Source organism: Amphiura filiformis, chromosome 18, assembly GCF_039555335.1.
Source record: "Amphiura filiformis chromosome 18, Afil_fr2py, whole genome shotgun sequence".
Lineage (NCBI taxonomy): Eukaryota > Metazoa > Echinodermata > Ophiuroidea > Amphilepidida > Amphiuridae > Amphiura > Amphiura filiformis.
Window position 1 is genome coordinate 61,832,122 of NC_092645.1, and position 144,179 is coordinate 61,976,300.

At 36.7% G+C, this 144,179-nt stretch overlaps 2 protein-coding genes and 1 non-coding gene across 3 annotated transcripts; 2 read left to right on the forward strand and 1 right to left on the reverse strand.

Annotated features, from left to right (window-relative positions):
- Nucleotides 1-13,166: 13,166 nt before the first annotated feature.
- LOC140138901 (uncharacterized) lies at nt 13,167-17,609 on the forward strand. Its single transcript, XM_072160686.1, has 3 exons — nt 13,167-13,478; nt 14,173-14,342; nt 17,032-17,609. The coding sequence occupies exons 1-3, from the start codon at nt 13,223-13,225 to the stop codon at nt 17,515-17,517; spliced, it is 912 nt and encodes a 303-aa protein (XP_072016787.1). The 5' UTR covers nt 13,167-13,222; the 3' UTR covers nt 17,518-17,609.
- Nucleotides 17,610-30,498: 12,889 nt separating this feature from the next.
- Nucleotides 30,499-87,166, reverse strand: LOC140138902 (uncharacterized). Its single transcript, XM_072160687.1, has 22 exons — nt 87,013-87,166; nt 81,404-81,529; nt 72,762-72,913; nt 71,487-71,540; nt 68,881-68,997; nt 68,389-68,490; nt 68,015-68,113; nt 66,810-66,908; nt 64,283-64,381; nt 62,447-62,560; nt 61,231-61,329; nt 60,317-60,430; nt 56,470-56,577; nt 55,869-55,967; nt 53,316-53,414; nt 52,010-52,120; nt 48,949-49,038; nt 45,910-46,011; nt 44,055-44,153; nt 42,164-42,262; nt 41,126-41,200; nt 30,499-36,343 (listed from the first exon to the last, which is right to left on the reverse strand). The coding sequence occupies exons 2-22, from the start codon at nt 81,498-81,500 to the stop codon at nt 36,305-36,307; spliced, it is 2,067 nt and encodes a 688-aa protein (XP_072016788.1). The 5' UTR covers nt 81,501-81,529; nt 87,013-87,166; the 3' UTR covers nt 30,499-36,304.
- Nucleotides 57,262-57,334, forward strand: Trnaa-ugc (transfer RNA alanine (anticodon UGC)). The gene has a single exon. It is a non-coding gene; the product is annotated as a tRNA-Ala (tRNA).
- Nucleotides 87,167-144,179: the final 57,013 nt, after the last annotated feature.

Genomic DNA, 144,179 nt, shown 5'->3' on the forward strand with positions numbered 1-144,179 from the left:
TTGAAACAATATCAAAAGTGATAACAACTAATTATGCAAACATTCAAAAGTTCAAAATTTTCAACTCGCAGGCACAGTGCCGCCGAGAGCCATTACTGGCCCAGGGGTAAAATGAACGCACAGGCCCCTTGATCAGCGATGACTTCATAATGTGTGTATTGGGTGCATGTTAACAGCAGTGGCGTAAATTTCTTTGTGATGGGTGGGTGGGGTGGATGAACACATGCTGAACTTGAAACTAAGCGAAGTACTAGCGTGTTTAGCTGTCATAGCCTAATTACGTTTCTTGAATGAATTCCGTAATATGGCACCTTCAAGTTAAAATAATCAAATATGAACATTGAAGTAAACAAATGTGCCCGAAGCGTGAATAAAAATTTGTAATTTGAAAAATTGCCAATTTCAAGCTAATATGATCAATAATTATTAACATTTGGGAGCGACTTTGTCAGCTAAAATATTGTATAGCCTAAATTTGGTCAGAAACACTCATTTGCATAACATGGGGGGATTTACCATGATGACTACATGGACTAGGCCTATACCCCAGAATTTATGCTAGACAGGTTCTTTATTCCTCGACTGACTGACATTTTACTGCTTCCATGGAGAAATGTGCCCTATAATCAAGGAAAAAAATTTCTTCAGAAGAGGGTTGGGGAGTACCGTGGGCATATTTGTGGGGAAACACTTTTCAAGTCTAATCTCAGCGTAACATTTCCCATTCCAAAGAGTATGTGAAGACAGCTGATTACTCTGTGAGGTCATTGCTATCTACTGAAGATAGCTGATGGCGATGTGATGTCCTTGCTAGGTTAGCTGATAGCTATGAGGGCACGGTGGCTCAGTGGTTACGGCCTTGGACTCATAATCTGAGAGCTTGTTTGACGTGCGTGGGTTCGAGTCCCTGTCCCGCCACCGTGTTGCGCCCTTGGGCAAGGCGCTTTGTCATGCTTGCCTCACCCCACCCAGGTGCAAGGGGAAGCTGTTAGGGGTAGTCACAGTCGTTGTACTGATGAACCCTGCGCCATTTGTAGGCAGCAAACGTGGTTCCGACATATTCTAATAACGGCGGAATAAATGTAAAGCGCTTTGAGGCTGTTTACGGCATAAAGCGCTATATAAATATCTACATTTATTTATGTGAAGTTATTGATATCTATTCAAGATAGCTGATGGCTCTATGAAGCAATTATTATCTACTGAAGTTAGGTAATGTACATGTGAGGTCATTATTATCTAAGCTTATCTACTGACGTCTAATTTGGAGTCCTTGCCAACTGCTAAAGAAGCTGATGGCTATATGAAGTCATTGCTATCTACTAAAGATAGCTGGTTGTGATGTGAAGTCATTGCTATCTACTGAGGTTAGCTGATGGCTGTGTGAAGTCATTTCTATCTACTGAAGATAGCTGATGGCTATGTAAAGTCATATCTATCTACTGAAAATAGCTGATGGCTATATGTGAAGTCATTGCTATCAACGGTAGATAGCTGATGACTTTGATAAGTTATTACTATCTACTGAACAGTCTATAATATCGAATTGATTAATTCGAATTAAACAATTCATTGATGTTAGCACTGGGTAGTAGCTATTACTGCCAGTAGACAGGAAGTCTAGAAAGTTGACCTCAATGGTCCGGGTGGTCTTCCTGTGCTTTTGAATGGGACAGCAGTAACCTTGTCCAATTTTTTGACCAACATTTGGGATTTTTCAGATTTTTTTCTTAGTTTGTGAGAGCATAAGAAGACTATCTGTTGATGGATTTTTATTTCCGGCGGTAAATAGTTTCTACATTAAGTTTTTCATAACATAATAAAAAGGCAGAGACCCCTGCTGTATAATAAATTAGCTAGGTGAGTTTTAGGTAACCTTGATGAAAATTATCAAAAAAGTGCCTATTCTTTTGTGTGTGTACAGTCCATCACCTGTCACCTGGTAGTCTTGTAACATGTCTAATGGCGCTGCCCATGGCCACTCGATGAATTGTTTAATTCAAATTAATCAATTCGATATTATAGACTGCTGAAGATAGCTGATGGCTATGTGAAGTCATTGCTATCTAAGCTTATCTACATGTACTGAGGTTAGCTGATGGCTATGTGAAGTAAAGCGGATAGCGGATCATGTGGGTAAATTTACCAAATTTAACTAAACTATGCCAAAGCACCCTAAATCATACGGCCCAGACCTATATCATTTTGGAATAAAGAACCTTTTCTAGATTTCGGAATGGAGAACCTATTTTTCATATTTGGAATAGAGAACCTTTGTTCATATTCGGAGTAGAGAACATGCATATGGTGACTTGTTTTGGAATAAAGACCCCCCTGTGAGGGAGCAGGGCCTCTGGTTCAGTTGAAGAATGACTTGTGTCAGTGTTACAAGCTAGAGAAACAGTAGCTTTTTAATCTTAACATCTAATTTGGTACAACTGACATGTGTTGCTTATGGTCATATGTCGTAAGTTGGCATGAAAAAAGTTACACTTTGGAAATTGAGAGAAAAGTTACCAATTCTGATTCAAATGAATATAACTTTTATTCTAGACATCCGATTGACATGAAGTAAACTTATTTCAAAAGCTGACACTTTCAATATGTTAACATCAAATGTTATTATACAGGGTGTAACATAAAAAAAAATCACATTATTTTCTAGTTTTAACATCCCCCTATTATTTGTTTCTCTGAAAGAATTTGATTAAAAACAAATATTGTAGTAAGAAGGCATGATATAGGGCTTTCAGTGAAAAAAAAAAGCAATTGAAAAACACCAGTCTTCCAATCATCCTCATAATAATATACAGGGTGGCCAAAATCAGGTATATCAAATAATGGAAGATAGGGGTTTAATTAATTGACACTTAATTAATAATTAGATCTTTGGTCACAAATAATGTTTCATTAGTTTAAGGGATCAGTATTTTTTGGGATATATCGAATTGTATTTGAATATGAAGAATGTCTTTCTGATATCAAATAATTTTCATTTTTGAAATTCACAGTATAATACAAATTTTATGACAAATTATAAAAAGTTGATATTTTTCACATTTTTGATATATAACAGTCCTCGAAGTAAATTTTATCAATTTAATGATATATTCTTAAAGTGCATGTAGCTGGGAGGAAAAACCGACGATCAATTGAAAATTTTGACCTTTCATATTGAAGATATAGATTTTTTCCAAAAGACCTAATTTTTTTGTGTGTTTTGGGGAAAAATCCATATCTTCAATACGAAAGGTCAAAATTGTCAATTGATCGTCGGCTTTTCATCCCACCTACATACACTTTAAGTATAAATCATCAGATTTATAAAGTTTTACTTCGAGTACTGTTAAATATCAAAAATATCAATTTTTAATGATTTGCCATAAAATGTGTACGTACGTATTACATTGCGAATTTCAAAAAATCAAAATTATTTGATATTAGAAAGACATTCTTCGTATTCAGAATGCAATTCGATATGTCTGATGTGCTCTAATGTCCCACAATAAATACTGTCCAAACGTTCACACCCCTTCCCTTAATGTGTTATCAATTGCAATACCTCTGAATTTTGAGACACCAGAGAGTTAGCCTTGTCCATTCCTGATATGCACTTTAAAAAAAGCACCGTTTTGACTGATTTGTGTGTATTCTATAGATGGCTATTTGTGTGTAAACTCGATGGGTGATTAGCACTTTAGAATTAGCATTTGAGTTAAACAATTATTTAATGAGATCTTTTGTTACAAATGACATTTTATTAGTTAAATGTGTTCTTGATTGCAATACATGTGAATGTTGAGACTCCCAAAAGTTAAACTTTTTCTGATATGACTCTTCTAAAAAGGCATCATCGGGGGGCCACGGTTGTTTGATGGGATCATTTATTAGTTTTTCAAAAACATCATGTACAACCAAATTTTAGGCTTAAACAGCTAAATGTGAGTAATTGCTTTTGAGTCATTCTCAACTTTAATTTCCCCTCTTTTATAAAATTATTCACTTTTATAGCATTTTTATAGCTTTTTCGGATATAAAATGTATCTATTAATGACAAAATTGGTGGCGCTATTTAGTTTCTGAAAATTACTCTCTCAAGCTTTAAATACAAATAATTCCTTTTATTGTTTGATAAAATATGTTTATAAAATTTCCTTGTTGCTTGTTTCACCTATTAATGGCAGTATTAATCACCTACCCCTTGAAAATAAAGAAATATGATTTAGGATAAATAGCGCCATCTATAGTTTGCATTTAGTTAATAATGAAGCCGATTCTATATACATCAAACAACCGTGGGGCATCATTTTGATCAATTTGTGTGTAAACTCTATGGCTGCACCTCCACCGAGTCCACCCTGGATTACTTTGATATTTAAAGGCCTAACCTTTTTATTTACAAGAAGACAGTATTAGCAATAAAATGATAACTTACTTCAGGCAAATTGGGGTGTGCAATTATTTTCTAAAATTACTAAACAAGTATCATAGTCTGTCCATTAAAGGTGGACCATCACCTATATCAAAATGCATTGATCTAACATAAATATGGCCTGAGCATGTTGGCAACTTTATGGTTAAAGTTGTTTGAGATCATTTGACTTTGACCATGTGTTGACAGGGCAAATGAGCAGGGTAATGAGAGATAAGGTTATAAACGGATGGGGTCATGTTTCACCTTATACTGGATACACTATAGGTTCACTAAATTCATTCATTCAATTGCAGATTATTGTTGTGTATAGTGTGTGAACTTGAACTTGGCCCACAACAGAAAATACTGCATACCTTCCCATGATGCATTGGTGACTATTTCAAGCTAAATCAAACATGGAACCTTTACTTTTAAGGAATATCAAAATTATTTATTGTAAATTAATACACCAGTCAAAGTAATTGTCTTGGGTTATAAAGGAGTATTTTGTGATCCTAGCATCCTCTTTTTATTACATTTTGCAGTATAAATATTCACGAAAATGCATGATTGTGTATTATACACTGTTCCATAGACAATGTGTTGTAATTTCGTTCTGGTATACCAGAACAAAGTTCAAATTTCACGATATCTTTGCTAAACGAATTAATCTGCAAGAATTTTTTTGTACATAAACATTCTATAGCCAGCGCCAATAAAAGGATTAGGGATTAATCTAATGTGATAATCACAACCAGGCACATGTAGCTTCCACGAGTGCAGAGACAGAGAGAGAGAGCCCATCCAGGCTCAGTGCACCTTAAGGGCACACAACTATGAATCAACTGGCGTAACTACCTCTTTCTCTCTCTTTTTTTTTTTAAAGAAAAAAAAAGATCACTTTCCTCACAAGGAAGTGAGGATAACACTACTAAACAACTACTACTAACAACTGACTTGCAGAAACCAATCTAACAGCTTATGTGAATGAAGACACTGTTGGTTTAGAACACTCAAATAGGCAATGTGCCAACAGTCAATAACATCAACAGTTCAAGAGTCTTTTTGTCTGCAATGACAACTGACATTCAACATGAATGTAAAATGGTTCAAAGTTCAAAGAAGTAAACGTCAGTTCCAGAGTTTTCTTTTAGAATTCCAAATGACATACGTAAATCAGTTCAAAGTTCAATGAAGTGACCATATACAATGTAGGAGGACACCGATGATGGATTAATGTCATAGTACACAGTGACCTGTCCATTTAGTTTAACACATAGTCTTTCAGGTGCTCAGGAAGTTTGTGAGAGCTGGCCATGAACGCCTTTGTGTGAGCAATGGTGGCATGATCTCAGGGCCAACCATACTAGCGGGGGGATACTTTCACTAACCTCACTGCAGTTACCGGTACATGGATTAGACTGTGCAACCAAACCGGAGGTATTGCTGGAGCTATGACCGCTATCGCGCAAGGGATCGCGAGGATCTGACTCAGAACTGGGGTGCGAGTGATTAGCATTCCTGGGCAGGGGGTCACAAGTAGCAGGTGTGGACAACTCGCCAGGTATGAAAGGAGGCTCTGGAGGAGTACATTCAGGGACCACTTCAACAAACTCGGAATCCTCGGTGGGTGGAGACGACTTGGGAAAGGGACGAGAATCCAGGTCAGGATAATACTGGACCTTAAAGCACTCAGATTTCTTGATACGATAAGAAGTATTCGAAGCTGAGAACCCACAAATTTATGGATGTTGCACCATGGGCCTTCGATAGTAGTGACTAAGTAGCGATCTCTAGCATGAGATTTCTTGCGATCTGAGTAGAGGTAGACAAGATCACCAACCTCCAACTCTGCTGCTGGGGAGGCAGAGGCTAATGGGGCCTTTGAATGAGCACTGTGTGGGTGGTTGGCTTTTCGCAAGGCATGCTGGGCCTGAATCATTTGACAATCAGTGAAAGGAACTTGCTCATTGGTAAACTGGTCTCGCTGAAACCACATCTCACGGGCTGAAAGACCTCGGGATCTGATGCGAGTATTAAGGGCTGCAGTAGCAATGGCAACTGATAATGCTGTAGCCGGACCACCTGTAGAATCTTGTCTGAGCAACTCATCTTCAAGCTCACGAATGGCTTTCTCAGCAACAGGATTCTTGTTATTATTTTTAATACGACCGATCTCAACCGATAGATGGTAACGTGTGAGAAGTTTGTCATTGGCGAGTCGAACAAACCCTGGTGCTGGGTCAGTACGAATGACTGCAGGGGGGGGGCCATCAAGTGGACGAAGTTCAATGCACAATTGAATCAGGGCATCACGCAACGTGCCATGTTGTTCATTCTCGACAATGCAAGAAGCTGTGTAGGACGTTGAGGTTTCGCAGCAGCACAAGGACTAGCTGGCGGCTACGCTTCAGGATATCAGCTGCAAAAGAAATGCCAACTGCATCGGGAGGGTCACTTGAGGACTGCTCGATCAATGTCTTAGGGGCATTGGACAGAGAAGCACACTGGTGACAAGTTGATGTCACTTGATCAATAGCCTTGTCCATATCAAGAGCATAAAAGTAACGCTGGGTCACCAAACTGAGCTGATGTTTGGAGGGATATGGTCAAGTTGGATGTGCAGGGCAGTGAGAAGACCATTTAAGACCTGTCTGGGAACAACAATACAATCGCGAGTTGGGGTCAATGGTTGATCACGACGAACAACAAGTAGGCCATCTCTAGCGATAGATGCAACCTGCAAATAGCGCTTCACATCTTTGACAGAAGTAGCTTTTTTGAAGGGCGAAAAGCCCTGAACTAGATGAGCATGTGCTCGTGGCAGATCCGGGCATCCCCGCTGAATAGCATGCCAGGCTGCTTTGCTGGCAAAGTGGAGCTTAGCTTTCCCGGACAGAATGTCATGTGCGGAAACACGAAGGACAGTTGCTTCCTCTGCACGTTTGATAAAGGAGCATATTTGACAAGTGGGCTCAGTGCAGTCAGGGGCATTACGACTAGCAAAGTCTGAGGGGGTGTTAGCTGATCCTGCAAGATGACGAACAGATGCTTGGAAACGACTGACAGTGGAGAGGAATGTGGACACGCGAGGACTGGCTGAAAACTCACCCCGCAGAGCTTTTCATATGCCTGAACACAAGGTTTGCTGTCAGTGAGGATACATGTCTTGTGTTTGGACTGAATAACATAGGGACTGAAGTGCTTGGTGGAGGCAGAAATAGACAGCGCCTCAATTTCGCAGGGTAACCATGTTGGCTGTCGATCACGCAATTTAGCACTGAAGAACCCGGCGAGGAAGAGTTTGTCATTGCGGAAATATACAATGTCGACCCAATGCTATGTTTCTTCACGGATCCATCAGTAATGATCCAAAGCTGATCATTGGGATGGGGAAGTGTGACTGCCCTAGCGGAAGACAGTGCTGCTTGAGCCTTGTGAAAAGCAGTATGCAGACTATCAGACCATGTAAGCTCTTCAGTTGATTGGTGCCCTGCAATAGCATCATCTAATGGGGCTACCAGACTGGCACAATTCTGAATGACACGGGCCAGAACCTTGTATGCACCGATGAAGGACCGCATGCCACCAACTTTGCTTGGAGGCGAGCAGCTGGAAAGTGTGGCGATGCTATGGGGGCTAGCACAAAGGGTTCCATTTGACCAAATCCAACCCAGAAACTGTCTTTTGGGGGCAAATGACTGTTTTGGAAGCAGAAAGACGTAACCCAGACTTAGACAAAGCTTGCAAAACTTGACGCCAATTCTCAACAAGTTCGTCCACAGTATTACCACCACAGTACAAGTCATCAGCGAGTTTTGCTACGACACCTTTCTCTAAGAGGTCACCAAGGACACGACACATCAGTTCCTCAAGGGCTGTTTCAGAACCTGGCATACCCATGGCACACATCGTATACACACGCACCCTACCTAAAGGGAGTTGCAACACCACAGTAGGCCTATTTCATGGACTCATGGGATAAAGGGATTTGGTAGAAAGCACTAGTCAAGTCAGTGGCAATCAAATACTTCCATTTGGCAATTGAACGCAATGTTGAGTCCACATTGGGCATTAGAGAGGGTTGTGGCTTGCTATATCTACCGACATCAGCAAATGCAGTAACCAGACGAAAGCCTCCATTAGGCTTCTTGACAAGAAAGGACGGGTTAAGGTATTGACACACACACACATCTTCAGGTCTAGCAAAGACGCCTGCTTTTTCAAGCTGATCAAACTTTGATTGCAACTCTTGGAGTTTATCCTGTGCATACAATGGGAGACGACCTTTGCCGTGGGGGGGGGGGGAGGGTTGGACCGGTCCCATATTAACCACAGATTTGAAAGGGCCGACAGCACCATTGTAACCTGGGAAACTAGGGTCAAAAACCTCATCGTACTCATCGAGAAGACTGCGGAAGTTGGATTGCTCACAAGTGCCAAGTATACCATCTGGGTCAAGGGCAACAGCAGCTGAGTAGTTAACCGGTGAACTGGGCTTTGGGACATTGACTGATGCTGCTGCTGCAGCATTGTGTGATGGCTTAGAAGTTAGTGATGGTGAAAAAACAGTGTGTATCTGGCCAAGATGTTCATGCTTTCTGATGACAAGTGGCACACCAGTATTGTTGGGAATGCGAACCCTGCCTGCAATACTTGTGATTACATCAGGCTTGGGCCAGGCTTGTTTGGGCGGTAGGAACCTACTGAGCGGGTATCAACACGGGCTCAATGGCAAAAGTAGCATCTGATTCAACGATGTCTGCAGGGAGATTTACCTCAACGTATGAGCCTGGCCATATGGTAGTGTTTTGAGAAGGTCCACGAAGTATATGGGCACGACGAACAGTGTGCTGGGATTTGGGGCTCTTGTTGGCGCCATAAGTGATAATTGTACCATCTGTCAAGATGATTTGGTTCTTAGCAGGGCTAATTACGACATCATTGCATTTCATGAAGGGAATACCTGCAAGGATTTCTTCGTCAAGGTCTCTAACAACTAGACCTTTAAAGACAAAGGAGTGTCTGTCACGAGTAAAGGTGAGGGTTGTTTCCCCACTACCTTAAGAGGGATGACCCATCAGCTTGACGGGCAGACTGCGAACTCTGATGAATGGGGCATCCTAATCGTTGGACAGTGTTTTCGCGAATGAGATTACCAGTGGATCCACTGTCAATGGTGATGCGGACCGCATGGTGCTTGTGGAATGCATCTACATAGGGAGACTGATCAACATGAATTCGCAGCGCTGTCTGAACATTGGGCTGCGCACTAAGGTCAGATTGGTCAACAAAGGCGCATGCTAAATCTGAGTCGCTGTCACAATCATCAAGGATGTTAAGCTGACGAGCCGGGCCAGGTATTTTCTGTCCTTTTCAGGGAGGTACGAGCACTCGCTTAAGAAATGCGCATGGTCATGCCGACCAGCTTGCTCACACAGAGGGCAGGATTTACCAAATGATTTCTGAGCTTTCAATTTAGGCATCGGTCTCACGCTGACTACTAGTATGCATGCTGCGAGCAGCATCGCTTGAGCTCAGCTCATCCAGGAGCGAATCCAGAGCTTGAGAAATTTCGGCTTTGATAGAAGCCAAGGTGCGGGATCTTAGCTCTGTACCGTGCATCGCTGCTTTACTAATCGGGCAGATCAGGGTGTATAAGACGCAACCACGTTAACACTACAAAGTTTTCGAGTGTAGGCGTAATCTCCTCATCTTCATCGATGACTTGGTCATGGTGACTGATGCCGCCTCCTTCACGCATGAGGTTGTCTTCGGTGAATGCTACTAGACGCTGGTACAAGTCCTCTGGCCGCTCATCAGGGCCAAGGGTAATATTGTTGAACTCTAGGAAGTGGCCACCTGTTGTTTGGAAGGCAATATGGCGACGGATGGCTTGCCGTATCGTTGTCAGGCTGGTGCAGTTTTTGAGTATTGTATTACGTGAGATAATTGGACAATAGTTGGCTATTTGTCCAAGCATAAGCTCCAATGCAGCATTTTTCTGGACTGCTGTTTTCCTTTGAGCTTCCTGTATGTCCTCATCGTCGTTAGTGAGACCTCGAAGAGGGGAAGTTTTTGACTTTTTGCCCCATACTGCTCCTTCAACCAAGTAAAGGGAGAAAAGCTTGGGTCTAATGACAGTGTATACTGGAGGTTATGTTTCCAGCTTTCAAATGAGTTTATTGTTTCGTTCTTTGTTAGAGGCCATTGCTTGGGCCACGATGTGTTGTGGCCATTGCTGATTGTTTTTACACTCGTGTATGTGAACCAGAATAAAAGCTAATATGCAGCCTTGCAGGCTTAAGCTTACTGTTTTAAGCTTACTGGTCGCTCACAGTCTTGTGAAAGATCACACATTTAGGGTTCAAGATGACCACCAATTTCGTCAGGAAGGTCAGCTGAGAGACTTCAGAGATGACTGGTTTCGAATCCAAGCTGTCACCACGCCAATAAAAGGATTAGGGATTAATCTAATGTGATAATCACAACCAGGCACATGTAGCTTCCACGAGTGCAGAGACAGAGAGAGAGAGCCCATCCAGGTTCAGTGCACCTTAAGGGCACACAACTATGAATCAACTGGCGCAGAGGTTTCCAGTGATATAAAAATCTCAACTTTTTTTGAGGTAAGTGGGGGGATGATGCTGTGGATCACAAAATGCCCTTTTGGTTTTCAAAATTGTTTGTTAAGGGACCGTTCACAAATACTTGTTAGGGGTGGCCTGATGCAAAAAGTGGGGGGGGGCTGAAAATTTTGGACCCTCCTAAGGGTGGGGGCCTGAAAAAAATGACCACAAATTTTCCTGGGAAACTTGAGTTTATATGCTTTTCATACACTCCTATATTAAAGCAGCCAATCAGAAAAGCTGTTACAAAAGTACGAAACATGCATTGATTGTGTATATTGTGCACTCCGCGTACTACGCGCAGTGTTTCAAGCGCATTCGCGTCGCGTAGGATTGATTCACTTTTCGGGCGGGTTGATGCATTTATAGTTGCTTCTTTTTTCAAACTTTTTAGTGATAATTTGTTATATAAAAAAAGTAAAAATCACATGTTTTTTCTTCTTGTGTATGAAATAGATTCAAATAGGTTTATGAACACGTATTTCTTGTTGCTCGAGTAATTAGACAAAATAATGCACTTTAGCTGATGCGTCTAATGCACTCCCCCTTCGGGGCTCGTGCATTAGACGCATCAACATCAGCGCGCGTGCATTATTTTGTCTATTTCTCTCCCAATAAGTAATACGTGTTCATTAACCTATAATTCATGTCAAAAAAGGGGGGGGGCCTGAAATTTTTGAGGTCTGTAAAGGGGCCCCAAATTTTTTGCATCAGGCCCCCTAACAAGTGTTTGTGAATGGTCCCTAAGGTTGGTCTTAACCCTAGAATATGGATACTTTTGGGCCTCATAACTGCTAAATTGGTCTAAAATTAAAGTAAATAAAAGTATACATATTTTGAATGGGAGAAAGGCTTTGGAGATTATGCCCAAACAAAGCCTTCTACCCGTGACCCAAATTTTGCGGGCAACATAACAAAAAAATTCTTCAATTTAAAAAAAATTAAACTAAAAATAAATAGCAAGAAAACATTTTTACATTTTGAATATTGATCAACTTCACCCAAAATAGTTGAAATGTTGGCGAAAATGAGGCTTTGATTGTTTGTTGTTGCAAAATTGAGTATTTTACAACCATTTTTGGTGGAAATTTCTCAAAGTTGGTCAAAAAAAAAAATCCTAGATATTTGTATCTAGTTTTTAAAGATTAATGATCTCACAGATGGATTCATTAAGGGGGTATTACACCCATTGCATTTTTTTGCATTTTGTGAAGAAATGAGAAAAAGAAATTGGACAAAGTGGTATGCAAACTGAAGGGGCAAATCTTCTCGTTCAATTGGTGGCATCAGTATTAATGACGCGTACATGCTTCTAATGGTATAAGCCAAAAAGTGGTACATCACTGATGTTTTAAATTCACTTCATTTTGGAAAGCTTACTATCAACGGATTATTCAGTGTTATAATCAGTGAGTACATTTCTATAGATAGTATAACAAAGGATTGAATGTATTCTATTCATGTATTCTACTTGGACATGTTCAATAGAATAAATTATGGTTTGTTATGAAACACACATCTCAGTTACCAGGATACAGTAAACAAAAAAATATATAGGGCTAAAATGATTTTCTAAAATGGTTTAAAACCACTTTGTATGTAGAGATATTTTATAAGTTCAGGACATGAGATGATGAACATATTTATATACTTCATAAATTTGCAACAAAAAAAAGAAGATGGGTACTGATGAAAATCAGGGTATTATATCGCCTTAAGTCTGCACCATCCTAAATATGTATATTTTAATATATTTTAGACAAACGCTTTTATAGCAGCTACGAGGTCCAAAAGTTTACATAATTCCAGGGTTAATATTGAATACAGCATGTTGGGAAGGCATTCTGCTGTGAACTTGACTAGCTCAACTTGGTCAGTTCTACCTGCATGGACAGCGAGGGACATTTGATTGTTGTAGGTGACCTGATCTTGAAAGCTGCATATGTGAGTGTACATATATTTTTTATATATTTAGCCATCCCCTTGAACCCACCCCATCCAACCATATTCTAACCCTAACCATAAAGGCCTATGCCCTACTAACCCTAAACACTCATCTTGGGGGGGGGGTAGGGTCCTGGGGTACAGTTATAATTCTAAAGTTCTACTACCATATTCCTTGACTAAACAATGATATTTAATAATATTATTGTGCTTCCCTTCCAGGATATAGGCCACAATGGAAGAGAAAACAGCAGAAGAAAGCTCATCTCCGACTCAAGTCCGTGTGATGCTATGGTTCATTCCACGCACACTGTCCACAGCCATTACCAAATGCCTCAGCTTTGTGGATGGCATACAGATCATATTTGAGCCATATTTGTATGCCTATTATTATGGTCCAGAAAGAAAGCAGACAGGAGTCAGTGAAATGTATGATAACTTCTTGGACAAGACCAATGATGCCGTTACGGACAAAGTGGATCTTGCTAAAGGTCAGATTTAAGAACAGTTGACCCAACAATTAATATTTTCATACATTAACATTTTTTTTGGTCATGCATGTTTGCACATCACATTCATATATATCGGGAAATTGATTCATTTAATTTTTTAATTTACAGAATATTAATTTCAAAAGATCAGGTTTTGCCAGTTTATACAGGTGATTTTGAGATGCAGAAAATAAACTTTTTTAGCTTCTTTTTGTCAGATAATTGTATCCAAAACCGTTTTTTGGTCAGAACATTTGGGACAGTCAGACTAGGTCAAGCAAGCAATCTCTTTTTGTTTAATATTACTCAGGGCATGGCCAGTGACCCTCATAGGGGTAGATCCCGGAAGGATGGGGGGATAAATCCCCAATATTTTGCCAAGGGGGATGGTCCATCCAATCATCCCCCAATGTTGATGCCTGTATGTGGGTTTTTGACCAAACTAACCTCATTTGGCCCCCAAAGTGCAAATTTTTTCATGCTTTGCGCGAATTTATTCCACATTTTGCACCATATATCATCAGTTTAGCTTCAATATGACAACATTTTTCACTTCGTGCGCATTTGTACCATAAACTTAATCTGTTGCCAAAAGGTGCAGGATTCACTATTTCAACAAATTTTTTCCAACTCCACCCCCCCCCCATCTACGCCACTGGTGACCCTTATAAATAAGCGTACAATTTCTTTTCAGGTTTCATACCAGACACCTGTACCTATGACTGGGTGAAACAAACCTTAGAGGCAGACTATCCAGGCAAGAAGATAGTATTCTGTAAAGATGCTTCTTATACATTGGATGGCCAATATGATAGGCTTCCACAGGGATACAGGCATACCTTCATTATCAGGCATCCATATAAGGTAGGCTTCCACAGGGATACTGGCATACCTTCATTATCAGGCATCCATATAAGGTAGGCTTCCACAGGGATACCGGCACACCCTCATTATCAGGCATCCATATAAGGTAGGCTTCCACAGGGATACAGGCATACCTTCATTATCAGGCATCCATATAAATAAGGTAGGCTTCCACAGGGATACAGGCATACCTTCATTATCAGGCATCCATATAAATAAGGTAGGCTTCCACAGGGATACCGGCACACCTTCATTATCAGGCATCCATATAAGGTAGGCTTCCACAGGGATACAGGCATACCTTCATTATCAGGCATCCATATAAGGTAGGCTTCCACAGGGATACCGGCACACCTTCATTATCAGGCATCCATATAAGGTAGGCTTCCACAGGGATACAGGCATACCTTCATTATCAGGCATCCATATAAGGTAGGCTTCCACAGGGATACAGGCACACCTTCATTATCAGGCATCCATATAAGGTAGGCTTCCACAGGGATACCGGCACACCTTCATTATCAGGCATCCATATAAGGTAGGCTTCCACAGGGATACCGGCATACCTTCATTATCAGGCATCCATATAAGGTAGGCTTCCACAGGGATACCGCACACCTTCATTATCAGGCATCCATATAAGGTAGGCTTCCACAGGGATACAGGCATACCTTCATTATCAGGCATCCATATAAGGTAGGCTTCCACAGGGATACCGGCACACCTTCATTATCAGGCATCCATATGAGGTATGGTCCCATAGCTTAAAGCCATATTATACTGATTTCGGTAAAATTTAGATTTTGTTATTCTTTGCCATTTTATTCACCTGTACTTGGGCCTGGTGGAAAGGAAAAAGAACATACAGACATGGTCCACCAGACCCCATCTTAATTACTGTAACCAAGATAGATACAAGGATCAGAATGTGTATGAGATTTAAATAATACTGCCCACCACGACAACAGGACCCAACCAATACCTCTGTTAAAAAGAAAGAGCAAATGCTGCACACTACCAATTCAAGAGTGATGAAAAAGGCAAGGCCAATAATTATATTAGTAACAACTGTCAGGAAGGTTTTCTGGTGATTTTAAGATGAAATAATGAGGTAAAATCAAAGAAACCTCATTTACTATCTTGGATGCTTAAAGCTATAATGTGTGATTTCACTGATTTGCATTCAAAATAGATTATAGATTATCAGGCATCCATATAAGGTAGGCTTCCACAGGGATACAGGCATACCTTCATTATCAGGCATCCATATAAATAAGGTAGGCTTCCACAGGGATACTGGCATACCTTCATTATCAGGCATCCATATAAGGTAGGCTTCCACAGGGATACCGGCACACCCTCATTATCAGGCATCCATATAAGGTAGGCTTCCACAGGGATACAGGCATACCTTCATTATCAGGCATCCATATAAATAAGGTAGGCTTCCACAGGGATACAGGCATACCTTCATTATCAGGCATCCATATAAATAAGGTAGGCTTCCACAGGGATACCGGCACACCTTCATTATCAGGCATCCATATAAGGTAGGCTTCCACAGGGATACAGGCATACCTTCATTATCAGGCATCCATATAAGGTAGGCTTCCACAGGGATACCGGCAAACCTTCATTATCAGGCATCCATATAAGGTAGGCTTCCACAGGGATACAGGCATACCTTCATTATCAGGCATCCATATAAGGTAGGCTTCCACAGGGATACAGGCACACCTTCATTATCAGGCATCCATATAAGGTAGGCTTCCACAGGGATACCGGCACACCTTCATTATCAGGCATCCATATAAGGTAGGCTTCCACAGGGATACCGGCATACCTTCATTATCAGGCATCCATATAAGGTAGGCTTCCACAGGGATACCGGCACACCTTCATTATCAGGCATCCATATAAGGTAGGCTTCCACAGGGATACAGGCATACCTTCATTATCAGGCATCCATATAAGGTAGGCTTCCACAGGGATACCGGCACACCTTCATTATCAGGCATCCATATGAGGTATGGTCCCATAGCTTAAAGCCATATTATACGATTTCGGTAAAATTTAGATTTTGTTATTCTTTGCCATTTTTATTCACCTGTACTTGGGCCTGGTGGAAAGGAAAAAAGAACATACAGACATGGTCCACCAGACCCCATCTTAATTACTGTAACCAAGATAGATACAAGGATCAGAATGTGTATGAGATTTAAATAATACTGCCCACCACGACAACAGGACCCAACCAATACCTCTGTTAAAAAGAAAGAGCAAATGCTGCACACTACCAATTCAAGAGTGATGAAAAAGGCAAGGCCAATAATTATATTAGTAACAACTGTCAGGAAGGTTTTCTGGTGATTTTAAGATGAAATAATGAGGTAAAATCAAAGAAACCTCATTTACTATCTTGGATGCTTAAAGCTATAATGTGTGATTTCACTGATTTGCATTCAAAATAGATTATTTGAACTTTTTCCCCAAATATCGTTTCTGTTATCTTCTTTTAATTTCGGGCCGAACAAATGAGGTAAAATAGAGAAAAATGCTATTTCATTTCAACACCTTGTATCGACCACTGTGTGTATCATGCATTGCATTGAGGTTGATCATGCCTGCCAGTGTTATTTCCTAATTCTCACTTCCTCTCTTAATTCTTTTCTTTGTTTCTTTATACAAGCTATACACATCATGGAGAAGATTAGTGCAGCGATTTCTCCAACTACAAGAACCATTTTACTGGCATGAGTTACCAGAACCTATACGTCCAGCTAAGTATGGCTTGGAAGAACATTATGAGTTGTATCAGTACCTCATAAACCATGGAATGAATCCGATCATCATCGATGCAGACGATCTACAGCGCCACCCGGAGTCCATAATGCGCAAGTATTGTGCTGCCGTTGGCATACCGTTTACAGAAGATTTACTCCAATGGCCTAGTGGCGATGATATTCTTCATACATGGATGGCACCAGATGGCTTGATTCAAGGAAATAAACTTGGCAATGAAGGAGGGTTCTATGATGTTGCATTACAGAGCACCTGCTTCGGTCCTCCTAGAGAGACGCCCTCTAGGGCATCGTTAAGGGAAGATGTTCGCTATATGTCTGACGCCAGTATGCCATTTTATGAGAAGATGTATAATCACAGAATAAAACCTTAGTACTGTACATAGCTATGGGCATCAATCCCAAGAGTAATATGTTAGCAATAATCTAACCCAAATTTGAACAGCTAGCTAGTACATAATTAGGGGCTGTGCAATACTTGTGAGCGGGGGGGGTAAAATTTCCAATGGCATGCCAAAATAGGCTTGTCCTCCTCTCAGCCTTCCAAAAATCACTAACCCCCCTCAGCCTGCAAAATCTTTGCCCCCCACCCCTTTGCACATGCCAACCTTAACCCTAACACTGACCCAGGTTTTTTGCTAGCGGAAGTCACAGAAGATCCAAAAAAGTCAAGAAGAAGAAGAATTTTGACTTGGCACTTTTGAGATTCGAACCTTTGACCCCTCAGATGCCAACCGCACGATCGCGGACCTGGAGCTACACGGCTAATTGCTGCCCGGCCAGCAATTCCGTGGGCATTTGGCATTTCGGGTGATTGCGTCATCGCAGACCCTGGGATGCATGCATGCGCAGAATTTTTCATTGTGGTATTCTGTGGTTTTTTGGGTGTAAGGGTTAAATGGTTTAGATATATATGTTTCAGTACTGTTTCCTAAGACTATATAGAATGTTTTATTAAAAAGGCGCCCCATGAATGAGTGCCAAAATTGCTTGCCCCCCCTTGGCTTGACAAAAGCTTCTGCCCCCCAATTTTGCCTCTCCCAGGCCTCATAATTATTGCACAGCCCCTTGTCCTACAAAGATATTGAAGACAAAAATTAAAGCAAGGAATCCAACTAGCATGGCGGATTCCTGCAAAAATGAGCAGTTTTTTGAGAAAAGCGCCAAATTTGATTTTTTTTTATTTGATTTGATTTGTTCGGGTTTTGACAACCCTGGATAACCCAAGAAAGCCTCTATTGAAGCTTATTTCCATTGGGGTCCATTTGAACACCGGGACAGGTTGGGAACAGTCAGGGGTTAACACCCTACTCTTTTCGAAACTGGCTGCGAGATGCATGTACAGGTATGACTCTCTGCACACGGGACCGACGGCTTAACGTCCCCTCCGAAGGACCGAGTACTTTCGTGATTCATTTACCCAATTCTAAATGAACCATGGGGAGAGCGGAAGTCTGAATTTAATCTACAGAAGTTGCCAATTAATTTCAGACTTTTTTTTTTTTTTTTTAATATCTCAGCATATCTCCACCGCCGTGAATCTTAACCCGGGATCTCATGCACTAAAGGCAAGTACCTTAACCATTGCGCCACGCTCTCACCATGCTAATTTTTTTCGGTCCACCCTGGGGTCCACCATAACAACTTACCCCAAATATCCAAAATGTGTACATCCATATCAAAACGATGAGCCTGCCATGCCGGCTGCTACATGTGTCTCATTGTACACTAGGAATAATTACCAGATTCATCTGGCGGTCACTTCAAATCATCCCCAAGTCACTAGTATGTTTAGGAATATGCTCTCTAGTCCTAAATCAAGTGATTTCGGTATGATTTGAGGTGACCTCCACTTGAGATAAGTCTGGTATTTATTCCTAGCTATTTAAAATGAGACACAAGTGCATCGCTTTTGATTTGATGTATTACAATGATGAAAATTGCATATTTAGTGCTGGACACAAAACTAATTCAGTTTTCTCAAATTTTTGAATTTTTTTCTTCATTTTAAAAATATGGGTCAAAAAAGGTCAAAATTTGACTTTTTTTAAATTTTGACCAAAATTTTGGATATTTTAAAGTATATTTTTAAAACGAAGAAAAAATTCAAAAATTTGAGAAAACCAAATCTAGTTTTGCGTCTTTAGAACACAAATATGCAATTTTCATCCATTTGAATATTTGGGGTAAGTTGTTATGGTGGACTGAACAAAAATTGGCATGTAAAATCAAATTTGGTACTTTTCTCAAAAACAGCTCATTTTTACAGGAATCCGCTGTGCTAGTTGGATTCCTTGTATCATTTCCTTTCTGAAAATGTATACTTTTATATACTTATCATCATTACTTTTAAAGATACAACACAAAACAATAATTTCCCACTTTGAGTAATCCTGCATGCTGTGTCAAAATGGTCCACATTTTGGCACACAATTATGTATTACACTGTAAAAAAGGACCATAAACGCCCGTATTTTCGATATTTCCTGTAATTTTATGGGAACCAGTCCGGGAAAACTCCTGGCAACAAATTTTCCGGTTATCCCGTAATTACAACAAATTACGGGATAACCGAAAAATTTGCTGCCACAAGTTTTCCCGTGATTTTACGGGGGACCAGTAAAACTACAGAATTTAAATTTTACTTTCAGTGTGTTTTAGCAGGATTAAGACGGGTTAAAGACAGTGGCGATGCTACGGGGTGGGGTGATGGGGCATTTCCCCCCCAAAAATATTTTTCTTGCCCCCAGTTTTGAGGCTAAACCCCCCCCAAATTACGTAAATTTCTGCTTTTTGCGGCAATTTTGAGGGACATTTTTTGATTTTGCTTCCCCCCCAGAAATTCTGTTTGCCCCCAATGCCCACCGAAAAAAATCCTGGTGCCGCCACTGGTTAGAGATAGGGGTGGGTGTGTAGTATTACATGTAGGTGTGTGAGGAAGTAGGTAGGTGGTTCTGATCACGGCTGGTTCCTGTAAAATTACGGGAAATTCCAAAATATGGGCATCTGATAATTTACGGACCTTTTTTACAGTGCACCCTGTGTGGAAGATTCAGGTCATGTCTTCCATAGAGGCCTTAGGGGTATATGGATTTCAAGTGGAATAGCTGTCTGTTTGATCATAGGCCTTCAAAAGGCCTATGGTTTGATAATATGTGACATGATCAAGGGGAATGAGTCACATGTCGACCCTGGTCCAAAATGAGTCCAAAAAGGCGTAGGAAAACGTTAGGAACACATTCAAATATGCTAAATTTCCTGCTCGCTGCGCTCGCATTATCTGATAAGACAATTTAAGGTTTTAAATTCGGGTTCCCCACAATCTTGCATGTGTAAGGGGGGGGGGGGCAAAGATTTTTTGGCACGCCAAAGGGGGCCAAAGGTTTTTGGCACATCGAAGGGGGGGGCAAAGATTTTTGGCATGGCCAAAGGGGGGGCAAGCATTTTTGGCAGACCATTTTGAGAATTCACTTCCAGGGGTACACATAATTATTGCACCACCTTTATATATGGGCATTGTGAAAAATCTAAACATTTGCTTTGGACCTCGAATATCCCTCGGGCTGCGCCTCGGGATATTCCTCGGTTCCAAAGGCAAAATGTTTAGATTTTTCACAATGCCCTCCAAATAACTAATGCGCAGTTATTAACCTATAATCAGTGCATGTTTTATCTCTGTTGTTATACACCCTTCATAAAAAAACAAAAGTTCAAAACTGTCTATTTTGAATGTCCCACATGTAAAATTGCCATCAGAAAAGGGTTTTTATTTGAAATAGGACGGAACAAACAGATGTTTCATACATAATACAAGAAAGGTTCTTTCTGACATATTATGCAGTCCAATTTGGTTCTTTGCAGAATCTATTCATATTCCTAGGATATATCACAAACCATTTTATAACATTTTTTTAAAGAGTGTGTTAAATATGACAACACATCACATGGTAAGTTGAAACAATCTGTAAATTCAAAATTTTGTTCAGCATAAAACAACTGTACTGCATCACAAAACAGTTATATTTAATTCAGGGTGGTCCAAGATGCCAGAAAATAATTAGTTGCCCCCCTTTTGACGTGCCCCCCTTACACACGCAAGATTTTTGGGAACTCAAATTTAAAGGAAATTTTGCATATTTGAATGTGTTAGTAACGTTTTCATACACCTTTTTAGGCTGTAATATAGAAACGTTCCCCAAAATATCTGTGCCAAAAATCACTTTCCCCCCTTTTTGACCTGCTAATAATCGCTTGCCCCCCCCCCTTTTGACCTGCCCAAATATGCTTGCCCCCCCCCCCCCTTTGGCCTGCCAAAAAATCTTTTCCCCCCTATAATTCACCACCCGGGGTCACATAATTATTGCAACACCCCTAAACTCCGTAAGCGAGGACTGGACTCAAGTCTAGTAAGTTGCACCCTATTGGATAATTGTACCAGGGCACAATTACACATGTAAATTAAATCACCAGGATGGGGACGAGGGGCACAGGGCACACCATATTTGGAGAATTATACCTCCCAGAGCTCTTAAATTTTGCACAGCCCCATTATACTATAAATCAACATACTTTTGACGCCATGTGGCAGAGTTACCCCTCTCACGATGGTTGGTCGACAGTCAACCAGGGGGTGTCAAAGAATATTGTATATTATGTATACTAAAATTTTATAAGTAAAATGCAATTAATCCTAATTTCAACCAATTTAAATGAATACTTAAGGGATCTGGAATGAGCGTTTTAAGCGTTTCGACAGTATTTTTTAGGGGACATGAGAGCACCTCAGACGTATCGAATTGCATTCTGAATACGAAGCATGTATATCTGATATCAAATAATTTTCATTTTTTGAAAATCACGTTATAATACAAATTTTATGACAAATTATAAAAAATCGATATTTTTCAAATTTTTGATATATAACAGTCCTCGAAGTAATTTTTATAAATCTAATGATATATTCTTAAAGTGTATGTAGCTGGGAGGAAAAGATCAATTGAAAATTTTGACCGTTCCTATTGACGATTAAGCTTTTTTCCCCAAAAGCCCTAATTTTTTTTGGTGTTTTGGGTAAAAAATCCATATCTTCAATACGTAAGGTCAAATTTTTCAATTGATCGTCGGCTTTTCATCCCACCTACATACACTTTAAGTATAAATCATCAGATTTATAAAGTTTACTTTTCGAGTACTGTTAAATATCAAAATATCAATTTTAATGATTTGCCATAAAATGTGTATTACATTGCTAATTTCAAAAATCAAAATTATTTGATATCAGAAGGACATTCTTTGTATTCAGAATGCAATTCGATATGTCTGATGTGCTCTAATGTGCCACAATAAATACTGTCCAAACGTTCATACCCCTTCCCTTAAATCAAGTATAAAGGCTATGTTCTTTGGTGTACGGTGTCAGTCTGCACCAAGGTCTGCACTAAGTGTGTAATGCTATTCTCATGGTCAGTAGAGGGCAGCATTACACAACATGTAAATTACCAGGGGTTGTGGTGTCTGTTTCTGAAAGTGCAATAGCGCCATTACAGTTTACTTGATAAATGCCAAGATAAAGTAATGCACATATTTCGTAGACGGTCTGTTATCGGGGCACAAAGAAGTCTCATATTCATATATAACTAGACAGCCTGGTTATGATTGAAACAACCTGGTCTCTCTAATATTCAGTTTTATGTTGCACTGAATCACATTCAACAGTGGTGGGGGGCACATGCCCTGGGTGCCACCTTAAGGGGGTGCCGAATTGACCAATTCAGCATCAATTCGAAAGTCAAAATTTTTGCACACATTTCAGCACAGAGTCATTTGAAAGATCAATTTCAGGCAGAGATTCAACTTGATAACCAAAATTAATTAGTGGTATTTGTGCAAATTTTCTAGCACTCTGTGTGCAATTGTTTCAAGAATTGGGTGGATGGGTGGGGGGGGGCATGCCATTATGCGTCCTTAGCCCCGGGTGCCACAACCCCTATAGATACGCCACCAACATTTGATATTCAGTTTATATCGCACTGAATCACATTCGATATTCAGCCTATATCGCACTGATTAGGGCTAGATATGATATGATACCATAATTGTAATAATAAGGTAATAATAATAGTTTATTATTTATATGTAACATGGTGATTACAAATATACAAGCACCAATCATAAATAATAAAAGCAATCCAAATTAAAGCAGAAATAAGATCAATATTTACTATGGGTGGCACACATGTTTCACTTCTATATTTTAAATTTATGAATACATAATATTTTAAAAACTTTGGGTGCATTTCACTTGCTATGATAAGCAATTTTCATACAGACCCCTAGTCCTCAGCTTGGGGTGTGACACACCCTCTCCAAATTCACTACAATGTCCCCATTTAATAGGGTGAATACAGTGAATTGCTGTGGAAATGTTGCATGGTGATATTTTTTGGTCATAAATTTATGGCTTTCTGGTTCTGAACATTTTTGACCCCCACCACCAATACACCTTACCCCTAAACAGGCTAGAATTGTATTGATATCAGTCTTTTTGAAAAATAAACACAGTATCTGTGGTCATCTTGTGACTCCCTACATTTTGGTCATCAAAAATTTTATGACCCCCCCGCCTATTTTTCTTTCCAAAATTTATGACCCCCTGTATATTTGGGACACCCCCCCTTCCGAAGAAAATGATAGCCCCCTTAACATCTAAACAAGACACTCACTTAAACACAAAACACTTGTTTTACAAACTACATTTTCTTGAATCATACCTACATTTTGTAGTTTGAATGTTCTTTTTAATTCACCTGGATGAAAATACCAACACATGGGAAAATATTCTGCTTAAAGTACTGTAAAGGTTAACATGTTCCAGCAAGTAATTGGTCACACTTTGCCTACTTTGAACCACGCTGTTTCACTTGCTTCTAAATTCACGATTATAAGCTTCCTCACATTGGTAGTCCGATTCCGACTCCACATCACAGCGCCATGCCGCGATGATTTTTTTTTTGTTTTGAATTTTGACCAACTTTGAGAAATTTGCACCAAAATGGTCAAAAAATGCAAATATTTTTGGTGAAGTTGGTCAAAATTCAAAAAATGAAAAACGGTCCCTAGATATTTTTATCTAGTTTTTAAAAATTAATAAAATTTTTTTTTGGCCAAACAATTTTTTGTTACGTTGCGCGAAAAAATTTTGTTCTATTTTCTGTTTTTTGTGATTTTCTCTAAAAATGAGCATTTTGGCCCAAATTAGACCTCACAGATGAATTCATCAAGTCATTTCCATTCTAAAAATGTATACTTTTATATTCTTTAGACTAATAATTTAGCAGTTATGAGGCCCTAAAGTTTCCATAATTCCAGGGTTCAGACCACCCTTAAAATGTACATTTTAATTTCATCGCACGATCTATTTTTTTTAAAGCATGTGGGGTCTGCATCTCCTTTTATGGTCATTCTGCCAGCTTGATTTGCCAGCAGCTAATCACAAGCGTGCACGGCCGCGATATCAAGAGCTTAATGCGAAGAAACTTTCATCACAGATGAAATTTCCACCGCACCATGAGAATTTTCACTGCCGAGCTCGTAAAAACCTGGCTCAGATTTCAAAGCATTGCATCGTGCCGAGATGTGGAGTCTGTCAGACTTTACACAACATGTAAATTAAATCACTAGGGTGGGGGGGGGGGGGGGAGCAATTTTGGGCACACCATTAGAAAAATTATAAAATAATATAAAATAATTGTAAAACTTCTGGTTTATGTGATTTGTGTCATAGTAATATAGAAGATATTAGGCATTTTATATTTTCTTGCCGAGTGTACAATGATATTCGCTCTAATGAGTTCAAAAGATTGAAGGAAAGTTTAGAAAGGAATGGTCTATTATATGTATGGGAATTATTTATTACAAGCAACATTGATGAGAAATTATTTATCTTGCTTGGTGACTGCACCCAATTTTTACCAACTTTTCCTAGTGACTTAGTTCACACTGCTAATGTTTGTTTTGATGTCACATGTAAATCTTTACTGAAAAGAACATGGAAGGCACGTAATGATTTCCTTAAGTAATTAATTCTTCACCACACTGATTACAATCTTGTCTATTGTATAATAATGTATATACCCAGTTTTCGAAGACGGTCTGTTATCAGGGCACAAAGAAGTATCATATTCATATTTAACTATATGTGTGTGACAGCCTGGTTATTTACTAGTATTCAGTCTATGTTGCACGGAATCACATTGGACAGTAGTGTGGCACATGCCCTAGGAAACAACTTCATTATAAACAAAATTAATAAGTGGTATTTGTGCAAATTTTCTAGCACTCCACGTGCAATTGTTTCAAGAATGGGGGAGGGCGCTATTATGTATCCTTAGCCCCGGGCGCCACAACCCCTATAGCTGCACCACTGACATTCGATATTCAGTCTATATCGGCATATCGCACTGAATCACATTTGATATTCAGTCTATATCGCACTAAAGGGCCTATATGATATATGATAGCATAATCGTAATGTTTGTGTAAGGTAATAATTATAGTTTATTATTTACATGTAACAATTTTGATTACAAATATACAAGCACCAATCATAAATAATAAAAGCAATCCAAATTAAGGGCTGGGGTATGAACGTTTGGACAGTATTTATTTTGGGACATCAGAGCACATCAGACATATCAATTGCATTCTGAATACGAAGAATGTCATTCTGATATCAAATAATTTTCATTTTTGAAATTCGCAATTTAATACACATTTTATGGCAAATCATTAAAATTTGATATTTTTGATATTTAACAGTACTTGAAGTAAACTTTATAAATCTGATGATTTATACTTAAAGTATATGTAGGTGGGATGAAAAGCCGACGATCAATTGAAAAATTTTGACCTTTCGTATTGAAGATATGGATTTTTTTTCCCAAAACACCAAAAAAAATAGGTCTTTTTGGGAAAAAAATCCATATCTTCAATATGAAAGGTCAAAATTTTCAATTGACCGCTGGCTTTTCCTCCCTGCTACATACACTTTAAGAATATATCATTAGATTTATATAATTTACTTCGAGGACTGTTATATATCAAAATTTGAAAAATATCAAATTTTTATAATTTGTCATAAGATTTGTATTATATTGTGATTTTCAAAAAATGAAAATTATTTGATATCAGAAAGACATGCTTCGTATTCAGAATGCAATTCGATAGGTCTGAGGTGCTCTCATGTCCTACAAAAAATACTGTCGAAACGTAATAAACGCTCATTTTAGATCCCTTAAGGCAGAAATAAAATCAATATTTGCTATGGCTGGCACACATGTTTCACTTCTATATTTTGTTAAATTTATGAATACATTATTTTCACAACTTTGGGTGCATTTCACTTATTTCATTTGCTATGATAAGCAATTTTCATACAGGTTCCTAGCCAGCTTGGGGTATGACACACCCTATCCAAATTCACCAAAATATCTGCATTTTAGGGTGAATAGAGTGAATTGCCATGGAAATGTTGCATGGTGATTTCTTTTGGTCATAAATTTATGGCTTTCTGGTTCTGAACACTCGAAATATCCCACATTCAATTTTGATCTTTTCTTGGGGAAAATACCCTTAGGCTACAAAAAACCTGTTCTACTGACAGAAGTAGGGTCGGTCGTTCGGCCCTTTTTTTTTTGCAACTGACCTTAAAAATCACCAAAATCTGTAAATATTTTGAAATACAAAAAAAACCCACCTATTTCCTGAAATTTTTGAAATTTGGGTCGGCATTCACCGGTACAGGAAAATTTCTCCCTAATTTCTAAAAAAATCTGAAGTAGAACAGGTTTTTTTCCGCCACCCTGGTGCAGACAGTTCCAGGGCCATAGCAAGCGGGGGATGCCATGGCCGCCTCACTTTTTGAGAAATTAGTTATGTTTTTCTTTATATCTTTATTTCAATTTAGGCATATATTTGTATTTTGGCCACCCCACATTTGTGATGGCCGCCCCACATTTTTTAACCTTGCTACGGCCCTGGTCACAGTTCACATCACTTATTTCACAAAATCAAGTCATAAACTGAAATATTTGTGTCATTCAAATAATATTATTATTATATTATAGATCTATATATGATTTGGTACAGTCATCACAAAGAGAAATTAAAGGCACTTAATAAAATAATATTAAAACTACAAAATTAGTAAAATAATTGTTCAGGTAGATAGAATAAATCAAGCAATGGATGAAACATGTTACTTGCTCAATTTAAATGAGTTGCTTCCCATGTGATATCAATGTTTTTGGTAATTTTCAATATTTTATCCTTAAGGTGGTACTACACCCCTTGATAAATTTTGTGACTAATTTTGCATTTTTCTCAAAAAATAACTACGCACTGGTAAAAAAAGTTATGGATATGGATATTATAGGGGCAAGGAATCCAATTACTTCACTGAAATGTCAGTGATTCAAGACTAGTGGTTCATTATGTATGTTAAGAAATGAGGTACACTCTAGCTTATCATAAGTAACGTACCGCTTGTCTTGAGTCACTGAAATTCCAGTGTAGTAACTGGATTCCTTGCCCCTATAATATACATAACTTTTGTTACCAGTGTGTTATTATTTTTGAGAAAATGCAAAAATAGTCACAAATTTATCAAAGGAGTGTAGTACCACCTTAAATATAGCAGACTACAATATGCTGTAATCTCTATTTTTTGTACCATAATTAGCAGACGACAGTCCCATCACATGCTGCAATTGAGACACCACTCACAATTGCAAGATATGAAACTATGCAAATAGCAGACAGCACTGAAATTAGGCTATTCCACATGAAATCCCTACACCCCTTATGGAGGACATGTCCTTATCTTCCACACAGGGAGTGTAAATTTCAAATGGGTTTAACAGAATGGGTTACTCCATTTGAAATCTATACCCCCTGGGTGTGAGATTAAGGTCATGTCTTCAATAGGGGTGTATTGATTTCAACTGGAATAGCTCATTATTCAGGAGTTCAACACTTCTTTCAACAATATCTCAAATTCACTTGCAACAACAAACAACTTGACTTTGGTCGAGCACAAGATACATTCATATTTAACTTGGTCTATACAGTATTGCACCATCTACAAAATGCACAGATCTTCTTTTCCAAATTACGTCATCGGATCAACATATTGTGATGGCTCTTTAACTGGGCTATTCTAGTTGATATCCAAACACCCCCTATGGAAGGCATGTCCTTAATCTTCCACACAGGGAGTGTGAATTTCAAATGGGTTACCTTAATGGGCGACTCCATTTGAAATTCACGACCCCAGGTGCAGTGAGCAGTATTTAATCAGTAAGTTAGGCAGACAAGAAATGTTATGAATCACAGTACTCTTCTGAGCAAAAATACAGCTTATTTAGCCAATGTCAATAATGGGGTCATCAGGTAGAATCACATCCGCTATTTGGCACTTTAATTTGTAGTATGACAATAATTGAAAGCAAAGTGCAAATGCTCCTCATATTTTAGTACTTTAGACTTGGACAAATTGACATTAATCTCTAACACAAGACATACCCCACACTTGATATGTCTTTCATGTTACACAGAACTGCATGTGTACTGAAGAGGTACCTATTTATATGCTACCATTCAGAAACTCATTTCATGCTTCAGGCTTTGTATGTCATCCAATCATAATTCACACCCAATAAAAAAAAAAAAAAAAAAGTGATTTATAGTGCGCTTTACGCTTTGGCACAACGCCTAGACGTTGATCCACAAGCCTCAGCACACTTTACAGGTTGTCGCTGACCACTATGGCCCCACATCATTCCATAAACCATTAAACAATAATTCAGGGAATTTGCTGCTTCAAGAGCGCACACCCTAGACATTCCACAAATAACCATCGCAACCAGGATCAGCTCCCCGAGTTTCTGCAGGGTTACTGACGAGACAAATTAGCAGTGAGTTCCTTGTCCAAGGGAATTTCAAGCTAACTCAATTTTTCCACTAGAGCATACTAGGCACCACCAGGGTTCGAACCCGCAACCTCTCGCACCATAGTCGAACGCCTTATCGATTGAGCTAACTTGACTGCCTTAATATTCAAGCAAGTACAAATTGAGACACAGGTGGGGCTACTAAAGTTAGTGTTGTAATTACTTCCTGAATCCTGGGTGAGGTGTCATACTGCATCTGCCAAATCAAGTTATTGTAAAACTACTCAAAATGTTGCGAGGTATTAATAAATTGTGCAATTTTACTAGGAGCCCATAACCATATCTTTTTAGTCCCTACATACTCCTATATGACACAGCATTTTGTGAAAGGTGCAAAGCACATAGATTAAAGCACAGATCGTGAGTGGCACACCCGATTGTACAATCCCTGTAAGTTGATCAATTCTAACATTTTGTCCAATTTAGAAGTTACAATGAATTTCACAAATTGTAAAATTAAATTCCCGCATAAACTGGGCATTAAATCAAAAAATAAAATACCTATGAAATTAGGTAGTTTTACTGTACTATATAGCAGGAAGATTTGCGGGGATTTTATTGTTGTGTTTTTCGCGATTCATTTTGGAAGGTTGTTCTTGTTCCGCAAATTCAACAACCTGCGAAAACATTGTTCTGCAAATTCAATAACCTGCGAAAACATTATGACTAGAGGCTTTAATGTGTGGCTGTTTAAGGGATCTAGAATGAGCGTTTACGACAGTATTTTTTGTGGGACATGAGAGCACCTCAGACCTATCGAATTGCATTCTGAATACTGAAGCATGTCTTTCTGATATCAAATAATTTTCATTTTCTGAAAATCACAATATAATACAAATTTTATGACAAATTATAAAAATTTGATATTTTTCAATTTTTGATATATAACAGTCCTCGAAGTAAATTATATAAATCTAATGATATATTCTTAAAGTGTATGTAGCTGGGAGGAAAAGCCGACGGTCAATTGAAAATTTTGACCTTTCATATTGAAGATATGGATTTTTTTCCCAAAAAGACCTAATTTTTTGGGTGTTTTGGGAAAAAAATCCATATCTCCAATACTGAAAGGTCAAAATTTTCAATTGATCGTCGGCTTTTCATCCCACCTACATACACTTTAAGTATAAATCATCAGATTTGTAAAGTTTACTTGAGTACTGTTAAATATCAAAAATATCAATTTTAATGATTTGCCATAAAATGTGTATTAAATTGTGAATTTCAAAAATCAAAATTATTTGATATCAGAAGGACATTCTTCGATTCAGAATGCAATTCGATATGTCTGATGTGCTCTAATGTCCCAAAATAAATACTGTCCAAACGCTCATACCCCAGCCCTTAAAACCATGTGAATAAAGAAACGGCAAAATCAGCAAATTGTTCAAAATATGTCAAATCGCGAAAAATTAACACCTCTAAAATCTCCTGCTATACAGTAAGTAATAAATTTTGGTACAATCATATTTCGTCGGCAGAGTGCTACACTATCGTAAGTGCAGTAGAATGTAATAGCTGCCTTTTGTAAAACACCTATTATTTGCAGCACATCCCCTCATTGTAAAGTGTTGATGTCCTGTATTACTTTCTTGTATTACTTGATGGCCACTAAGCTAACCCAAGAGATCACCTTTACATGTAGTTGGGTGTTTTTCTAGTGTTATTGGTTAAAAGTAAGTACATTTATTGAAATGTTGCAAATGGCAGCTATTACATTCTACTGCACTTACGATAGTGTAGCACTCTGCCGACGATTTGGTTCTGCTGGCACATTGTGTAAATATATTCAATATAATTCTCTCAACATATATTACAAACATACACGCAAACAAGTATAAAGTGATATAATTTCAGCAACCAAATTGAATGAAAATTGAAAAAAAAAAGAACAAGGTGAACCAATATATATTTTTTTTTCAAAATAAATTTGATCAAAGAAAAGGCAACAAATGGCCATAAATGAATCAACATGAGTAAACAATACATGTACACACTTTGTGAACAGTTTCAATGAGTTGTTTTATGCAAAGCTTTCACCATATGACAAGCTTCATCAAGGATAATATGTGACGTGTCATGCCAAAAGGAGACACTTTTGGGCAGGTTATCAATTTTGAGGTTTTTACATATCTTAAATATAGAGATATTTTGCTTCACAACGATGTTTTCCCCAATGAAATCGGACATTCCTAAGTGAAGATATTGAGCTCGTAAGTTATGGTATTATAAAATTGGAAATTGAGATATCGGCCTTTAAAAATATTATTTACAATGTTGAGAGTAGGAATTACCTTGAAAATTGTCTCAAAAACAACAAGATGCCAGTTATATTCTGGTCTGAAACTATCAAACATCATTTTTAACATTAATAACACCACAAATTCGCAACAAACCATTAATTGTGAAAAATCACCCCCGAGCAGATTTTTGGCTATTTCTCCATTTACGATCCTGCCCAAAAGTGTCTCCTTTTGACATGACACGTCACATATGTTGTTAACTTCAAAACCTATTATGTACCCCTGTAAGCTCTGTTCAATACAAAATCTCCATCCATTCCATGCAGAGTGATTGGGGAATAATTCGGGGTTTATCTATTTTCGTTTCAAAGACAATGAAAAATGGCAGTGATCTTCGATGGTTGTAAAGCTATGTGTCTTTATGAGTTGTAGAAAAATTTGTCGCCACAAAGTTTAGATAAGCTGGGTTATTTAACACTTTGCTATTTCAACTCCTTGTAAAAAGGAGGGAAGGAGAGAGACATTTTGAACAGGAGAATGTATAAGACTAAGAGTATAATATAGAGGGCTTAAAGCACAATGTACGATTTCCATCAAATTTTAATTTTGTTATTCTTTACCCATGCTGCAATATTGGCAATACAGTGGAACCTTGTTAACACATTATTATGTTTTGATGAGTCCAAGTGTGTGAAAATATTGGATCCTACACATAATAATGATAAAATTGGACGCTTTACGCCCAATATTTATTGGTCTCGCTTTGAGTTTTAAGATATTGGACTCGACTACGTCTCGTCCAATATTTTAAAACTCATAGCTTGACCAATAAATATGGGCTCAATCGATCAAATTTTATATCAAAATTGTTGGGGCCTTGGATTTTAGTTTGTGTTAATAGAATTTTGTATTATCAGGTCCTAATAATGTACAAAATATATGCTTGAGACTTTAAAAGCAATACTGTAAAGATTCACCTAATGACCTCCTGTGCCTTACAGTAAATTTCACATACAAATAGACAGCTACCTCCTCTGAAAATCCAAACAAGAATTAAGGGTCCGTGCCCTTACTTCTTGCTGGTGGGATTTTACAGGTCACTTTTAGTTCTTGTCTAAAATTAAAGTTATGTCAAGGGAGCCAATATGCACCATCAGGCAAATCTTTAAGGTATGTTGTCAGGAATTTTGGGTTAACAGATTTTGTGCTAACCAGTTTCCACTGTTAATGGTTTCTGTCCATTTTAAGACGAAATAACAAGGTAAAGTGAAAGAAACCCAGCCAGCTATTTTGGCTGTTTAACATGGAGTTCTATGGGGACTTAATGGCTTAGTACGACACTGTGTCAAAATTGATATGTTGTCCTACAAACACAGCAAATTTGGCTAATTCCATTTAGGTGCAAGTTGGGACATGTGTAAACATTACCAATATGCCAAAAAATCAGGTTAGACAAAATGAACCAAATTAATTTAAAAAGATCATACATTGTGGCTTGAACTGGTTATGTACAAAATTGATGTTTATAGAGTTTAAATGTTTAGATTTTTCCTTTTTATATTTTTGGAGTGTGTATTAAATAAAATGTGTTTTTTTTTATTTTCTCCAAAATTAGTATTTTTACACCAAATCAGTGATTATTTTTAGATTCCTTGACTTATTCAATTCCTAAAAAATGAATATGTTTAATATATTTTGCATGAATAATTAAAAAGTTACAGCACTTTTAATTAATGTATTTCTGAGAGTGCAGTCACCTTAAAGTGGACATAACCAGTTGTAGCTTTAAACCCTTGATGCTTTTTGTACTTCTAATCACAAGGACATGCAATACATGATTATACAAGTATTATACTAACTACACTTGAATTAGTAACGGTGCACATCATCACATGTTCTGCAGGAAAATACATGTACCTCATTTTTTGCCAAAATGGCATTTGGGTGCTTTTCCCACAAATCTTCATTATGTGAAATCAAAAATATAATGAAAAATTTTCCATTCTTCCAATACACATATTTTTGGCATTTAACCCCATGAGCACTACTGGCCAAATTAGCGGCCTCTAAGAACTATATTGATTGGTTTAAAAGAGGCCTATATCATAATATTGAGCCAATCAGAGATATAGTAAGAATGATCAGTAGGATTGAAGGGGATTAAGTTTAAAATTGCTGAGAGATCTAAAGCTCTATTTGATTGGTTACTCAGATGATTATATCATGTAATAAACCAATCAGTGGCTCTGTAATAAAGCCAGTAGTGCCCAGGGGGGTTAAGTTCTCATTTTGTTCATTAGTCATTGGTGAAAATATTTACAGTTACATTGTTTGGTAGAATAAGTTAATTTTACAGCATATTATATTCAAAATTTATAAATTATGATCCAGTGGTATAGTTTGTACGGCTTATTATTGGCAAAAATGATTCATAAACATCTTCTATTGATTTAGAATTGCGTGCACGCAAGTTGGGTGCAGTACTTACGCTAGCTTCACATTGCGTAATGTGCAACTGGCACACACTTATGTGAATTTACGCAAGCGCAAGATGAGACTTTATTAACTCGCGCAGTAAACAAAAACTGGATAATTTATGCCAACTATAAGCTGAACAAACTATTAATCAATACCAATCAATAAAAATTACAGAAACAGCAGCCTCACATACTTGTGTTCAGTCACAGAAATAAGCAAACCAATACATTGATATCAAATTTAAATTACTATTTTTTTTAACAAAGACAACACAGGATGGAATCAACATTTTCCAGTTTTATTTACAAAATAAAACTTGATAAGGCTAAAAAAAGTTTTGTTGTTTGGCAGGAAAAACCTCCTATGTGCTTGTGGCCCCTGAACATGTTTAAAACAAAACTGCCAACAGGCTACATAATAGGTTTTGCTTTAAACATGTTCAGGGGCCAATGACACATGCCCAATGATGGTTTATTTCCTGTAGCTGCCCTGAAAACCTAAATGCAAATTTTGTTTTTTAGTGTCAGGATGTATGGTGGTACATGCCTCAAATTACTTATATTTATTGTCAAATCAGTGCAGAGTAGGCAAGATATGAGGATGGACTAATTTGAGTAAACTTATAGATTGTATTTTTGTAGGATATTTAGTGAGATTATATTGCATCTAAACAAAACTTGACTTAAAGGTGTAGCTGCTCTGTTGGCTTTCCTGTGAGTAGGAGAGCGCCACCTTCATTTCTGCCAAACACAAATGTGGTTTAATTGATCCCAAAATTGCTAGTTATGTGCATGTGCTGTGAAGACTACACTACAAGATTCCCACTGGGGCCTCTTGCACAGGTACACCTTCGCCAAGGTTCTTGGTTGGTACTTTGCAGTACCAGGTGTACCATAGTACCAGTGTAGTACCAGTGCAGTACCACTGCTGGTTGGTCCTGTGCAGTAGCAGCATTGATACTGCGTAGGTACTCTGTGTGTACTAGTCAGGTACTTTGGCGACAGTGTACAGGGTGTCCCAAAAAAAAGAGGCCCCTCATTGCACCCTCTTTTTTCTCCTATTTCAGAAAAGTTCATCAAGTATATGTTGGTATGTAAAGAAGCCTTTACCCGTTAGCTTTAATAAACCGAAACAGTTATTTCAATCGGCTTAAAACTTTTGAAGATATGCCCTTTTAAAGAAATGTATCCGTTTTCACTCTGTCCACGGAGGAGGGTTGGTTACTTCAAAAATTGAAAAGAGCATTATACCATGCATGAATATAAAACATTGCTCGATGATAACTTTATAAAATAACAACTTTATTTTAGGGAATGGGCTTTACCGGTGGGCTTATGGGTAATGGATTTTGTTAATTGTCATTGAATTGGGCGAAATTGATGTGGGATGGGACTTCTTTTGCTATACTTGCAATTACTTATGTTTTTCTTGGTTATTTTATGCCTTTTTGTTTTACTATGTTTCTTACTTTCGTACTTTATTGTTTCTTGCTTTCTTTTTATTGACAACATAAGTCATTTCTCCTTTTGGAATAAAAGGTAGCACTGAAAAGGGCTGTTTAGTTTGTCTTTGGTTCTTTTGAAGTGAGTTTGCTGTGCAGCTCTGCCCTCTACCTGGTTGCCTCCTTGACGAATACAGGTTTCAGGCTCAGCCCTTGTGCGCCGGATACTTGCGAAATGTAACCCTGAAAACATATATTTTGTTAAATATACCAATTAAATTACGTTTATCACACCAGTGAATGTGTTCCGAGGCCTTATCTTTCCATGTCATTAACCTTTTTTTCATTTAATCTTTCATGTAGCCAAACCTCATCTGTGGACAGAGTGAAAAATGGGTACATTTCTTTAAAAGGGCACATCTTCATAAGTTATGAGCCGATTGAAATAATTGTTTTGGTTTATTAAAGCTAACGGGTACAGGCTTCTTCACATACCAACATATACTTGGTCAAATTTTCTGAAATAGGAGAAAAAGAGGGCACAATGAGGGGCCTCTGTTTTTTGGGACACCCTGTACCTTTGCAGATGGCCACAATAGGAATCTTGTAGTGTAGTCAATTTAAGACCAACAAAGTGCCAGGATCCCGGTCATTAAAACACTGTTTGAGCTAGTAGCTACAATCTTTTTATCCCACCTCGATATTACCCACAATGCACTCTGAATTATCCATTAACACTTATAATGATAAAGAGACCATACAAGTAGGACTCAAAATGACATAGCTCCATAAAATTTGAGTATTGGATATGTTTCAAGATCATTTTCTTTGCTAATAAAATGACAATTAAGTGTAATGATGTATATTCAATACAATTAAGTGGTTTTCATTCCCTCGGGTACATAGACAATTAGAGTAAGTGACCAAGATGCCCATGATTCAATGTGGTTTTCAATCCCTCTGGTACACGGTATGTTAGTGACCAAGACACTCATGATTCCATGTGATTTTCATTCCCACTGGTAGCTGCCTGTAAAATTGAAAACAAAAAGTACACAACCATTAATTACTAACACCCTTGACCTGTTTACAGCCTCATATATTGAAGGTTCGCTATAAAGAGGCCTTGCTTGTGACGTATCATCCCGTAAATATGGCTGACTACTCAAATGCATTCAACAAAAGCATGATTGCAATCTATCGTGACAGTTCGTCTCACACACATAACCCTACACTACGATCAAATAGGTTGATGACAACATTTGATTGAATGGACTGCACTCCGCCTTAACTATGGTGAAGGACACCGGCTCAAATTCTTTGTTTGGAGCCAATCGATAATTTCATGCAGGGCCTCTATTGAAGGTTACCCATGTCGAAAATAAGGTCTGCTATGTTGAATATGAAATAAGGTTTGCTATGGCGAATCTAGCCCTAACCGCTACCCTAGCACTCAACCTAACCCTAGCTAACTTTATTTCATATTCAACATAGCAAGCCTATGACACAGTAAAGCTTTGACACAGCAAACATTAGCAGTGGCATGCACAAAGGGGGGCATGACCCCCCCCCCCACTTTTGTTGGTCATTCGGGGGAAAAACATTAAAAAAGTCAACATTTGCTCCTAATCAGACTCCATTCAGGGGAACTGAACAACCTGGCCCCTCCCACTTTCAATGTGCTGCGCACGCCACTGAACATTAGACAAGTGGGCGGACACTATTTACTTCAATATCGCTCAATTCATGTTAGATCACCTAAACTCTCAATTCAAGTTCAAAGTCCTCCATTTTGGTTATTTTGTTTTTGTGGAAAACAATTGAGATTACTTGAAATTCTCTTGGACAAAGATTTTAATACTAATTGTTCTGGTTTATCTTTACGAAACTCATGCAGCTGATCCTGGCTGCTAAGGCACAAGAGGACAGTAATACTAGAATGCAGATCACTCTCAGACTCATGAAGCTGATCCTGGCTGCTAAGGCACAAGAGGACAGTAATACTAGAATGCAGATCACTCTCAGACTCATGAAGCTGATCCTGGCTGCTAAGGCACAAGAGGACAGTAATACTAGAATGCAGATCACTCTCAGACTCATGAAGCTGATCCTGGCTGCTAAGGCACAAGAGGACAGTAATACTAGAATGCAGATCACTCTCAGACTCATGCAGCTGATCCTGGCTGCTAAGGCACAAGAGGACAGTAATACTAGAATGCAGATCACTCTCAGACTCATGAAGCTGATCCTGGCTGCTAAGGCACAAGAGGACAGTAATACTAGAATGCAGATCACTCTCAGACTCATGAAGCTGATCCTGGCTGCTAAGGCACAAGAGGACAGTAATACTAGAATGCAGATCACTCTCAGACTCATGAAGCTGATCCTGGCTGCTAAGGCACAAGAGGACAGTAATACTAGAATGCAGATCACTCTCAGACTCATGAAGCTGATCCTGGCTGCTAAGGCACAAGAGGACAGTAATACTAGAATGCAGATCACTCTCAGACTCATGCAGCTGATCCTGGCTGCTAAGGCACAAGAGGACAGTAATACTAGAATGCAGATCACTCTCAGACTCATGAAGCTGATCCTGGCTGCTAAGGCACAAGAGGACAGTAATACTAGAATGCAGATCACTCTCAGACTCATGAAGCTGATCCTGGCTGCTAAGGCACAAGAGGACAGTAATACTAGAATGCAGATCACTCTCAGACTCATGCAGCTGATCCTGGCTGCTAAGGCACAAGAGGACAGTAATACTAGAATGCAGATCACTCTCAGACTCATGAAGCTGATCCTGGCTGCTAAGGCACAAGAGGACAGTAATACTAGAATGCAGATCACTCTCAGACTCATGAAGCTGATCCTGGCTGCTAAGGCACAAGAGGACAGTAATACTAGAATGCAGATCACTCTCAGACTCATGAAGCTGATCCTGGCTGCTAAGGCACAAGAGGACAGTAATACTAGAATGCAGATCACTCTCAGACTCATGCAGCTGATCCTGGCTGCTAAGGCACAAGAGGACAGTAATACTAGAATGCAGAACACTCTCAGACTCATGAAGCTGATCCTGGCTGCTAAGGCACAAGAGGACAGTAATACTAGAATGCAGATCACTCTCAGACTCATGCAGCTGATCCTGGCTGCTAAGGCACAAGAGGACAGTAATACTAGAATGCAGAACACTCTCAGACTCATGAAGCTGATCCTGGCTGCTAAGGCACAAGAGGACAGTAATACTAGAATGCAGATCACTCTCAGACTCATGCAGCTGATCCTGGCTGTCAGGGCACAAGAGGACAGTAATACTAGAATGCAGATCACTCTCAGACTCATGCAGCTGATCCTGGCTGCTAAGGCACAAGAGGACAGTAATACTAGAATGCAGATCACTCTCAGACTCATGAAGCTGATCCTGGCTGTCAGGGCACAAGAGGACAGTAATACTAGAATGCAGATCACTCTCAGACTCATGAAGCTGATCCTGGCTGCTAAGGCACAAGAGGACAGTAATACTAGAATGCAGATCACTCTCAGACTCATGAAGCTGATCCTGGCTGCTAAGGCACAAGAGGACAGTAATACTAGAATGCAGATCACTCTCAGACTCATGAAGCTGATCCTGGCTGCTAAGGCACAAGAGGACAGTAATACTAGAATGCAGATCACTCTCAGACTCATGAAGCTGATCCTGGCTGCTAAGACACAAGAGGACAGTAATACTAGAATGCAGATCACTCTCAGACTCATGAAGCTGATCCTGGCTGCTAAGACACAAGAGGACAGTAATACTAGAATGCAGATCACTCTCAGACTCATGAAGCTGATCCTGGCTGCTAAGACACAAGAGGACAGTAATACTAGAATGCAGATCACTCTCAGACTCATGAAGCTGATCCTGGCTGCTAAGACACAAGAGGACAGTAATACTAGAATGCAGATCACTCTCAGACTCATGAAGCTGATCCTGGCTGCTAAGACACAAGAGGACAGTAATACTAGAATGCAGATCACTCTCAGACTCATGAAGCTGATCCTGGCTGCTAAGGCACAAGAGGACAGTAATACTAGAATGCAGATCACTCTCAGACTCATGAAGCTGATCCTGGCTGCTAAGACACAAGAGGACAGTAATACTAGAATGCAGATCACTCTCAGACTCATGAAGCTGATCCTGGCTGCTAAGGCACAAGAGGACAGTAATACTAGAATGCAGATCACTCTCAGACTCATGAAGCTGATCCTGGCTGCTAAGGCACAAGAGGACAGTAATACTAGAATGCAGATCACTCTCAGACTCATGAAGCTGATCCTGGCTGTCAGGGCACAGGAGAGGACAGGAAGGTTGGAATGCAGCTCTCAGAAAATCTTGAAATGAGGGTTTATCCTTAGTGTAAGAGAGCATGAAATACTAGGTTAGGTTTAGGATTAGAGTTAGGATTTGTTTGGTGCACACAAAGGATACACCGAAATGAGGCAGAAAAACAATGGGCACGGTTGTTTGATGGGATCATTTATTAGTGTTTCAAACAAAACATCATGTACAAACAAATTTTAGGCTTAAACAGCTAAATGTGATATCATGCTAATGTGTACAGATGCTTTTGAGTTATTCTCAATTTTAATTTCCCCTCTTTTACAAAATTATTCACATTTATAGCATTTTTTAAAGCTTTTTCGGATATAAAATGTATCTATTAATGACAAAATTGGTGGCGCTATTTAGTATCTGGAAATTACTCTTTCAAGCTTTAAATACAAATAATTCCGTTTATTGTTTGATAAAATATGTTTATAAAATTTCCTTGTTGCTAGTTTCACCTATTCCAGCTGTTTTATTGGCAGTATTAACCACCTACCCCTTGCAAATAAAGAAATACGATTTAGGATAAATAGCGCCATCTATAGTTTGCATTTAGTTAATAATGAAGCCAATTCTATATACATCAAACAACCGTGTGGGATGACATGGCTGTATTTGTGTTTTAAGCAGCCAGTAGAATAAGGGGGGTTTCTTTCATTTTACCTCATCATCCTCCTAAAATGAAAACACTCCTGACACTTGTTGCTAATATATTTAAGAAATAAAGGGTAATGCATTATCCTTTACACCGAGGCAGTAAAAAACGTAAATAATGGGTGAGGCGCAGCCAACCCATTATTTAAACGCTTTTACTGCCGTGGCCGAGGACACATTATTTGCGTGTAAAGGATAATGCTGCACCCTTTATTTCTATTCTATTACCAGAAAATAGTGCAATTTAAAGAGAAAATGTCATTTTTTGGCACAAATATTGTTGTTTACTTCAAGATGGAGCGGGTACGCGTAAGTGACAGCGAGTATCGCGGAAATATTGCACGCGTAACCAAGCGTAATGCTGTGCGTAGAATGTGTTACGGCGCTTGACCCAATATTGCAGAATAATGGGCTCTCACGTGACGCGTTTCAACAAATCACAGTGCGCGATTTTGAATAATGGGTCGTGGAGGTAATAGAATATTCTATAATTTTTGGCAAAGAATAACAAAAAGAAAACTGGGCCGAGATAGTAAATTATGGCTTTAAATCGATAATCTGTTAGGTGTGATATTTAGACTATAGTGATTTCATTAACCCTCTGGACACTACTGGCCATCTAACAGCATTTCTGATTGGTTGATAACTTGAAATGCTCATTTCAATTGCCAACTAAGCTTTAAACTATTTATGGCCAAACTTGCATTTGCAGATAATCTTATTAATGCCCTCCATGGTTGGTTTTCATTTTGGCCAATCGGTAGGTAGTTCTCATGGAGGTAAGCTTACCTTGATAGCTTCTGCAAACACTGCTGGTTCATTACCTGGATTGGTAGGCCATACTGTTAAAGGTTGTTGATTGTCCTATACAGTGAAAAATATGCAAACAAGATTGAGTAAGTTGAAGAATTTACTATAATGAAAGACAAAGATAAAGATAATTTATCGCGTCTGACGTCACCTGTCAATCAAACTCGAGCACGGTTTGTTTACAGGTGTTGTGATGATGACTTGCTGAACGCGGATTTATAACCGGGCGCCTTATTGTTGATTTTGCACCTTTCGACATGCAAACCATCTCAAAAGTTAGGTCTTTATAGTTGGAAACTTTCTTTGGTGAAGGCACCATGTCCACAATGCCTAGAAAAGCTGCTTTTTGCCTTGTAAAAGTACGAACTTTTTCGCCATTTGCTGCTATTCCTTTTCTCCGATCAGCACCAGATAGATCGGTCTTCCTTTTACGCCCTGATTAACCTGTGTAAACCAATCAAGGATCGTAATTGACAGTGACATCAGACGCGATAAATTGTTTTTATCTCTGTCTTTCATGATATCAGTGTACAACATCTTATATCATCACCAATACGTGTACGGACACATTCGGCCATGTTTGAATTCCCATCAATTCACATTTGAAAAGGGGCATTACCATTTCATTCTTACAACTTTGGGATGGAAAGGATACATTTAATACTAAAATCAGCCTTTTGTAATGTCCCCCCCCCACCCAAACAGGTACAAACAAGGTTTCTGGAGGAGTAATACACAATAGGAGAAGTCATTTGTTTGCACAATCAAATGCTGATGGTGCATACCACTAACTGGTTTGGAATACAAGTGGGGTCCTGATTTGCTGAGTGAATCAAGTCTTGAAGTATAGGAGCATCTCTTTGGCAAATCAGGGTACACACTGGTTTGGGATAGTGGGTTCTGATTGGTGGAGTGAATCGGTTGATCTCAATGGTCAATCAGGGTGCACACCACCATCAGTTCTGTGATAGGATTGAAACGACTCATAATATTATAAGAGTTGACTTGATATCTTACATTGTTCTTTACAAACACATCTGCTCCTGATTTAAGTAATCTTTCACACACTTTTTCGTCTCCACGCTGGGCTGCCATATGCAAAGGAGTGTTGCCATCCTGTAACAATAAAATTATCATAACATGCTTAATATTGAGGGCAACTAGTACATTCTGGTAATATACTGCGCCAATAAAGTATCCTTACACTTGGAAAAATAATCACAATTTCAAAACTGGACAATATTGGGTTAAATTTGTTTTTTTAATAGATGCACTATCTAATCCTGCACATTATGACACCACATTGAATCCAATGTGACCTCAGGAAGTAAAGTTACAAGCAATTGAATAGACGAAGGTCCAGTTTTAAAAGTGACAAACTGGCCTATACAAGGCGCAAAAGATTCCAACAAGCAAAACAAAGAGACAACACAGTTTCTTCAATGAAGCGGTATTTAAAGCAGTTTTTATTTCAGTTTTTACTTCTCTGTACTTTTCATAACTTTCATGTTATTTGTCAGTTCTTTTGTTTCAGTTTTCTTTTGTTCCTTTTGTTTTATTAAATTAACCATTCACCACTCTCAAACCACATGTCTAGTCTGTGGAGTTTTGAATAGGGCACTTTGTCACTTTCAAAACTGGACCTTCGTCTAATCAAATGCTTGTAACTTTGCTTCTTGAAGTCACATTGGATTCAATGTGGTGTCATAATGTGCAGGATTAGCTAGTGCATCTATTAAAAAAACAAATTTACCCCAATATTGTTCAGTTTGGGAATTGTGATTATTTTTCCAACTGTAAGGATACTTTATTGGCGCAGTATATTTAAACACAATAGCTAAGATGGTTTACAGAAGAAAACAACAGATGATTATAAAGACGTTCATCAGGTCCCTTCCAGTCGCCAAAAAGCCCTTCGGGAGTTAGGGTTAGTTAACTACTATCAAAACTCCATATAGGCTAAATTAACCTAACCGGGCTGAGTACTACAAAATACTATATGATACATGCACTGCGCCTGTATGCATATCACGTGATGTGATGACGCAATCGCCCTAAGTGATATATAGGCACGCTTTCTTTGGCCCAGCCAGTGAAAGACCTGTGGCTAAATGTCACCGACCTGGTTAAGTGTCGCCGACCTAGTGCTTGGCATGCGAGGGGTCTCTCTTTATTCCTTCCTTCTTTCCCTTCTAGCTGCCAAAAAGTCCTTCGGGCGTTAGGGTTAATCTCCCCACAGAGGGTATACATTTTACATGGAGTCACCCATTCAGGTTACCCCAATGTAAAATTCACACACCTTGTGTGGGAGATTAAGGTCATGTCTTCTATAAGAGATGTATGGATTTCAACTGGAGTATCCCATTCTTTTGTTAAAGTTTCCAGGATTAATAAAGAATGATTCTTCAAGAACTGTATTAAGGTATGGGAGCACAAGTAGGCTGTGCTCTAGCGGGGCAGCTCCGCTTTGGCCTTGCTACCCTTTTTCATTTTGGCTGCGCTGTCTGGCTGCGTCAGTTCCTAGATTGGCTGGGTGGTTCAGTATTTGTTGTTTGGTCGCATGAGGATTATATCTGCTTGGGTAAATAATGTAGTTTGCATATTTGCTGTACAATAATATACTAACCATTATTCCATTGTCCAATTTGTAGTAAATATTGTGGTTTCTCTGGGCTATCTACTATTTTCACAATAAGCCTTTTATGCCGTAGATCCAATTCACTGGGTCTTGGATATGCGTCGCAAGGTAGGTGGTAACAACACACTATAAGTTAGCGCAGCCGAATGCAGGTAGCAGGGCCAACCTTGAGTTGGCTTCACCTGGCTCCTATCAGATTAGAGCGCAGCCAGACCTGGGCCGGCTCTGCTAGAGCGCAGCCAATTTGTACTCTGTAGCCTAAGTACTAACCTGGTCCACAGCCTTGATATAAGCACCACATTTGAGAAGCAACCAGCATGTGTATTCATCACTTTGTTTTGCAGCTATGTGGAGTGGTCCCCTTTCCACCTTAAAATAGACGATGAAAACAAAAATGTTCTATGCATTAATTTCAATCTCATCCATATTGGACATTTTTAAACACTTGAGAACATTCCTCTAATCTTATTGGTTCTTATTGATATGCGTACTCGCTATTTAAACCAATCGGAGGCGCATAGCAACAACGGGACTATCGTCTATTATTTTTGGGAGTAAAACAACTTTACTTAAAATAATGATGTCGCCTGTGTTATTATGAGACGATAGAAGCACTCCAGCGGCTAAAAACAATACCTTTATTCCCTAAATATTGTTGGATGTGGCATTGCCATTTTTGCTATTACAAGCGGTATCAAAATAATTGGTACCCATCAATTTTGGTAGTATTTGAAAGCCTGCTTCTTCCAAATGCAACATTGGATAATCTTGAAATGTCCACAATTTATTGTTATATGACTGTTTATGACATTAATCAACAAAGCATGCAGATCCTATGTTGCATTTTGATATGGCAGTCTTGTCCATAATCACTGGAAACCAATGGGTACCAATCATTTTGATCCAGCCTGTATTTCAATGTAGCCAACATGTTTTTAATCCATGTTCTTGTCATTAACTTGACTCAGGTATGTATGTTCCAAGTGTTTTCCATTTGCAATTTCAACCTCAAGTTCAATGGTAAAAGATTACAATATATTGAGTATGTGGGAGTTTACACCATTATGAAACTGTAGTCGTTCTTGGTGAAATTTGTTTATTCAGCCAAAACACATGAAACACTAAGTTGACAATTCAATAACGACAAAGTCACATATAATTTGACTTATTGCACATCTACACAACATTTAATAGAGATAGGCCCCGGCAAAAAACGCAATTTTTTGAAGTAAAAAACAAGATCCAAAATTTTGAAAAGCGAGAAAAGCAAGATTTTCCCCGAAAAATGGCACAAGAAGCTTTCAAAACGCCCAAAAATGCGAGAAAAAAAAATCAAAAAATTTGCTGCCCTCTATAGTTCATAGTTCAGAACAATGTCAGATGGAAATAAACAAACCTGCCGACGGCCGGCCGGTGTCGAAGAAAAAGTGACAAAAATTTGACCTTGAATTATGTTTTATAGTCAAAATATTCCAGTAATTCAATAAATATAATGATATTTGGCCTAAACTTGAACTCATTTTAAATGAAATGTCAGTTTTTATTGAGTAAAGCATGTCTTTTTCACTCGACCTTGTGCTTGCAATGCTGTTGAATTCTGCACTTTGGCGAAGTTGGAACTGCATTTTAATGGAATTCGGCGAACTTTTATGGCATAAAGCAACATTTTTAGAGTAAGTGCACTGCTTGGAAACTTTTTTAAAAAGCGAGATAGTTGGTTAATAGCGAGAATCACGGCGTGAAAACGACGTTTTTTGCCGGGCCTTAAATAGAGACTTTAACACTTCCAACTGCATATAAAGTCTGTCTTGTCTCAAGTTGCAAGTAACACCATGTTGGATTTTGCAGTGACAGATTTGAATCAGTGCCTTTACGCAGTGCGTCACCAGTGTACAGACAAACCGCCCCTCTATGTGTGTGTAAATGCTCCCGCGGGACTAGGTTAGCACACTCATTGCGATGACCAATGCCAAATCCAACTGGAGAAGACACAATACTATTATAGCCACTGTACATGTTCATTACTCTTGGCATTGAATTTGATAGCAACCTGGTCAAAAATCGAAATGGAACCTTTTCAAAGTGTAATGTAAATAATGGTCTTACGTTTGTAGGTACTATTTACCTTATTCTGTGATAGTACATTGGCCCCACAGTCCAGCAATCTCAACAGGTTTGTTGTGTTCTCTTCTTTGGCAGAATGATGATGTAAGGCGGTGTTGCCATCCTGGTATCACGGAAGAACAAAATGTCATGTCGTTGTGAATTCGGCAGAGTGACAAATCGAGAATTTTGAGCAAATTGAGCTTTTGTATGATTATGATTATGTTTCAGGTTATCTTTTATTTCCACCAAAAATTAATGGTAAATCTTACTAACAGACGTTGTTATTGAAATTTTGATTTGGACGAATCGCGCCTAAATGCCATAAATGAATTCAGCAGAGAGACGAATCGTATACTTAGCTGTACAAATCATGTTGATCTATAGTATTGTATAGCGGAAACCCCGAATATTCTATATTGCATGTCCTATACTAATATATTTGATACCAACGTATAGCTTTAGGTACCTTCTATCCAGTGATACCAAAATAAGTACAAACATTCCCCACATGATATTGCTGTGGTTTAATAATGTGAGTCGCTACCGTGAAATTTGAAAATCCCGGAAAATCATACGCAAAACATAGGTCAATATTGTTATTTGTGCTTTAAAATCCTCGAGTTTTTGCTAAATATTACAGGGATGACTATTTACAACTTAAATAGCAAGTTAAGTCTACATAGCCTTAGGACAACCAGTCTACACAAAAGTCCCAAATCAAGAATGCGTGCTATAATTTACACGTAGTTGAATGCGTATTCGACCTCTCTCTGCGCAGTGGTAGAGACATTTTGGATACAGCATAATGCCGAATAGCTGTTCAAACGCGTTGTGAGCGATATATCGATTATTTCAGAGCATGCAAGTATTGCCAATAATTCGTGTATATTCACTTCTATAATATACATTTCAAATGAGTGCTCACGAATGTTCCAAATTTTTAGAAGGACCAATGGAATGGTACCAAGATTTTCAAACGCCGTTTACTCAGAACAGCAATTTTGCGTATTCTGCACTCTGCCGTGTTCATAACGATGTGATCAAGCTAAATGAGTTGCTTGTTGCTAATTGGGCCCTTTCATTTAAAATCCACACTATTCCTGTGAAAGATTTGGGAAATATCTTCCACAGGGGAGTATGAATTCCATATGGAATTAGCACAGTAGGCAGCTCTATTTGAATTTCATACACGTACCTATGAGAAAGATTCAACCTGAATCTTCCACAGAGGGAGGGTGAGTTTTAAAAAGAGTTGGTTAATGTGCTAATTCCATATGGAATTCATACTACCATGTGTAAGATATTTCCCAAATCTTTCACAGGAATAGTGTGGATTTTAAATGTAATGGCATATTACTTTTGAGATATACACTAAGCCAAAAAAGAAACTTATAATTTTTCACAAGGTCATATCTTAAAATCCTCTCCATAAAAATGAACAAAAATTGCACACAGGATTACTTCAATACTCTACTCTAAACACTGACACAACAGTAAAATGCAGTGACATGCAACACCTTCCTGGACCACATTCACAGCGCAACAGATTTCTTTGGCTGGGTTCCAATTATTCGCCTGTACATGAACAAAAATTACACACAGGATTACTTCAATATTCTACTCTAAACACATGTCAGTAACCAAGCAGTTGTCCAACTGACACAACAGTAAAATGCACTGACACGGAACAGCTTCCGGGATCACATTCACAGGCGAATAATTGGAACCAAGCCAAAGAAATCTGTTGCGCTGTGAATGTCGTCCAGGAAGGTGTTGCATGTCAGTCCATTTTGCTGTTGTGTCAGTTGGACAACTGCATAGTTAGTGACATGTGTTTAGAGTAGAGTATTGAGGCAATCCTGTGTGTAATTTTGGTTAATTTTGATAGACAGGATTTTAAGATATGACCTTGTGAAAAATTATAAGTTTCTTTTTGGCTTAGTGTATCTAATAACAGTATTCAACTTCTTTTGTATTTTACTGTTCTGAGGAACATTAAAATAACCATAACTCTGGAACCATAAGTCCAACTGTTACGAACTTACATCTCAAAATTGTTGTCGCATGTAGAATATCAATTTTATGTGACAAATATAGTACAAATTCCTTCTTATTTTCCTTATTTTGTTGTACATGTTTCTTTAGTACCTTTTAATGACGATATCCAACACGTGTACCATGCTACAATATGACGGGTAACATATTTATTGGGCTATTCCAGTTGAAATCCATACACCCCCTATGGAAGACATGACCTTAATCTTCTACACAGGGGGTGTGAATTTCAAATGGAATCAATTCCCATTTGAAATCCACATTTCCTATGTGCAAGATTTTAAGCTTAAGGGATGTATGGATTTCAACTGGAATAGCCAGTAGCAGATATTTTATATTGTTATAATTGATGACAGTCCTATTATATAATTGAATACATGAATACAAAAGCCACCCAAGTCCATGGGAAGTGATTTTGAGAGAAAAACCTGTGTATCATTTTAATTCCTTTTGTTAGATTTACCTGGTCAATATGGTACGTTTTACGTGCAAATGAGTGTATTAAACTGTATAAAGTATGACGATTAGCATTTCAGGGACTTTGTAGGGTTCATTTTAAATTTTGGATTTGGGTGGTTTTTTGAATCATATGTAAAAAACAACAACGTTGGAATGGGATTACCACTAGCAAGATAATACAAAATAAAGCACACAGGTATGTATAATGTTGATAAACATTATGCCATGTAATATAAACCACACATGTTCCTTTATTAAACCCATTTTTATTTCAAAAGTCACTCTCCAGCAATTAATGTGTTACAAGTGGACTTTTATACATACTGGATTTCAATCAATGTGTAACAAGACTCAAATCACAGAATTGGGTTGATTCTTTCATATGTGCTATTTCTCACATGCTCAATAGACACAGAGGATGAATTTGAATTGTTCTTTCATACATATGACAGGCCTATGTATAGCAACAATTTCCCATGTTTAACTCAATTTGGCCAACGTATGGACTTGGGTGGGTTTTGTATTCATATATTCAATTATGTACCTCATCAGCTATGTTGACGTCTGCCACATGATGCAATAACATCCGTACAACCTCTGGTTTATGGGCAAGCATCAGTGGTGTGTGTCCATTCTGAAACAAGCATATTATGACAACAAATTACGAGGGGGTATCCAAAAGTTTTTGACATCACCCAGAAGTGAAAGAGCTATACTGATGAAATTTTGTCAGTGTAATCACTGGTCCTTATATACATTATGGTCCAAAAATGGTCTCATAAGTATGTTTACTTTTTTTACAGGTGGCGCTAGATGGGCAGTAGGCGCACAACCTGCAAGTTGGTGAAAATTGAGGCACGCAGCGTGATTAAGTTCCTGCATTTGTAGGGTTAGGCCTACAATGCTCAGAAAATCTATGATGAAATGAAAGCAATCTCGGTGATGATTGCCCATCATATGGCACTATTGCTTTTTGAAAAAGGAATTTCCAAACTGGCCACATGTCCCTCACAGATGAGCCAAGAAGTGGACGTCCATCACTTACGGATGATGCGGCCAGAAAAAACTCCAGAAAGTGGAGGATCTTATCATGAAAAGGTTATGCGCCTACTTCCCATCTAGCGCCACCTGTGTTGAAAGTAAACATACTTATGAGACCATTTTTTGGACCATAATGTACATAAGGACCAGTGATTACACTGACAAAATTTCATCGGTATAGCTCTTTCACTTCTGGGTGATGTCAAAAACTTTTGGATACCCCTCGTATATAAGCACCAAGTATTACACTTTGTTTCCCCTGTGTTTGGTAGTGACATTGGTACCTTTATGCAGTGTGCCGACAATCCATCCTTACTCTCGGAAGGATACGGTTCGTGCGTGATTTGATACTGCGACCACCAAAATACGCATCTATCTCACTACCAAACTATAAGGTGATACAAGGTCCGATATTGCTTATAATATGGTGACAATGGGACTTGGTATTGGACGCTTATTAGAAAAATTTACATGGGTATACTTGATCAAAATTACTTTACTATTAACAGCGATGTGCATAATTATAACACTCGTCAAGCTAATGATATCCATATAGATCAAACCAACACATGTCTTGCGTATAACACTATTAGAATTCAAGGTGTATTACATTGGAATAATTTACCACCATCCCTGAAAAATGCACCTTCGGTTGCTGTTTTCAAACTTCACATTACAAACATTCTCCTTGGAAAATATCTGCCAAGTGATCCTTAATTTTCATCATGTTTCTTTGGTACAAAATAATAGTCTTTATTTTTAAAATCTTTCGTATTTTGCTGTCGTCATGTCAGCATCTGTTGTCGGCACCCTCATTTTCTGGTACATTTTTCTATTAATTTTTACTTCATAATAATATTTTTGCATCATTCCTCTGTTAATTGTTGCCCAGTGGACATGGACAGCATTTTGGCCATCGCATTTTTGCTTTTCATCTTTTCGTCCATGTGCACCAAGTGCATGATTTGCAGTTTGATTTGTACCTTGCATTTTTTTCTTTTGTCATTTGTAGTAATTGCCCGTAACTTTAGGCCGAGGGCACTGCACCTCATGCTCTGCGTTTAGCAGTGTCCTCATCTATCATCTCCCTTTAATAAATGTCTTTCATATGAATATTTGCTCTTATTGTATATTATATATAAACATTATATTTATATTTACTTTTTTCATTGTAATTCATATTTATATTTTTCATTGTAATTCTTTGTATATTGTGTTCATGATGATTGGATGAATAAATTTGATTTGATTTGATATCTGGAATTTGGCAGTCACTGAAAACGATGGCAAAATTTAAATTTAAGTTATTTAAAAAAAAACCTGCAAATTTAAATTAAATATGACATAACCATGAGATGACAATATACATTTACAGTTGTATCATGTCTTGACTTGACTCAAATGACTTGTGATTCAAACACTAATTGAGAAACATTTCTGATAGACCTACTCACTGTGTCAGCAGCACTGATATTATCTATGCTAACAGGTTGCATAATGGCTGTGTAAAAAACATCACCCTAACATATAACCTAATAAGTCCTAATCCTAACCCTGATCCAAGCCTAAATCTAACCTTCACTCTGACCCTAACCATTGGCTAACCTAGGCACCGGAGTTTTGCGCGATTTAAAACAGCAAAATGCGCTGGCCACTTTTCAAAATGCGCCAAAATGCGCCAAAAATAGGTCAAAATGCGCTAAAATGCGTGATCCCCTGTTATCAATGCAAAACACAAAAAAACATCGGTAAAACGATGGCATGTCAATCAATAACGACCGACTTCCGGTTCATTTCCGGGTTCATTTAAAAAAAAAAAAAAAAATAAAAATAAAGATGACGACCATCACAAATCGTCGATCGAAATGTCGAAAGCAAGGGTAAATTTCCCCACATTATGCTTGGTTTAATGATCGTTATTTGTATTTTGATGTACATAAGTGAAGTTAGAACCAATATTGCGTGAATTTTCTTGTAAATGCTGCCGATTTGGGGCATAAAATCGTAAGTTTTAACTTTAAGCTTATCGATGGGTCAAAATCGTGAACATTCTCGATGGAACCCAAAATGCGCTTTGGACACCCAAATGCGCGAAAATGTGCTTGCTTTTGCGCGAACCGCGCAAAACTCCGGTGCCTACGCTAACCTTATCCCTAACACTAACCCTAATGCAAACCCTAACCATAACCCTAATCCTAATCTAAAATGCCTTAAACCCTAACCATTTTCAGACAAATGGGCTGTTCCTCCTGTTGATATTGAGCTTGACTCAAATGACTCATCTCAAATGACTCGTAAGTCAAACACTAATACTAATGGGTAACATCTACACCCAGTGGGTACACCTGACGTTGAAATCATGTAGAAATCAGGTTGAAATTTCAACGTCGACTGGTTGAAATCAGGTTGAAATCACGTTGTATTTGCAAATGGACTTCAACCTGATTTCAACCTCCTTCCTTTTTGCATTGAAAGTTGGTTGAAATCAGGTTAGGTTGAAACTTTGATGTTGTTTCAACGTCGAAATCCTAACCTGTGCCCACTGGGACATGTATGAGACTCACCTTGTCGGTAGCATTGACATCAGCTTTGCTATCAATTAAGAGTTGCATAATGGCTACTGTATCCGTTTCATCTTTTTGACATGCAACATGGTGCATGACGCTCTCTTCTTCCTAGAAATAAACAAAACTGACCATCAAAATCATACAAAACAAAACAAGACCTAATACCAGTCAAAGTTCTTTGCATATAGCAGCACGCAATTCTGGCATCCTGATCACAGCTATAATTAATGTAGAGCTGTCTTTCTGTCCTATAAAGATAACAAAAGATAGAAACAAGCTACATGTGCTGGTAGGGTATTCCAAATGAATGCAGAGTATGGGAGAAATGATCTTTTGTGGGACACCAAGTTGAAATTGGGCAAAAAGTACCCAAAACAGGCTGAAATTAAATAAAGTTGCAGAAATTTGGACTTTTGGAAAAATGCAACGCCCAGGTCGTTTTTTACAGACAATACGAAATATGCACATGCTGGAATGCTTTTAAAACTGAAAATTCTCATGCCTGTAAAATTGAGAAAACAGTCAAATCACTCTTGTTTTTCCTAAAATGCTGTTAACCACTGATTGGCCCATGTGGTTTAGAGGTTAATAACTGCGCATCGGTTATTTGGAGGCATTGTGAAAAATCTAAACATTTTGCCTTTGGAACCGAGGAATATCCCGAGGGCGCAGCCCGAGGATATTCCGAGGTCCAAAGCAAAATGTTTAGATTTTTCACAATGCCCGACGATAACCGATGCAAAGTTATTAACCTCATTCATAACCGTCACTTTGATCTTTTAACTTTACAAAATAACACAAAATCTTCCTCAAAAGTTTGTAAAAATAAACAATATTTACATCTTCCCTTTCCCAAAATCGATCAGGCTAAAACAAAACGACCAATAACAAAAGTGCGTATCAGAATTTGTGCAAATATAGTAGCGCGCAATCCAAATCGGACAGCCAGCGCAGCAGCAGTTCGTTGGACGCACAATCACGGCGCACGCAGAAGTCAATTGTGTGCGACATTGGAACAATTCGCATTTTGCGGTCAATTGTGAGATATTAATGACCTCGATTTGCGTTCGCGTTTCACAAATAATAAAATATGATTGGATCGCACGCTTCACGTTTATTAATGAGGTTATGAATGTCTTTTATAGTACCTAGCTGCCTATATAAGTTCTTGACCTGTGTCACTCCTCATGGGCTATTGTTCACTCTAGAATTTTATTAAAAAAAAAATCAAGCTTCCACAGGGGCTGTGTGGATTTTAAATGGAATAGCCCTCGATGTCTAAATGTTACTTCATAAAACTCACCTTTCCCGTAGCATTTACATCTGCCCCATGAGTGACTAGTAGACTAACATATTTAAGACCATGGCATATAATGGCTTCATGGAGAATTGGCTGGCCATCCTGAAATTATAGAAAAGTGAAATAGTTCTTCATATGAGGAAGAGGTCAATGGTGAAACTGATATATCAGTTATTCATGAAGAGATTCATCAGGTTGAAATTATATTTTGGAATTTTCATATATCAAAACCAAGTTTTGACATTGAACTGACAGTTTCATATATCATAGCCGACATACTTCTTCAGAGGGTTTGATTTAGAGAATAAACAATAGGAATTTTTATTTTGCCTATCCTCTACCGTGTGATAGACGACAGGCAGGTCCAATATTTTGAGATAAAAATATTGGACCTGCCTGTCGCCTATCATAGGTAGAGGATAGGCAAAATAAAATTCCTATCGCTTATTCTCATTCTTAGTCAGTTAAATATTATTTTAATAACTGTAAACAATTTTTTAAAGCAAAAACTAAGTTACCGTCATAAAAACTCCCTCATTATAAAATGAACGAAACTTGTTTACAACTTCACGTATTCTGTTGCGCGTACTGCTAGCGCGTCGCGTATTCCGCCCTAGTCTACGCATACAGCGCGATACATACACGCACCTCTACAAGCGTGTAAGGCATTATCAAGACGCATGATGACGTGGGGTCGTCTACGGCCTGATAAATGACAGGCAGGTACAATATTTTGAGTAGTGGATGCCAGCGCAGCCGGTATATCCATCCTCTACCGTGTGATAGATGACAGGCAGGTACAATATTTTGAGTAGTGGATGCCAGCGCGGCGGTATATCCATCCTCTACCGTGTGATAGATGACAGGCAGGTACAATATTTTGAGTAGTGGATGCCAGCGCGGCGGTATATCCATCCTCTACCGTGTGATAGATGACAGGCAGGTACAATATTTTGAGTAGTGGATGCCAGCGCGGCGGTATCCATCCTCTACCGTGTGATAGATGACAGGCAGGTACAATATTTTGAGTAGTGGATGCCAGCGCGGCGGTATATCCATCCTCTACCGTGTGATAGATGACAGGCAGGTACAATATTTTGAGTAGTGGATGCCAGCGCGGCCGGTATATCCATCCTCTACCGTGTGATAGATGACAGGCAGGTACAATATTTTGAGTAGTGGATGGATGCCAGCGCGGCGGTATATCCATCCTCTACCGTGTGATAGATGACAGGCAGGTACAATATTTTGAGTAGTGGATGCCAGCGCAGCCGGTATATCCACTATGATTGGACGTACCTGCCTTTCGTGGTAGAGGATAGTAAAAACAAAAATTCATATAGTTTATTCCCATGCTTAGTCAGTAAAATATGATTTTATAATTAAACACTGTTTTATTTAGCAAAAATTAATTAAGTTATCATCATGAAAACTCCCTTTTCTGAAATAAAAGGAACTTGTTCACCATTTTAGTTGTGCGTACTGCGATCTCATTCGCGAATTATACTCTAGAACGCGCTAAATAGCGTCTTACGACGACGCAACTACTGCTGTCTACTGTAAACCAATGAAATTCACCGCTTAATAGCTAAACCACAGCCACTGACTATGGATATCCCATCATTCTCTCTGCTAGTGGGAACACAAGATGGAGCTGTGTTACTAGCAGAGAGAATGATGGGATACCAATCCCTCTTAACAAGTATGTCAACCATAAGATATTGTCAGGTCATTGTCAAAATTTAGTAGTAGTTATTATTGCAGGGTTGACATACCCATCAATGTATATAAACTGAGCTCAAAAAGAAACTTATAATTTTTCACAAGGTCATATCATGAAATCCTGTCCATCAAATTGAACCAAAATTACACACAGATTTACTTTAATACTCTACTCTTAACACATGTCAGTAACCAAGCAGTTATCCAACTGACACAACAGCAAAATGCACTGACATGGGACAGCTTCCTGGACCACATTCACAGCCCAGCCCTATTTCATGAAAAAAGTGTATGAAAAGCAGAAAGCAGCTCCGTTTTATCATCTGTGCAAGGATCTTGTGTGCATTCTCACAGATTTTTTGTCCTGGGAGCCAAATGTTGGGCTGTGAAAGTGAAGGAAGACCAAGAAGCTGTCCCATGACAGTGCATTTTGCTGTTGTGTCAGTTGGACAACTGCTTGGTTACTGACATGTGGTTTGAGTAGAGTATTAAGGTAATCCTGTGTGTAATTTTGGTTCATTTTGATTGACAGTATTTTAAGATATGACCTTGTGATTCACAAGTTGTAAAAAATTATAAGTTTCTTTTTGAGCTCAGTTTATTATACACAGTAATAAACATTGCAACCTTTCATATCGCACCAATTTTCACAAAATATTTTAAATCGGGAAGATTTGGAATTCTTTTTACACAAGTCGGGTAAAACTGCAGCTAAGAAAATTCTCTGCACATTCATATCAATTTCAATGTTCGTAATCAATCATATGTTATGAATTTTGACCACTGAAATAAGTGTGGTCTTTCTTTTTGTGTGATGTTTATTGATTTCATTACCTTTTTGACATTGGGGTCAGCTTTTCCTGCCAGTAATGCTTGAAAAATAGTTAATTCTGTCTCGTCTCCAAGGGCCATCCATAAAGCAGTCTCGCCATCCTGGATTAAGTTAAAGAGAATGCAATAGCATACATTGACTAAAAAAAGAAAAGGAAAACAAATGCCAAAAACACATAGGCATAGATCGGGGGGATGGGGATTTATCCCCCAATATTTTGCCAGGGGGATGCTCCATACAATCCTCCTCCCCCCCAATGTTGACGCCTGTATGTGGGTTTCTGGCCAAATTAACCTCATATTTGGCCATTTTAGCCCCCCAAAGTGAAATTTAGCAAACCTTATTTTATATTTGACATAGCGAACCTTCAATCTAGTGATACTAATTTATATTCGACATATACTAAACCTTTGACAATAGCAAACCTGATGTTATATTTGACATAGCGAACCATATTTTTTAACACAGTGAACTGTATTTCATATTCAACATAGGGAACCATCTGAAAATACTGATTTAACATAGCGAACCTTCCACAAACTTTTGACATGACAGACCTTAAATATAGAGGACGTACACCGTTATTTTCACCCCTGGACTCACCTTATCTTTAGCATTAACATCAACATTTCTAAGCTTTCTGTTCATAAGCAACTGGCATTTATCCAAGGATTTATGCTTTACGGCGTAGTGCAGGGCTGTCATCTCCAGCTGAAGGAAGAAATATGCAACAGAAAGAAGTAAATAAACAACTAAGTAAGAATTGTGTATCTCTATTGGTGAAAAGCCTCTGATGGTGAAAAGTTGATGATAAGTACAGTAAGTCCGAGCATGCCGACTGAACCCAAGAAGAGGAAGAACTCTATGGGCACTACTGGTCAAATCATCAACCTGTAAGAACTATTTTTATTGGTTACAAAGAGGGCTATATCATGTATTGAGCCAATCAGAGATATGGTAAGAATAGTCAGTAGGGCTGAAGGGGATTAAACTTAAAATGGGCCAAAAACACACATTTTTTACATGCCTCTTCCCTTGTTTGTATGATTATATTAGGCTGTCGGAAAAGCATCATTAATTGATCTTGTACACTGGTGTGCTACCGTAAACGTTCGCCTAATGGCGCACCTGGGCTCCTTTGCCTTGGTGTAAATTTCATGTACAAATAGAGAGACCCCTCCTTTAAAAATCCCAACAAGAATTAAGGATACGTGCCCTTATTTGCTGGTGGGATTTTTATGGGAGGGTACTTTTAGTTAGTGTCTAAAATTCCAGTTATGTCAAGGGAGCCCATAGCGCCATTAGGTGAACATTTACAGTATGTGATGTTTGTACCGTTTACCCTGACTGCTCATATCCATAAGTACCAGACTTGAGTTGTGTTTATCAGGGACAGTCTGTGTAGCTAAGTGGTTAGAGCGCTCGCCCTGCAAGCGAGAGGTCTGGGGTTCAAGTTCCCGCACAGGCAGGTATGTCCAGAGTTTTTTTTTCTGGTTTATCTGCCTATGCATGTTATGTTTTCATTTGTTACTTCATGTTTAATTGTTTGTGCTAGTGAGCGATGTGTTATTCTTCTTTCCCATGTATAACTTTGTGTTTTGTTATTTTTATATATATATATATATATATATAATATAAATACACGTATTTTTACATTTAGTTACTACTCTGAGTTTCACGCCGCTCTAGCCGAGCAACGATCATCAGGTAACTGATGTGTTCAACCCTACACATTGATTATTTTTTCTTCTTTGCACGGCTTGGTGCTTTCTTTCTCTTGTTGCCATGACGGCATGTTGAAATCAGTTCGTTGCTTATTGATTATACCCTCCTTAAGATTGATTATTTCTAGTTTTTCTTCTACACATAAATTGCATTGCCCTGATTCCCTTTTCATGGTGTTGGATTGTTTCAGAATTTCCCAGTATATTGAATAAGTTTTGTTTTTTCTTTTTAGACCCCATATGTATTTGGATAACTCAGTCTCTTTCTCGTATTTCTCATTTCTTAGAGATTTGGTATGGTTATTGTATCTTGTTATTGTATCTTGTCTTGAAAATAATCAATGTGTAGGGTTGAACACATCAGTTACCTGATGATCGTTGCTCGGCTAGAGCGGCGTGAAACTCAGAGTAGTAACTAAATGTAAAAATACGTGTATTTATATTATATTATTCGCTCTGCTTCGGCATTGAGCACTCTTCACTTTTGATAGTGGACATATTATATTATTATATATATATATATATATGATATGATTTTATTAACCTGCAAAACATTGCGTCTAAACAACCAAATTGCATTATACAAGAAACACAACATATATGTGACTGGACGCGGCGAATCAGCCGTAAAGTCGGCCCCGGTCAATTTTGTTTTATTTCGTGTTTAGAAAATATATACCATAAGCTTTAAAATGGGATATCATTTGACTTCAAACGATATCCTAAAGCCGGGTTATGATTTGTTGAACTCTGTTCCTTCGACAAAATTGTATTTTTTATCGGTTCTACATGGGTCTCTTTTTCTACATTTCTGGTAATAAATATCCAACAGTCATAATTGGCGGTCATTTCAAATCATCCCCAAGTCAACGAGGTTCAGAAATATCCTCTCATTGTTCATTGTTGATTATACATACCTAGACAAAATACAATGCTTTGTTATCTACCACTTGAACAGGATTTAGCCAAAGCAAACAAAGACAAGACCTATTCTATAGAAATAGGTAGAAGCTTATTATCCTCTTCAGTAGTAGTATTATTGATTGATTTAAACACCGTTTGATAAGATACTTGTCGCAACGAATTGATACACCTATGAATACGACCTTCACATACATTTTACACTTTAACTCAGAATACAATTTGCCGAGTTTACGGCTGATTCGCCGCGTCCACTCACATATTATGAAAGAAACCAATTACACATAATTATAAAGCAAAAAAAGAAAAAAGACAACTTGGCATGGAGGACAGCAGAGAGACGCAAAAGGGCACAAAGGGAAGCCACCAGCACACAAGCTACTACTGCTTATTCAACAGATTAATGTAGTAGGGAATGGGGCTTTTGGCAAATCTGGTTGTGTGCGCACGCAATTTGGATATATGGGCTGCATTTCTCAGCTGTCTTCCATGGACTTCACTTCTACTAGGAGGGAGCAACATGTTGGTACGCTCTGATTTAGCAAGCGATTTCGCGAACTTAAGCGAGTGTTAAGCTCCTGGCAGAGAGTCTAGCTTACATACACTAACTGCATTATCATACGAAATATAATTAGCACTCAAAATATTCAAAATTTTGAGAATATCATGATTTTAATATTTTGTATATTAATGTTAATTTTGATAATTGGTTACAGAAGATATTAGAAACAATGTTTTCCAAAAATTAGAATGCCTAACCTTAAATTAGGGCTTGATTGTCACAGCATATGAAAAACACCCTATAAATACATGTTTTTGGCCCTTATTCCCAAAAACTGGCCAAATATTAAAATTGTGGACATTTATAGAAAGTTAGTTCTATTTAAAGGATTAGGATTAGGTTGTGGCCCATTTCCCTCAAATTGCAAAAATATCAAAATATTTTTCTGGAATCGGGAGCAGTGACCTACATTTTTTGTAACTTTTAGATATTGTCCTTTGAACTCTTACCCTCCTGTAATATGGCATCTATTGTATAGACCTATGGATACAAATTGAATTGTCAAGTGATTTCACATTCCCTTCCCATAATGACCGGAGGGTCCCTGGCTGTACACATATGTGACATGATCACGGGGAATGAGTCACATGTCGACCCTGGTCGAAAATGAGTTTTACATATGTTTCTAAAGAGGACATTTAGAGCTTTCACAAACTGAAAATCCCATGTTGATACGACTTTTCGTTACAAAGTTATGTCAATTTATCAATTGCTGAAAACAACATAAAATAAAAGAATTTTAACACTTTCTTTGCCAATATCTCAAAATTAATATTAGCGACATCCGACTCATTTCCTTTGATCGTGTCACATATGTGACATGATATATCAAAAGCAGACACTTTTGGGCAGGATCGTAAATGGAGAAATAGCCAAAAATCTGCCCGGGGATGATTTTTCACAATTTGGGTTTGTTGCAAACTTGTGATGTTATTGTCTGATAGTTTCAGACAGGAATATAACTGGCATCTTGTATTTTTTGAGACATTTTTCAAGGTAATTCCTACTCTCTGATCAATTTCCAATTTTATAATACCATAACTTATGAACTCAATATCTTCGCTTAGGAATGTCCGATTTCATTGGGAGAAAACGGCGTTGTGGAGCAAAATATCTCTATATTTAAGATATGTAAAACCTCAAAATTGATAACCTGCCCAAAAGTGTCTGTTTTCGGCAGACCTTAAATATAGAGGACGTACACCGTTATTTTCATATATAATTTTATTTCAACATCTCTCACCTTATCAGATGCGTTGGGATCGGCACCTTTATCCATTAGTTCTTTGCATATAGCAGCACTAGTGGCAATTCTGGCATCTTGATCACAGCTATAATGTAGAGCTGTCTTTCTGTCCTATAAAGACAACAAAAAATAGAAAAATTTAATTACTAAGGCAAGACAAGAGATGAAGGTGCATGCAGTCTACACGCAGAACAGTTTTGTCTCGATGAACAATTATGTAGCCATCCCCGCACACAAATTTGTCCAAACACGCAAATCCTCATACCTAAATCACAATCAAACATACAGCAGCCTAACCGGTACAACAGACCAATACATGAACTCTTACTTTCTGCTCACCCTCAAGATCAACCTGGAATAACCTGTAGCAACAACTAGTTGACATAGAAGAACCTACACAATTCAAGACAGCTGTTAGTTAGTACATCTACAGCTCAGAAAAAAGCATGCAAAGAGACTAAGCAATCTGAGAACACCCCATCTGATTCGTCTCATCTGATCCCTGAAGGGAGTGTTGGTAACTTCCAGATCCAGACTCCGACCAGATCACAAGTTATGAGTTAATCCTGCAGACAGCTTGACTGTTTTATAATTGCCTGACAGTAAACCTGTTGACACCCTCAATATGTATTATGAAATACCTTGAGACAGCCTTAAAAGGTTACAATTTATAAAGCCATTGCTTGATCCATCATAGAATATGCTATTTCTGCTTGGATTGAAGCAATGCCCAACTAACAACAACCCTAGCTTAAAGCAATACACAGTTGGGCCACTAGCATCATTGGCATTATACACAACCTTGTATGTGGGTGAAATCCTAAGGCCGGCTTGATCACCAATCAAAATTCTTATAGAGGGTGATAATTCACATAATAGTGCCCATGTGATTAAATACATTGAAATCTTACCTCATCAATGGCATCAATATCAGGGTTCTTGGCTAGCAATAATTGACACCTTTCTAATGACCTGTTGATAGACGCATAGTGTAGTGGCGACCTGTCATGCTGAAATACAATTTTATATATATCATTATTAATAGATATAATTATCAATGATAGTGAATGGAGAGCCCCCAATGACATAAACCAACAAGCCTAAGCACACTTAATTGACAGGAATTTATAGACCACTGTGGACCAAGACACACTTTAAGCTTAAGGTTGGTCTGAACCCTGGAATTATGGAAACTTCCGGGCCTCATAACTGCTAAATTGTTGGTGTAATGTATATAAAAGTATACATTATTTAGAATGGCAAAGACTTAATTGTTGGTGTAATGTATATAAAAGTATACATTATTTAGAATGGCAAAGACTTGATAAGTTCATCTGTGAGGTCAAATTTGGGCCAAAATGCTCATTTTGATGCATCCCTATCCCAAAGTACAAATTTTTAAATTAATAAAAATGTCTTAATTTTGAAGATCTTTCACGCAAAGTTAACTTTCTAATGTAATAATGTTCCAAATCCCCAAAAGTCCACTTTTTACATATATACAATAAAAGGCAATTTTTTCACAAACAGGTCAAAATTTTAAAAATTCCACATCCCTGTGATCCTCGCTACCAGCCTTGCAGCAAGTGCAAAAGAATCGAAACAGGAATATTGCAGCAATACAAGTAACTTAAATAAGTAGCGAAGCTTTTACGACTGGAATCCATTATAAGAAAGTGGTTTCATTAAGGTATCGGATAGCAACGGATTAAAAATATCAATCTTTAATAATTTGCCATAAAATTTGCATTATATCGCAAATTTCAAACAAATCAAAATTATTTGATATCAGAAGGACATTCTTTGTATTCAGAATGCAATTCGATATGTCTGATGTGCTCTCAGGCCCACAAAAATACTGTGCAAAGGTGGGTGACTGACCCCTTAACAGGTGCCCGTCAAATTGAAAGGGGTTGAGCTTTCAACAAGTGTTTTCTGAAGAAGTTACACCTGACGAAAGTTGAACCTTTTCAATCTGACAATGCACCTGTTGAAACTTTGTGCTTGATACTCGTAATGTGTTACCAATGTGTACTAATAATCTTTACTTTTCACAATGCTACTGCGACTTTAGAGTGAAAAAGCCCAATGGTTATATTTTAAATATATCATAAAGACTATACTAACCTTGTCAAAAACATTGACATTTGCCCCAGCACTGACTAGCACATGGCAGATGGCTATACTATCTATTCTAGTAGCTTCATCATCACACGCATAATGAAGGGCACTTTTGGAGTCCTGTGAAAAAAATAATATTATATTATTATTCATGACCTAGCAATGTCCTTACATGCTCTACAGAAGAGGTTCTCAATAGGTGGGTCGCAGGCCAGATCTGGCTTGCTGACAAATTGTGGCTGGCCGTTATACAGGTCTGAAATGTAGAGTAAACATAGCAAACCAAGGTGTATTTGGCCCTCAAACACAAATCTTTGAAATGAATTTGGTCATCCATGTCCCGTGAACAAATATAATTTGAGATCCCCTTAGGGGCGCACCATTAGATTTCAGGGGGGCATGGGAGTTTTTGAAGAAAAAACTTTGCCCACTAGTGAGACGAAAAAAAAAACTTTGCCCACTAGTGAGACGAAAAAAAAAATTTTTGCCTCACTGATGAGTAAAAAAAAAAATTTCCCCACCCAACTTTGTATAAACAGTATACATTAAAATTGAAAAAAAAAATACTTCGCCGCCAAAGGCGGCGAAAAAAAAAATTCTGCCTTTTGAGGCGAAAAAAAAAAAAAAAAATATCGCCACCTTCAAGTGCGAAAAAAAAAAATTCTGCCTGACCCAAACTCCCATGCCCCCCTGAGAATCTAATGGTAAGGTCCCTTAGTGCTGTCGTCAGCACCGTTTTTTAATGTCGACATGTCGATATAATTCGTATACCGACGTCGACATAAAAAAAATTCAAAAAAAAAAAAATGCAATGCATACTAATTCAATGTGTCCCTGACTGTTCCATAGAAGCAAAGGTAATCAAAATGTACAACTTTACCCAACTTTGTAAAAAAAAAATTGGCATTTTCTTTTTTTTTTAGTAGCAGTATTTCTCTGGTTTTTTTTTTTAGAATTTTTTTTTTTGATGTTGACATGTCGGGATACATGCTGATGTCGACATTATGTCGACATAAGGCATGACGACGACGGCACGAGATCCCCTAGCTGCTCTACAGTGGAACACAGCAGTAATTATAGATAAATACTAAAACATATATGCGTTGGAGTACATGTGTGATATTGTCAACACCATAACTCAGACATACACAGAAATCTGTGTATAATTCAGCATTTGGACAGGAACAATTAACAACACCTGTTCCTGGATAGTATTAGTAGACTGAAAACAGACTAAAATACAATATAAACAACCACCACACAAAGAGGTGTAATGAGTCAATCCATGCTTAGATAGTGAAAACTTTATAAAGTGTCTACGGTAATGGCAAGAAAACTGACACAGGTGTGTAGCAGTTGGATAATGTCTATGCTTACAAATATGGGTAGGGGTGTGTTTGTAAAATGTGTAGAACAGGGATTCATGTATGAATGTAAATATGAAACTGGGGATACACCTACAAACAGGGATATCCCCATTTAGTAGAAATCACCAATTTTAATGCTTTAAAGTATCAAAATCGGAATATAGAGTGGGTATAAGGCATTTTTAGCCATTTTTGGTATGTACCCCTATTGCATAGTGTGATAATAAATGCACACTAAATCTCAAGTTCACCGGTGCAACGAGGACATGGTTCTAGACGGCAAATTTTAATTTTCTAACTGATATATGCAAGTAATGATATCTCCATTTTACACATTATAGAATTGTGCAGGGGTGTATCTAATTGCATATACCAATGAAAATGATATGTTTTTATTGATGTCCCCATTTTCATGGTCCCCGTTCTACACATTTTACAAGATGGGATGCGTGTGTGTATACATGTGACACCTTACCTTGTCCATAGCATCCAGTGCTACAATAGCATTAACCAATAGCTTGACACATTCTGATCTATAGCAACATGTAGCCCAATGAAGAGGCGTCTTGTCATACTGAAATACAGAAAAAGTACATAAACTATGTAACAGATTTCTTGTATGCTTGAACAAATTCATCAGGATCGGTAGAGTAAACTCTAGTCTACAGGGATCTAAAAAATCCCTTGGACAAAAACCAACTGGCAACTCTCAAGATCAACGCTGGGACTACTTCTAGCGTTGATTGCCAATAGCAGTCACTACCCATCAAGTGTTGATAAAGACAACAGGTGTTGTTGAAATGTATGCAAGTCAACATTCTGGATCAGATACATGTACTAAGAACCTTATCTACTGAGATTTCTTGCATATCTGACTTAAGTTTGTTCGGCTTATAATAGGCAAAAATTATTTGGTTTTTGTTACTGTGCGCATTTTTAAGTCCCCACGTGCGTTCACATAAATTCACGTAGTGTGCACCAGTCATGCATTACATAACGCAAAAACTAAGCATAAGTGCATGCCATTCTATATCAATACACAATGTTATGATTCTCATTTTTTTCACCTTATATAAGCTAAACAAACTTTATGTGATGCAGGGATGAGTTACTACAGTTTGTGGCAGAGAAGAACAGCAGCTGTTTACATTTTTAGAGCGTGCACAGCGTAAACATGGAAGTGGGGTTCTGATTGGCCGATTCAATCATCTGACAATCATAACAACAGACCGATATTATGATTGGCTAGTTACGCTGGTCTGCGTAGATTGGCACGCTTGAAGGGAACACAGACCTCCGCGTATGCATACCTGCCAACATTGAAAACCTAGAAAACAGAGTACATGGCGATCGTAGGGCGCGAAGCGCCCGTAGTATCGCCTCTGACGGCGGGGTCCAGGGGCTCGCTTAAGGGCCCTTGGTGGGGTCCAGGGCAAAGCCCTGGTCAGGGTTTGAGGGGCGGCCCCAAAGTTAGAGGGTTTCTACACTGTAAAAACCCTTATAAGCCCCTTCACATTAGACACATTTTATAGAAAAACAACAAGGTGAAAATGAAGCCCTAGGCTTTTATACACTTTGAGGAGGGATTTATACTCCATATCTAGCAACAATTTCAACACATATTTGATGACTACAACCTTTGAAAAAATGTGAAAAAACATTCTGGGACCTGTTTTTATAAGTTTGAAAAATATGCTTCCTTCACACAGAAAATGTGCTTTTAAAAATGCAGTTTCCTATACTTTTGTACATAATTAACAAGGCCTACGTGACTGATAAGACATTGATATGATGCACAATACAAAGTTAAAAATTCATAAAAAAAAAAAAAAACATTTAACAAAAAACATGTCAAAGTTTTGTTGAATTTTGAGAAACACTAGATGTATTCTGAAGTGCTAGGATCATTCACAGATGATTTGGAAAAAAAAAATTGAAAACATTACAAAAAAAAATTACAGTTTGTTATCTTTAATATGGAAACCACTAACTAATGTTTACCTCTTCATCTATCACAATATTATACATGCATTGGTTTTCCATGCATTTTATAATATGTGCTAGATGAAGAGGTAAACATTAGTTAGTGGTTAGCATATTAAGGATAACAAACTGTAATTTTTTTGTAATTTTTTCCAATTGTTTTCAAATTAACTGTGAATGATCCTAGCACTTCAGAATAGGTCCAGTGGTTCTCCAAAGTCGCCAAAACTTTGGAAAAGAAATTTTAAAAAAATTATAAAAAAACTTTATTTAAAACTCGGGAAATCGGAGTAACTCCGCGAAAATCGGAGTAGTTGGCAGGTATGCGTATGTCGCTCATTAACATGGCGCTTGCATCGATCTGAGCCAGGGACTGCAGTTCTTCTCTGAAACCAAGTGTATACAACAAATACGACAATGGGCAAAAGTCTGGCTTAGATAACGAGATTAGATCCAAAGAGTACCAATTCAGAATTGTGCTTTGCATAACCAGTGGTGGTGCCACGAGGGGGGGCATGAGGGGCAAATGCCCCCAGTCAGAACTCTTGCCCCCAGTAAAAACCCAAAATTACAAAAATTTCACCATTTTCCGGTAATTTGTTGATTTTGACCCCCCTGAAATTCACTTGGCCCCCTCAATGCTCCCCCGGAAAAAATTCCTGGTGCAGCCACTATGCATAACATTATGGTAAATCCACCATTTTTGTTTGTCACGCATGGAAATAAAAATATTGTACCTCCGGTATTTATCAGCAAAAAACCCCCCAAATATTGAACAATAATATGCCTCTTCAAGCTTAAGCGTTAGAATGGCTTGTGCACACAGCACACATTATCCAAAAGATTCCAAGCTATATAGCCCTCCATGAGCGACACGCAAACATGGTGGAGTCAGTTAGTCTTTGGGCTCAATAAAGAAAAATATTAAAGGGAAATGTCCAACCTGCTCAAGCCAAACTGTAATTACGCCAAGACTTAGGCTACTCCCAATTTGTAAACACAAAACCATAGTTGCTTACCGAATCTGTGACGCCTTTGGATGCATTAGCTTTGAGTAATAATTTGCATATCTCTACATGGCCACCCATAGAGGCATAATGAAGAGGTGTTCTGCCCATCTGAAGAAGAAAACAAATGCAAGTATGAGAACACAATACAAAAACTAAATCCTAGTTTTGTTAATAAAGGTGGCAATGCTATGGAAAGTCAGAAATGTTGGATTGTCATGGATGGAGACCAAAATAATGCACCTCTGGCATTTTTTGTGGGAAGCTGAAATGGAATGGTAAATGCTGTTTACTATAGCAAGACGCTTTATATGGTATAAAGATTTCTACTTATTAGGCCTTTAGATGAAATCAAAACTCGACCGGCGATTGACTGCGGTTCCGTCCGTTGCTATTGTTTTAAATAATGGCAACCGGACGGAACCAGATGGAACCGCCGGTCGAGTTTTGATTTCATCCCTTACATGTTAGAACGTCACACACAGAATGATACAAACACACACTTGATATCTAAATTTGCCAGTATATGAGGTATGTCATTTTGCTTCCATAAGCAAGGGGGAGTGTGTCAGCATAGTGGCTCAGTCATCGCTTTACACCACTGAGGTCCCGGGTTGGAGTCCTAGCCATTCCCAAATGACTTTACATGCATTTGGTTTTCAGTCCATACTTGCTCTCGCAGGTCTTCTCTCTGGGTTGTCCGGTTTCCTCTTGTATCTAAAACTGGGCTTTTTTCACACCTAAGTATATTGATTTGCATATCTTCCTTATTGCACATGACAATGGGAGCACGTGTGGCCGAGTGGATAAGGCGACAGACTCATAATCCATAGGTTGCGAGTTCGAGCCCCGCCGTGCCAACGTGTTGTGTCCTTGGGCAAGGCACTTTATCCTCATTGCCTACTGGGGGATGGGGTTGGGTTGGATTGGATGTTTGTATAGTTGTTTGTTTCAATGTTGCAATATTGGTGCTGATTAAGCTGCTGCCTGCCAAATTGCATTGTGTCTGTTTAGGTGTGTTTAATGTACAATTCTTGCAATTTGACCTGCGGGTCACTATTAGAGTTTGAAATAAAACCTTCCTTTCAAAGGTATTGGAAAATGATGCAAATGGTTTGAGTAACCGATAAGTGCCAATACAAATCCAAGCACCCAACCACAACGTGAGCAACAGGCAAACAAGATGGAAGCCATATTCACACCAGTCATATACATACCTTATCAACAGCATCAGGATCTGCCCCTTTAGTGATGAGAAGCTCACACACTTCACTGCTACCATAAAATGATGATACATGAAGAGCCGTGTGGTCCATCTATTATACAAACAAAATTTTTAGCATTAGGTAATTTGATATACAGTGTGTCGAGATGAAATTACCAAATTTCTCAAATCTTATTTAAAATGTCACCAAAGTATTCAAGCAGTCATAAGCATGCACAAAATGAACTATCTGTACCTCATCTTTGGAAGAGTACAGAGCCTGGGCTTTAAGCAGAGCTTATTGGAGAGTGGACAATACAGTGCAATGCAGAATGACTTTTGAATGTGTTGTTGGAATGAGACCATTTTGGTTGACGGTATACCTACCTCATCTGTAGCTGAGTACTCAGCCTCAGCCTCAAGCAGAGCCTTGCAGCTTTCAACATTGCCAGCTGCAGCAGCCTGGTGAAGAGGACTCCTAGCAGCTTGCTACAATATACAAACAAAAACACAAAATACTGTGATTAATAATCTAGTAATTAATTCAGATTCCTATTGGGCCGCCTGCACAGGTATACTGTCTAGGCTGGTACTGTGCAGTACCACGGGAGTACCAGTGTTGTACCAGCACAGTACATGTACCACTGCTGGTGGGTCCTGTGCAGTAGCAGCTTTGGTACTGTGTACATGTAGGTACATTGGCGACAGTGTACCTGTGCGGGTGGCCACAATAGGATCTTGTAGTGTGTAATTATTAAGGCTCTCACCAATTCCCGGGTACCCGAATTCCCGCCCGTCCTTGGCCTACCCGGGTCAAAATTCACAGGTCAAAATACCCGAAAAAACGCAAAAAAAAAAAATAATAATAATAACCCTTACCGTCTGAACATCACATGTTTCCACTTCAATCTCCTGTATATCTTGTTGTTCTACTATCTTTGTTCCAGGCAAGCCATAATAGGTTTGGGTTACTACCTTGCAGATAGACTTCACAATCTGAAATAAAAATACAAGATGGATGACATGTTTCAAGTGTGTTACGCACACAGAGGAGTAAGATAAGACAGAGCGCGTACCACCCGTCAAAATTTCCGCCTCATCCGATAATGAGGGCCGATTGTTCCATGAAATGCGACAGGCGAGACTGCTACGCAATTACCACGTATTTTTATGGTCTATCGCGTAATCGGGAAAGCACACAACGCTCTAAGCGCTGGCGTGATTGTTTGACACGACACGATCGAACAATCGGCCCTCATGAATATGCGAGAACTGGTAGCATACAATACACGGGGACTTTGACTGGTGGTACGCGCTCTGTCTTATCTTACTCCTCTGTGGTTACGCATGATTGTATTGCATATGTGTGACATGATCAAGGGATATGAGTATAATGTTGAGATTACTCAATTTTAAGTTTTTTACATTGTTGCAATTTTAGCATTTTAGAATTGTTACATTGTTATGCAAATCCCATGATGAGTGAACTTCTGGTCACCAAGAAGTTGCTCAAAAGAATAAGAAACAAAAAAATTTGAGCCCCTTTTTTGCCGATACGTTAAAATGAATATTAGCAACATATATGAATGTCATCACCTGTATAAACTACCCAGTAAATGCAAAATGTTTTTAAAACATTTTAAACAAATATTTTGCATTTTGGTTTTGGTAATAATGTCTTATTAACATAAATGTCAGGTTTCATGAAGGTCATGAAAACATTTTAAAATGTTTTGTATGAAAACACACTGCAACCACATGTTAAAATACAAAAAAAGATTTTGCAAAATAATGTTTGCAAACACTTTTTGCCAAATATTTTATTAACAACACTAGAATATTTTGCAGTTAATGTTTTTGAATGTTATGTGAAAACATTTTACCGTATTTCATCGAATAGTCGCCCCCCCTCAAATAAACGCCCCCCTCCAATTTTTTCAACCAAGATGTTTCAAAAATTCCGATATTTCCATGCTATCTTGTGTAGTAAGCTTATCAAGTTGCTCACATGGTCGCGAGTAGCAGCAATAAATGGCGCTGTCTTATCTTACTCCTCTGTGGTTACGCATGATTGTATTGCATATGTGTGACATGATCAAGGGATATGAGTATAATGTTGAGATTACTCAATTTTAAGTTTTTTACATTGTTGCAATTTTAGCATTTTAGAATTGTTACATTGTTATGCAAATCCCATGATGAGTGAACTTCTGGTCACCAAGAAGTTGCTCAAAAGAATAAGAAACAAAAAATTTGAGCCCTTTTTTGCCGATCGTTAAAATGAATATTAGCAACATATATGAATGTCATCACCTGTATAAACTACCCAGTAAATGCAAAATGTTTTTAAAACATTTTAAACAAATATTTTGCATTTTGGTTTTGGTAATAATGTCTTATTAACATAAATGTCAGGTTTCATGAAGGTCATGAAAACATTTTAAAATGTTTTGTATGAAAACACACTGCAACCACATGTTAAAATACAAAAAAAGATTTTGCAAAATAATGTTTGCAAACACTTTTTGCCAAATATTTTATTAACAACACTAGAATATTTTGCAGTTAATGTTTTTGAATGTTATGTGAAAACATTTTACCGTATTTCATCGAATAGTCGCCCCCCCTCAAATAAACGCCCCCCTCCAATTTTTTCAACCAAGATGTTTCAAAAATTCCGATATTTCCATGCTATCTTGTGTAGTAAGCTTATCAAGTTGCTCACATGGTCGCGAGTAGCAGCAATAAATGGCGAAAATCTGCATCCGAACCCGGAAGTGAACCAAAAGTCAGTGTCAAAAGGTCATAGTTCGTCATTTTAGCGTGACTTTTAAGCTTACCTAATGATTTTAACGGGAATTTTCGTACTAAAATGACCTTGAATAAACGCCCCCTTTGGGAAAATGTAACGCTCCCGGGGGCGTTTATTTGACGAAATACGGTATACCATTTATATACTTCTTACACCTGTATTTAATGTGACATTTATGGAAACCTTCTCTAACTTTTGCAAATAATGTTGAAAATGTTTTGTTCTGGCTGGATATGTATACAGAGATGCCAACATTCGAGAATAGGAAATAAGAAGGTTTTTAGCCCAAAAATCAGATGGGTCCAGAGGCCGCCTTAGGCCCCCTGACAGGGGTCGAATGCCCCCCCCCCTAAGCTCCTGGCCCAAAATAGGCTAAAAATAAATTAAAATGTGTAAATTTGGACAATAAAACTGCCTGAATTCAGGCAAAAGCCTGAAAATTCTCATGCCTGAGTTTATGCATTTTTTACATAAAATTGAGAGGAGTTTGAGAAGATGGGGAGTTAGGTCTGTTTTTCAGGAGCTTCCCGACCAAATCGGGAGGGTTGGCATCTCTGATGTACAATGAATAATGTGTGTGGGTGCGTAAAACACTGATAACAACAACAGCAATAATAACAAAAGTAATTAAAAAATAATAGTAATTAATTGTAATCCACCAATTGATACTTACAGCGGCAACATATAAATCACTGCAGAAAAACTTGTGTCTATTTAAAGTACTCTCCTGCAAAAAAGACAATATTGAACATTTAAATTTCATTTTATATTTTTGAAGCAATAATTTAGAGGGAATTAATTTATATTGCCCAGTCAAATTAAGGGCTGGGGTATGAACGTTTGGACAGTATTTATTGTGGGACATTAGAGCACATCAGACATATCGAATTGCATTCTGAATACGAAGAATGTCCTTCTGATATCAAATAATTTTGATTTTTGAAATTAAGCAATGTAATACACATTTTATGGCAAATCATTAAAAATTGATATTTTGATATTTAACAGTACTGTAAATCTGATGATTTATACCTAAAGTGTATGTAGGTGGGATGAAAAGTCGACGATCAATTGAAAAATTTGACCTTTTTCGTATTGAAGATATGGATTTTTTTTCCCAAAACACCAAAAAAATTAGGGCTTTTTGGGAAAAAATCCATATCTTCAATATGAAAGGTCAAAATTTTCAATTGATCGTCGGCTATTCCTCCCAGCTACATACACTTTAAGAATAATCATTAGATTTATAAAATTTACTTTGAGGACTGTTATATATCAAAAATTTGAAAAATATCAATTTTTTATAATTTGTCATAAAATTTGTATTATATTATAAAAATTATTTGATATCAGATATACATGCTTCAGATTCAGAATGCAATTCGACACGCCTGAGGTGCTCTCATGTCCCTAAAAATACTGTCGAAACGCTCAAAACGCTCATTCCAGATCCCTTAAGGAAATAAGGGGTTAACCCACCACTAATCGTAAAGAATCCATTAAGCATTTCTTTTAATCATTTAATTCATTTCAGAAAGCATAAATAACACAGCAAAAGTCCAAGAAAATCCAAGTTGTGGAACTCCTAATTTGCATGAATCCAAAATGGTCCCTTATGTAGGTGTGAAATTTCAAAGTTGGTCAACTGGTCCATATCAATGTATTACTCGCATCACATGGATTCCGGAAAAAAAAAGTTTGACCTGTCTCCAACATACAGTTCTTGAGTTATAGGCAAAATTTCAACAAGAAAAAGTCAGAATTTTGGGGTCTACAGGTGTCTACAACTAAAAAATGCTCCAATTTTAATCAAGCCGTTCTTTTGGCAAAAATAAATCAAAATGAGAAACGTTGCATTGTTTTGGATGTTTTGTTACACAAAATAGGTCAAGGTCTACATGTACAGGCCCGTCTACAGGGCTCAATATATTGCATTTTTCATCATTACCTGATCAGGTTTCATATTTTCAGTAATTGATGGTTTGAGGCAGCAATTAACATTGGCACCTCTGCTTATGTATTCCTTCAATAGTTCAGTAGAGGATTTTGTGTTGTAACCAGCATGAACCCATAGCTGCCAGCTGAGAAATTCAAGATCCTCTGGAATAGAACAAAAATATAATATGTTGTGTAATGGAGGTTTTTAAGGCAGCTATTTACATCAGCATGTTTGCTATTATTCAGTACACATAGAATATAAGAATATAGAATAGTGGCTGTGTACATGTATATGTTGAATTGTAGCCAGCATGAACCGAAAGCTGCCAGGAGAAATTGAAGATCCTCTGGCATAACAACAACAGCAACAACAACAACAACAACAACAACAACAACAACAACAACAACAACAACAACAACAACAACAACAACAATAAATTATATAGTATAAATTGCAGTTGCACATGCTAAATGCATTCTAAGATTTGAAAAATATGGATCAACAACAACAACAACAACAACAACAACAACAACAACAACAACAACAACAACAACAACAACAACAACAACAATAAATTATATAGTATAAATTGCAGTTGCACATGCTAAATGGATTCTAAGATTTGCAAAATATGGATCACCAAAAATTTGTCTTTTATTATTAATTATAGAGAGGATGATATTAAAACCCTGAACATTATTTTGAAATTTTGTTTACAATCAAAAACTGGAAGGGTTTTGATTAAAATGGTGCTACTCAAGAATATCAAAGTGTGTTTATTTCTAAGGGGAAATATTACAAAATTGAGACCCATACCCCTCAGGATTAATGGTTCATTCTAAATACAAACAGGGGTAGCGCTAGGTTTTCAAATAATGGGTCAAAAATTCAAAATTTTGTGAAACTATGGATCCAAAACAATAGAAATAAAGGGTTCAAATGACCCTTTAGCAACCTTTAAATGGTAATTTTGTGTGCCAAAAGCTAAAAGAATGCGCCTATGACCCCATGGCGCAAGTTAGCGCTACCCCTGAATACAAACCCTAAAACTGACCTAAACAAATCCTACCCTACCCCAAATAACCTGCTTGGCTTCCCTTATCATGCTTTTATAGTAATCAAGAAGGGGATATAAAATATACAATGTACATGGCTCAACCTACATTCTATGGACCTTATCATGCTTTTATAGTATTCAAGAAGGGGATATAAATTATACAATGTACATGGCTCAACCTACATTCTGTGGACCTTAACCACCTTTGTAACATTGCTCTAATTTTGTAAGATCTGATCTCATATCCAGCAGTATACCAAGCTGTAAGCCAAAATGGTTGCAACTCCAATGGCACAGTTCATAACCCCCACTGAATAACCATATCTAAAAATGTCACCTCAAGTTCTGGATTATGAGTTTTTGTACCCAACACATAGAAAGTTCATATAAGAATGTACAAAATATTGGGGTTATCGAACTATGTCCTGCCAGACAGTATGTTCCAGACCCTATAGTGACACATTTGAAACCAACCTCCAGGTGGTTCAGATTTCACCAGATGCAAACACTCCCACACATTCATGAGAAATTGAAATGGACAAATATAATCTATGTATTAATTGCCATGCAGATGACAATCACACATTCAATTTCCATTATTATGTTGATACTGTATGTATCCCATATCTGTTTATTCGAGTTGTATATCCCCGGGGGAGGCACTCCCTATCTGAAATGGCAGGGATGTGCCTCGGCCATGTTAAAGTAGGGGCATTCAGGTCAAATGTACAATTACAAAAATATGGGGTCATTCAGTACACAACCTGAATAAAAATGGGGTCATTCGGTATGAAACTTTGAAAAAAGGATGGTCATTGGGGTAACAAAAAGTAAAATGGGAGTATCATTAAGTACACGTAAATAAGTGCCAAACTGCGTAAAAACAACTTGGCCACCTTGGAAATGTGAAATATCTCATTATTTCTGGAGGAGAACACAAATACCACCTAAATTTGGGAATTAAAAGGGCGTAATTGGGTATAGCAGGAAATAGAAAAAGGGGGTCATTGAGTACATGAATTTTTTTAAAGGGGGTCATTGGGTAATAGGTAGGACCATAACACAAAAAAGGGGGTCATTGGGTACAAGCCGGTTTGAAAAGGGGGTCTATCCCGAGGCACATGATGCATATCTGTCATGGAAGTGCCCCCCCCCCCCGGCCCCGGGTGTATATCATCCGCATATAAGGAGCTTCCTAAGTATCAAAGGGAAGAATGTTTTCTTCTAGGGGCTGTGCAATAATTATGAGCCCTCAGGGTGGGGGGAATTTCCAAACGGCCTGCCAAAAATTGCTCGACCTACCAAAAATTGCTTTCCCCCCTCTCAGCCCGCCAAAAAATCTTCCCCCCCCCCCCTTGCACATGGCAAATTTTTTGGATCCCAATTTGCAAACCTTAAATGGTCTCGATATAATGATGCGAGCAGAGCGAGCAGGAAAATTTGCATATTAAACCATTTCTGTACTGTTTTTAGAGCGTATGATTTAAAAGGTGCCCCATGAATGTATGCGAAAAATCGCTTTCCCCCCCTCTTGGCTCGCCAAAAATTACTTTCCCCCCAATTTTACCCTCCCCACAGGCTCATTGTAACGGCCTTCCCTGTATGCCTTAATATGTAAGTACCCCTTAGGATTAATGGTTCATTCTAAATACAAACCCTAAAACTAACCTATATATTCTTGTGAACAGATTTGCGTAAATCAAAGTAGTTTATAATTATATGTCCACAGAAGTTGATTTGCAAGAATCAAATGATTCCTGCAAATTTATTCTGCAAGAAAAGAAAATTTGCATATTTAAAGGGGTACTACACCCCTGGCCAATTTTGTGCCTATTTATGCACTTTTCTCAAAAATTATAGCGCATTGGTGACAAGTAAGATATAATGTATATTATAGGGGCAAGGACTACACCTACTGCACTGAAAATTCAGCAACTCAAGGCAAGTAGTTATTGATTTATTGATCAAATATTGGTTTTCCCTCATTTTTGACTGTAACTCCACAACTGTTGTCTGTGCTGAAATAAAATTTCTAGTGCAGTAGTTGTAGTCCTTGCCCTTATAATATAATGATCTTACTTGTCACCAATGCGCTATAATTTTGAGAAAAATGCAAAAATAGGCACAAAATTGGGCAGGTGTAGTACCTCTTAAAGCATTTCTGTAGGCCTACTGTTTCCCTAAGCCTTTTTAGAGCATTTTATTTAAAAGGTGCCCCATGAATGTGTGTCAAAATATCCTGCCCTCCCCCTCGGCTGGCCAAAATTGCTTGCCCCCCCCTTCGCTCGCCAAAAATTTCTTTCCCCCCAATTTTACCCTCCTCCAGGGCTCATAATTATTGCACAGCCCATAAGTTAAAAATGGACCCAAGCAAGTATTATGCAATTGTTTTTCTATCTTTAGAGTATTGTTATGACTTATGAGTCGCAATGAACACACCTAAAATCTCAAAAGGGTCTTTTTTCACAGCCGGCCGAGATATGGGAGTATTTCGCTTATGGTAGCAAAAACAGGGCAAGAAAGGGTACATGTACCTTTAATAATCACACACATATAACTTAAAAAAGGTAGCTATAACACAGCGTTAAAATGCCAACAAAAATCGGTTGAAATTAAGGTGAAATTTCGGGGGAAATTGTGCTCAAAAACTCGTCAAAACATGTACTTTTTTGGGCGGGTTTAGGTGCGTTCATCACAACTCACACTAAAATACTTGCTTAGGGTAGGAAAACAACTGTGTAAGGACTTGCTTTGGGGCCAATGTACACCAATGAAACATACTTGCTTTGGGTACTGTACTTTTTTAAAGTCCTTGTATGTGCGGGTGCCGGGTGATATACAACTTGAAATACCCCCCCCCCCCTCCTGCCGGATTGTTTCATAAAACTGTGTACATACCGGTACATATAATTGAGGGTGTAATTTGGGTGTTAATTTGTATTTTTATTGGGACACCATATATTGCCATGCATTGGCATACCAATTCCAATACTACTCAATGGCAGTGGGCACATCATTAATGTTATACCATATTGTTTGTAATAAACGCTCCCCCTCTAATAAACGCCCCCCTCCAATTTTTCTGTGATAAATTGACAAAAATGCAAACATTTCCATGCCATATCGTGTAGGTACATGTAAGCTTAAAACTTGCATCGGTCATATCAGTCACGATCACTAAATTGAATGGACAAAACCTATCATGACTCAACTCCCATCCATTTCATTGCCTAATTATGCTAGAATTTCACTAATTCAATGCACTTACAGGTGTAATTTTGTTGTATTTCCCACAAAAATATCATTTTCCGTGGGCGCCGCCATCATGTATAGTCGTAAATCCCTCCTTTTAATAGGAGCACCATCGGGAAATTGAACCCGATTTTTAAGCTTTTTCACTGACAATTCACTTCCAATAAACGCCCCCCTTTTGGAAAAATGCAACGCCCCCGGGGCGTTTATTACAAACAATACGGTATGCAATATTCTTTACACCTGTTGTTTACAAGTATAGCTATAATTGGAATTTTATACTATAAAGTTAAAGGGGCATTGCAAAATGTCACAAAAAATGCGCCCTCAATTTTGGTCCAGATTCTACCATGTGTGCAATGTTTGGCCATACTAATCAGCATCTGAAATAGTAAAGCTGAAACAGCATCTGTCATGTAAAATTGTATGATTTTGTAAATAATGTCTGGATCCAGACATCCCCCCGGTCATCTTTCTACATGTACATGTATAAACATATGTGTACGTTAGTCCATACTAATTAGCATCTGAAATAGTAAAGCTGAACCCCAGCTGAACAGCATCTGTCATGTAAGACTGTATGATTTTATAATTAATGTCTGGATCCTCCAGACATATCCCCCCACATGGTTCAATGAGAAAAGCTTAAGGGGGTACTACACCCCTGCCCAATTTTGTGCCTATTTTTGCATTTTTCTCAAAAATTATAGCGCATTGGTGACAAGTAAGATATATATGTTATAGGGGCAAGGACTACAACTACTGCACTGGAAATTTTATTTCAGCACAGACAACAGTTGTAGAGTAACAGTCAAAAATGAGGGAAAACCAATATTTGATCAATAAATCAATAACTACTCGCCTTGAGTTGCTGACTTTTCAGTGCAGTATATAGTTGTAGTTCTTGCCCCTATAATAAACATATCTTATTACTTGTCATCAATGCACTATAATTTTTGAGAAAAATGCAAAAATAGGCACAAAATTGGCCAGGGGTGTAGTACCCCCTTAACGCGGTATATGTACCCACAATGTTCCTTATTTTCTGAAAATTCAATAAAAAAAAAGCAACATTGTCTGTCATGTCTGCACATGATTTTATTTTCCCGAGAAATCTCCAGAGCTCCTATTTTTAAAAGATGTAATTCCCAATTTAGCTGATGCACAGTATGACTGAGAGGTCTCCTTTACAGATCTTCTTCAGCAATCAGCAAATGGGCCATTGTAGCCATGCTTGTATAACAATTGTGTACTATGTACACATGTACTGTATGTCTGAAAAGTATGATAAATTTGTAATGTTGGAATTATTTTAGATAATTCAGGTATTTTCTCACAAGTTTCTTTAATTAATTTTCCATTCTGCCCCAAATTTCTCTTTTTTAAGTAAATTCAGTCTATTTTTCCCCCACAAAGACCACAATGGGTACAATCAAATGAGAATGTTTGTTAGATATTATTTATACACACACAACTCTGACAATGAGTATTATCACTGTAGCTACAGAGAAGGGGTTAAAAACAGATGCATGACTGTTTCACCCAGGAGCTTAATTACTTCCATCGTTATGTTAACGAGACTTTTATTACAAAATAGAATTAGAACTTAACCCAGATGGAGCTCTGATTGATGAACTGGATAATTGGTATACTAATTAAGATAGCTTTACATACATGCAAGTACATCTACAAAGAATTTACATCAAGAAGAATTTTATCAATCTACTCTCATAAATTGTATTGTAAGATAGTATGGTGGGCTTGCTACAAACACTCAATTACATTCTTTACAGCGCAAATTACATGTTTTAATTTTTCTTCCAAATTTAAATGCAGTTTTTGACATAATTTTTGACAATTTTTTTTTTGATTTTTGATTTGGATTGGAGTTCCTGGACTTAGAGCCAAGAGCAGTGTTGGAAATAGCTGGTATTGCGTAGCAAAATGTGACACAATTTTATTAATTTGCTACACAATTTGGAGTTGAGTAGCATTTTTATACATGTAAGATGTACAATAAGGCCTAAAAAAAATTGTTTGATTAGCGTAACATGAAAAAAAAAAATTAGGTAGGTTTTTAAGCTAAAAATCATGATTTTTTTTCTTTTTTCCTTAAATTTTAATTTTTTTATATTTTTTTATTCATTTTTTGCAAAAAAATAAGAAAAATTTTGAAGGTAGGGCCTATTTTTAGGGTCGGTCGGGTTACGCCAATCAAACAATTTTTTTAGGCCTAATTACACAAGTAGATTAGTAAATTATGCGGTGCAAAAAATGTGTCGCTGCCAAAAGGGCTGTTCTCTGAACTGGGGCTTGCTGGCTTTTGCTGTGTTTGTAAAAAAACCAGAAGTGCGACAAACTAGGGGAAACAAACCCATGAACACCCATTTAAGAGGCTGTTGTGGTTCTTATAATAATACTTTTTTTTTTAAATATCTTTGTAAAATGACCCAAGATGACCCCACACATATATGTACAAGAGTCATTGTGGCCAAGTCCCATTGAAATCCATCAAAGCATCGGGTCTGTCATCCTTTAAATTTGGTTTAAATTAAAGTTGGGTAGTTTTTCAGAGTCCCAATACCACATCCCCACCCAAACCAAAGTTGACACCCCCCGTTTCCAAGCTTGGTGTGGTGGGATAACTATACTGCACCAAAAAAGTATCCTTACACTTGAAAACAACATCACAATTTCAAAACTGAACAATATTGGTTTTTTTTTTTAAATAGATGCACTATCCAATGCTGCACATTATGACACCACCTTGAATCCAATGTGACCTCCAGAAGTAAAGTTACAAGCAATTGAATAGACGAAGGTCCAGTTTTACAAGTGACAATCTGGCCTATACAAGGCGCAAAAAGATTCCAACAAGCACAACACACTTTCTTTGATGAAACTTTATTTTTAGCAGTTTTTAGTTCAGTTTTTAGTTCTCTGTACTTCTATTTTATTTGTCAGTTCTTTTTTTTCAGTTTTCTTTTCTTCCTTTTGTTTTAAATTAAAGGCACGCATAAATTAGCCATTCACCACTTTCAAACCGAGATGTCTAGTCCTTGGAGTTTTGTATAGGCCAGTTTGTCACGGTGACATCCCGCTATCTCTAAGGTCCGCTATCTCTAAGGTTCGCTATCTCTAAGGTTCGCTATCACTAACGTGTAAAGTCTATGGAGATCAGAATCCCGCTATCTCTAATTGAGAAAAAGGTTCGCTATACCTAAAAAAAAGGTCCGCTACTTCTAAGGTTCGATATCACTAATTTAGAATAAGGTTCGCTAGTTCTAAGGTTCGATATCACTAATTTTAAATAGGGTTCGCTATCACTAATTTAAAATAAGGTTCGCTATCACTAATTTTGAATAAGGTCCGCTATCACTAATTTATTGAAGGTTCGCTATCTCTAAGGTTCAAGTTATCACTAATTCCAATAAAGGTCCGCTATACCTAAGGTTCGCTATCACTAATTTTGTTTAAGGTTAAGCTATCCCTAATTAATTAAGGTTCGCTATCTCTAAGGTTCAAGCATCACTAATTTCGATTAAGGTTCGCTATACCTAAGGTTCGTTATTACTAATCTTAAATAAGGTCCACTATCTCTAATTTTAAATAAGGTCCGCTATCTCTAATTTCAAATAAGGTCCGCTATCTCTAATTTTAAATAAGGACCGCTATATCGAACCTTATTTGAAATTAGAGATAGCTAACCTTATTTAAAATTAGAGATAGCGAACCTTATTTAAAATTAGAGATAGCGAACCTTATTTGAAATTAGTGATAGCGAACCTTAGAGATAGTGAACCTTAGAGATAGCGAACCTTAGAGATAGCGGACCTTATTTAAAATTAGAGATAGCGAACCTTAGGGATACCGGGATTGTTAAAATTAGAGATAGCGGACCTTATTTTAAATTAGTGATAGCGAACCTTAGAGATAGCGAACCTTCAATAAATTAGTGATAGCGGACCTTATTTAAAATTAGAGATAGCGAACCTTATTTAAAATTAGTGATATCGAACCTTAGAAATACCGAACCTTTTTCAAAATTAGCGATATCGAACCTTAGGTATAGCGGACCTTTTTCGTAATTAGTGATAACGAACCTTAGAGATAGCGAACCTTAGAGATAGCGAACCTTAGAGATAGCGAACCGTAACCGTTTGTCACTTTTACAACTGGACCTTGGTCTAATCAAATGCTTGTAACTTTGCTTCTTGAAGTCACATTGGATTCAATGGGGTGTCATAATGTGTCGGATTAGTCAAAACTTTTAAGGGCCCCCATTTTTGCAACAGGCCCCCCAACAAGTGTTTGTGAACGGTCCCTAACTCTGGCCACTTACCATCTTGTTTAGGCCTTTTCTCAGGCATCATCTCTACATCTTGGCCTGGTCTCTTCAAAGAACTGCTTACTGTGCCATTCATCTCATCCTCCATCATGACAAATCAAGATGGTACAAGACACTAGTCTGCAATAGAGTGAAATGTGAGTGCCAGTTAGAATTCATGTACAATGTAATTTACTGTACTATGCGATCCTCTTCTATTTTAAAACATCCACCACCAACTTTCTTCAAAGAAAAAGTGATCAAAATGCAGAAATTGCAATGTCATACATGTATGTACAATGTAGCATATACAGGGTGATTAAAAAAAAGTGCAATAGATGTTGCTGGTCTTTTTCATTTGCACAGCAGTAGAGCTGCTAAGAATATGCGATTTTGAAGGCCAAAAATCGCACCTGATTTTAAAAAAAAAAAAAAAATCCGTGATTTCCCATTTTTTTTTTTTTGCGAATTTTAATTTTTTTGTCACGGATTTGGAGAGTCCCTGAGGGCCTGACCTAACATCAAGTGCTACCATCATTTAAAAAAGAAATAAAAGATTTAAAAATAGCGTTTTTTAAAAAGTATTTTGTGGATTTGTAGAGTCCCTTGACCTACAATGTAGAGGGTCAAAACCACTAAAAACGAGCAATTCGGCGAAAATCCTGTCGCAACCATTCAACTTAATATATTGTACCAATGTGGATCGTAATATAAGGAAATGATATTGGAATATCTTTAACACATAACAGGCTATAATATCTGAAAATTTGATCATTCAAATCGTATTATTTTGGAAGTAGCGATGTTTGAAGTTGGCTGAGTGCAAAACCCTATGTCGCAAATCATGAACTTCACATATTTGTGTAATGTGCTTAAAAGGAACACAATGAATATGCCTTGAAAAAGTATTAAAATGTACTTTATAGTGTATTCCTGCAAGAAAAAAAGGAAAACACCATCCCTAAATTATAACAGATGATTTATTTACAATTGAAATTTTTTTTATATTTCAATGTTTATAATTTTTATTCATTTCAGCAAACAAATTAAGAAAATCAGCAACAAATCACATCAAGACAGCAAAAATTAGAAATACAAAGTTATGCAGTCACACTACCAAACATTCTAGATACATGATAAAATTACCAAATCAGTCGAAAAAAATAATAATTATACAGAAAGTCCGATACACATTACATCCTAAACAAGACAAGATAAAACAGAAAATTAGATGTCAAATCTCCATTTACGAAAGTGGCAAGAGAGTTTGTTTTTCTTCTTAGCAATGAAATACTCTGTTTCTCTATTTATTTTAATAAAAGCCTTAAGACCAATACTGGTGGGAGGTTTGTTTTGAAATTTACACACATAAATATAATATTTCACACTCAAGAACAAGTATGTCAAAAACATGTCATCGGGCACCCCAAAATTTTTATCAAATGTTGAGATATCAAAATCAATATCATCTTTATTTCTAATAGTTTTAACTATACATGTATCATCCCAAACCTCACAATCACAAAAAACATGGGTTATTGTTTCTGACATCTTATTGCAAAAGGTACATTCCGGCGAGTCCCTCCTTTTAATTTTGAACAAAAAATCATTGAAAGCAATAGCTTTGTGAAAGACTTTAAAATAAAATGAACAAAATCGAGAATCAATTGAACATTTAAAATTACGAAGATGAATTTGTTCCCATTCCAAATCCTTAGGGTCATTAACAAACTCATTCCAAAAACACACACGCTTTTTAGGAACACATTTCTCAATCATGATAGAATAAGCATATCGAGGAGTTTTTGGAGCTTGGATAAGGTTATCAACCAGATTATTAAATATGTCAGAGCTAGAAATATCAAAGTTTGGATTATCAATCCAGATAGAGGGAACATTTTTCATAAAAAAATTAAATTTCTTCCTATCACGATTAGAAATATCAAAATCAAGAATTAATTCTTCAAACAATTTACTACCTGGATGGGGAGGATTAAGTAAATTAGAGTCACGCGGTAGCCGTGACCAGCAAGTTTTTAAAAAAAAGACTGTTAAAGAAGACTAAGAAGATGCTCCCGCGAGACTATATTTACACCTAACATTAAAACACTTGACTTCTATTGTTCTATGATATTTTTCGCTGGGTGCAAACTGTATCTAAAACCATGTTTAATGTTATTTAGAGTCCCAAATGTAATATCTTGACAACTCATTAATTCAAAAAGGGACACCAATCCTACAGTCAACCATTGTTTAATAATAAACAAACACTTTTGCTTCATTTCACCCGGTATTTCATAGCGAAAATTGGTGGAAAATAATGCTGATCCAGAATTTTTGGACAAGGCTACAGCACTAGCGGGCAATCACCTACACACTACTTTTTTCAGATTTACTTCCAATTATACCCTAGCATTTTCTGAGATACCCTACATAAAAATTCTGAGCCCCATTCGCCAAAAAATCAAGTTTTTCACAATTCTTTTGTTCTTTCCGGACGATGCACCCATTCATATAATAAATAATGTACTTCGACACAGCAATTTATATCAGAGTCCCGTAGCTCAATGGTTTCAAGGCGTTCCACTCCGGATCCGGGGATCCGAGTTCAAACCCGATGACCAACTGCTTTTTCAATATTGTATTAAACAATAATTTTATTGTCATTAATCAAGGATAACACAATTTTAATCATCCAGTGCTATTGTGATATTATTTTTTTTATCAAAGCAAGATGTTTGATTCTCAGGTTTATTATTTATTATATTAATTTACGTGCTCATATTTGTCTGGGTCAGAATTCGAAATGTTATCTCTGATTTTATATGTGTAAACATGACTAGAATAACATTTTATTTTTCCCATTTTTGGAAATCCGAATTGCTCGTTTTTAGTGGTTTTGACCCTAGAGTGAAGTACTGCAATCATTTGTGGTTGATTTTTAAAAAAATACGAAAAAAAATTCAAAATCACAAAAACAAACAAAAATTATAATTTTTTTTAAAATGTCAAAGAAACGCATTTGGAGCCAAAATACACAAATTTTCATGTGCTCGCAATATGGAAATGTGTCTTGAACTCTTTATCATTTAGTGTGGATGTTTCATTGTGTCGTAAATTTTGAGCTGTTCCTCTATGTGTCATTTTTATCATATACATGTACATTGTACATGTAACCCGGGAAGCATAATTATATTTTTAAACGGCTTAGAATGTTTCCTTGAATTTGACATCAAAAGAAACCGAATTATAGAACAAAAATTTACATTATATATTTACATATGGCCATGTGTTTTGAACTCGCCACCCAAAAAGGGTGGCGGCATTGCATTTTTCCAGATCCTTCCACCAAAATGTTTATAACTTGACAACCACATGTACTACAGACATATGTGTGGTGTCAATTTAAAGCTGAAACTCCATACTACATGCTGTGCGAAATTCATGAATGTGTGTTTTAGGGTGTTGGAGATATGTCCATTTGTTTTTGGAATATTCAGGGTGGCGGTGGCTGAGGAAGCGGTGGCTGAGGAAGCGGGCTGTACAAATCCTATGGAAGACACAGCATCATGAGCATTGCCGTTATATTTTTTTAATTGCTCCCATTTACAAATTAAAAGGCCCATCTCCATGTAACTTGGACCCAAGTGTCCATAAGTAAAGAGGTATTAGATAAGCTATGTTTTAGGTCAAAGGCGGGGTCAAAGGTCACAGGACAAAGGTCATTTAAAAAGGTCATTTTCCGAAAAAGTAAGAAAATAGGTATATATGCCCTACCCCTATACAAGTATACATTTTCTGAAGGGAAATTTAATGGGGAGTTCAAATATGATGAGCAATTAAAGATAGGGGCAGAGGTTAAAAAAATATGGCTTGAAAGATAACAAATGAAAAAGTAAAATTTTAGCTGACAATTTCAGTCGGGACAACTTAACAATACCCCCTACAATTTTTTAAATGGCATATTTGGATTCCTCATGCAATTTCCTTTCAGGAAATGTATAGTTTGTATGGGGTGGAGTGCATATTTAACATTTTATGTCAACATAAACCTCGGAAGGCGTAAATAAGCTCAAAAAGGCTGCGCAACGCAAAATGGGGCGAGTTCAAGACACATGGCCATATAGATGAAGTAAAAACTGCGGCACCAGAATCAAAAATTCAAGAAAAAACATAAAAATTTTTTAAGGATAGGTTATTTATTTTTTGGGGGTTTGGAGTACCGGTAGTCCTGGACCTAAAGCAAAATGCTAGGACCATCGACCATCCATGGTTGTCCTACCGGTACATGTCCTGTCTGGACACATCACACTTCACGTGAGATGTGTCCTGCTATTCGGCAAACTCCGTTAAGCAGTCGAAGTACTTCGAGGACAGCCCGTCACTTTAAGCTGCCTGAGAACACCTTTGTACTTAACGAAACCACGTACTCACTAACTTCAACTTGCACTATTCATAACATAAAACATATATATTAATTATTACCGATCCTGCAGAATAACTTACATATATTGTCAATTTTATGGAATCCCGTTGCTGAGAATCAACAATTCCACAGAGAAACGTCAGACATGCTTCATAAATCACAGCTGTTACGCCAAATTTATACCACTCGCTCGTTTTTACAGAAAAGCGATGCAGCATGGCACCGCAGTGCACCAGGACGTGCCGTGTGCAAAATTTCTAACAGGCGCCATAACCCGTTTTGTGATTGGTTCATTGGCCATTTATCGCAATCGTGAAGCCAATCAATGAACGCGACGGCCTTCATGGGTAATGTAGATCCGACCACGAAAAGCGAAGTACGTCTAACCAGATTAGTTAAAAAAAACTACTTGGACCAGTCAGCGTGCTCAGTTCTTAACAGCCACGCCGCAGGTGATTTCCATGTGGTGTTTCAGCGATGGAGTATAAATTCAGCTTGACAACTCATCTGGCAGTTGCAAGGACAATACACGGAGACAATCACTGACACTACAACCAGCTACAACAATGAATCTAATGGCTTGTTTATGACATGCATCGGGTGGATTTTACGATTGAGGTAAGATTTTCGGCCTGTCCCGGCGTGAATATTCTCATTTTTCTTCATCGAAAATGCTAGCGATATGACCAGTTTTTTGCTGACAATTTGATAACAAGATACTTTCATACGTCATAGGGTAGAAAAGATAGCTGTACAATCGTCCAAAATATACATTTTGATATAGGCCTAAAATTATCGGCACAAAATCTTTGGTCCATACATTGCCAAAAGCTTGGGATGTTATACGTATACGGTACATGTACAAAAATAAATAAATTTATTTAAAAAAATATTTAAATAAAATGAAAAACAAGGCTCTTAGGATAGAGAAGTATATAAAAAACCATACGTACTCTTAAAAATATATAACTCACCATACCCCAAGCCGCCATCCATGCTACAAAAACCAGCAAAACAAACACACCCTTTGAACCCTAAAATCCCTATGATCTTCAACACATGAAATGAACATCAACATGTCCATTCGTGCATTGACGTTTCTGATTCAATATACGACATACAACAAGAAGACATGCATCAATCAATGATACACAACATAAAACACTATTACAATAACTATTTAATGTACTAAACATACCTAAGTTATCTTCAAAAGCTGCAGAAACAGAAGAAATCTACGAACTGTACAGTGCGTCCAATCAAAATTGTACACACACCAAAGGCATCGATCATTGCTGGTTCCTTGTATTATTATCAGCCAGCATACCTTATACGCATTGTTGGATAAAATTAGAAAGCCAGCTAAAATTTCACCTGCCTTGATTGGGAGACGAGCTATCTACATGATATTGATACGAGCTGCTAATTTCCTATGAATAATTAATTAAATGACGTATACAGCGTTCTAGGTATTCTGTGCAGTACACAAGGCGGTAAAGGAAGCACCTAGTCGCACTTGTTCTCGCTGGGACAAGAGGGATTATAACTTCCCAATCACTTGTGATATCGATGTATGGATTGCCTGTTCGACAGCTAATCAATACACCTGACTATAAAGGCTGTATATTTATCAGAGAAGATGTAATAAAGTATAAATAATAATAATAATAATAACAATAATAATAATAATAATAATGTATAATAATAATAATAATGTATAATAATAATAATAATAATGTATAGTAATAATAATAATAATGTATTAATAATAATAATAAATAAATAGGGCCTATAGGCCTTATGTTTCTTCTTATTATCAAATAAATAAATAATTCAATAAATAAATAATTAGATAAATAAATAAATATAGGCCCAATAATTGTTCTCATTATTATTTCTTATTATTAATATTATTATTTTCATAATAATTTACAGAGTCATCAAATAAATAAATAAATTTATAAATGAATAAATAAATAAATAAATAGATAGGCCCAATAATTTTTCTTATTATTATTTCTTATGATTATTATTTTCATTAATAATTTAAGGAATCATCAAATAAAATCAAATAAATAAATAAATATAGGCCCAATAATTTTTCACTTTTCCGTTAATAATTTTAGGAATCATCACGGGGAAATATCCTTTAGGTGACCTCTAATTTTTAACTTTTGATACTCATACATAATGTCATAGCACATCGTCAGTGCACATGAGGAGGTGCAACATCGTCAGGATCGATTAGGAGATTATAATCCAACGAGAACAAGTGCGACTAGGTGCTTCCTTTACCGCCTTGTGTGCAGTACAGTGTGTGCCTGAGTGTGCACGAACTAATTAGTACCATGGGCAATTGGTTTATTTATTTGTTATTGTTAGTTAATTGTATTGTTTATTTGATTGTTTAATGGTTTGTTATTACTTATTAATTATTTTAATTATTTGTTTATATTTGGTATTTATTTATTTGTTATTTTTTGTTAATTGTTTTGTAATACTTGTTTATTTTTTATAACTTTGATGACTTGTTTGTTTCAACGTTTCTTTATTTATAAGTTTGTTTATTTATTTGTTTATTTTTTGTTAATTATATTGTTTATTTATTTGTTTATAAGTTTGTTGTTAATTTGTTTGTTTATTTGTTTACCTTTTTGTTAATTATATTGTTTATTTATTTGTTTGTTAATTATTTTACTCACTCAATCACTCACTCACTTTTTATAAGTTTGTTTATTTGTTTATTATTTTATGTTAATTATTATGTTTATCTTTTATAAGTTTGTTAATTGTTTATTTATTTGTTTATTTTTTGTTAATCATATTGTTTGTTTGTTTGAAAGTTTGTTAATTTATTTGTTTGTTTGCTTGTTTGTTTATCTTTAGTTAATGGCTTTGTTTATTTGTCTGTATTTTGTAAGTAATATTTTCAAAATGCTGATTTGTGCTTGATCACAGCACTATGGTGATTTTGAGGTTTGAGAATACTGAAATGTGTTTTTCAAAGTTGGCAGCCCTGTATACATTGCTATACATGGCTATACATATACCTACATGGCTATACATGGCTATGACATGGTTACATATGGCTATACATAGCTATTCATGGCTATACATGGCCATATAGCTATCCATGGCTATATATAGCTATGCATGGCTATACATAGCTATGCATGGCTATACATAGCTATGCATGGCTATACATAGCTATGCATGGCTATACATACATGGCTAGCTATGCATGGCTATGCATGGCTATGCATGGCTATACATAGCTATGCATGGCTATACATAGCTATGCATGGCTATGCATGGCTATGCATGGCTATGCATGGCTATACACAGCAGGAAAACATGGGGAATGAGCCAGGGATCTTAAACAGCAAACAAAACGTTTTTACAACGGTTTAGACAGGTTGATTATAATTTTGGTTTTAGTAAAAAAACAAACGTTTTAATAACATTAATGTTGGGTTATGTATGTAAAGGTCATGAAAATGTTTTTAAACGTTTTGTATGAAAACCAGCTATGTCACGATTTAGGGGCAATTTACCCGGGGGGCACTCCAACTTTGGAGGTGACGCGTATGTAGGGCTGTTAAGACCCCTTTTTTCAGCATCGCTGTCACCCAAAGACCCCATATTTTTTACGAACACATGCTCTGTCACCCGAAGACCCCTATTTTTCCATTTGATCTGTCACCCAAAGACCCTTACAAGTTCAATTTGAACAGCAACTTTCATTTATCACTGATTTTGTTACTTATTTTGAAAAAAACAATGAAATTTGAAGCCATTTAGAACTAGAAATTCGATTTTCGAGGTTTTTGCATCGCTGTTTCGGCTCTCACCCAAAGATTCCATTTTAAAAAAAGGTCATGTTCTCACCCAATGACCCCATATTTTTTACATTTTGCTCTCACCGAATGCCCCTTATTGCGAAAGTACCAGCCCTACACCTATATCCATTTCATATTGAAGTGCCCCCCTGGGGCAATTTAGTATGAGGTTTTCAGGCCTCCCTCACATTCACGCCCTCTATTGAATTCCTTAAAATTTTAAGGTTTTAAAATATATTTCTTTTGTTTGTCGTTGTATTATGAGGAAAATTATGAGAATTGAAAATAAGCATCTAGAAAAAAAGGGGAGGCACTGTCCCAGTGTCGAGGAGCTGAAAATAACCCTTTGCCAGCACCTGCACCAGTAGGTGCAGAAGCTGGATTTTGCCCTCATGGATTTATCTATGGGGTGCTCCCAACCTACTCATCTCTATGTTTCACCTTTCACTCTTTCTATAATCTTTTCTTGCTATAATTTTTCATTTCGCAATCCAGTTAGCAAGGATAGGTGAGTCAAACTAGTTGGCTTGGTAGGATGGTTAACATCAGGTTTTGTCTAGGACAATGGGTTTTGTCCTTAGTATAGGGTTTAGCGCATGATGCAGTCATGTCTACAGTAGAATTCATCTCGACCTTTGCAGGACTTAAACCCCATTAAAAGCTATTAAACCAAGATAACACTCATTGAAGCAGCTCAACTGATTAAATTAGATCTTCTCTGGTTGTGCACAAGTGTCTGTTTTCAATGTGCGACATCGCAATAAAGCTGGTATTATAGCTTCAGTTGGGTAACCGATTATAAAGGAAACGAAAGGAAACAATGGTATGTGTACCTTTGTTCACGAAATGAGACAAAGACCTGCTTTTTGTTAACCAGCATTCTTCAAAATGAGCAACATAATGATTGTTGACTTAACACGGTTTGGAAATAATTTCTTCATATTTTTGGTGTTATCTGTCGTTTACATATCCTTCCTAAAACACAAAAGTGCGACCCTCTCCAAACATCAAAAAAAAAAAAAAATTTAGGACATGTTACAAAACTATATTTTCTAGAACCTATTTAGAATAGTTAAAATGTAGCTTGTACCGTTTTTGTGGCATCCTTCAGAAGTGAGCGGTCCGATACCAATATTTTCGGTCAAATCTCCATTCAATTAACACGGGGAGTTGGCTAGCTATGCCTTGCCCTCACTCATATTTTACAAAAGTGCGACTATTTCTGAACATCTAACCTAGCTGTAATTTTAGGTCATGTTAGAGAAATATATTTGCTAGAAGTTTGGAGAATAGCTAAAATATTGGCTGGTTATTTTTCACACAGTGATGTTAACTAGGCAAGTGCCCATTCTTCCAACGTACATCATTTGTAGAGGTCACGCGTCAATGGTGAGAGCACTGTGTATTGTGTATAGGAAAACGGACAGTAACTGCAGTATGGCCTGATCCCAGGGCCGATTACCGACTGTAATATCATTCTGGGGTACAGGATACAGATCCCCAGTTTGATGGTGAAGGCGAGCGCCACATGGGTACCTTCTTGTGTGCCATCCCCTGTACACCGTGTTCAGTTATACTGTTTACAGGAGCAGGCAGTGTGGACGCTAACTGGTATTGTGTCTATCTCTTTCATCTTTTCTTTCTTTCTCTCTTTCTCCCCAATCATAGAGTAAAAGTAGGTTGTTTTTAACATCTTGGGATGTGAATGTCTGGCCAGGGAGTTCTTTGGTCATGGAGATCAAGGTTCTTGCTGCTACTGTGGGGCGACACCAGGCCTAATTGCCATAATGGTGAGTCAGTATTGCCAGTTAGCACCACCGCCGACCACCGGGCGGCGGTAAATAAAATAACCCGACCGACTCAGATTTTTCTGAGTGGGTTTTTCATCAACACCCTGATAGAAGAAATGCTATCTAAAGGTAGACACATGTCGCAGGGCGACCATCAATGGGCAGCAGCATCGATGTACTCATTCTTGGTGGAAGAGCTATCAGCCAACCAGGCGGCATAGGACACGCAACACGGACGTACGAGGCTGGCGAAGATACAGGGTTGAAAGCCCCAGATTAAGCATTCACAATACACGGTTAGCGATTATAAATGGACAATTAACATACTTGCAGTGGGGTACTTTGCAGAACCCCAACGGTTTTAGAGTAAGATAATTTTGCTTTGACACCACATAACAAATTTAGAATTGTTTGTGAAGATTTCATGATTATGTGTTAATCCAATGGCGACGTCAAAAATAGCGATATCGCATCCACCATCATCTGCAGCCAACAGCAGAATGATGGAAGCTGGCAGTCGGATGATTTGATCTTTCTTATGACTGGCAGCAATGGTCGAGTTAGAGGACTACTGTTGGTGAAGAAGGAAACGGGAACCCACTTCACTATTTTTCCCAAGACAACCTAAATGATGAAGTCTTCTAAGAGTGGGGCAGTCACCAGCCCGACAAACCAAGGTGATACCTCTGGCTCCGGAGGGGAAAGGAACGGGCAACAAACGTGTACCTTTGGAAGGTCCTGTAATGACGCTTCACAGGCTGATGAAAGGGCTGGAACAAAGGACAAAATCTTAAACTTAAGGCATAATAATCGTTTTTTGGCACATGGAATGTGAGAAGTATGACAGATGATAGCAAACTGCACATTATAGAAAGAGAAATGGGGAGATGTAATATTCCGATCTGTGGATTAGCAGAAGTCAGGTGGACTGGCAAAGGTCATTTCTCTCTTGATGATGGACATACTGTATATTATTCTGGCACTGATAGACTAAAGAGGAATGGAGTAGGTTTCATTCTATCAAGAGAAACAGCAAAATGTGTCCTCGGCTACAATCCAATCAGTGACAGACTGATAACCATCCGTCTCCAAGCAAGACATGTCAACAGTAGTTCAGGCATATGCTCCAACCTCGACAGCAGATTATGAGACAATTGATTCCTTCTTCCATGAACTCCAAGAAACCATCAACAAAATTCCTAATAGAGATATTACCATCATCATGGGGGATTTCAATGCCAAAGTTGGAAATGACCTGGTTAACAATGATGCAGTTGGAAAGTTTGGACTAGGCAAAGCTAATGAGAGAGGGGAAAGACTAGCTGATTTTTGCAACGAAAATGAGCTGATCGTAACAAACACGCTATTCCAACAGCATCCTAGACGGCTTTACACCTGGATATCTCCAGATGGGAGGACCAGAAATCAGATAGATTACATCTTAATCAAACGAAGATGGAGGTCGAGTGTGAAGGTAGCAAAAACATACCCAGGAGCAGATTGTGGCTCAGATCACCAGCTTCTGGTTGCTGAAATTCGATCAAAGCTTAAGTCAGTCAAACAGGACACTCCTCCACGTAGTGATGATGTTAATCGTATTAATGATCAGTACCGAGTGGAAGTCAGGAACTCTTTTCAGATACTCCTCGAACAGGAAGAAGAGTGGAACAAACCAAGAAGGCAATCTCTACAGCAGCACAGAACAACTTGCCGAAACCAAAGAAAACCCGATCGCCATGGATATCAGAGGAAGTGGGTACAATGGCAGACGAAAGACGACAGGTGAAAGCAAGAGGCATACTAACGGAGAAGGACAAAAGGCAGTATAAAGACCTAAGCAGGAGAATTCAACGCAGAACCAGACAAGATAAACAGGATTTTCTTGAAAGGAAATGCAAAGAGGTTGAATCACATTCTTCTACCAACCACTCCAGGGATCTCTTTAGAGCAGTGAAAGATATGTCGGAGAAATATCTGTCGGAGGCAGAACCATCAACAACTTACGGTATGCGGACGACACTACCCTACTCGCAGACAGTGCTTGTGAACTTGAGGAGCTGATTGAAAGAGTGAGAACGGAGAGTGAAAACTTTGGGCTTTTTCTAAATGTAAGCAAAACCAAGGTGATGGTCATCAACCAACAAGAAGAGAACACCAATATTCATGCAGGAAACCAAGCAATTGAGGTTATCAAACAGTTCAACTTCCTTGGATCCATGATTTCAAACCAAGGCGGATGCTCTACTGAGATCAGACGTCGCATAGCAATGGCAAAACATCAATGTGCACCATGCACAAGTTATGGAAGGACAGAAGCATCAGCAAGTCAACAAAGATTAGACTTGTCTCCTCTTTGATTTTCCCGATCGCAACATATGCGTGTGAAACGTGGGTGATCAATGCGGCAGATCAAAGAAGGATTGAAGCGTTTGAGATGTGGTGCTGGAGAAAACTTCTATGCATCCCATGGACCGCCAAAAGGACAAATGAGAGTGTTCGGCATGAAATAGGAGAGAAAGTCTCACTCATCAACTCAGTGAGGAAACAGAAGTTACAGTATTTTGGACATGTTGCCAGGCGAGAAGGAGTCAATCTAGAGAAAGTGATAATGTTCGGAAAAGTTGACGGGAAGAGAAGCAGAGGAAGACAGAGACTCAGGTGGACAGATGGAATTGTTTCGTTAACCAAAATGTCAATTTACAGCTGTTACACCAAAGCACAAGATCGACATGAGTGGAGAAACTTCATCAGAAAGGTCACGAATACTCAGATATGAGTAGATCGACGACGACGATCTAGAAAAAGTTATTCTTATGTTTGACTTTGTTTTATTGAGATCTGTAAATATATTTCTTTTGTTTTCATTGTATTATGAGGAAAATTATGAGAATTGAAAATAGGCATCTAGAAAAAGGTTATTCTTATGTTTGACTTTGTTTTATTAGGATCTGTAAATCTATTTCTTTTGTTTTTCATTGTATTATGAGGAAAATTATGAGAATTGAAAATAAGCATCTAAAAAGTTATTATGTTTGACTTTGTTATATTAGGGTTTGAAAATCTATTTCTTTTGTTTTTCATTGTATTATGAGGAAAATTATGAGAATTGAAAATAACCATTTAGAGAAAAATCTTATGTTTGACTTTGTTTTATTAGGCTTTGCAAATATATATTTTTGTTTTTTGTTGTATTATGAGGAAAGTTATGAGAATTGAAAACAAACATGTAGAAAAAAGTTATACTTAATATGTTTGACTTTGAATTATTAGGGTTTGAAAATCTATTTCATTTGTTTTCATTGTATTATGAGGAAAGTTATGAGAATTTAGATTTATAACCCCTAAAAACAAAGTCAAACATACGAATAACTTCATTCTAGATGCTTATTTTCAATTCTCACAATTTTCCACATAATACAATGAAAAACAAAAGCAATAGGTTTACAAACCCTAATAAAACAAAGTCAAACATACGAATAATTTAAAAAGAATAAAATCTATTTCTTTTGTTTATTATTGTACACTACGCAAAAAAAGTTTCTTTATGGTTAGAAAATTTACCCACTATTAAAATCTAGCGACTAATTTTGTACGTTTGCTAAATAATCGCATGCGGGTGATTGTCCTGCGCATTTTGACACCTCAATCACTACCCTACGACACTCCTGAGAAAAGATATGAATGTTTAAGTAACACGAGGTCGAAAAATCAAAATTGCAAAAAGGCCTATTCAAGTTTTCAGCATAAAAGAACACACATACACAAACAAAAAAAAAACATGCAGATAACATTTTTTGTTTACTTGCTGAGCACATTTCAGGCATCATACTGCCGCTTCCAACTTCACTTGAGATTAATCTCTTTTTCTTTCAGTACTTTGTGTGTCCACCGTTGGCTTCCCTTACAGCAGCCACGCGGCGTCTCATGCTCCTAATGAGGCGTCGAATGTTACCTTGGTCAATCCCGTTCCACTCATTGATAACGATGCGACGCAATCCCACCAGAGTATCTGCCTTTATCTTCTTGTTGACTCGTCTCTTGAACTGATCCTAAAGGTTCTCCAAGGGGTTTTGTTTAGATCATGGCTTCTGGAGGGTCACTCAAGTGTCAATTCCTTCTGTTTTGGTAACATATTGAACATACAGTATCTTCCAAACTGCTGTAATCATGACCTGTTTTGAATCCCTTTAAGGGCTGGGGTATGAACGTTTGGACAGTATTTATTTTGGGACATTAGAGCACATCAGACATATCGAATTGCATTCTGAATACGAAGAATGTCATTCTGATATCAAATAATTTTGATTTTTTGAAATTCGCAATTTAATACACATTTTATGGCAAATCATTAAAAATTGATATTTTTGATATTTAACAGTACTTGAAGTAAACTTTAGAAATCTGATGATTTATACTTAAAGTGTATGTAGGTGGGATAAAAAGCCGACGATCAATTGAAAATTGTGACCTTTCGTATTGAAGATATTTTCCCAAAACACCAAACAAAAATAAGGTCTTTTGGGGAAAAAATCCATATCTGCAATATAAAAGGTCAAAATTTTCAATTGACCGTCGGCTTTTCCTCCCTGCTACATACACTTTAAGAATATATCATTAGATTTATGTAATTTACTTCGAGGACTGTTAGGGGCGCACCATTAGATTTCCAGGGGGGGGCATGGGAGTTTTTTGAAAAAAAACAACTTCGCCCACTAGTGAGAAAAAAAAAAAAACTTTGCCCACTAGTGAGAAAAAAAAAAAAAAAACTTTGCCTCACTGATGAGTAAAAAAAAAAATTTCACCCACCCAACTTTGTATAAAAATGTACATTAAAATTGAAAAAAAATAACTTCGCCGCCGAAGGCGGCGAAAAAAAAAAATTTGGTGCTCTTGGAGGCAAAAAAAAAAAAATTCCGCCGCCTTCGGCGGCGAAAAAAAAAAATTCTGCCTGACCCAAACTCCCATGCCCCCCCCTGAGAATCTAATGGTGCGTCCCTTATATATCAAAAATTAAGAATTGAAAATAGGCATCTAGAAAAAGGTTATTCTTATGTTTGACTTTGTTTTATTAGGATCTGTAAATCTATTTCTTTTGTTTTTCATTGTATTATGAGGAAAATTATGAGAATTGAAAATAAGCATCTAAAAAGTTATATATTCTTATGTTTGACTTTGTTATATTAGGGTTTGAAAATCTATTTCTTTTCTTTTTCGTTTTATTATGAGGAAAATTATGAGAATTGAAAATAAGCATCTAGAAAAAAAGTTATTCTTATGTTTGACTTTGTTTTATTAGGATCTGTAAATCTATTTCTTTTGTTTTTCATTGTATTATGAGGAAAATTATAAGAATTGAAAATAAGCATCTAAAAAGTTATTCTTATGTTTGACTTTGTTATATTAGGGTTTGAAAATCTATTTTTCTTTTTCGTTTTATTATGAGGAAAATTATGAGAATTGAAAATAAGCATCTAAAAATATTCTTATGTTTGACTTTGTTTTATAAGGGTTTGAAAATATATTTCTTTTGTTTTTTATTGTATTATGAGGAAAATTATAAGATATTAGATTTACAACCCCTACTAAAACAAAATCAAACATAAAAATAACTTCTTGCTAGATGCTTATTTTCAACTCTTACAATTTTCCTCATAATACAATGAAAAACAAAAGCAATAGATTTACAAACCCTAATAAAACAAAGTCAAACATAAGAATAATTTAAAAAGAATAAAAATCTATTTCTTTTGTTTTTAATTGCATTATGAGGGAAATTATGAGAATTGAAAATAAACATCTAAAAAGTTATTCTTATGTTTGACTTTGTTTTATTATTATTATTATTATTATTATTATTATTATTATTATTATTATTATTATTATTACAAGGATTTATTGAGCGCATTTCCACAAAGTCCAATGCGCTTTACATAATAAAAATACATACAAAGTACAACTACAAGAGACATAAATACATATCAAAAGCCATATATAAAAATGGCAATATTACCAACTTCAACAACAAAAATATACATAAACATATCTGCATGGAAATTCAAAAGAATAAATTATTATAATATTAAAACCATTGTATTTATATGAAACATCATTAAAAAACCAACATACATAAAAGTAGCCAAAAATTAAAACAAATGACTACGGCTTTAAACCTTTGGGAAAAGAAACGTTTTTAAAAACTTTTTATAACATTGCACATTCTGAGCGGCGCGTACGTGCACAGGCAAGTTGTTCCATAGTCTGGGCCCTAAAACAGAAAATGACTTGTCCCCAAAGGAACGTTTAGTATACGGGGTATGGCAAGACGAGTATGATCTTGGTTAGATCTGAGCCCTTGACGGCCTGAGTTGTATTTAGTTAAGACATCTTGTAAATAAGTAGGTGCAGAACCATAAACACAATTGTACACATGCACTAAGATCTTGAATTCAATTCTCTGCTGGACTGGCAACCAATGCAACTCACGAATGAGTGGGGTCGCGCTGGTGCGTTTGCTGACCTGATAAATAAGACGTGCCGCACGATTTTACAGCTTTTGCAGACGCTGAACATCAGAAACAGACAAACCCCAAGCAAGGAGTTGTCATAGTCAGCCGAGAAAGAATCAAAGATCTCACTGCATGTGCACAAGTAGAACGATCAATGTAACGACGAATCCTATTCAAATTTCTTAAATGAAAGTTTACACTTCTACACAAAGAGCTAACATGATTTTTCATTGCAAGGCTATTATCAAAAACAATGCCAAACTTTTTAATGGAGGCAGATGGGGCAATCACAGATCCACCGATTTTCAAATCAAGGTGAGATACAGCATGTGCATGCCTAGCAGATGCAATCAAGAAAAGCTCTGTCTTCGAGTCGTTTAACTTTAGCTTGTTTGCAAGCATCCACGATCGTATTTCAGCGATGCAATAATTGGTCAGCCTACAACGTGCAGCAGCTGTATCTTCCTCAGACTTAGGATTGAAACTAATGTAGAGTTGTGTATCATCAGCATAAATGTGATAAGCCACCTGAAAACGCCTGATAATATTAGCGACCGGTTGCGCATACGCTGTGAAAATCGGTGGACCTGCGACTGACCCTTGTGGAACACCATACTTTAACGGATGATTTTCAGAATAGTCTCCAAGAACACAAACCCTGTTACTACGATCCCTAAGGTAACTATTAAACCAGTTAGGGTTTGAAATTCTATTTCTTTTGTTTTTCATTGTATTATGAGGAAAATTATAAGATATTAGATTTACAAACCCCTACTAAAACAAAATCAAACATAAAAATAACTTCTTGCTAGATGCTTATTTTCAACTCTCACAATTTTCCTCATAATACAATGAAAAACAAAAGCAATAGATTTACAAACCCTAATAAAACAAAGTCAAACATAAGAATAATTTAAAAAGAATAAAAATCTATTTCTTTTGTTTTTTTAATTGCATTATGAGGGAAATTATGAGAATTGAAAATAAGCATCTAAAAAAGTTATTCTTATGTTTGACTAAGTTATTTTATTAGGATTGAAAATCTATTTCTTTTGTTTTTTCATTGTATTATGAGGAAAATTATGAGAATTGAAAATAAGCATCTAGAAAAAAAGTGATTCTTATGTTTGACTTTGTTTTATTAGGATTTGTAGATGTATTTCTTTTGTTTTTCATTGTATTATGAGGAAAATTATGAGAATTGAAAATAAGCATCTAAAAAGTTATTCTTATGCTTGACTTTGTTTTATTAGGGTTTGAAAATCTATTTCTTTTGTTTTTTCATTGTATTATGAGGAAACTTATTAGAATTGAAAAGAAGCATCTAGAAAAATGTGATTCTTATGGTTGACTTTGTTTTCTTAGGGTTTGTAAATCTAAAAAAATTATGAGAATTGAAAATTGATTGAAAAGTTAGATCTTTATATTTTATGTTTTGTATATTGTCTTTCACTTTATCCCGCATTATCCTATATATACGGTATATTGTTTAGTGCCTCAAATGAGTTTGAGGTATTAGGGTTTCTTTTCAAAACATGTCCGGTTTTTTTTCGACCCTAAATCGTGCCGTATCTAATGAAAAACACGCTACAACAACATTGACCCATTCCATGTCAACTCCAGGGATGTGCACCGCAGCACCTCTTCAATTTTTTTCTTTTTCTGTGTGGTGGTAGATATTGATGAGAAAGTAAAATCCCGAAAATTTGAGCTTCATACTCCATTTTGTTTTCCCGTGGCATCAATTTGAAATTTAGGGGTTTCAGCGTAAAAAATGTGTCGCAACGCGAAAGACGACGTTTGGAGGTCCATAAATGTATAAAGGGAACACTTTACAACTTTGAAAAGTATGTATCCTGGGGTACTTATTTGTGTAGAATTCAAATCTGGTATCAGCAAACTTGTAACTCCTTTACTTTAAAAGATATAGGGCCCTCAAAATGCAACTTGGTCCATCCAGTATCAACTTTGGGGGGTCAGAACTCCAAAAGTAAAAATAATTTTATTGTCCATTTTTTGGCCAGTTAGAGCCCTTTGGTAGGACATTACTCTTATCCAATATTGAGCCTATTAGAATACTTTTAGCTGAGATATAACCCATGCAAAACCCCAATTGTACATTTTTTGTACATTTTGACCCCCCTGAAAACCAATGTCAGACATTTTGATCCACCATCAACTTCAGGTATGTTGAAAATATGTCCTTGGGCAACATTTCTGAGAGATATTGGCTTGGGGTCTCGATGGCTTCAACACATCAGTTAGGTTTGCATCCTCCATAGAGTTGTACATAAGTCATTATACATGCGAAATCAAAATGTGTACAACTCTATGGAGTAGGCAAACCTAAGTGATGTGTTGAAGCCATCAAGACCCCAAGCCAATATCTCTCAGAAATGTTGTCCAAGGACATATCTTAAACATACCTGAAATTGATGGTGGGGCAAAATGTCTGACATTGGTTTTCAGGGGGGTCAAAATGTACAAAAAATGTACAATTGGGGTTTTGCTAGCTAGGTTGAGAGCCCCCGAATAAGAATATATTGATGTTCTTTGCGTTACGTAATAGTATGACTATTCCTGTGTGGGAGAGTGCGTGAGTAACCTCACTTCAGGTTCGGTTTCTATCACGGCAACACGTTCTATTCTGTTGCGCAGTTGTATTTCCCGCTGATTTACACTACAAAGGTTTTCCATAGTTGACTGTTTTTATGGCGATATCATCTGTATATTTCATTAAATGTGCAGCATTTCTGTATTTTGCAAGTACGCAATGTGTACATCCACAGAGCTAGCGCTATATTTATAGTGTTTTTCCTGAACATTGCGATGAGTTTCTTGGTTCATCATTGTAGGCCTACTCAGAAGCGGCTGGAAGAAGACGCTCCGATTTCACGTGATTAAGTTAAGTAGTTCGATATCCCTGTATTTTAAATTGGGATCATAGTATCGTAATTATTTTAATAGCAGTAATTACTGGTGTATCAGTATTATTTAAACCGTTATGATGAGCTATGATGGCTCGACAGTAGTTGGAGATCAGTTGTTATGGAGCAACTACTTGCATTCCTATGGTATATTTAGGTTTATTTTCGATCAGATTTCAAGGAGTAGGTATATAATATATCATTAGTTACAAAAATCTCAAGAAAATACAGGTTAACAAACACGATACATGATGATCTGTACGTTAATCGACATAACAGGCGATTTGTAGTAACAAGAAAGTCAAGATAAGGCGAGAAGGGATAAGAAGTCGGTAATATTTCGTAATAATATAGGTTTGCCCGGCGCTGTTCGGGAAAATTTGCATGTACTATTCGTATTCGCCACTGAGATGCCAGGTAGGTCTCACATCAGCATCAATAATGCATTTAAGAGTTCTGATTTTCATTCATGATTGTTGGTTTTTATCTTCCATACAGTATACAACTTACACATGTTACAAGACGACAGATAGCCGTTTGTACACAATGAAGAATGAGATGGTGGAATTAACAGCGTGATCTTTATCACCGAGTATTGATTACGAAGCTGACGAAGCAGAGACGGACCAATGTTCCGGGGACTGAGCAAGTTAAGTGAATGATTATAATTTACATAATCACTGATGTGTTTTTGCATCAATCATTTTAGTCACTCTTGTAGAGATCAATAATTTATTAAATACGTTTTAATCTGGATTGATAAAATTCTAAGTTGAATCCAATATTAAGAGGTGAGTTAACCAAAGAAATGATTGTTTTAGGACTTGAAAAATATCACAGTAGTAGATTTTAGAAGTGTAGGCGGTAGTTTTTTATACCCGATCTGTTAGATATTGTTTTTATTATTTTGTGCTAGAATGCGATGAGTTTCAGAATCTAATTAGTGTTTTGATGAGTCCAACATTTTTTCAATAAGGACCGCATACCTTAGACCATGTTCCTAGTTTTTATAATAAAATTCCAAGTTTTAAGTTGGATTCTAGATTTTGACGGTATAGATGTGTTCTCTTTTGATTGCTCATCATATTCAATTCAAATAAAGTAAAAATTGTTAGCATCACCAATAAGCTTAATTCCTACGGTGATAGTCCATCCGATAAAAATTGGTTGTTCAGGGACTTTGATTTGCCCCTAGTGGTATTCGGTACCAAATGGACTTAAATTATGTCCCGGTGATTATACTATAGTTACAGGAATCCTGGTAATTCAGGAAATGCAATATTTCATTGGAAATTACGTTTCAGCCTCGTAGAAGGGTCAATGCTAAATTTGTAAAACAAAGAAATAGGCAGAAGTGTACTCCTCGGATTAGTTAACAGCCCGGTGTTAACAGGTAAGCCAAATTAGCTGGCATACAATGTACATAATGTATTGACACGAATTTAATGATAAATATTGCTGTCTTGTTTCTGGTGAGTAGATCTGTAAAGTTGTTTTTTTACTATGCTGTCAGAAAGCAAGTTTTTCAAAACAGTTTGGAAGGGTGTTTGGTCATTGTATAAAGGCGGAAGTAATGCTCTCGAGCAGCAGGTTTACCCAAACAGTTTGGACGAGTATTTTGTCATGGCATAATGGCAATAGTAATGCTGTCAGACAGCAAGTTATCCTTCCAGCCAGTTTGGTAGGGTGTTTGGTAATGGCCTAATGGCAAAAGTAATGTTCTTAGGGAGCAGGTTTACCCACACAGTTTGGATGAGTGTTTTGTCATGGTCTAATGGCAATAGTGTCGGACGGCAGATTTTCCCAAACAGTTTGGATCAGTGTTTTGTCATGGTTTTCGGCAAAATTATTGCTGTCAGACATGTCAGACAGCCGATGTTATCCAATCACTATTGGATACTGAGATTGTGACCCACTTGTTATATAAATTCATTCAAGATGATATAATGGATCAATGCTATATAAGTCGTGTAATATGATTGGTTGTCATACAGTAGTCTATGTCAATGTTTTAGTGCCTAAGGGAGTTACGTTTTGCGCACAATAGCGTCAGAGAAAGGACTTTTTTTAAAGGATTAAGGAGCAAAGATTGATATTCATTTCAAAATTTCAAGCAGGTTGTTATATGGTTCGTCAAAAATGTTAAGATCTGGTTATTATCCAGGATTGTCATTAATTGATATCTTAGTAGTTGTCATACTTTGCAATTAGAGCTACAACTGTTCGTTAATAGTGTACATTGCTAATAATTATGTCGTTTTATTATTTCTTTTCAAGAATCTTCTATATTTAATAGAAGTTCCCTTATGCAAACTTTAGGTTTGTCAGTTCTGAGCTCTTAGCATGGCATATGGTCCACATAAGGCAGAAGACTGGTCGTCATTCAGTATATGTGGTATTATGGCAAAGTGTCATATAAGTATTAAGGCGCAGTGTCATATAGTTTGTCAAGATAATATTGGTCATAGTGTCATATCAGGTATTATGATTGATCGAGCTGAATTTCTTATTTCTGACGGTTAGTAACAATAATTTCAGTCATGACAATTCCGATCTGAAGATTTTGAAATTTGATTTTATTATCTTCATCACTCGGAGGGATTAGGAGTTCTCATCCCAATAATTCATGAGTTGGGTTGTGTTTTTCTGCATGGTAAGGATTGTAGACTCAAAGTCGCAAAAATTGCATTTACGACATTATAAAGTTTCTCACAGATTTGTGTATTTTTTTGCAGATATGTATGTGCGGAAGACTTGCAGATGTTACTGTGAAGCATGGCGATTCGAGGATTGCAATATGGACATTTCTTAATTCAATAATAGGCCCATTCCATTTTCACAAATTTGATTTGGGTTAATCTAAGTATTGTTGGGATCCTGGGTATGGGGATTTTTGGTAATCAAATCTAGGGCACTATCTTTGGCAACCCAATCTCATGATATAAGATTTCCCTTAGGCCATTTGCACTTAGTACCTTTTTACCCCAGTAGTTTGTGCACACCACCCTTATCCCTGGCCGGTATAAAACCTGTGGGCCTAAAGCCACATGGTCAGTTGTATGTCAGTTCATGGAAGTACTCAGTTGATGATGAATAATAAGCCTCTTCTTAAATGTATATCTATTAGTCTGACTGCCTTTCTTGTGTACGGAACTCAGCAAATTGTGTATACCGAAACCCAACAATTGGTGGCTAGCGTCGGGATTACGGACTTACACACAGTCATCGAAATGTCTAAAGCTACTAAGAAGAAATCTAGTGATGGTGATACCAGTTCGGTAGCAAAAGAGATAGCAGATCTACGGGCACAATTGGAGGAAGCCAAGAAGGACAAAGATATACATGATAAAGCCATTGCTGAAGCCAATGTAGAGAGACAGAAAGCAGTAGAGCAAGCACAGAAAGCAGTAGAACAAGCCAAGAAGGACAAAGATATACATGATAAAGCCATTGCTGAAGCCAACGTAGAGAGACAGAAAGCAGTAGAGCAAGCACAGAAAGCAGTAGAACAAGCCAAGAAGGACAAAGATAAACGCGATAAAGCCATTGCTGAAAAACAGCTAGCCATTGCCCATGCTAACAATGTCAGACAGCAACTGATAGACCTGCTTGCAGAAGTGGCACAATTGAAGAAAGCCAACGCGGACAAACAGCATGTCATCGACCTGGCTAATCAAGAGAAAAACCTAGCTAATGAGGAGAAAAACCAGGCCATAGCTGAGAAAAATCAGGCAGCAAGACAGCAAGCACATGAAGAAAAAGGACATATGTTGGAGCACATGAGAGGGGAGATAGGATCACTCCGTGAAATAATGGACAGAGAGCATAGAGCTACGATGACTGAAATGAAACATAAAGATCATGTAATTGAGGAATGGCAAACGTCATTAGAACACAGTAAGGCTATGCCTGTATCATCAACGCCCATTGCACATAAGTTTGCACCCAAAACTGCAGATATTACTAACTACAGGGATGTACCACTTCCTCACCAAAGTGAGTATAATGGAAGTTCATCATGGCAAGGATTTATATCACAGTTTAAATACCTGTCAAGTTGCTGTAACTGGAGTAATGATGACAAGTTGTTCCATTGGTTACAAAGCATGGAAGGTGATGCATCTACATGTACTTTTGTTTTTGAGAAACTGTATCAAGCAACAATATCATTTTTGCATCATTGGAAGCAGATTAGTGAAACTTAGCAATTTGGATTTAATAATGGACAGATTTCTTGGATGTTTATTTAGACCGCCCCTTGATGAACGAATAATGGATATGTACTTGGACCTTGTGAGGTCTCAATGTTAACGTCAGATAATGTTGTGTAGACTGGTTGGTTCGTCCAAGATTTGTTGCAAGTATATAGATCAGCTGCGGTGAACATTGATATCGGTAAGCGATAATGATAATTGGCCTGGATTATGATTATGTTGTGTATTAAAATGAGTGCTAGATGGGGACTAATATTTGATGGTCAGTGGACCAACTGTGTTGAAATGAGTTTTAAGACTGTGTGTCTTTTTGATGGTCGGTGGACCAACTGAATGTTTTAAGACTGTGTGTCTTTATCTTGTGGAGAATTCGTCCCTGCACTGATGGAATATAATAGGCCTACAGAGAAAAGTTATTTTTGGATTTTTGTTACAAAAGTGTGATATTTTGATGCAGCAGTAGAAGAATATTTGATAACCAACCAGAGAGCCCCTGAAATAAATGAGTGTATGCACAATCTGAATTGTTACAACGTGAACATGATGAAGACACAAGAACTCTTAGTTTTTTGGACCTGGAAGCACCAGTAAGATCCAACGATAATTTCTTCGGATATTTTGTGGACCCTGTGTTTTGATTTCCACCAGTGGGTGAGGAAGCAAAGATCATTGAAGTTTATGAAATGTTATAGAAAATTATAGTTTTGATGCTAGGTGTGTATTTATGGTCGACTGTGTGACGACCGATGTAGCAGCCATGTGGGCTTTGCTTTATTGTGTATTTTCCTAGCAAGACCAAGTATAGGGTCTTTGTGTTTGAAATGATATAGTGATATATGGATATTTATTTGTTGATGTAACAATGACTTTGCATATTTTGTATGACAGTGGTCATACCAGGGTGGAAATAAACGTGAGGAAATAAGTTAATTTTGTTGGATGATTTCGAGCCCGACAACAAGGAATTTAAGTGGAGACGCCAAGTTCATGTTGCTTTCACATCAGATTGGTGAACATTGAGGAATATTAGGAGCTACTGAAACAACATTGTGTTTGACTATTAACATTGTGTGATTTATCGTGGATTTAATAAGATTCTTCAGATAGCTGTGATGGAAGTGAGATTTGTGAGACTATTTATGGTTATGTGTAGTTTGTCGATTCTGGATTTTTAGAGACCTAATGAGGATTTATTAGTGAGCAGGACTGAATTATATTTAAAGCCAAGAGAAGCTGACTGTTTTGACAAAGAACTTCATAGATTTCATAGAGGAGTTTCAACTCATCACATGTGCTTGTAAACAACTTGTTATCTGAGGATCATAGTGTGCAGGAATGGCGGCCACTTTATTTTCAATTTGAGAAATTAAGCTAATTAGCACTGATAAGGGACGCACCATTTGATACTCAGGGGGGGGGGTAGGAAGTTAGGGTCGGGGGAAGAATTTTTTTTTTGCCGCCGAAGGCGGCGAAGTTTTTTTTTTTCGCCGCCAAAGGCGGCAAGTTTTTTTTTTAATTTCATGCATTATACACAGTTAGGTGGGGAAGGTTTTTTTTTTTTTTAGTGTTGGTGGGGAAAGTTTTTTTTTTTTGCTCATGTAGTGGGTGAAGTTTTTTTTTTTTGAAAAACTTCCTACCCCCACCCTGAGAATCTAATGGTGCGTCCCTAACAATGTTGTGGGAATGTACAGTAATTTTCATCTGTATAGACTGAAGCCTTCAGTATTGTATGTTGCAGTATACCAGGAAACCAGAACAGTGGGGAATTAGATAAGACACCTGTACAAGATTTGCCAGAATTCGCAATCATCTTCACAGTGGGTGCTTCTAAGTCTGATGACTGATATTACATAATGACTAATGTGCTCCATATGGATAATTGGAAAGTTAAAGTGTTGGACAAGACAACATGAGAACATGAATCATGATTTGAGGACTATGTGACATTAACCTTGGATATTTTACCTTGGATGTTTATGTGAAGAATGGACTTGGAGGAAGTATACAGTGGACGTATGGATTATTATGTTGACTTTTCAGTTTAGTGATCTTTTGGATTATGACATGACATTAAGCATTATATCGGAAGAAAGAAGTAAATGCAGTGATTCTTGACTTTAGAAGATTATTTTTACAAAATATATAGTGACTTTTGGATTTACAACAGACTTTTAATTTACTTCAGTGACTTATTTAAATAGTAAAATGCATTGATAATTGCAAAGGAACAGTTGGATTTATTCTGAACATTATGCCTTATGATGAACACTAAAATGGATATATGAAACTGTTATTAATAATATGTGATTCTTATTCTTCAAGATGCATCATGATTGATTATATGATTTCAGTGTGTTGATTTCCTTTCAAATTTATGATGGTACAGTAAAATTACCATATTTTCAGATGTTGTTTTGATAATCTTGTTTAAACATTTTGGTATCTTAAACACAAATTACATCCTATGGGATTAAGGCATGGCAATATTTTCTTTAAATTGAGGTTTCTTTACATTTCTAATTGCTTGTTATTTTTTCTTAAAGTTTCATTCCAAATTTTTTTTATTAATTATAGGCCTATTTGTTGCCATGTTCTTGGATTGTATCATGCTGCATCTTGGGAATGTTATTTCATTGTTCTGTTACATGTGACTGATACAAAAAAAATGTAGATCTTTCCAGTCAATTTGATAATTTTGATCCTGATTTTCGTATTTACCAATTTCTTTGATGATGATGATGTGCAGCACATGTTTTGTGCTTGGTTAAATTACCAATATTGTATTGCTTAAATTCAGACTTTTCAAAGTTATGATTGTGCTTGATTTTTAAGGCCAAAATGTGATTACTTTGATTTCCTTTCAATTGTTATTTTAACTTCATTGATTTCTTTTAGTGACTAGTTATGATAAACCAAATTTGATGTGATAATCTTTATTAGATTTTGGACAGACAATTCACCAAATTTTGCTGAAATGAGTGATTTTATTTTGTTCAATTATTTATTCAATCATTAACCAATTACTGAGTCACATGCCACAGATAAGATTGTTGTAGAGTAAGATTATTATACTTCATGGGTGTTTTTCTAATGTCCTTGGCAGAGTAACCATGTTCAAATTTTGCTAATTGGCTTTTGTTGATTACTTGTGTGCATTATATGTGATGGAGTACTGATAGTGATAGCACACTGATTGTCCAGACAGACTCTGCTGGATATTTTGGATATTTTGGATTATCTTTTGTTTATGTCTGCCTTAAAGACAAGATTACTCAGCCAAGTTCATGTTTTGACTGTCCAGTATTAACCTTGTGAAAGTCGTTCAATAGGTCAACCAATTTCATATTTTAGTGTTTGGATATTTACAAAATTTTAAATTGATTTGTTTTGATCCAAATTTGAGATTGATTTTATTCTGATTATGACCATGTTTTGTTCTATTTCTGGTTATTTTATTTGTTTTAACCTGAGTTGTGTTCAACTTATTGGCGCTCATTGCTGTCAAAGTTTTTTTTTCAGGCTCGGTCAATTTACCAACTATTTATAGAACAATACTTAGATTTTGTGTGTTAAAGAGTCAAAATTACTTCATTTTATGGACCTTTTGTGAACATGTTTTCAACTTTAATACATGAACGACAACCTTTCATTTTATTTTGTTTTCTTGTTATCTATCAGTTCTTATATTATTCATATTTACTTTTGTTTATTAGTTTAGTACCAGCTTGGAGTTTATTTTTCGCTGAGGTGTTATCATGTTCATGTTCCCTGCATCGCTCTTACATACATTGTATATGCAGAATACTTTGGTATATGTATGTTTCTTTCGCTCAGAAATTTGATTTAGCTTGTTTAGTTCCTTAAGCATCTTTGATCCTTATTATGATTTCTTAGTTCCGGCACGCTTACCAACGAATTTTTTTTGATTTTTGATATGAGTTACCATTATGGCATAATTATATGCTTGGATTTATTTCAGTTTTGATGCATACTAGGAATTTCACTTGGTGATCTTTATTTAATAATGAACATGATGATGCTTCCGGATACTTATTCTCCATAGCTTGTTATATTTTATTTCATTTTACAATACATGGCTTTTGGATTATAAAGAAGAAACAAATTCTCAAAATTAGTGCAACAATTTCAGGTCTGTGTTTACGCCTTGTGAGACCTGCCCGGAGGTCAGGATTCTTTTAGGGGGGAGGGTAGTGTTGGGATCCTGGGTATGGGGATTTTTGGTAATCAAATCTAGGGCACTATCTTTGGCAACCCAATCTCATGATATAAGATTTCCCTTAGGCCATTTGCACTTAGTACCTTTTTACCCCAGTAGTTTGTGCACACCACCCTTATCCCTGGCCGGTATAAAACCTGTGGGCCTAAAGCCACATGGTCAGTTGTATGTCAGTTCATGGAAGTACTCAGTTGATGATGAATAATAAGCCTCTTCTTAAATGTATATCTATTAGTCTGACTGCCTTTCTTGTGTACGGAACTCAGCAAATTGTGTATACCGAAACCCAACAGTATTAATCAAAGAGACTAACCAGATTGGCATTTTTGGCTCATATGTAAAGTTTAGTAAAGAGTGACGACTCTGATGTGGTTCCAACTGTTGGAATGCACGGTGGATTTGACTTCCACGATTATGGTATTTTTTGCCAGCAGCCCTGACTTTGGACTTCATAGCATGGCACAGTGTGTGCTTCTCGTTTGGCAGCAATAAACCGACACCAAAATGCTATATTTGTTGTGTGCATGTTGTGTGATGTATGGATAGTCATAGTAAGGGTTTAGCAAAGAAATGAAAATATATTCGGTTGAGAGCCCCGAATAAGAATATATTGATGTTCTTTGCGTTACGTAATAGTATGACTATTCCTGTGTGGGAGAGTGCGTGAGTAACCTCACTTCAGGTTCGGTTTCTATCACGGCAACACGTTCTATTCTGTTGCGCAGTTGAATTTAAGTAGTGTGTGTCAAGTTGCTTCTTCTCAGAAGCATGATTGTTTAGAATCATTAGTAAATATTTTTATTAAAGCCAGTTTTAGTCTCGGGTGGGATTTTGGTCGATTAAGATTGTTTATAGCGGGAAGGAAGGAATCAACACCACGTTGGCATGGGATAGCCTAGGCAGGAGCCAAGTACTATGCCCTCAGATTTTTCTTGTTCAACAAAAATAAAAAATAAGAAATAAAATATTGTGTTCAAGTTTTTTGAGGTTGCGCAGCCCCTAGTTATCACGTTGATTCCTGTGGTAGGCTGCCCTATTGTATTAGCGTAGGCATGATATCCTAGTTCTGTATAGCATGGCACAGTGTGTGCTTCTCGTTTGGCAGCAATAAACCGACACCAAAATGCTATATTTGTTGTGTGCATGTTGTGTGATGTATGGATAGTCATAGTAAGGGTTTAGCAAAGAATAAAATTTGATTAAAATTACTTTATTCATACTCCCTCCCTCTGTAGTGGTTTTTGTTACGTATTGGGCTCTATACATTTTTTTGTTACGTATTGGGCTCCGGTTGTTTTTCAAGCAAATTATGGATATTATGTGCATGTGTTTCTATAGAAGTACTTTATATTGACCCAGTAACTCATTTTGAGTCTTTCTAGAACAAAATATTTGACAGTGTTTTATCTCTAGACTTGGAATTTATTTGTTACGTATTGGCCTCTGGATGGATATTTTAAAAGGACATTATCATGATTAAATGCATGTTTTTGTTATAGAATTACTTTATATTGACTCAGTAAATCCTTTTGAGTCATTTTGAGTCTTTCTAGAAAAAATAATTTGACAGTGTTTTTTCTCTAGACTTAGAATTTTTTTGTTACGTATTGGGCTCTGGTTATTTTTAAAGCAAATTATGGGTTTTAGGTGCATGTTTTTGTTATAGAATTACTTTATATTGACTCAGTAAATCCTTTTGAGTCATTTTGAGTCTTTCTAGAAAAAAATTTTGACAGTGTTTTTTCTCTAGACTTAGAATTATTTTTGTTACGTAATGGGCTCAGGTTATTTTTAAAGCAAATTATGGTTATTAGTGCGTGTTTTTGTTATAGAATTACTTTATATTGACCCAGTAACTCATTTTGAGTCATTTGTGACTCTTTCTAGAGTCATTTTGAGAATTTTTAGAACAAAATATTTGTCAGTGTTTTTCGGCTGGATTATTTTTTGTTACGTATTGGGCTCTATACATTTTTTATGCGTTTTGGAGGTTACACTGTCGGAAAAGCTCTTTTATCCGGATTTTTTCGCATATATGGACATGACTTGACCTCCGGTTAATATTTATCGAAGAAAGAAAACAATTCGAGTGGGTCTAGATTTTTGTTACGTATTGGGCTCTATACATTTTTTATGTGTTTTGGAGGTTACACTGTCGGAAAAGCTCTTTTATCCGGATTTTTTCGCATATATGGACATGAGCTGACCTCCAGTTAATATTTATCGAAGAAAGAAAAAAATTCGAGTGGGTCTAATTTTTTGTTACGTATTGGGCTCTTTACATTTTTATGCGTTTTGGAGGTTACACTGTCGGAAAAGCTCTTTTATCCGGATTTTTTCGCATATATGGACATGACCTGACCTCCATTTAATATTTATCGAAGAAAGAAAAAATTCGAGTGGGTCTAATTTTTTGTTACGTATTGGGCTCTATACATTCTTTATGCGTTACACTGTCGGTAAAGCTCCTTTATCCGGATTTTTTCGCTTATATGGACATGACCTGACCTCCACTTAATATTTATCGAAGAAAGAAAAAAAAAAATTCGAATGGGTCTAATTTTTGTTACGTATTGGGCTCTATACATTCTTTATGCGTTACACGGTCGGTAAAGCTCTTTTATCCGGATTTTTTCGCATATATGGACATGACCTGACCTCCAGTTAATATTTATCGAACAAAGAAAACAATTCGAGTGGGTCTAATTTTTTGTTACGTATTGGGCTCTATACATTCTTTATGCGTTACACTGTCGGTAAAGCTCCTTTATCCGGATTTTTTCGCATATATGGACATGACCTGACCTCCACTTAATATTTATCGAAGAAAGAAAAAAAAAAAAAAAAATCGAGTGGGTCTAATTTTTTGTTACGTATTGGGCTCTTTACATTTTTATGCATTTTGGAGGTTACACTGTCGGTAAAGCTCTTTAATCCGGATTTTTACGCCTATATGGACATGACTTGACCTCCGGTTAATATTTATCGAAGAAAGAAAAAAATTCGAGTGGGTCTAATTTTTTGTTACGTATTGGGCTCTATACATTTTGTATGTGTTTTGGAGGTTACACTGCCAGTAAATCTTTTATCCGGATTTTTCGCATATATGGACATGAGCTGACCTCCAGTTAATATTTATCGAAGAAAGAAAAACATTCGAATGGGTCTAATTTTTTGTTACGTATTGGGCTCTATACATTCTTTATGGGTTACACTGTCGGTAAAGCTCCTTTATCCGGATTTTTTCGCATATATGGACATGACCTGACCTCCAGTTAATATTTATCGAAGAAAGAAAAAAAATCGAGTGGGTCTAATTTTTTGTTACGTATTGGGCTCTTTGCATTTTTTATGTGTTTTGGAGGTTACACTGTCGGAAAAGCTCTTTTATCCGGATTTTTTCGCATATATGGACATGACCTGACCTCCGGTTAATATTTATCGAAGAAAGAAAAAAATTCGAGTGGGTCTAATTTTTTGTTACGTATTGGGCTCTATACATTCTTTATGGGTTACACTGTCGGTAAAGCTCCTTTATCCGGATTTTTTCACATAATGACCTGACCTCCAGTTAATATTTATCGAAGAAAGAAAAAAAATCGAGTGGGTCTAATTTTTTGTTACGTATTGAGCTCTATACATTTTTTATGCGTTTTGGAGGTTACACTGTCGGAAAAGCTCTTTTATCCGGATTTTTTCGCATATATGGACATGACCTGACCTCCAGTTAATATTTATCGAAGAAAGAAAAAAAAATTCGAGTGAGTCTAATTTTTTGTTACGTAATGCGTTTTGGAGGTTACACTGTCGGAAAAGCTCTTTTATCCGGATTTTTTCGCATATATGGACATGACCTGACCTAATTTTTTGTTACGTATTGGGCTCTATACATTTTTTATGCGTTTTGGAGGTTACACTGTCGGAAAAGCTCTTTTATCCGGATTTGTTCGCATATATGGACAGGACCTGACCTCCAGTTAATATTGATCGAAGAAAGAAAAAAATTCGAGTGGGTCTAATTTTTTGTTACGTTATGCGTTTTGGAGGTTACAATGTCGGAAAAGCTCTTTTATCCGGATTTTTTCGCATATATGGACATGACCTGACCTCCAGTTAATATTTATCGAAGAAAGAAAAAATTCGAGTGAGTCTAATTTTTTGTTACGTAATGCGTTTTGGAGGTTAAACTGTCGGAAAAGCTCTTTTATCCGGATTTTTTCGCATATATGGACCTGACCTCCAGTTAATATTTATCGAAGAAAGAAACAAATTCGAGTGGGTCATATTATTTGTTACGTTATGCGTTTTGGAGGTTACAATGTCGGAAAAGCTCTTTTATCCGGATTTTTTTTCGCATATATGGACATATATGTTAATATTTTATCGAAGAAAGAGAAAAATTCGAGTGGTTCTAAATTTTTGTTACGTATTGGGCGCCATACATTTTTATGCGTTTTGGTGGTTACACTGTCGGAAAGGCTCTTTTATCCGGATTTTTTCGCATATATGGACATGACTTGACCTCCGGTTAATTTTTATCAAAAAAAAAAAAAAAATCGATTGGTTCTAATTTTTTGTAACGTATTGGGCTCCAAACATTTTTATGCGTTTTGGAGGTTAGACCGTTGGAAAAGCTCTTTATCCGGATTTTTTCGCATATATGGACATGACCTGACCTCCAGTTAATATTTATCGAAGAAAGAAAAAATTCGAATGGTTCTAATTTTTTGTTACGTATTGGGCTCTATACATTTGTGTGCGTTTTGGAGGTTACATTGTCGGAAAAGCTCTTTAGTCCGGATTTTTTCCCATATATGGACATGACTTGACCTCCAGTTAATATTTATCGAAGAAAGAACAAAAAATCGAGTGGATCTTTTTTTTTTGTTACGTTATGCGTTTTGGAAGTTACACTGTCGGAAAAGTTCTTTTATCCGGAATTTTTCGCATGTATGAACTTGACCTCACCTCCGGTTAATATTTATCGAAGAAAGAAAAAAAAATTCAAGGGGGTCTAATTGTTTTGTTACGTTATACGTTTTGACTCCGACACTCTCAGAAAAGTCTCCATTCCGGAATTTTTTGCATAAATGGAGTTGACCTGACTTACGGTTAATACCTATCGAAGAAAGGAAAAAGTGGAGAGGTTCTAATTGTTACGTTATGCGTTTTGGCTCCGACACTGTCGAAAAAGTTCCTTTTTTTTGTTTTTTTTCGCATTTTGTCTTGACCTCCAACATTTATCGAAGAAAGAAAAAAAACTCGAGTTAGGATTTATTTTAAAATTTGTACAGATATAGAAACTAAATGTTTTTTTTTTAATTTAAATTTTTTTGAAAGACTACAATCTACGAAATAAGTCCTTGGAACGCTTGGTACACTCTGTCGAAATTCCGTGCAGAATTTCATATGATCATGGAAATGACGTATATTTTGCCTGGGAACAAGCATGACATCTACAACAATGATTTACCCTTCCCCTCTCCCCCATCAATCAATGTTGGAACACATTGGGAAACCGCTGAAGACATTGGCATTTCTCAACATCGAACCGAACGGGGGAGAGGGGGTGAGAGTTTTCCGTTATTTACACGCAAGCGTTCCAAGACATATTTCGTTGATTGTAGTCTTAATTGATTATCTAACAAGTATCCAGTAGTAAAAATTGACAATGTCCCTAATGGATGAAGCAGTATTTAATACTTGTTAGGATTTTTAAAAGCTGAAGGTTTAAAAAAAATCGACTGGACCGACCGGTCCATTCTTCCCATTTTGAACATAGAATAGCTTGTTATTTAGAGGGCGAATGCGTACGGGATGAGAGTGTGCTGGGATGAAAGTGTGCGGGGAAGTGTTCAGTATTATCCCATACTTACAATTTATTATGAATCGGATATTCATATTGGTATCGGTACCTTGCGAAAAAGTTATATTCGATCATCGATTTTTATTACACAAGATAATAATTATCTAGCTCTGTTCAGTAAGCCAATGGGCGAATATCGTGAGTAATTATACGAAAAATATGTCCAATATACGATATTTGTTAATGTCACTGATATAATTTGATATCAAGCTATTTAAACGTGTGTGCAAATCCTATTGGGTGACGCACGTTATAAAAATGGAGAAATTATGAAAAAATTATAAATTATTATCCTGGTGGGCCAGAAAAGGTGTTATTTTAATACTTACATTCTTAAGAGGGTTGACCGTGTGTTGTATTCTTTCTTTTTAATTTTTAAAATTGTTTTATTACTATTATTTTCCTCTCAAAACTTGCCCCTTCTCTAGATCGTGGCCCCATTTACTCCCATTTTTTATTTTACTGAGAAATTTGCTCAATTTTACTGGGAGAATTTGCTTTAAAATGAGTATATATGGCCGTTGCCGTGGAAACTGCCTTCACTTTGAATGCTCATAATAGCTTAAAATTAAAGCTTGTATATCAATAATATAAAGTTTAATACAAACTTTTGTAATGCAAGAAACTGCTCAAGATTATAAAAGAGGCTCCATCACTAAAAACACGCAATAGTGCCCACTTAAAAAAAAAAAAAAATCAGAGGTCTCAGAAAAATGTTTGTATTGACTTTTGATCCAAATATCTATCGCAACTTGATATACTTTCTATTTTGCAAACATTTACCATGTAAAAATTACATTTTTGGGCCAAAGCTGCAAAAAAAACCCCAAAATCAAATGTCTTGAATGAACACAAAAATTTGAAATTACTACCCCCATGCATATCCGATGACCCCTTTTTATTGCTTTAACCTAAAATTTCAAAAATAATTAGTCAATTTTTTTCAAGTTGCTAATATCGCCAAAAATGACTAAATTGTGACTGCTATGTGATGTCATTGCTATCTACTGAGGTTAGCTGATGGCTATGTGAAGTTATTGCTAATTATTCAAGATAGCTGATGGCTCTATGAAGTCATTGTTATTTGAAGTTATTATTATCTACTGAAGATAGCTGATGTCTAATATGGAGTAATTGTCAGCTACTAAAGAAAGCCGATGGCTATTATGAAGTCATTGCTATCTACTAAAGATAGCTGGTTGCTCTGTGAGGTCATTGTTATCTACTGAGGTTAGCTGATGGCTATGTGAAGTCATTAATATCTACTAAAGATAGCTGATGACTATGTGAAGTCATTTCTATCTACTGAAGATAGCTAATGGATATATGTGATGTCAGTGCTACCTACTGATATTAGCGGATGGCTATGTGAAGTCTTTGCTATCTGCTGAAGATAGCTAATGGCTATGTAAAGTTAATGCTATATACCGGGGTTAGCTGATGGCTCTGTGAAGTTATTCTCACCTACTAAAGGGAAACAGGACATTTCGCATCCCTACCATTTCACCCCTACATGCTGAACTGCTGAATATAGTGCTCACACACCACGTATCTACTAAAGGGAAATAGGACACTTCGCGTACCTGACATTTCGCCCCCTATATGCTGAACTGCTAAATACAATGCCAACCCACCGAATTAGTTATGGTTAGGGTTTAGGGTTTGGACTTCCAGGGTAATGGTTTAGGATATTCGGGTTAAGGTTTTCAGAGCGTAAGGGTAAGGGCACTGCTTGTGGTTAGGGTTTTGGTTTGGGACTTGGGTTAAGATTTATAGTTATAGGGCTTAGGGTTAGGGTTAAAGGTTAGGGTGAGGGTTACGGCCCTATATCAATTGTCAACTTGATACAGTATTTGCCAATTTAGAAATGGTCATATAAAGTCATTGTCATCTATTGATATAAGCTGATGGCTATGTTAAGTCATATTTATTTACTGGGGTTGCTGATGGCTATGTGAAGCAGATTGTTCTGTGAAGTCATTGCTATCTACTGAAGATTATATTTCATATTTTATTTCATTGTGGCATTTTTCCCAGGGGGCGTTGAACCTCCTTGATATACGAGGGCCATTCAAAAAGTTCTACCTCCACTCTTATAACTTCTGTCCTGTATAAAATGATAGCTTCTTCAAGCTTAGCATAATTGTACATTTAAATGTTACCTACACTGTTGTTTTTTATACATTTTCCATATTTTTGTAGGTGAACTCATAACCAAAGTAAGATTTTATATGCCGGAAACGATAAAAAGTCGTAAACATTTAAATGAAAATATGTGTATCCCTCTTACGAGATTAGCTCGATATACAAGTGTTATGATTAGGTAAAAAAAAGTTGTTGTGTTGCCATCCGCGGCCGGGTCAAAATCGCGAAAATAATTATGGGCCCGTTTTTTTATGGTTAAAAAATAAATAATAAAAAAATTTAAAAAATCAGTAAACTAAGAGTTAATTGTGAAGGGCCTTGATATTATTTACTAAAATAAAATATTCAACATCGGGTAGAAAATACAGCCGATATTATGCATTTGCCTCTCTTCACTCATGTTACTGTGAAATAGTAGGTATCAAATGGTTGAGTTGGTAAAAAAAATCCGGCCGGCTGTACCACCAGATTTTAGGCTTGGGCGGGCAAGACAACAATTTAGTTTTTTTGGCCTAATATGCTAGCATATTATAACTGAAACAACATCAAATGTGTAACCAAACATCAATAATACCAGTTATAAAAATGTATTTTAGGTTTAAAAACATATCCCAGCATCAATTCTTTTCGGTAAATCCATAAGCCTTTGCGAGTACACCTGAGATGTCGTTATTTGACGTCACGTCGACTTATATACAATGCGCAGTAACGATGTTTGCTAAAAACGATGTTCGCATCGGCCTGACGCGTACTGAAGTCAAATGACGACATATCAGGTGTAATCTCAAAGGCTTATGGGTTCACCGAAAAGATCAATTACACGAAATAGACACTGAAGTAATAATTTAGCAAGATTGAAAAAATATGTGCGTGTCCGATTACCCCTCCGCACCACACCCTAAATCAGCACCAATGGAGTATCGCCCTGGGGCAGAGTGGCAAGTTCCCCTCTCCTGCTCAGTCGACAGAAATGTAAAAAAAAATACAGTTTGCAATTTCCTTTTGGTTTATTTTAGACTTCAAATTAACCCCATTTTGGGCCATGTCAATGTCCTTTTTTTCTAAAAGGACTGTACGCTAAACATTAAATTGGCCTCATGTGCTTTTCATATTTGTCAACAATGTAGGCCTAAATAACTATACCCAAATTTTCACAAAATACAGTCCGAAATTGAATCAAGCGCCGATAAAATTTCGGAAGCGGTGGTCTCACGGGGCTGTCATTTTCTTCTAAAGGGGATGGGGTCATTATGTCCGACCAGAGTCCATTTTGTTTACGGCCGCCCTGTCTCTCTCCGTTTTCTCTTTTCTCCTTTTCCCCTCTTCTTTATACGTTAACCATCACGTTCTTTCTTTGTTTAGGCCTATATCTCTACGTTTTCTCTCCTTTTATTCGTTCTTCTATGCAGTTTATTCCCGCGTTTAATCACAGTCCACCGGCTTTCTTTTAGACCCTCCTATCCTCGGATCCGTAGATAATGACTGGTAATGAAGACTATGTAAGATTATTAATCAGTTCAATGTTTGGTTACTGGTTACTGGGTTTTCGATTACAATTTTTTTTCATTAAAAGAAATAATAGTGTCTGTCAATCATTACACTACAATTTTTATTTCTAGGGCTCTTTGATTTCTTCAAAAAAAGTAAATCCCCTGTAATCATTGACATTGATTTGTGGAGAAAGAAGAATGGATTTTTGGCACGGAGTAGGCCTATTTTAGAAGCGGAATTTGAAACTGGGGCGGGTTAATGGGGTTACAGAACTTTTTGTTCATAGGTCGTATGTAATTATGTATCATTCCATTATCCAAAGACGGAACCGAACCAAGATTGTGGGACAGCCCAGGACAGTCTGTGTGGGACTGCACACATCTCACACAACACTCATCTCAAAGTTTGTTCGGTGCATCATGCAGTTATTGTTGCCTACATGTATGTACACACAGGGGCAATCACAATAGGCAATTGACCCCTACTGGTAGCGCTGTGTTATAGATATAGGAGATTAACTAGTTAGCGTCATATATCAAAAAGTATAAAAGCTATGATTTTCGTACTTGCTCTATGTTTCAATTACTTATTCTTTTCAAAATATCTGAATTTTTAACCCGGTACATGCTTCAATAACGAGGGACCATACATTTGTATGAGAAAGAAATCCTACCATCTATATCCAAACTCCCGTGGTATTCCAATGCACATTTTGCTTCACCGGACCGCCCTGGCTTGGTCGCATTTGGAAGAGGAGTGTCACGAAACCGTAATAGGTACAAACTTAGTACTTTCTGTCAATCAAGTATGGTTTATTCTCTACATGTCAATCTTTAAATCATTAGCATAGTCCTTATAATAACGGGGACCACCTTGATGAGTAAATGACAGCAAACCATTGCAAAATACCCCAAAACTCGGTCAGTGGAGCTCCGCCCGTACATGTCAATAGCGTCATTATCGATTGGATTAGTCGACCGTAGCGGTCTTGGATTTATATTATCACGTGGTAATAAATTTGCATTGGACAATCGATTACTATAATGGTTTAGTACTGCATAGCATGGTTTAATCATCACTAAGCGGGTTTATGGTTGGAAAGGTCACGGTGAATTTGTCGTGGACATAACTGCACTATGGTTTGAACAAGCGATTTGTTACACGGGTATTGCTTCACCCACTCGAATGTTTTTCTTTCTTCGATAAATATTAACTGGAGGTCAGGTCATGTCCATATATGCGAAAAAAATCCGGATAAAAGAGCTTTTCCGACAGTGTAACCTCAAAAACGCATAAAAATGTATAGAGCCTGTGACCAAAACCCGAATTGGAGGTCACAATGACCGGATTACTGAAACAAAAGCAAGTTATTGGGATGCGGTAGACACTAGATCTATACAATGAGTACTCCAGACAAAGTATATACGTAATCTATCATAAATAAATGTATCAGATTTATTTTATTTTTTAACCTGATTCCAACTCCAATACAAATAATTCGAGTACAAAAAATATTATAATCTATTTCTATAACACCAGTGGTTATATTAAGTATATGACACAATAGTATTCTATTTGGATTTGAATTTGAAAATCATCCACTCAGATTTGAATTTAATAATAATAATAATGATCAACAATAAATGTCAATAAAGTCCAAGTGTGTGATTAATCAAAAAGTGGTTTCCAAAACGTAACGGTCAATCAATGTTCGCTTCAACCAAGCGCCATGTTGAAAGTGAAATTCCAAAATTTAATATAAATTGATTTGACCGATTTATGATCTAAGTTTCTTGCAATTTAGCTGTGTTTTGAAATATCAAAATTAATATGTATAAACCTGTTTAATAATACACAACCTCACAAAAGTATACACAAACCCACGGCCGTTCAATTGAAGCTGATCCGAAGAATTGGTACCGATAATGTATTCGCGATAAGTTCATTCGTAAATGACGATGTAAAATGCCAAACGCTGATCGCGAAAGTTCATAAACCGGTAGAAAATGATGTTCTATATCCAATTGAAGATCGGGTCGTTGTTGTTGACGGAAGTTGTGTGCGAGGTGAAGTTCAAGTGGTGAAAGTGATTCCAGTCGTTGGTAACCAGTAGCAAACGAAAATATGGTGAAAACCCTTAACCCATCCAGTTCCTCAAATGAAAATATGGACTGGAATATAAACAAACAAATAACCCAAAATTTGAAAATACGTGCGCAAGTTGAATAGATTTTTAATACAAAATATCAAAACAATAAAATACGCACTTTCATTTTTAAATTGATGCACACGACCACTTTTAAACCCCATTTAATTAACAAGGGCGTGGCACTGACGTCATCTAATTTGCATACAGGTGCATCTCTTTTGTTTCCTTACTTGCACAACAATGCATTTTCTTTCCAAAACAGTTGTTTTCGCAATCCACCGAAATTATATAAATATTTCTCAATGTCGTAAATTCTCATTTCACGATTGCAAATTAGGGCCTACATATATACAAATAATACAAACAATAATATAAACACAGCAACGATATTATAGACTCCCAACATTTTACGGGAAGAACTATTCTCACAAAACCGTTTTTTTAATTTTTTTTATTACAATTTCTTTAGCTGAATTTTTCTTCCAACCCACATTTTGGACATTCCCAGCCATTCATTTCTTTAAACGTGGGAAATTCTTTCAAGTTCAAGAATTGGTAAATTGATGAATCAAATAATTACCTTTCCAAAAATTGGTTAAAATTTTCCAACACAAACGTTTGAGATCAAACATGCTAAAAGAAACTTTCCAAATTTCCAAATTAAATATTTCGTCATAATTAGGCCCAAATTAATTACATATACAAAACAATATATTTTACTTACGTTGACTTCAGATATAGTTTATGCGGCGTTGCATGCATCGCTCTGGTAGTCTCTTGAGAACACCCGCGTCCAGGACTGCCATCACAGTCTCAAGTGTCTCTAAATACCCGCGCCGGTCTACCCTCAAAACCAGGAAACTTTACTCATCGTCAAATACATAATTGACCTCAATTGCCCATACTACGCATGCAATTGCCAAACTGAGTAATTACTTTCACAGAGGTACTGTGACCGCGCCCATTAATAAAGGTGAACCACCAAGGTGGTGGCGATGAACCCACGACTTTACACCGCAGAAATTATATCGAAAGTAAATGAAAACGCTCTTCCAATGCGCACGTTAAAATCGGGTCACAATACTTCCATTGTGATTTAAAAATCCCGGTATAAATCCAGGTGGTCCGATTAACTTACAAAGGAAATACGAAAATATTGGCCGCGTGTGGCGCTATGCCTGAAAACTTAATGATCAAGTGAATCAGACGGCGCTGGACATTTACAGAAATAATATATTTTAAAAAAAATGCGAGTTCTGACGTGACAGAGCCCAATACGTTACAAAAAATTAGACCCACTCGAATTTTTTCTTTCTTCGATAAATATTAACTGGAGGTCAAGTCATGTCCATATATGAAAAAATCCGGATAAAAGAGCTTTTCCGACAGTGTAACCTCCAAAACGCATAAAAAATGTATAGAGCCCAATACGTAACAAAAAATTAGACCCACTCGATTTTTTTTTTCTTTCTTCGATAAATATTAACCGGATGTCAAGTCATGTCCATATATGAGAAAAAATCCGGATAAAAGAGCTTTTCCGACAGTGTAACCTCCAAAACGCATAACGTAACAAAAATTAGACCCGCTCGATTTTTTTCTTTCTTCGATAAATATTAACTGGAGGTCATGTCATGTCCATATATGAGAAAAAATCCGGATAAAGAGCTTTTCCGACAGTGTAACCTCCAAAACGCATAAAAAATGTATAGAGCCCAATACGTAACAAAAAATTAGACCCACTCGAATTTTTTTCTTTCTTCGATAAATATTAACCGGATGTCAAGTCATGTCCATATATGAGAAAAAATCCGGATAAAGAGCTTTTCCGACAGTGTAACCTCCAAAACGCATAACGTAACAAAAAATTAGACCCACTCGAATTTTTTTCTTTCTTCGATAAATATTAACTGGAGGTGAGGTCATGTCCATATATGCGAAAAAATCCAGATGAAAGAGTTTTTCCGACAGTGTAACCTCTAAAACGCATTAAAATATATACAGCCCAATACGTAACAAAAAATTAGAACCACTCGAATTTTTTTTCTAGAATGAAAAAAGGATTTACTGGATCAATATAAAGTAATTCTATGACAAAAACATCCACCTAAACCCATAATTTGTTTTAAAAATTACCAGAGCCCAATACGTAACAAAAAATTCTGTCTAGAGAAAAAACACTGTCGAAAAATATTTTCTAGAAAGACTCAAAATGGTTCACAATGAGTTACTGAGTCAATATAAAGTAATTCTATAACAAAAACATGCACCTAATCATGATAATTTCCTTTTAAAATAACCAGAGGCCAATACGTAACAATTAAATTCCAAGTCTAAAGATAAAACACTGTCAAATATTTTGTTCTAGAAAGACTCAAAATGAGTTACTGGGTCAATATAAAGTACTTCTATAAAAACACATGCACATAAAAATTAGAACCACTCGAATTTTTTTTTCTTGAATGAAAAAAAAGGATTTACTGGATCAATATAAAGTAATTCTATGACAAAAACATCCACCTAAACCCCATAATTTGCTTTAAAATAACCAGAGCCCAATACGTAACAAAAAATTCTAAGTCTAGAGAAAAAACACTGTCAAAATTTTTTTTCTAGAAAGAATCAAAATGACTCAAAAGGATTTACTGAGTCAATATAAAGTAATTCTATAACAAAAACATGCACCTAAAACCCATAATTTGCTTTAAAAATAACCAGAGCCCAATACGTAACAAAAAAATTCTAAGTCTAGAGAAAAAACACTGTCAAATTATTTTTTCTAGAAAGACTCAAAATGACTCAAAAGGATTTACTGAGTCAATATAAAGTAATTCTATAACAAAAACATGCATTTAATCATGATAATGTCCTTTTAAAATAACCAGAGGCCAATACGTAACAATTAAATTCCAAGTCTAAAGATAAAACACTGTCAAATATTTTGTTCTAGAAAGACTCAAAATGAGTTACTGGGTCAATATAAAGTAGGCCCTACTTCTATAAAAACACATGCACATAATATTCATAATTTGCTTGAAAAACAACCGGAGCCCAATACGTAACAAAAAAATGTATAGAGCCCAATACGTAACAAAAAACCACTACAGAGGGAGGGAGTATGAATAAAGTAATTTTAATTAAATTTTAGTGTTGTTACGTATTGGGCGGGATGATTTATTTTTTGCCACTTTTTGTTCTAGGTAGAAGAGGTTGAGCCCAATACGTACTTATCTCTTTTGACTAATCACTAAACCTTGCTTTTGGGATCACCACTCTTCCGACGCAACGAGTCTGTTTCACTCTTCCTGACCATTATACTGGTACACATTTATATACCTAGAGTGCTAGACTAAATAGGTTTGAATAAAACCTAGAATGTGCACTCATTTTTAGAGTGATTAAATGGCGCTTTCTTAGGTGTCACTTACCGAAATACCTCTCCCTATCCCACCATTAAATGTTGGGTACTACTGAACTACCCTCAATGTTAGGTAAATAGAACAATTTTATAATCTAAAGGCAAGGGATAAAATTGAATATATGAATACAAAACCCACCCAAGTCCATACTTTGGCCAAATTGAGTTAAGCATGGGAGAGTGTTGCTATACATAGGCCTGTCATATGTATGAAAGAACAAATCAAATTCTTCACCTGTGTCTGTTGAGCATGTGAAAAATAGCATGTATCAAAGAACGACCCAAGTCCAGGATTTGAGTCTTTTAAGACATTGATTGAAATCCAGTATGTATAAAAGTCCACTTGTAACACATTCATTGCTGGAGAGTGACTTTTGAAAAAAAAAGTTTAATCAAGGAAAATGTGTGGTTTATAGTATATACATGGCAGTATGCTAAATCAACATTATACATACATGTATGCTTTATTTTGTATTATCTTACTAGTGGTAATCTCATTCCAACATTATTGTCTTTGTATATGATTAAAAAAATACACCCAAGTCCAGCATTTAAAATGAACCCCCGCGAAGTCCCTGAAATGCTAATCGTCATACCTAATACAGTTTAACCCACTCATTTGCATTTAAAACTTACGATATTGACCAGGTAAATCTAACTGAAGGAATTAAAATGATACACAGGTTTTTTTTCTCAAAATCACTTCCCATGGACTTGAGTGGGTTTTGAATTCATGTATTCAATTGATAAAGCGCCAACGTATTACACGGGGAAATTTGAGCGCACTGGTTCGAATCCTACACGGTCGATTTATTTGTTTTAGATCACAATATTCTATTCTCACCTTGATTTCAGATTTTGGTATAAATAAATGATATTTAACATTTTTGTAGACTTACTTTTTTGGCATTTAAAGTGTATAATTGTGCATCTAAACAGGGTCAAAATTAGCGAATTAATAAATGTATTTACTAAATCTGACAGATTAGTTATTGTTAATTTTTGGCAAAGCAATGATGAGAGCTGTTTAGCCTCCAAATTGCAGGCCCATGTTTTATTTAACTTTAATTTTATGACTGAAAAGCTAGATTTGATGAAATACAAATTAGAATGTTCAAATGTGCAAATGAAATCGGGCTTTATTTAGTATGAAGTCGAAACATCACGACGACTTAACACTCCAAATGGGAGCCCAATATATGGGTCCGCAGGGCAAGAAAGCAAGAGTAACCTTAAGGGTGACGAGCTGCCTATAAAATAAAAAATAAAACTTCATGATAAAACCTTCAGTAACCTTAATGTAACGGCCTTGAAATGTAAATGTATCGTACTTACGTATCCTGTAATGCAGGATACTTATCCAGCCCCCGGGGGTGCCACTCATATACCATTGCATGTTGTCATCACTGACCAGACACTTTTATTTTTCACCCAAAACACTGACATGCCCAAGGGCTGAAAGGTAACCCTTACCACTGACCTGCTATGAAAAAAGGATACCCAAATCACTGACCACAGCCATGGTGCAAACAAAGGTACCCATATCACTGACCTTACATGTCCCAATGACCCTTTTCACTGACGAAGGTAGAAATATTCCGATTTAATACACAGTATCTGTACCTTGTACAAAATTCGTAGTCTCTACGCCCGTCTCTACGCAGCCCGCTCGGCAGCATGCACAAACATCACTGAGTTTTAATCATGGTACAAGACCGGGCACAAGACTAATATATTACACTTACCGACCCGGAAGTAAGAAGTTGTTTACAATCAGGAACGAAAACAGCGGCTGACGTCAAATGCTGGACATTGATTTTTCATGAACCCAAAACGCCGACATATCTATTGTAAAAAAGGTACCCTTTTTTCCAGAAAACACCAAAATTGAGACCCTTTTCGCGTCCCGCGCGGGACGTGGCCTATGCTTAAAAAGATACCCTTTTACCGCGAAATTTTGGTCGGTGATGACTTCATTGACGGTTCAACTGGCACCCCCGGGATCCAGCCACGGTGTTCACCGTGTAGATATGGTACGTATCCATACGGCATATGCCTTCAAAAATTTTATATTTGTTGATGTGCAAAAAAGATCATGAAAAGGCGTTACAAAACATGATATATTTGCCAAAAATAATGGCTCATTCGCTTCTGGATAATGCACTTTGTTTATATTTTGAAAATATTTTTAAAGTTCTAAACAGTTGCCTCGGTAACGCAAGCTTAAAAGCATTTTGATATTAATTTTAGGTATGCAATTGACATGCATGAATAAAATTTCATCAGTCACCAGTCCATTATCTATTAATCAAATAATTGATTCGTTCGTTCCAAAGCATTATATACATGTACGACTCCATGATTTGGAAACATCATGGTGTCTCTTTGCCAATGACTGGAATTACTTTAGCCGATAGGTTACACTATGTAGATTCCATTGTTAGTTGACATTTTAAACCGTTAAACCTGAGTTTGAAACACTTTTTACATATTATTTTACTGCGCATCTCTGTATAAATATAGTATCAACAATAACATAAAACAATACTTTAAGCACGAAATAATTCAACTTCATAACACAAAGGGGAAGAGCGCGACATTAATGAAGTGACTTATAATAATATACTCGTATAATTCGAGTCGCCATTGTAAGAGACATTTTCCGGCATACTTAATTTAGCGCTTGTGGTAACATCCAAATGACTTTAAGCTAATTTTAAAACAGAAAGATTCGAATCAGCTTGATGTGGGGAACAACACAATTAGATAAAAACTAGTGCAGTACGTAAACCATGGAGGTGTACACTGACACTACACTAGTAATAGTCCAATACCACAGGGATGGTAGACAAAAGTTAACAAAATTTGACCAGCAATGACGTGCATGATTGCAGGTTGGGGATGCAGGCGCAGTGGCGTAAATTTCGCCATGATATTGGGGGATGGAGGTTGGTTTAAAACCCTTGATGATTCAGAAGCGCCATTATTTGCCTAAGTCCAATTTTGGTATTTTGAGATATGATCATTTAAAATTTTCAAAAATATTGTAGCAAAAGAATGAAGCAATTATATGAAAATAAAATAAAATTTGGTATGCAAATTAGAAATGTCTTTTAATAGCAATATTTTGGCAGAGGAGGATTAAGGGATCTGGAATGAGCGTTTCGACTTTTTTGTTTGTGTGTGGACATGAGAGCACATCAGACATATCGAATTGCATTCTGAATACGAAGAATGTCTTTCTTATATCAAATAATTTTCATTTTTTGATATAATATAATACATTTTATGACAAATTATAAAATTTGATATTTTTCACATTTTTGATATATATAGCAGTCCTCGAAGTAAATTTTATAAATCTACGGATATATTCTTAAAGTGTATGTAGCTCGGATGAAAAGCCGACGATCAATTGAAAATTTTGACCTTTTATATTGAAGATATGTTTTTTTTCCCCAAAAGACCTATTTTTTTTGGTGTTTTGGAAAAAAAAATCCATATCTTCAATACGAAAGGTCAAAATTTTCAATTGATCCCACCTACATACACTTTTTAAAGTATAAATTATCAAATTTATAAAGTTTACGTCGAGTACTGTTAAATATCAAAAATATCAAATTTTAATAATTTGCCATAAAATGTGTATTACATTGCGAATTTCAAAAAATCTAAATTATTTGATATCAGAAGGACATTCTTCTTATTCAGAATGCAATTCGATATGTCTGATGTGCTCTAATGTCCCACAATAAATACTGTCCAAACGTCCATGCCCCATCCCTTAATGGACCAATTAAGGTACCTAATCTTTGTTTTTGTACGTGTATCTAAGGTTTCTTTTCTGCACTTTACGTACCCATTAATTAAGGAATTTCTTTACTTATTTAGGTGCGTGCAATCTAAGATACCGGTCCGGGACTAACGCATTCCTTACCTTGCCGTCGGTACTGAAATTTTATGGTGCATGGAAACTAAACTTAGTTAAAATATATATACATGATCAGTCATTTTAGTAAAAATTCTCGTTAAATACAATGTTATAAAACATTGGTTTGTTATACAGCATTGACGGGGCTCCCATAAATAAGCACAACACAAAAAGATACAGCACTTATGCACAGTTTACATGGAGACTCTATTGCCGGAAATTTATTTCCAGCAAGGGAAAGTCCTCGTGTATATTGGTTATTTTGCCAGGCAATACCCCTGGACCTCTGACCTTTCATAGTTTCCTCAAAATAGAACCGGGGCTATTTTTTCAAGACAGTACTACACTCTCCTGAGAGTTTCTCTGGAATGTTGATGGCTTTTACACACTTTTGTTATGTATTTACCTGGTTATGGTTTTATAGGTCACATAGGGGGGCCCCAGATATAGTTGATTGAGGTCACAATTGCTGGACTCTATGTCCCCATGTAAATTGCATCGCCAGGGCAAGTCATCCATCAAAATAAAATTTATGGTTATTATGTAGGCAAGGGTAAAGTCTCCATGTAAATAGCGCTTTATGCCGGGCACTTATGTAAGCCGTCATAAATTTAAACCTGAATATGTTTTGACGACTTTTATTGATACGGTAGTGTGCAGAATCTTGTTGCTTCAGTTTGATATCACCTTTGCTACCAAACACTCTAAATTGACAAAGAAATAATGATACCAGTATATGAATTTTGGTGCAAATGCAAAGGGTTGCAGAGGCGAATTTCATAGCGTGACAATAGCATAACCCGATACGACCGCTAGGCAATATCGATTACATAATGGCCTAATACAGCAGTAAAACAGTAACGATCCATGCGTTTTAAATTCACAATTGAATAAACCTGACACTTGGAATCATGGGGGTTGTATAAGAAATAGATTACGTAATGCCTATTGTTCCTTTGTGCCTATTTAAGTTTCCGAAACGCTATTCATCGAGAGGTACCTTTTGTTCGAGACAAAGGGTTCCGCCATTAAATCAGTTGTCGCATGCACACAAAACAGAGGTTCGCCTACAATGCAAACCTATTGCAGCGCCCAAATTGGTTTGGGCGCTCATTTGATTATACGTTTTGCCATAGATGAACTCCTGGATGTGGCAGCTTTAATTAGCATGAGGCCGCATTGATATGTAAATAGCGTATTGTTATTTAAATTTGCGCCCAGACGTATTGAGGGCGACAGTCATGTTATCCAGACGGAGAATGGCTGCATATGCCGGGCATGTCAATTTGCTGAGTGAAGGCTGATAATCACCTTTCTGTATAGGTAATAAGCTAGTATATTTCGTGTACCAGTTGGTTATAACAAAAATTAGTATCATATTAAATATATTAAATGTATAAACTTTGAAATTTACATGAATTTGAAGAGCAGAGCTTCGAAATGTAGCTAAGTCAGGTGATGTGAAATTCTGCTGCGTTACCCCCTCTGCGTGGTAGAATTATATTCATAAAACATTGAATTTAACAGATATCATGGGTAGCCAACCACGATTTATCAGCATTTAAAATATATGTTAATTAACAAAGATAAATAATAAAGAGTACAAATGGCAATTAACTAGTAAACAAGCCTAAAATCTTAAAATGTTGCCACGTGATTTCCCGAACACATGATATGTTAACATGTGACCACTATTCAGATTTACCGTAAATATTTGGAGTATGCTTGCACATCATGCAGCGCACATACACTGTGCATTTCTTTACTTCCGTATAAAATAAATAATTCATGCTGGGAGCCAAGTAACATTGTCTGCTCAGAGCAGATTGGTATTTTATTTTACTTGAGAGCATAATAGAAATACATAAAGACGAATAAGGCGCCATGATGGAAGGTCAGGTCGGGTATCAAAGGTTATTATAACTTAAATACTACTTGTATTTCCCACCTTGCCTCTGTCACATATTTCCTTCATATTATTGACAGCAAGTCCTAATTTTGACTTTGCTATTGCAAAATGTCATTTCATATCAAATTAGTAGACTTTCTTTGAAAAAACATATCACTGGTGCCTGATGGGAATACCGTCCGCCATTTCATTAAACTGGATCGTTTTCGCCTGTTTTGTGCCCAGATGTATTGGGGGCGCGCTATACTCTCATTGAACAGGCAAAGTTCGCAAAACTAACAACGTTGTTATTTGCCAAACTCAATTAACATGATCCAAGGGGTCGAACATGAATTATTCATAACGAGCTCTAACGGATCGATTACTGGCCTCACTTTCTAGCTAGTAAACCAGCTGAATTTTTCATAGATTTTGCGTTGCTAATAGAACAACCGTGAATTTAGTGTCACCCCCTTGGTTTTGCTCTACCATTTCGCTACGGACAGTTCAGCAGCATGGGCAAAGTGTGCGCTTTGTGTGGTGGATATAAGAATCTACACAAGTTGTCTATATTGTTTGCCAATAGGCCTACATATAAGGATTTGAAGTAATTATGATATCGCTCATACTGTAGTATATACTGTAGTCCTCAATGAAAGTCAGTCATTTATCTTTTGGTCGTTATATGACTATCATTTGAGGACTGAGTTGTTACCATACATCTTCCGAGGTGCAGTTTCAGACAATAGCTTGGGATTATTGGGGCAGAGGTTATCTATTGAATCCTTTCATGACCACTGAAGCATAGTCAAGTCTGCCAAGGACACTCGGCACGAATTGAAAGACCACTCACTTTCGACAAAAGAATGCATGCATATGAAAGGTCATACGACACCAAGTGGTGTTTGTTATGACACCAATTTGGTGTTTGTTATGCACCTCGAAATATGTACCTTAAAGTCTGTGTCTGGCCGCGGTCCACATCGTGTTTTATTATGTATAGGCCTACCATATAATAATTTACATAGGCACCGCATATAGGACTGGCAAGCGAGTCTACCCTGGACCTCAAATGTGACATATTTGCTAATAACTCGAAAAGCATATAGTCATACTCTTTCTGAATCAATCAATAAACCAAAGCAAATCATACTTGTAATCCTATAATACTATATTAAATCTACTTGCAGACCAACCAACCGATGCAGCTCGATACGCCCAATGTATGAATAAAAGCACCTATCAATAAAGTCGCCCAATTGAACAGCTGTAGGTGTCGATCACACGACTTCATGAATATTGATTGGCAACATTTTCCAATATGTCAGCGCTCAAATCGGACACAATAGAACAATAGACCATTCAGTGCGTTGCTTGGAATAGTCAACAGGGGCTTATCGCGGGCAAGCCATAATTTCCATACCTAGAATTCCAACTACGCGGTCGTTTTTATTTGCAACTTAGGGAGCGATCATTATTTACGACAGGGGGATGGGCATTTTGAGGGAGGAACCAGATATTTTTGGGAATCTTGAAGGGGAAAGGCGACATTTTTTGTTGAACCAGGACGGGGAATTGTTAAAGACCCATATAGTAATCCAAGCGAAAGTGTAAAAAAATTGAAATTGTTCAGAAATTGTTTAAAAGTTAAGGATAAGTCATTCATATTGTCATTTGGTATTTTTGAAATGAAAAATTTGGCAAAATACGAAGAAAACAACAGTATTGACGAAGTTGAAGCCTCATTCAAATACATGTAGCTAATTTAGATACTGTCAGTATCTAAATTACAGATCCATATAAATTCTATATTTTTGTCTTAAATACACGGATTTCGGCTGAACCACTAGCAGGCTATGATGTTAACACATGATAATGACCAAAGTTCCAAAATTTTGATGATTTTTACGATCGTCCGGATCATCAAATCACTGAATGGGCCTTTAAGTTTTAAAAATTTGAGGATAAATTCGGGAAATCAAGGGGGGGGTATCCGAAAATTTTGAGCGGTCGCGAGGGGGAACGCAATTTTTTTTTCGATATTTTTTCCCAAAACGTCCCCACCCCGCCGTAAATAACGATCGACCTAGCTTGAGTCTCACGGGTTCCAAGAATTGCTCTTTAAATGAAATAATACAATACATGTAGAGGAGTCCAACCAACGCTCTGCAGGGTCTATTGTTATATTGTTTCCGATTAGAGCGCTGACATATTGGAAAATGTTGCCAATCAATATTCATGAGAGTGTACATTCAACGTCCAGTTTTCGAAATTGGGTGACTTGTGTTTGGTAGGTGTGAAATACATCTGACTGGGCGTTTTAATTACGTAAAGAATAAAGGCATTGGCATCATCGAATGGCTGCCCAGTGCTGTTATGTGTTTAGTTATTTTATAGGCCTAATAATTATTATTAAATGTATTCATCATTCCTTTCTTTTCCCTTCTCTGTACTTATTCTTTCCTAGGCCTACACTTTATCACGCCCTCCCTCTCATTGTCCCCTCTCACCCTCCCTCTCTCATTCCCATCATTTTCCTTATAATCTATTTTAATCTACTTGTCTTTATTATATATTTTCATTTCTCCCTTCCTCCAGCCCTCTCTCAATCTCCACATCCCCTCCTCCCTCTTCCTCCCTCCTCCCCAAGACTTCTCACAGGGGTGAATCTGCCCCTTCTCAACCCCCCTCCCCTCATTGGGTACGCCACTATTTCTATAACAATCTCCTTCTTAAAATAAAATTGAATGGAAATTTCTTAAAAACAACCTTTATAGGCCTATACTTATACTTACATGTATACGTATAGCGATTACCATTATAGTGTAATATAGATATATAGACTGGACATGGCAGCCTTCATACATTCTAATGTGTAATCGATCAGGAAGAGCATTCAATTTATTTAAATGAAACGCCTAACCTCAGGTGGGTGGTAAAGATGATTGCATCGACAGCTAAAGCCTCCTTTATAGAGTTCAGACCCACACAAGCACACATTTGGGATACGTGAGTACAATGGTACCACTTTACACATGACTGCCCTTACACATGACTGTAGTGTGGTCACTTATTGATACTCGCCTGTCATGTAGAGCGTTAATATGATGCCGGATCAGTGACCAATTTAATGGCGGAACCCTTTATTCGAAACAATGGTACCACTTTTATGAATAGCCTGTCGCAACTTCTAATCGGCATCAAACGAACAAAATATTATATAATCTATTGCGACTCTATTTCTATTTAAGAGCTCTTTGAGTCCAACTGCTATGTAAATAAGCACTGTGCCCTCTCAAGGAGTTGCTCTGTATTAATATCAACTTTACTTGATAGAACAAAAATACAACACATTTAACCATGGCATACGTGGCAACAAAAGACGTGGCGCGTTTCTGTACATCTTGTGATCATTCAAGCGTGCTCTCATTAACTAGTCCATACAGGACCAATGCAATAATTAGCAGTATAATCAACGCCGTCAGGCGTTGGTCCTTACACATTCGAACAGTACCCCCAGCAGTGCACTCTCATTATAATAAACAGTGACCAAACCAAACCAGTCGATGAGTTGCGTCATGAATCCAAATATGGAAAATAGCCCCACCCATTATACGGGCCATCATTCAACCGCACCTATTATATAACTGGGACTCTCAAGTCATCTCAAGTGCTAGGTATCTCAATCGATTGATGTTGGTAATGCAATCAAAGCAATACAAATTTTGAGGTCGCTTACCAGTGTAAATCGGGCTATGAAAGTTTTTTTGTTGCTATATCAGTGCAGAGAATATCAGTGTGGCCCTAATCAGTGTTAACAAAAAGTCATTTGTATGATTCTAGATTTGTTTTCTCTTTTTATTTAATATTGTCACATTTGTCGATAGGCCTAACCGTGATAATATTAAAAAACTAATAAATATTAATTCTACACACCGTTTATTTGAACTTAACACCGTTTATTTGAACCTAACTGGAAATAACAGAGTGAGTAAAATAATATAAACTCACAAATACTGTTGATATTTCAAATGCATGTGAAACCAGTGGCGTAACTAGGTTTGGTAGCGCCCGGGGCAAGAAACAAAATTGGCGACCCTACCCCCACCCACCCACCGAGAATATCTTAGACGCAGGCAATTCTTTAACCATTGCGCGCGGAGTGCGCGAATTTTTGGACAAATAAGGCATACCACTAATTAATTTTTTATTAATTAGAAGTTGAATATCGGCTTTAAAATGTTCTTTTAATTGATTTTGTGTTGAAATGCGCGCGAAGCGCGGGAAAATTTTGACTTTCATCGCTTGGAGGGGCGCAGAATTGATGCTGAATTGGTCAATTTGGTGCTCCTAAATTTATACCGTTTTTGTTTTTAGAGAGACTGTGCATGTCTTCGAGCTTCAAAAAATGTCTTTATTGGACAATGTGCGCGGGTAGCGAGCAAAAATTTTGTATTTTACATTATTTTCGTCCATGATCGGGATGAAATAATGTGCGCCCGTAGCGAGCAAAATGTGTGTATTTTACAATATTTTGGTCCATGAAATTGATATCTAAAAAGCAACAACTTTCAAAGTTTGCTCCCCCGCCACTTAGGGGTGTCAAAACTTCCTTAACCCCCCCCCCTTCTACAACGTCAAAAACTTTTGTGACCCCCCTGGAATTTTCCATCCCCCACCAAGGTATTTATGAACATTCACTAATCATGGGCCATCAATAGACCCATATGCGGGAAAAGGTCATAACTTTTACACGGTGGTCAAGTTCAAAATTGCTCGAACTTGGTTAAAAACAACAATAATGTGCATATGTGTTCATCTAGTCATAAGGTTTCAGAAAAAGTATAGTTTGACCTATCTACGACGTACGGTTATAGAGTTATGGGCAAATATGTAACATTGTGACGTCATAGGGTGAATTTTGGCTCCGCAGGGGACGAAAATGAAAATTGCTCCAATTTTGTTGAAAATGGTTTCTACTATTTGTTTCGCCATGAGAAATCAGAAAAAGAACATAGTTTTCCCTATGTATGATGTTTCGTTACCTTGGTAATAAAGCAAAATAGGACAATGTCAACTACCGCATTGAATTCTATATTGAGTCAATTTGACCTTGACTATTTTTGTGTTGGGATAAGAAAGCACTAGTCTTAGAGAGTTATAATAACTATCAGTATAGGGGCCATGCTGCCAAAAGGGCTATATTTAACGGTTTCGTAGGACAAATGTTTCAAATGGACAAATCATATATCAAAATGTTCAGAAGAGTCTAGAGAATTTTTTTTGCCATGCTGTCAAATCTGTAACCCGCGCGTTCTATTCCGTATCCATGGCAACTTCACGCTTTTAAAGGATTTTTGTTATTTTTTACCTAAAAATAGCATATTTAAATTAGCTATTTATTGAAAACTAAATGGAGTAGAAACTTCAAATTTGGTGTGCTGAGCACATGTCACAGACCTGTATATAGAAAAAGTGTAATTCAACCTTTTATAATGCAAGAAATTCCTAAAAATGGTGAAAAGGGTCCAAATGACCAAAATCACTAAAAACGTGCATTTTAGGCCTACTTATGAATTCCAAGAGGTCATAGGTCAAAAACTATAGGTCGCAGAAAAATGTTGTGATGGATGTTTTTGATCAAAACATCCATTTTAGTAAACTGATACACTTTGTAAGATGCATATGTCAATTTAAAAAAAAACTATTTTTGGTAAACTGAACAAAAATCACCAAAAAAAATGACATTTTTACCCATTTAATTAAATGTATTGAATTAAGCGATGGTTTTGTTTACATTTTCAAATATCGTTGAGACATGTGTTCCGCACACCAAATATGAAGTTTTTACTCCATTTAGTTTTCAAGAAATTGCTAGTTTAAATGTGCCATTTTCAGGTTAAAATATCCTTAAATATCGTGACCGTTGCCATGGAAACGGAATAGAACACGCGGTTTACAGATTTGACAACTGGCAGAAAAGATTCTCCAGACTCTCCTGAACATTTTGAATATGATTTGTCCATTTGAAACATCTGCTCAACGACGCGGAAATTTCGTGGTGCTGGCCCCTATACTATAGGCTATTCTTTTTCTCATTTCTTGCAACAAACGCTATAATTTGAGACCATTTTACCGCGGAGGCAAAGTTATAGATAGGTCTTACTAGTAATCCAGGTACTAACCGTTCGTTTGTTTTGACTAAAGACTAAAAAGACTAAATTTGTTTTATTCTTTTATTTATGTGCCTAGAATGTAAAATTAAATTAACCTTTTCTTGAAGTTTATTTTGGTATAAATTGTAAACGAAAAACTGTAATAAGTCGACTTTTTCAGTTTCAATTGCGCTTTTCCTTTTTCCTTTTCACACATTCTTGTGTAGAAAAACGGTAAAAGACTGGTAAATGTTTTCCATTTTTTTTTAAATGTAAGTGAAAAAACCTAGTAATATACCGTTTAGATTTCTGATTTAGAATTACGAAAAAAGAAAATGGGTAATTTTCCGATTTCTTAATAAAAACGGAAAAGCGAAAACCGTTTTTCTATTTTAAATTCAAAATAGGAAAACGGAAAAGGATTGTTTTCCCTTTACCGTTTTGATATGCAAATTTGATATTTTAAATGTATTAGTCATGAATAATTAACATAATTGTATCTGCAAACATTTCACTGCATGAGGGAATATCAGATAACTCAATCCAGGTACTAACCGTTCGTTCGTTTTCCTATCTCTTTTTACTTAGAGTAAAAACTAAAAACACACAATTTGTTTTATTCTTTTATGATATAATTAGAATGTAAACTTAAAATAACCATTTTATTAGTGTCTAAACTGCAAAAGAAAACCAGTAACAAGTCGATTTTTTCTGATTAAATTACGTTTTTTTTTCTTTATGATTTTTAGATATCTTTGCGTCAAAAAACGGTAAACGGTTGTTTACTGTTTTTATTTTCTTCAAATGTGAGAGAAAAAATAAAAATATACCATTTAGACTTCTGATTTTGAATTATGAAAAAAGGAAATAAATAGTTTTCCGTTTTCTGTACAGGTCAAGTTGTCCGTAGGTCGAGTTATCTGATATGCCATTATGCAGTGAAATGTTTGCAGACACAATTACGTTAATTATTCATCACTAAACATTAAAATATCAAATTTGCATATCAAAACGGTAAAGGGTAAACAAGCCTTTTCCGTTTTCCTATTTTGAATTTATAAAAATAGAAAAACGGTAAATGACTGTTTTCGCTTTTCCGTTTCCATTAAGAAAACGGAAAATTACCTATTTTCTTTTTTCCTAATTCAAATTCAGAAATTCAAACGGTTTATCACTGGGTTTCTTTTTCACTTACATTTTAAGTAAATGAAAAACAGTAACCAGTCGTTTATCGTTTTTCGACACAAGAATGTGTGAAAAGAAAAAAGGAAAAGCGTAATTGAAACTGAAAAAGTCGACTTATTACAGTTTTTCGTTTGCAATTTATACCAAAAATAAAATTCAAGAAAAGGTTAATTTAAGTTTACATTCTAGGCATATGAATAAAAGAATAAAACAAATTGAGTCTTTTTTTTTTTACTGTAAATAAAAAACAGATAGGAAAATGAACGAACGGTTAGTACCTGGATTTAACTCGACCTACGGACAACTTGACCTGCAGAAAACGGAAAACTGTTTATTTCCTTTTTCATAATTCAAACTCAGAATTCTAAATGGTATATTTTTGTTTTTTCTCTTACACTTGAAGAAAGTAAAAACAGTAAACCATCGTTTACCGTTTTTTGACGCAAAGATATCCGAAAATCATAAAGAAAAAAAAAACCCGTAATTTAATGAGAAAAAACGTTCGTTAGTTTTTATTTAGAGTAAAAACTAAAAACACACAATTTGTTTTATTTCTTACGATATAATTAGAATGTAAACTTAAAATAACCATTTTACTAGTGTCTAAACTGCAAAAGAAAAGCAGTAACAAGTCGATTTTTACTGATTAAATTACGGTTTGTTTTCTTTATCCTTTTCGCATATCTTTGCGTCAAAAACAGTAAACGGTTGTTTACTGTTTTTATTTTCTTCAAATGTGAGAGAAAATAAAAATATTCTGAATTTCTGACTTCTGAATTTGAATTATGAAAAAAGGAAATAAATAGTTTTCCGTTTTCTGTAGGTCAAGTTGTCCGTAGGTCGAGTTATCTGATATGCCCTTATGCAGTGAAATGTTTGCAGACACAATTACGTTAATTATTCATCACTATACATTGAAATATCAAATTTGCATATCAAAACGGTAAAGGGAAAACAATCCTTTTCCGTTTTCCTATTTTGAATTTATAAAAATAGAAAAATGGTAATTAAATGACTGTTTTCGCTTTTCCGCTTTCATTAAGAAAACGGAAAATGACCTATTTTCTTTTTTCCTAATTCAAAATCAGAAATCTGAACGGTATATTTTCTGGAATTTTATTTTGGTATAAATTGCAAACGAAAAACTGCAATATGTCGACCTTTTCAGTTTCAATTACGTTTTTCCTTTTCACACATTTTTGTGTCGAAAACGGTAAACTACTGATTACTGTTTTTCATTTTCTTAAAATGTAAGAGAAAAAAGCAAACCCAGAAATATACCGTTTAGTTTTCTGATTTTGAATTAGGAAAAAAGAAAATATGTCATTTTCCGTTTTCTTAAGGGGGTACTACACCCCTGCCCAATTTTGTGCCTATTTTTGCATTTTTCTCAAAAATTATAGCGCATTGGGGAAAAGTAAGATATGTATATTATAGGGGCAAAGACTACAACTACTGCACTGGAAATTTTATTTCAGCACAGACAACAGTTGTGGAGTTACAGTCAAAAATGAGGGAAAACCAATATTTTCAATAAATCAATAACTACTTGCTTTGAGTTGCTGAATTTTCAGTACAGTAGTTGTAGTCCTTACTTGACACCAATGTGCTATAATTTTTGCGAAAAATGCAAAAATAGGCACAAAATTGGCCAGGGTGTAGTACCCTTAATGAACCGGAAAAGTGAAAACAGTCATTTACCGTTTTTCTATTTTTTATAAATTCAAAATAGGAAAACGGAAAAGGATTGTTTTCCTTTACCGTTTTGATATCCAAATTTGATATTTTAATGGCTAGCGATGAATAATTAATGTAATTGTGTCTGCAAACATTTCACTGCATTAGGGCATAATCAGATAACTCGACCTACGGACAACTTGACCTACAGAAAACGGAAAACTATTTATACATGAGGGAATATCAGATAACTCGACTTCGGACAGTTTGACCTACAGAAAATGAAAAACTATGTATTTACTTTTTTCATTCAAAATCAGATGTCTAAATGGTATATTTTTGTTTTTTCTCTCACATTTGAAGAAAATAAAAACAGTAAATAACCGTTTACTGTGTTTTGACACAAAGATATGCAAAAATCATAGAGAAAAAAAACCGCAATTTAATCAGAAAAAAATCGACTTGTTACTGCTTTTCTTTTGCAGTTTAGACACTAATAATATGGTTATAAGTTTACATTCTAATTATATCATAACGGAATAAAACAAATAGCTCGGCAAATGACTATATCGGCAAATTTTATAGCGATGCCGACATTTTAAAGAAAATTAATACGAATTGGCGCTGACTGGAAAATAAAGCTCCCCAGATCCTGTCGGAAAATCATGTCCCTGTAAAAAACTTGTAGCTGCCTTCGTCTGTTGGCGGGTAACTTCTTTAATTCCTAGTTTATTCGAAGCATGCAAAATAGCAGCATCATTCATTTTTATATAATTGTAAAACAAAAAATAATAAACTGAGGCCTACTGATAAAATGAAGCGATGGCCAAACCAAAAAACCTGTATAATGTGCGCGCCCTACAAAGTGAAGAACTTGAAAAAGAACATTTCAGCCCGAATCGCGGGTCAAATAATCGAAAAGTCGCCCAAGTTTTCTCTTAACCATTGATTTCTATGCCGGACAGCCAATGTTGAAAAGACGCCCAATATTTTCTTAACCATTGGTTTCTATAGGACAGGAATTGTCAAAAGTCCCGGCGAATATCTTCAATATTTGCCCAATTGGCTACCAACTCGCGGGTTTGGTAACCCTGTGAAGAAGTAAAAATAGATCAATGCTCATTCATGTGGATGATGAACATTGATCGCGATCGAAAAGGACATAAATAAATTGAATTAATGAATGGACATAATTATCGATATTCTTACGCAATAGTGGTGTAAATCCAAAGCTGGAAGCTAGTAGTTGGCAGGTGGAAGGCAAGTCTAATCTGATTGGCTAAATATCGTCAGTAGCTGTCAGTAGGCGTGGTTAGTCAGTTTGACATTTCCCCCGACTTTCCGGGAAGGTTATGTCGAATGTAGAAGGACCCACGCCTGACGGCGTGGACTATCGTATTAAATGGAGCGTGGTCCTCCTTGAAGGACTATCATTAACAGATATAGGGAAACCTCGAACGTGTTTCAGAGAAAACAATTTCAGTTATAGGTTTAATGAGAAAATACTCGACTATTAAAGAGTTCTTTTCAAGAATAATGATATGTGTCGTGTCAAAATGTAAACTAATATAAGCTCTTTTGCCCTAAACTAAATGATATTATGATATTAATATACGCAGGTTTTTAAACATTACAGGTAGGTACACATTATGACCACAAACTTTCTTAAAATGACACATTCAAAAAATCTGTTGGGTCATGATGGGATGACATAACGTGGTGTGAGACGTTAACCGTGCGGCTTGCCCGTCGGGAAATACGCGAATGCGTTTCGCAAGAACCAGAGTATTTGTGAAGAGAAATGAAAGAGGGCGTCGGCATGTAAACTAATGCGTTACAATGAAAGACTGTCATGTATTTGAGAGAAGAAATGAAAGAGGGCGTCGGCATGTAAACTAATGCGTTACAATGAAAGACTGTCATGTATTTGAGAGAAGAAATGAAAGAGGGCGTCGGCATGCAAACTAATGCGTTATTACAAGGATAAACTACATTGTATTTGAGAGAAGAAATTAAAGAGGGCGTCGGCATGCAAACCAATGCGTTAGCAGGAAAGACTGTCATGTATTTGAGTGAAGAAATTAAAGAGGGCGTCAGCATGCAAACTAATGCGTTACAAGGAAAAACTGTCATGTATTTGATAGAAGAAATGAAAAGGGCGTCGGCATGCACACTAATGCGTTACCAGGAAAGACTGTCATGTATTTGATAGAAGAAATGAAAGAGGGCGTCGGCATGCAAACGAATGCGTTACAAGGAAGGACTGTCATGTATTTAAGAAAAGAAATAAAAGAGGGCGTTCGTTGTTACGAGTCGTAACAACTCAAGGCCAAAATCACCTTTTTTTTTTATTATTATTTTTTTTTCTCCGGCAAATCAAATTTTCATTCCTTAAACATATTACATATCTTACTCTACCGGGTTTTTAATATAATACAAAACAACAACAATACAAAACAAATTGACAGAACAATTTATCACAGCACAATTCTCAAATATAATAGTGTAGACAAAAATCATCGCATGCATTAATTAAATACCAAACCTGCCATTTACGTTGATATATTTGGTAATTTAAGTCTTTTAAATAAATAAATCTTTCCATAATGTGATAATTTTCAATTTCTTTTTGAAGAGGTAAAAAGGAGAGCGACGAATTTTGACATCTTCTTCTATAAATATAAAATTTGGTTAAGATAATAATCAAATTTATAGCATGATTACTCTATTTTATGTCTGTTCCAAAAAGAATATGGTTTTGATTTAAGGTAACAGGAATACCAACTTTTTGTAAAAACCAGGTTTGTAGCTGAACCCAAATTGGTTTCACCTTTTTACATTCTGTGAAGATGTGCTTAATTGTTTCAGATTCCTCATTACAAAATGTGCACAAATTGTTATTTCTTTGGTTGATTTTATACATAAAGGTATTGGTGGTTAAGATTCTATTTAGAATTCTATACTGAAACCACCGCAATTTTACGTCTATTGTGCATTTAAAAGGTATCAAACAGTGCATCTTCCATTCATCATCTTGAAAAGGGAAGCCCAATTTTTCGCTCCAATTTTGTTTTGCTTTTGGAACCTTTATTATTCATTAGTTGATTACAAAGTGATTTGCAACCTTTTTTATCCTGAAGGATCAGACTCAAATGAAAAGGAATAAAAGGTTTTGGGATTGAGTACATTTGAATATTTGCCTGGAATATATGCTTAAAATTGCTTTTAATTGCACGAAGTACACCATTATATTCTAAAGGATTCATTTTCAAATCATACCTAGCTTCAATTTCATTCAAGAAAAGAAAACGATTACTATCGGCATGAACCAGATCCGAAATGAAACAAATTCCCGATGTGCGCCATTTCTTGTAATTAATTTCTTTTCCACCAATTTTGAATAGCTCGTTGTCCCACAAATATGATTTTAAAACGTCATCAAGTTTTTGAGGAGTATGATTCTTTTTTATATGGGACCACGATAAAAGAACCTCTTTCCAGAAAATATTTTGTATCCTTTTCGCAACTGTTAAAGTATGATTTGCTCCTTTTTCCAGATCATCAATGTTCATGCCGGTAAGCTTATTAAAAAACATCAATCCTTTTTCATCAATATTACCATTTGCAATTCGTCTGATCCAAGTACTTTTAAGTGCTTCAAAAAACAAATCTACTTTTACCAATCTTAAACCACCATCAGAGTAATCATTTGACAATTGATCTCTACTTATTTTATCTCTCTTTCCCCTCCAAATAAAATCATAAAATTGCTTTTGCAGGGCCTTAATAAATTCTTGAGATGGATTTGGAATAGAAAGAACAAGATGGTTAAACTTTGGCATCAAAATAGATTTAACAACAGTTATTCTTCCCAATACAGTTATATTTCTTAAACTCCATAATTTTTTCGTAGTTAATCTCTGGCATGTCCATTAAATTTGTTGAAAAATCAACACCCAGAACAGAAAATTTACCATTTTTCACCCAATTCAATTTTTTGTTTGTTAGTTCGGGGTTTGGATTTTTACCTCGAAGTGAACCGATGTAAACAACATTGTTTTTGTCTTCATTTATTTTCAAACCAGATAATCTCTCAAACAAATCCAAGGTATTCAATGTTTGTACCAAACTCTCATCGCTTCCATTTAAAATAACTGTGGAATCATCAGCATATTGAGAAATTTTACAATGAATATTTTCGACTTCAATACCAGTAATATAATTATTTTTTCTTATAAGGCAGCCCAAAATCTCCGCACAGATTAAAAATATGTACGGGGATAAAGGGTCACCCTGTCTACAGCCTCGACCCAAATTAAATTGTTTTGAAGCGTTGCCATTTACCATAACTGAAGATTGACTATTGTTGTAGAAGAGTTTAATCCATTTTTTAAAAGAAGTTCCAAAATTGAGAAAATCTAATGTTTTAAATATAAATTTTTGAGAAACGGAATCAAAAGCCTTTTCAAAATCTATTAAGAGTAACATACCTGGCTTGTCGTGTAACTCAGTATACAGAATTAAATCATAAAGTAACCTTATATTTTCCCCAATATACCGCCCCATCATAAAGCCTTTTTGGTCATCATTTATTAAATTGGGTAGGATATGTTTCAATCTTTCAGCAATACGTGAAGAAGCTAATTTATAAGTTATATTAAAGAGACTAATTGGGCGCCAATTTTTTTAAAACTGTTTTGCTTTATTTCCTTTTGGAAGGAGTGTAATAATTCCCAATCTCTGTGTCACTGACAGCTCCCCTGATTCATAAGCGTAATTAAGAGAACGTAATAGAAACTCACCTAGATCTTGAAAAAAGAACTTCCAAAATTCAGAAGTGAATCCATCGGAACCAGGACTTTTGTTATTTGGCGTTTTTTTAATAGCAAATAATAGCTCTTGATAAGTCAGACGCCCCTCAAGTTTTTGGAGCTGATCATCAGTTAA

Coding starts and splice junctions, on each gene's coding strand:
- LOC140138901 (XM_072160686.1), top strand. CDS start 13,223: ATGGAAGAGAAAACAGCAGAAGAAAGCTCATCTCCGACTCAAGTCCGT. Junction 13,479..14,172: donor CAAAGTGGATCTTGCTAAAG/GTCAGATTTAAG, acceptor ATTTCTTTTCAG/GTTTCATACCAGACACCTGT. Junction 14,343..17,031: donor TTATCAGGCATCCATATAAG/GTAGGCTTCCAC, acceptor TCTTTATACAAG/CTATACACATCATGGAGAAG.
- LOC140138902 (XM_072160687.1), bottom strand. CDS start 81,500: ATGATGGAGGATGAGATGAATGGCACAGTAAGCAGTTCTTTGAAGAGA. Junction 68,491..68,880: donor AAACATGTGATGTTCAGACG/GTAAGGGTTATT, acceptor TGTATATTGTAG/CAAGCTGCTAGGAGTCCTCT. Junction 52,121..53,315: donor ATGTAAATGCTACGGGAAAG/GTGAGTTTTATG, acceptor GTTTATTTCTAG/GAAGAAGAGAGCGTCATGCA.